The sequence below is a fragment of the Marmota flaviventris genome, chromosome X, assembly GCF_047511675.1.
Source record: "Marmota flaviventris isolate mMarFla1 chromosome X, mMarFla1.hap1, whole genome shotgun sequence".
In the NCBI taxonomy this organism is placed as follows: Eukaryota; Metazoa; Chordata; class Mammalia; order Rodentia; family Sciuridae; genus Marmota; species Marmota flaviventris.
In genome coordinates, this window is record NC_092518.1 from 32,807,298 (window position 1) to 32,949,131 (window position 141,834).

Below are 141,834 nucleotides of genomic sequence, written 5' to 3' on the forward strand. Positions count from 1 at the left end.
TCATGTCTCAAAAATTTTTTAAAAATTTTTTAAAGGACTGGGGATGTGATTCAGTGGTAGAGCACTTTCCTAGCATGTGTAAGGCCCTGGGTTCCATCCCTAGCACCACACACACACAAAAAAAAAAAAAGTGTATTTTTTTATTATTTTGTACCAGGGATTGAACTCAGGGGCACTGAACCCCTGAACCAGGGCCCCACCCCCCTTTATTTTCTATTTTGAGACAGGGTCTTTCTAAAGTTGCTTGGAGCCTCACTAAGTTGCTGAGGCTGGCCTCGAACCTGTGATCCTCCTACCTCAGCCTCTCAAGCCACTGGGATTACAGACATGAACCACCACACCTGGCTTTATCTTATATTTTAAAGAATGGTGATGGATTCATAACTTTGAATGTACTGAAAATCGCGGTCTGTGAATTATATCTCAATAAATCTGGATTTGTTGTTGTTTTTAAAAAGGAATAGGCGTTTCCCACGGAGAAACTGGAGCTGGGGCCAGATCACCTCTTTCCATTCCAGACGGGGCTGGGGGTGGGGGTGGGGGGTTGTCAGTAGCTGCCAGATGCGCTCCCCTGCCACGGTGCCTGCTAGTGGCAATCCAAAGCTTTGGGCAGCCCCAAGAAGACACCCCCGCATCCAACTGTCAGCCTGGCCCTCGGGGTTGGTTTGTTTTTCCAAGGCATAAACGTATTTTATGGAGAAATAAATGCACGATAATAAAGAGGGGGAGGGGAGAGTTTCCACAGGCCCACATTTTATCCAAAGGGGCCATGATTTGGCATCCCTGGCTGGAATATGAAATTATTACACAAGAATTGACTCTCGGTGTCTCCGATGCTCCCTGGGATGATTGCTTCTATAACTTATGGAGACAGCTGAGCGTTTGTATTCAAGTGATCACATAAATTAATATCCATATGTGGAAATGGTGTGCTGGGAGCCGGCCTGGTTGCAGAATGCATTCCTTGTAATGATCCTCACACCTGAAGAAAAATGCCCGGCCAGGGCTCTGCGTGCAGGTCTCTTGGAGGATCAGGAGGCTTGCGAGGCAAATCAGACCCGCCAAACATCACCCCCTTCAAGTGGTGGAGAAGTGCGTGCTACCTTCAGCCATGACGTCATCAGAGGGAGAAAATAATTAGGGTTTTTTCTTTCTTTCTTCTTCTTCTTCTTCTTCTTCTTCTTTTTTTTTTCTTTTGCAGTACTAGGGATGGAACCCAGAGCCTTCTGTGCGCCGGGCAAGTGCTCTACCATAGAGCTACACACCCCCAGCCCTCATTTTTTTTTTTTTTTTTTGCAGGGGGTACCAGGGATTGAACCCAGAGGCATTTGACCACTGAGCCACATCCCCATCCCTATTTTGTATTTTATTTAGAGACAGGGTCTCACTGAGTTGCTTAGGGCCTCACTTTGGCTGAGGCTGGCTTTGAGGTTTTCTACCTCAGATCAGGTAGGTGAGGCCACAGGGCACAGCCAGGCAAAGCTGCTGGGACCCAGAGAGTCCCAAGGACAGGAACCAAAAAATATTTGCTGAATGAAAACACAAAAGGATCTAGAGTCATATGAAGCAATTTCCACCTCCCTCCTTCCCCAACTCCCTCTGTCACTTAGTAGACACTTTTGTGCTCTCTGTGTGTGTCAACAATGTCCTAGAGAAACCTGGCCAGGCTTGGTGGTGCATGCCTGTAAGCCCCAGCAACTGTCTGGAGACTGAGACAGGAGGATCTCGAGTTTGAGGTAGAGTGCATGCTGGTAGAGTATTTGCTAGCACGTGTGTGGCCCTGCGGTTGATATACAGGACCAAAAACTTCTAGCTTCACATGAAGGGGAGTCAGCTAGCAGAGCCCTCTCACCAGTCGCATGCAATTCATTCTCGGGTTTTTCTTTCTTTCTTTCTTTCTTTCTTTCTTTCTTTCTTTCTTTCTTTCTTTCTTTTTTGGGGGGAGGGGTACCAGGGATTGAACACAGGGGCACTTAACCACTGACCCACATCCCCAGCTCTTTTTATATTTTATTTAGAGACAGGGTGTTGCTAAGTTGCTTAGGGCCCTGCTAAGTTGCTGAGGCTGGCTTTCAACTCTCAATCCTCCTGCCTCGGTGGTTTCCTGAACCAGTGGGATTATAGGCATGCACCACCTTGCCCAGCATTTAGGACACTAAACTCTGCGGAAGCTTACCAAAGTCTCTTCCAAAGTTTCAATGGTATGAACTACACTGTTTAACAAGCGACTCTGGGGGGGGGGGAATGGGGGGGGACAAGAACAAAAGCCTGTTTGTAGTGTTGGCCAATTTCTATGTGTAAACACTCTTGCTGACCAGGCTGGAATCCCAGCAGCTCGGGAGGCTGAGGCAGGAGGATCGTGAGTTCAAAGCCAGCCTCAGCAACAGTGGGGCCCTAAGCAACTCAGTGAGACCCTGTCTCTAAATAAAATACAAAATAGGGCTGAGGATGAGTGCCCCTGAGTTCAATCCCCAGTACAAAAAAAAAAAAAAAAACTTCTGCTAGGCTGGATTTCAAGCTACCAGCTTCATGACACCAGTACCAACTGCATATTTGGGAGGAGATGGGTGGAATCAGTTGTCCTTGGTTCACAGGCACCAGGAGCCCAGGCAGCCACTTTCAGAAATCAGCCTGTAACCAATACCTTGGGAAGTACAAAGGGCATCATGGGAACGCTACATGGGCTGTCACAGGTTGAGTGCCTCTTTGCCTGGGACCATGCTGGCTCTGAGAGGTAGTCACATGCCCGCTGCCTTGATCGTCCCTAGAATCTGTTCCAATGAGAAGGAGAGACGGAACCCTTCAAACTTCCAGCAAAGTCTCCCATTTCCCCCAATTTCGAGAACATTCCTGGCTTCTCTCTCCTTGCTTTCAAAGGACCCAAACAGTAGCCACCAGGGAGAATAGACTCCACACTCTAGAAACTTAATTGTGATTTCGTTGAAAAGCCCAGACCTTCACAGTCCAATATTTCTTAATAAGAAAGTGGGAATCAAAATTCTTCCCGCTAAGAATGAACAGTGGAATGAGAGACGGAGAAATCACTGAGGTGGAAAAATTGATTTGCAATATCCACAGCAATGTCCTTAACAGCACCTGGATGAGCCCTGTGCTTCTGCCAGAGACTGGATGTTTCTAGAACAGCATGCACTTTTACTCTGAGCAGTTTGCATGCAAGCCATGAAAGCTACGTGGCAGCTTGTGATACCCCCCAGCTCCTTCTCACTGAGGACCTGGTGACACCATTACTGGGCCCTTCTTCCCTCTGGATGGCATTCTGTGTCACAAGCAGATGGGTCTTGGTGGCTGAACCCTTAATTCATTTTTTCTTTTTTGGTACTGGGGATTGAACCATATCCTCAGATCTTTTAGTTTTTAAGTTTTACTTACTGATTTGATACCAGGGGATTGAACCCGGAGGTGCTTAACCATTGAGCCACACCCCCATCCTCTTTTATTTTTTATTTTGAGACAGGGTCTCACTAAATTGCTTAGGGCCTTACTAAATTGCTGAGGCTGGCCTTGAACTTGTGATCCTCTGACCTCAACCTCCTGATCTGGGATTACAGGTGTGCACCACCTCACCCAGCTTTATTTTTTATTTTAAGACACGGTCTTGTTAGGTTGTTGAGAGTCTCACTAAGTTGCTGAGGCTGGCCTTAAACTTGCGGTCCTCCTGCCTCAGCTCCCCTAGTGGCCAGGATTAAGCCACACCAAGGTTGCACCATTGATCTTTGCTTACACACTGCATGCCGTGTGGTAGACACATGGTTTTTCCCAGCAAATATTCACTCCACCTCCCCACTCCAGCCCCTCCACGGAAGGAGTACACTTCCCAGCACCATGGATGTAGGGTTTAGACTTCTAATGCTTTGATCAGTGGAACAGAAATCATGTGCTACATAATGATGTCACAGCCAGTGTGGACAGCATATATGACAGTGGTCTCATGAGAGTAGAATGGAGAGGAAAACTTCCAACTGCCTAGCAACATGGTGCTGTCATGGTGCAATACACTACTTGTGTTTGTGGTGATGCTGGTGAAAACGAACCTACTACACTGCCAATCATAAGACTGTAGCACAAGATGGGTGCAGTGGCACATGCCTGTAATCTGCCGCAGTCTGGCTGGGCACAAATCAGGAGCCACTCAAGCAGGAACAAACTTTATTTCCGAACTCCCCCGAACACCACCCACACGGCCCTTCCAGGGACACCACACACCAACCGGAACTCCCTCCACGGGAACTTCACCAACCAACGAGAACTCTCCAGGAATCCCCGTGGGAACTCTCCAGGAATCCCCGTGAGAACTCCAAAGTAGCGGGCGCCTGAGGCAGCAGGAGCCGCCCCACTGCCTGACAGCAGGGGCCTATATACAATTGAATACACAGCCTGCTTCAATCCAGCATCATCCAGTCACAGCAATTATACACAGTTTAACTTAATTATCATCATCTTAATGGCTCACCTCTCAACCATTACTTCTGGCAAAATACCAGGGGCCATTCTGACTCGGCTGCGGCTCTCAACAGTAATCCATGGGCTTGGGAGGCTGAGGCAGGAGGATCTCGAGTTTCAAGCCAGCCTCAGCAAAACCGAGACTCTAAGCAACTCAGCAAGACCCTGTCTCCAAATAAAATATTAAAAAGGACTGGGGATGCGGCTCAGTAGTTAAGCGCCCCTGGGTTCAATCCCTGGTACCAAAAAAGCCACATCAAGTGACTGACCTCTACCATCTAAGTTGGCTTAAGTACTCTCTGTAATGCTTACATAATGAAGGACTCGCTAAGAATGCAGGTCTCAGAATGTGTTCCCATATTAGGGTCACACATGACTGCAAGCCTAAAAGTCATCTGGGGAGAGGTTTTGGATGCATGAGCCTGCTTCATCTGTCCTGGCCTCCTACCCTGCCGCCATCCATCAGGAGGAGAACATGGCCCAGGTAGCTGTGGGACCCTGGAATGAGAGATGGGTGGAGCTAACCTGAATCCAGCCACAGCCTGAAGTAGGGGCGCTCCCAGCATCCCTGGTGAGGACTTGGGGGTGGTTTGTTCTGCTGCGCGGTAGCCATAGTTATTACACACACTCACCTTATGCTTCTACAGAATACTTGGCTTCTCACCAATATAGTATCAGAGACCTTCATGTAAATCAACTCCCAAGTAACTACACTAGTACTTGAAGCATGGATTCGTACCATTGGCCACCCATTGCACACACACATGCTTACCTGAATTAGCAATGACATTTGGTCTATTCTTTGTCTGTAAAAAGAAATCAGTGGCTAAGGACCTACTATATACTAGACCCCATGACTAAGAAGGCCACAGTTACACATGAGCACAGAAGTACATAAATAGATTAACATTTAAAAACTCAAGTGAGTCAGGCATGGTGACACACACTTGTAATCCCCTGCAACTCTGGAGGCTGAGGAGGGAGGATTGCAAGTTGGAGGCTAGCCTCAGCCATTTATTGAGGTCCTAGGCAATTTTGCAAGACCCTATCTTAAAAAATAATAATAAAGTAAAATAAAAAGGGCTGGGGATGTGGCTCAGTGATTGAACACCCCTGGGTTCAATCCCAGACAAAAGAAGAAGAAGAGAAAGAAAGAAAGAAAAAGAAAGGCCAAGTGAAAGATACAGATAAAGAGTGCTGGGAATTCAAGAGGGAAAGAAAAATATCAGTTTCGGATAGGAGGGAGGAGCAGAGGAAATCGAGAACATTTCATAGGAAAGGAAGAAATTGAGATGACCTTTAAAGAGAGAATGACTGTGAGATTCAACATTCTGGTCAATGAGTCCAGGTGTGATCACGGAAGGTTTAAGGGGCAAGGTGCAGAGAAGACCCATTAGGGGGACAGTAAACTGAGCCGGCTCACAGGGGCTTTCAACATCAAAAGACTCTTGATTCTATTCTGGGGACAGAAGCACCATGAACGATCCAGGGTAAGGTGCAAAATCTTAAAGGTGGAACAGACTTGGAAGTTAGACCACATGGCAGTCTGAAATGATAAACCTCAACACAAGGTTAGAGACGACAGAAAAATACAGGAAGCTACCACTTTAAAAATCAAAATAGTTATTTTTTTAAAAAATCTCCTAAACTGGGTGTGGTGATACACACCTGTAATTCTAGTGGCAGGGGAGGCTGAGGAAGGAGGATCACAAGTTCGAGGCCAGCCTCAGCAACTTAGTAATTAAAAGGGTTGGGGATGTAGCTGTCATAAAGCACTTGCCTAGCATGTGTGAGGCCCTGGGTTCAATACCCAGTATTGGGGTGGGGAGGAATGTGGTAAGTAACAGAAATCCTGATAAATAATGTCTTGGACAAGTCAGAGGTTCTTTTTGTCATGTAATGACAAGTCCAGAGGAACCTATAGAATCCAGTACTTGTACATCTGCTCAAGTTATCAAGCACCCCGTCTCCTATCTTCCCCCTGTATCATTCACAGCATGTGATTTTCCTTCTTATGGTCCCAAGATGGCTGCTGCATCTCCAGGCATAGCACCCTTATTCCAAGCAGGAAGAAGGATTCAGGGTTTTGCCTTATTTGGGAAGGGAAACTCTTCCCAAAGATTTCTGCTTACCTCTCATTGAGCAGCATTGAGTCACATGGCCACCACTATCTCTAAAGGAACTTGGGAACTTGAGAATTTCACTATCTATTCTCTAAGATAAAGACAGAGAAGTCAGACGGGAATTTGAATAGGTTTGAGTGAGACTAACTAGAGTATTTGCTTGATCCCAGTGTCTCTTATCTCCTGATCCAGGGCTCTCAGTAGTTTACGTGTGACAAGGCTGGCTGCAGGCAGGGAGAGAGGAGAAGGGACCACACATTTACCTAGGACAGAGCCAGAGAAAATGGCCACCTCTTTCTTAGATTTTTTTTTTCTGGTACCAAGAATTGAACCCAGGGGCACTTAACCACTGAGCCACATCCCCAGCCCTTTTTTGTATATTTTATTTAGAGACAGGGTCTCTGGCTAAGTTACTTAGCACCTCACTGTTGCTGAGACTGGCCTTGAACCCATGATCCTCCTGCCTCAGCCTCCCAAGTCCCTGGGATTATACACATACTCTACAGCGCCTGGCTCTTTCTTAGATATTGATAAAACATCAGGAAAGACTTGAGGCATAACAAACTCCTCAAAAGAAGGAAGACAAAGAGTTAAAAATACAGGGTAGACAAGAGGGAAGGAAGTAGTGTCATTCATGCCCCAACAGACTACAGTGACCAGCACTTGCTTGCTACTGTGTGCTAAGCACCGTCTTGAGCCCCGGCCCCAGGAAGTATCTATGAAGCAGAATAGAAAAGATCACATTAAGGCAAGGTTTCCATCCTGGTTCCGAACCTCCTGGATTTAACTTCTGCAAATTTCTCTGGGCATGATGACCTCTATATTTCCCTGAGGAGGCAAATAAAACATGACTCTGTCACCTGCAAGGGACAGAAAACCCAGGCCAAAGTGATATAAGCAAAGAAACGAAATGTATTGGCACATATCCAGGGACAGGGCTGGCTTCAGGTTCAACAGGATCCAGGAACTAAAGCAACTGTCACCTGGCTCTGCTCTGTCTTTGTTGGTTTCATTCTCAGGCTGCCAATCATCCCAGAAATAAAGCCTATCTTTTTAGCAATCCCAGTAGAAAGGGTGATTCTCTTTTCCACTAGAAAAAGCAAGTTCGGAAATTTTTCTGGGACTTCTGAACATCGCCAGTGTCACGTGAAGGAGCAGGTGCAGGATAGTCCATTCATCCCACTTTGGCATCCAGAAGAGGAAATCTGTCCCTGCTTCTCAATGCACAGGGACTGAAGGTCAGAGAGCAGTGGTTCCAAAGGGCCGGGTCTGCATGTAGAACAGGGATCAAATGTTGGACAGGCAAAGCCAGAAGTGTCTGTCACAGTGTTTCTAAGGAGCTGCCAAAAGAGCCAGAAATACCCAACCCCCCCCCCCATCCATCAAAAGCTGCCTTTTGCAAGCACCCAGCTACACCCAGTCTTGGAGATTCGAACCCTAGCTCCTGCCAGCCCTTGTCAAAGACAAGATCAGAATGTCTGAGCTGAAGGCCCTTGCAAATCGTCCCCTCTTCAACTCAGCAAGGCGCAGGGAGGGAGGAGGCCTGTCTGAGTATTCAGGGCTCACTCAGAGCAGACCCAGGACACCAGGCAGGAGCCCGCTGTCCCTTCCACCTGCAGCCTCCCTGGGAATGGTTTACAAAGGACTAAATAGAGCCCTGGACAATGTCACCAGGAATGCAAAGAGGGTCCGGCCAGCCTACTATGAGAGCTCAGTGATGAATTTCTTCAGGGGTGAGGGGTGGGGGAATAATTCCTCTTGGACTGAAGCTGAACTAAGGGCTGGAATGGCCAGGACACCTCCAGCCTGGATCAGGGACAGTGGGGTTTAGGGATGAAGCATTTTTCCATGAGAGACAGATTTGGATTGAGGATGGCAGGTCCAGGGCCGAAGGATCCCCTCAGGGACATCACGAAACATATACCAAAGAGAAAAATTGGACCAGGGGGCTCAGAGACACCACAGCTTCTTCTGGATACCAATAGCCCTGGCATCTTCTCAGCCTGCCACCGGGACCTCACCCCACAAAGAGCGCCGCTTCTAGCTGGCTCCCCAAGGAGGCCAAGGTGTGCCCTTCATGTTGTCACCACAAGGGAAAATACAGTCCCTCCCCTGGCTTCTCTTTGATCTTTCCCTTGCTGACTACCAGCCAGCAGTACCATTTCTCAGAAACTTGGGGACACACTTAGGAAGTTGATCTGAGCAACGTTTCCCAAGTCAGAGAGGCAACTTGGGGGGAGATGGGTTGTAGAGCTCTCCATTAGAGAGGCCTTTCTGTTTGTCTCTCTTTTGTGTTTTTCTTTTCCTTGTCTTGTTTTCCACAGGTCTCCAGCAGGAACACCAAAATGCCTCAGACCCTAAGGAATTTGAAAGGATTATCGTGATGGCTTAAGCAGGAGTTCCGAGTGGGAAGCTAGGAAAAGCCAAGGAAGCTTCTAAAGTTATAACCCTTCCAAGATTGGCCAGATAAGTGTGGGGCCCGAACAAACAGACGAACCAGGGCTTCGGCATTGCTCTCCTTAACTCTTTCAAAGCCTGGAAAACACACACCGAAGGCCTGCGAATGTCCCTTTGGACCCCGGGTCTATAATTTACCAAGACAAGCCTTCATGCCTTAAATAAAAGTTCATGAACCCGTTCTTTTCTTCATTTGCTTTTAGTTCTCCTCCTGGGTCCTCCAAGGAGATATAGCTTGCTCCTTGGCTAGCGATCTCCTTCAATCAGGCACAAAGCAGTCCCCAAGGGAGGAAAGTTGGGGTTCTCCCAGGATTAGGGGGGCTTTCAGAGCATCCAAGCCAGCAGCCAGTGCTGGGGATTAGAACCCTAGCTCCTCCCAGCCCTTGTCAAACACAAGGCCGGACTGTCTGAGCTGAAGGCCCTTGCCCAGGGTAGCCCAGCCTTGCCTGGTCCCTTCTCTGCTGCTTCAGGGCCAGTCAGAGGCTATCCAAAAAGCCTCATATCTGGTGGCCACAAGAAGCATCCAACCCCCTGGCAGCAGAACCAGATGGAAGGCTTAGGCTGGTGGCCATTCTGGTCTGATCACCCAGGAGGGCATCCCATGATGCCCCCAGGGTCTGAGGAAGCCTCGAGGCATTTACATCGCCAGGGGCTTCCGCTGGACAAAAAGCTGCAGGATTCAGGCCACGCCCTCTCTCCAGATATCACCGCCAGCCAGGACTGGGGGGTGGGGTGGCTGCTGGCTGGTGCCCAAGGGTGCTAAACAGGGCGGGGAGCCCCCCCCTCAGGCCATAAGGGCAGGGAATCTCTGCTTTCAATTTCCCCCTCGAGTTTGCAAAAGAAAAAGAGATTCTACAGAGTGCTGGCCTGGGTCTGGAGGACCCTGGCTGTATCAGGGGACAGGTTTTATTTATGTCACTGAAGGCAGACCCAACACTACAGCTTTGTGCAAATGAAGGGAAATGGGGAAGAAGTGACATTTGGTTGTTTTTTTTTTAAAGATAGGTGCCTTTGAATTCTACAATGCAGGAGGGCACCAGGACAGGAATCGGTAGTGAATTTTCCAGGAACTGACAACCCCTGTGGGCCTTGCCAATCCTGGACCCAATCCTGATGCCAGGAAAGGACAAGGGGGGAGGGGGGTATTCATCTGTCCCTCCCTGAGATTCAAAGCCAGCCCTCCTCGGCCGCAGACCGCACTCACCCCAGGCCTCCTTCCTACCGGCAAGGGCTGCGAGGGGCCTCTGCCTGGAACCCCCACAGCCCACCCCGCCCCCACGCCATTTCCAGTCCTCTGGGCGAGGGGGGGTCAATGTCGTTCAAGTAATTTCTCTGCGAACACAAGATGGCAGCCTTAAATAAATGCAACCCTGCGCAGCTTTTAATCTTACACATCATTAAATTCCTAATTTACACATTATGTTTTCGTGGGCCAACCCATAACTCATTAGTGTTGAACTCACGAGGTAGAAAGACCAACGCACGACGGGCGCCGGGCGCCGTCACCTGCCTGGGTTAGCAGTGCCCGCCGCGGGGGCAGGAAGGCCGGCGGAGAGGGGCGCCGGGGCGCCAGACTGGCAGAAGCCGGGGCGCAGGCGAGCCCCAGGTGCCAGGCCCGGTGTCGCACGAGGCGCCTGCAGCGCTTGTGCGGGGAAAGTGCCCAGGCCGGTTCGCGCCTCCGCTCCCGGGCCTCGCGGGCGCGCGCGCGCGCACACACACACACTCCCCGCACACGCACACCCGGGTGGCCGCGCGGGGCTCGGAGTCGCGCAGGCCTCCTTGGCAGACATCTTCCTGTGGGAGGATTTCAAACGAGCCGTGAAAGCCAGAAACTACACGGGTTACAAACTCCGGAATCCCTGGCCGGTCCCGGGCCTCCCCCCACCTCGGCCTGGTCCCCTCCACTCGGCCCGGGGCTAGGAGCCCACCAAGGGCAAAGCGCACACGCCCAGGCCGCTAGGCGATCTAGGGCGCAGACACTGCTCCCCAAGTCTGGTCTCCCTTATAGCCCCAGGACCTGCGCAACCGAGCCATAGGGGTCCAGGGTCAACCCAAGCGCGCAGGCTTGGGGGCCCTTCCAGGCCGGAGGTGGAGCGGAAGGTCAGGATGGCCATCAGACCCTTCAGGCTGGCCGTCGAGGCCCCCCAACGCCCCTCTTCAGGGAAGGGGGAGGAGGGATCACCTGGGCGCAGCTGACAGCCTCAGGCCCCAGCCTAGGTGCACCCTAAAGAAGAAGGAGGTGCACGCCTGTAATCCCAGTGGCTTAGGAGGCTGAGGCAGGAGGATCGCAAGTTCAATGCCAGCCTCAGCAACTTAGCGAGGCCCTAAGCAACTCAGTGAGACCCTGTCTCTAAATCAAATATAAAGGGGGGTGGCTGGGGATGGGGCTCAGTGGTTAACTGCCCCTGGGTTCAATCCCGGGTACCTAAAAAAGAAATAAAGAAAAAAAGATGTGGGAAGCTGCAGCCTTAATGGCCCTGGGGCTAAGGGAACTGGCCCGCGCGCAGGAGAAAGGAACCAGAGGGGAGCGCCAAGGACAGCTGTCCAGGCGGCGAGGGCCACGGCTGGCCTCGCCTTGCGCCGCGCCTGGTGGCTGAGCCCACGAGGTGCACGGCGCCTTCTCCGCCAAAAGCCAGCTCCGCGCCGCCGGCGGAGTGGGAGGGAGGAGGCTGGGCGAGCGCCCCGCCCTCGCCGCCCGCGGTCACAGGGGCAATTACACTCCTCGCTGCAGACGGTTACCAGCTCGCCCGCGCATCCCTCTCCAGCTCCCCTCCCCTCCTCCGCCGAACTGCTAGCTCCATCTTAGCGAGGGCGCGGGGAAGCGCAGCCGAGGCCAACTGCCTCTAGGGACCTCCCGAGGCACGAGGCTCCTCGCTTGGTGCGCAGCCCCCGGAATCGCCGGGGCCGGCCCACCGCCCCCTGAAGCACATCCCACGAGCACCACGGTCTTGGAAGTGACTTTCCAAGTCGCGAAAGGGCGGCAGAACCCTTCTCCGCGCGCTGCAAGACCCCAGCAGCCACGCTTCGCCCTGCAACCCTGCCCCCAGCCAACGCAGCCGCCCTCGCAGCCCCAGCCCCAGAAGAGCTGTTTTCTGGGTCTCTCCCGCGACCCCCTGGCGTGCTTTCCTGTTCCCAACTGGACGCCTAGACCTCTTTCCTGAAACCTTTACTCTGCCAGGCGACTTCTGCTGCTAGTAAACAGTCCCCCTCCCTCCCCCTATGGTTTATACTATTCCGGAAGGTGTCTTAGAAACTGTGAATGAAAACTCGGGCTTTGGATTAAGGGCTTCAATTTCGACTAGTTGCATGATTTGTAGCAAGTTTCTTAACCTCAGTTTCTTTATCTGCAAAATGGGAGAAATTATGCCCACCGAAGTGTGGCTGCTCGGTTTAAGGAGACGTATGTATGAATATGTGGCATGCTTGGCACAATGTCCTCATGGTTGGCAGCATTATTACCACGTGGCCAGAACTGTGGTGACATTAAAAAGAGAGATTTTCTTTTTCACCCTACCAGGAGTAAGCCCTGCAGAGTTCTGGGACCTATCTCACAAAACCAGGTGATCTCAAGCAACAGGACAGGCCTGAAGGGAGGACAGAAAAGTCGAGGGACAGCCAGCCCAGCCAATCATGCAGCCTCCTGCTTTTGCAAATGAATAGGGCTCTGTCTAGGCTTCCGGCCATTCCAAGGCCAGCTCTGGAACTCCTAAGGTTTAAACCGGGTGTGGTGTAAAGGTAAAAGTAGCCTGAAAGCAGCCCCTCTTAATGGGTGAGGACCTCTCCTTGGAGGAAGGAAAGGGAACAGGGTTAGGAAATGGAGTTGCAGGGCTCAGTGGTCGAATGCTTGCCTAGCATGCCCAAGGCCCTGGGTTCCATCATCAGTGCAGAAAGAAAGGATTTTCTCTAGGAAGAGGGATCCCGGATAGGAAACATTCAGGGCCTCTGGCAGACCACTGACAAAAAGTAATTGGACTCAAAAGAAGCCTCCCCAGAAATTGGGCCACCGTGGGAGCTGTGCGAGACAGACTTCCCATCTGGGAAGGGCTGCCTACGGGTAATTGGGTTTGCTCGAGTTGCCTCTATAATTAATAAGTGATTTGACTTGGAGATTGGAAATAGTCATTGAAAGAAAGCCGGCGGGCGTAGGGGTATGAAGCCTGGGAGCCCCCCTTCCAAATTCAATGACCAGGAGGAGGACAGTTTAAAGAACACGAGGAAAGTGATAATATTGGCATCTAACCTTCCAGTGTTTGAGTAATTCGTTGCTTAGCTACTTTGGATAGGCCATTATTTTGCAAACTGGAAACATTTGCAAGCGGTGATATTTTGCTCCTGCCTGACGCAGGGGCTGCAAACCTACCCCAGCTCTGCTGAACTCTTCGAAATATATATGCATAAATTGTTCCTAATGAGACCATCTGTTTTTTATGGCCCCTCTGGAAGCAGGAGGAACCCGAAGACTGCTCTGTCTTGCAGAAATCTGCGGCCAGGCAGGCCTGGGAAATAAATAGGGGAGATTAGAACAGTGTGCGGTGATTTAACAATACGCGGGCAGCGGTTTGGTGGTGGAGATGTGTGCTGCTTGGCTTCCCAGGGGTCCGGGTCATTTAGGGTGATTCCGGGCTACTTGGGGCATGGTGTCTGCCGTGGATGGGCCTCCTAAGAGGCCCTAGGGCTGTGCTGGGGTTTCAAAGCACACACGAACCTCGGTATTTCCATATTTGGAGCATCACCAGAACCACGCAAAACCCTAAGCTTGCCTCCTGCCCCAGGGGCCCTGGACATGTCCCCAGCTGTGGGTGGCCTCAGGCATCTCCCACTAGCCAGAGACCCCCCCAGCTATGGAGGTGAAAGGAGCCGGCCTGAGTCTCAGAGGCTAACACCGGGCCTCATTCCACTCCACGACCGGATCAGAGCCCAGCGTTCACCCGGGCCTGGTCCCAAAGGCTGAGCTTTCAATGCTTCGCGCGTCTGGCAGGCCCAGGAGCCGGGCCTGAGCCCGCACCGAGGGTGGCAGGACAAACACTTTTTACATTACCGGGGGGCTGTTAATTGGGGCAGTGCAAAAGATGCCGCGCCTGCCCCTCATCGGCGGGGGAGGGGGCGTCAGGAGTGGCCAGTGGGGTCTGCTTAATAATAGAGGGGCTGCCCTGGGGAGCCTCGGATATCGGTAACCCCCATGATTAATTCATAACTCTCCACTGCGCCTGGCACCGTCTCAGGTCTTTAATCGGTTCTGAATGTCAGCGAGGCTTCCCCGACAGCCTGAGCGCTGCCTTTTGAATGTGTTGAAAGTCGCTGCGCGCACACCAGGAGACAAAGTTGCCATCTGCTCCGGGGACCACGGCAACTGGGCGCTGGGAGGGGCCTTCCTCCTGCGGCTCCTGCTGCCCAGAGCGGCCTCCTCTTCCAGGCCTGCCCTAAAGCCAACACTGTCCCCCGCAACACCCCGCCACCTCCCGTCCCGGACTCGGGGGCATGCATGGTAGAAACTCCAGCTTGCTGCGAAGTAGAGCGTGGTGGCGGGGCGCGCAGGGACTCTGCGGTCACCCAGACCGAGGCCTATGCTAATGAGATTATAAGCTCGGGTTGTTTGTGTGCGCGGACGCGGGGGTGGGGGGAGCAGATAAAGTGCGGGGACGGGAATGACTTCGAGGGGGGAGGGGGAAGCCCCGGGAGAACAAAGCTCCTGGCCTTCGGCCTCCGAAGAGTCGCAGAAGTGACCGCCACTGCCAGTACACAGGAGGAAGCGGGGTGATGGACCGGGGGTGGGGGTGGGGGGGCTTTAGAGAAAGCCGAGGGGGCACGGGAGTGGGAAAGGCTCAACCTGCAGCTAAACATTTGGCCTTCGGGATGTTTTTTTTTCTTTTTTTTTTTAAGGAGCTGGATCCCAGGAAGGTGGGGCGGGAGACATTGCGCCCAGTAATGGCAGGCAGGTTCTACTCTGCTTCCCGGAGGAGCCCCGTCCTTTCTCCCCTCCCCCGTCCCGGCCTGCAGAACCGGCGTTAGGCGGCCTCTCCGATCGTGACCCGGAGGAGGACGGAGCGGCAGGGGGCGGCCGGGGGTCTCCCAGCCTCCGGCCTGCGCTTCCGCACTCCCGGGCTCGGAGCGTCGCCTCCCTCGGCAGCGCTTCGCCACCGGACTGTAATTCCACACTCCCGCGAGCGCTGGGGTTGCGGGAGGGAGTTGGAACTGCATCCGATGAGCACGCCGGGAGGTGAGATCGGGTAGGAAATAGCCCAAACTTTTGAGTTTTGTGCTGGCCCACCCCCACCCCCCCACCCCCCTCACACTCCCACACCCTCCACACCCCCCCCACACACGTAATTTACCCTCCCCCTTCCCAGCCGCCACCTCCCCCACCCTCTCGATTCCGCAGGGTTTGCAGCCAGTCCTGTCATATGGTTTTGTTTCTGAGCTGCTGCTTTTTTTCAGACACGAAAATTGGACACGTGGAGAATTAGCCCGGCTGGAGAAGCGCGGGATACCGACTGAACAATGGTTTCCAGCACCGAAGCTGGAGGGGGCACCTTCCCCACCCGAGCTCCGAAGGGCGGCTGCCTCGGTACACTGTGGGCATACCCCCCACTCGCCCCCTCCCTGAGCCCGGGAAGGGAGAAGCGCGGGTCGTGCTTTGGGGAGTCCTTTCCCCAGAAACAAACCCCGGGTGGGCCTGGGCTCTGAGGTCACTGTGCCTTGGGTCTCCGGGGACTTCCAAGTAAAGAGCTTGCAATTTTTCCTGGAGAAGGTTCTGTCTCAAAGACGCCACCCCAAATGTTAATGTTTGAAAACCCAGCCAAGCACCCCGTCCTTCAGCAATTGTACCCTTCTTAGGCTGTACTTTCTCAAGCTGCTTGGAGGCCCCCCCTCATCTGATGAGGGTCCCTAGGTGGCAGCTCCTCTTCCGAGTAGCTTCCTTTAGCCACAATCTTCTTGCACTGAAACCCCAACCTTCCCCCACCAGGACGCGCTCAGCCCCCTCCTCCCCCCCAGCAGGCACCGGCAGCAGCCCTGGTTCCCCCAGGCAGTTTCTCTTGCTCAGAAAGGCCTGTGCCTCTCGCTGGGGCGCACACACACACACACAGCCACAGAAGCTCCCTTGCCTCTCGGAGCCAGTTTCCTTTTACAGGCTCCCTTGGAGCCGCTGGGGCTGTGGCAAAGCCTGCAGCTCCCTGTGCAGCTGTGGGTCTCCCTGCAGTGCTGTGGGCTGTGAATCTGCCTTCCCTTCCCTTCCTGCAAAGGTCAGGCTGCCTCCTCTCCAGTGGCCACACTTCAGTTCCGGCCTGCAGAGCTTGCACACTGCAGCCTGAATGTGGGAATGGAGTGAGCGTGCATGCAAGGGGGAGTCACCCCCTAGCCCCAGGGGCAGGGACCAAGGAGTGTGGGATTTAGGGAGGAAACACTGCAAACCCCAAGACAGTTCAGTATTTGCAGCCAAAGACTCAAGAGGAGACAAAACCAGGAAATGCTGTTGGACCTTGAGTGCAAAAGCAGAGGCCTTTCTCCCTCAGGGGTCTACCCTAGGAGCAGGCCAAGAATTAGCCCGGCTGGACCTTTGTGGCATTGTGTCCCATGCAGTTTCTGGAGCCCTTGCAACTTGGGTAAGGCTGCAGTTCATTTCAAGCAGGGGTCAGAAGCAAGCTAACAACTCAGGCGTGGAATTCATCAGCCACTTGATATCAAGTCAGCTGCAGCCCCATCAAAGAGGGACCCCCAGAGAGATCTTTGTGCCACCCCAGCCCCAGAGACTACCGGGCAGAAAGTTGTGGAGAGAAATGGGAGGAAACGCCATTAAACTTGCTTCCTCTAAAGAGCCGCTACCCCCAGTCTTCTCTGAACTGTACCTAAAAAGTCAGGAGAGAGAACTCGTTAACTTTTGTTTGGTTTAACATTGCCAGCTTCAAGTCAACCGTAGGCCCCCCGAAGGTTTTGTAAAATATTTAATCTAGCTGAGACAATTTCCTGCAGTCCCTAACCGGACCACCCCACTTACTGAGCCGCTGCCAAAAAGCCAGCTTGACTGCAGGCTGGTAACCAGAGGCCTTCCAGCCGCCTGGCTGCCCTGTGACCTCCACCGGAGGAGCCACAAGACTTTGCACAGAACCCAGAGAGATCCAGACCTGGGGAAGCCTGGAGGTGCAAAGGAGTGGGGAAGCAGCCCAGGAAGTGGAATTAAGACCCTTTTCACACTAAACTGACTGTTGTCCCTGTGACCTTCTGGGGCCCTCACCCTCTTGGATGGTGTCTCACCTCCCTCCGGGTGTGGAAGAATGGGCCCTATGAGAGGGTTGGCCCTCTGTGTGTCCCCCAGCGCCCTCCTGTTCGGTCCCATTCAATGTTTTCCTGGACTTAATCTTACTAGAGAATACGGGCGGGGTGGAATCCTTCGACTCCGCTGAGCCTCAACCCTTTCCAAACGTGAGGCTCACGGGGAGAACGCTCTGCCCAGTTTCCATTCCCGCCTCCAGAAGAACGAGCCGAAAACATGTGTACTGTAAATAAAGCCTGTCTAAATACAGCACTCGGGTAAAGGCTGCCGAGAAAACACTCGGCATCGCTCTGCTCAGAGAGTGAGTCAGCTTCCCAGCCCCAGCCCCCGGGGAACAATGGGGACCTTCTGTCGACCCCGGACGAACCCCAGGCCCATTTAGGTGGCAGGGGCGCGGGCACCCTGGGACCTTCGGCCCCGAGGTTTGGGGGGGAGGGGCAGAAATAGGGGTCCAGCCCCAGGATCTGCAGGCCCGGGATCCCTCTGCCCGCAGCTGCAGCCCAGGGGTGGAGGGTTAAACAAACACCGGGCAGAGAAGCCAGCCTGCGGGGCTGCGGCCGGGGTTGCGCGGAGAAGGGAGGGGACCCGGTGCGTGCCTCGGAGCCTCCCGACGGGAAGACGCCCCCTCCCTACTCCAGGCTCCCACTCTCGCCCACCCGCTGGGACGCCTCTCCTCCGCGGCCTCTAAAGTCTCAGCGGAAAGGAGCGTAGCAGCTGCCAGAGTCGCCTTACTCCTTCGACTGTCCCCAAAGGCCCAGCCACGTGAACTAGCTCTCCACACCCACACACGCAAGTGTGCTGGAGACTTCAGGAAGCCTGGCCTCCAGCTGGCAGTGTGGGCACCCATACTGAGCGACCCGGCGCCTCTCTGGCAGAGGGCACAGAGGTGGGACTTGTGGTGGCCTCCAACACTACGTCTTCTGTCGTGACCTCTGGGTTTCCCTGGGGAAACTGCACTCCCCGGCGAGTGGGGCCATGTGGAGACCTGAGGTTCAGCGCCGACTGGTGTGATGGCCTCTGCTCTGGTGTGGGCCGGCGGTTTCCCCGTGCCATGACCTTGAGGGTCAGGGATCCACCCGACAGGCCCGCGGTTTCCGGAGCCGCGCAGCCAGCCCTTCCTCTCAGCCTCGCCCGCTCAGGCCTCCCCCAGCTGCCGAGCCTCGCCGCGCTAGCCCAGCTGGCTCCCCGCCCGGAAAGGGGGCGCAGGGGGCGCAAGCACCCAGGGCTTCACCCACGCCCTGAGCACATGCGCCCGGCCAAGAGCCGGGGCCGCCACAGGCAGCCTGAAATTGCCAAATCGTCGCAGGGCAGGGTTGGGGGTGAGGCCTTGGGAACCGGGTTTGAGCAGAAGAGGAGGAAAACAAGTGAAACGGGAGGGGCGGGCTGGGTGACGGCTCGTAAATCACCCGGCCCCACCCTCGGGCCTCAGCGCAGAGGCGCCCAGGCCCCGCGGGGGAGAGGAGGGTCACTCGGCCACTCCTGGCCGACCTCTGAGCTCCTCCGAAGCCGCCGCCCCACCCTGGGCTCACGCCGCGCTCGGACCAGCTCCGGGCCCAGATCGTAAACCGCCCGCCGGATTCGGCGGGAAGCCGCCCTTGGACGCAGAGCGCATCCGCCCAAGGGGAAGTTTATTTATAGCTTGTAAACGTAAAGGAAACCAGACCGCGCTAGCTCGCCGAGCCCGAGCCCCGAGCTCCCCACCTGCCCACCAGGAGGGTGCAGCAGGGCGGGGGGACTGGCTGTGCTCCCCCAGTCGCTGGGCACCCAGGGGAGACCAGGGTGCGGAGATGTTGGCAAGCCTTCATTTCCTCCCGATGTGCCCGTGCGGTGCCATGAACGGCAGAGAGGGTGGAGGCCAGGGCTCGGGCACCGCGTGGTTAAGGTGGGGGCGACCGAGTTGGCCCACTTGGCACGCACCCGCGGGCAGGCCAGGCGGCGTGGCGCGGGATTCCGCACATCCCGCTCCACGCCGGGGTAAGTCCTGGAGTGCCAGAGAGCTGGGGAGGGGGCGCTCCGGGAGCCTCTCTTTGGAAAGCGGGATGCTTTCCCCGTTTCTCCTGCGCACGTGTCCTCCTCAGAGCAGGCAAGGGCTGCGTGCCTGGGCTGCGATCCGCGGGTGACAACGGCTGAGATCGCGCCCTTTCCACTCCCCACCCCCGCCGTCGCCGCCTCTCCCAGGGAGCTCCAGGCTCCGGGGTGCGCTCGGGGCAGGCCCGAGGAGCCAGAGAAACGGAAAAGTGCCAGGGAGGAGATGAGGAAGAGAAGACCTTCAAAAAACGCAGCCCCGAATAGACAGCAGCCGAGCTGGAAAGAGACGCCGGCACCAAACCCCCCGCCCCCCCTCCCCCGCAACCCTCGGCACGGGCGGCCCCTCCCAGTCCCAGCGGAGCGCACCCACCCCGGCCTGGGTCGGGGCGAATTCCTGTGTGTGTGGTGTGTGTGTGCGCGCGCGCGCGCGCACCCGGCCGCCGGGAGGGCAGTTGCGAAACGGGCTGTTGGCTGCAGCGCGGCATAATGGAGGTGGCTGGAACAATGCGCGCTTTGTGCGCGCGGGGAGTTGTTTTCCACCCGCCTCGCCCCCCTCGCTTGGGCCGTATGGCACTTTAATCCCCGCCACGGCTCGGCACAAATGCACTTGTGTCCTGCGGGTCACCGGGGGCCGCGCGACCGGAGCCGCCCCTAGCCCTCCCCCGCGGACCCCACCGCCGGCCGCTCCATCTTCCTTCCTGCGCACCCCCCACCACCACCTCTATTCCCGGCGTGGGCCGGTGAGCCGGCTTGGAAGCTTCCGGACCCGCCGGCCACTTTTATTTTCCGTGAAGGCGGCCCCTCCCCCTCCGCGCGCGCGCGCGCGCGCACACACACACACACACACACACAGCGGACCGCAGGCCCCACACTCGCAGCCCGCCCTCGCCTCGCCTTGGTCCGCCCGCCCCCGCCCCGCGCTCCGGACTCCTGCGAACAATAGTAAATGTCAACAGATTCCGCGCGGCGAGTGTCTGACTCGGCCGAGATAAGGGTGCGCGGTTGGCCCTGCGCTCCGCGACGCCGCGGGGGGAGCCCACCCTGACCCCAGCTGGAAAGAACCGGCTGTGATGAAACCCAGGCCGGGGAGTGGAGGGCAGGAGGGGAGAGCCCCAGCCCGTGCCCGGGGGGAGCCTCGTGAGGACACCAGGCCTTGCCCCGCCCCCACCCCGCTTAACCCGGTGCTGATGGGGGGCCGGTGGGCACCGGGAAAGCGACCGGGTAGACGTGGCGCTTGGGCCTGCTTTCAGCTCACGTCTCCTCCGATCACCAGCGGAGGCCGGAAAAATGCTGATCCGGGGGAGGGCTCCAGCAGTTTTCGACCTACTGGGAGCCGGCACCCGAAAGACGCGAAGGACTCGAGGGCTCGTCTCTGGAAACTCATTAAAATATTTTTTGAAGCGCGCACACGCTCGCGGGTCCTTCCCCTCGGTTGTCCGCAACCCACCACCCAACCGAATTAAAATTCGCAAATTGATTCTCACGCGTTCGTATTAATGGGTTGTTCCTCTTAAATTGTTACCAACTTTGCTAATGGATTATTATTTAAATGATTTCTTTTTCATAAAGTACGTGTTGTTTTATAGATGCGTATTTACTTAAAGAAATCAACTGCATCTATTAACATATTAAAGAGAGAATAAAGCATCGAGGCCCGTGTAATGCACTGTTCAGCCTTACTTTGGGTGCTGCGAAGATAGGAAAATCTTATTTGTTTAATAATAAGTCACTCATGAATATGCAAATGACATCGGTGCAGTACCTCACTTCTGTCACTATTAATGAGTTGCAAATTAATGTGACAACAAAAGGAAAATCTATTTAGTGGAGGAACTCCGGTTCCTACCTGGGGAGATCACAAGCAGAGCTGGAACTTGGGTCTCCGGAAAGGAGAAGGCTGCGGCTGGACACCTCTCCATCCAGCCTTTTCCCGGAGCCACCACTATTGTCTGGACTCCAGGCCTTGCTTTGTCAGAAGCCCCTTAAAATTCCTGCTCCAGGCCAGAGGAAGAAAGGCTGCTCCCGGGTAATTAGGGCCAAGTGTGATTAATGGAAATCAGCCCACAGTTTGAAGTAAAGCAATTGGTGAAGCACATTTTTGGGGGGTCTCCTCCCTCCCCTGGTTTAAAGATTCCCCAAAGCCTTTTTGGCCTCTGTTGCTCTGGACAAGGTTTAGGACTGGAAATAGCGAGTTAGGCCTCACAGGCCTGATCACAGGAATTAAGACAGCACCCTATGCACTCGCGTTTTACGAGGTGACTTTGCTGATGGGAGATTTAAGAGCAGATCAGCTCATTTTCCTGCCAACCTGCTTCCCAGAGGTTACGGACTGAAGTCTGGTTGTCTTCCATGTGAGCATTCTCTCTTTTCTGGCCCACACAGCTGAGCCTCTTTTTATTTCTTTGGTGGATGCTGAAGAGAGTGTTTTTAATTCAGTTAAGTTTGGAAACATCACTGAGAAAAAATAAATAAGCTGCCCAGGGCCACGGGACTCATAATCCAGGAGCCTGGGTAGGATTTCAAGAAGCTGTTTGACCAGGGAATCTTCAGGGAAGATGCAAATCTTCTGTATCTCACCTGGTTAATGGTTACATGGTTTTATACATATGTGAAAGTTCATCAGGTGTACTCTACTATGGCTAAGGCATACCTTGTTTGGGTTAGCTGTAACTGCATAAAGCTACCCCAAAACTTAGTAGCGTAAAACAACAAGGAGAATTTATTTTGCTGAAGAACCTATACAGTCTGGGGCAGGGCTGGGGAGGGGCAACTCACCTGGGTTCCGTGCTGTGTCACAAACAGGGTTGGCAAGTCAGTACTGTTTTCCCTCCATGTGGGCCTCTCCACAGGGTGGCTTGGGCTTCCTCCTAGCATGTTGGCTGCAAGCCAAGTGGTAGCATCCCGAGAGAGGAAACGGAAACTACCAGTTACTTAAGGCCTAAGCCTGGAAGCAGATTTTTGTGGGTCTCCTCTTTCCAGCTTAAAGTTTCCCCCAAACCTTTCGGCCTCTCTCTCTCACTTTGGACAGCGTTTAGGTCTATAAATATCAAGTTAGGCCTCATGGGCCTGATCCCCTATATGAAGATAGTACCTTCTATACCTTACCACGTTGGCACTTCTGCCATAACCTATTGGTCAAGCAGTCCCAGAGGCTAGATTCAAGGAAGAGAGGACATAGATCTCTCCTTTGCACTTCTCAGATGGGAACTGTGTCACAGATCTGGGAGCTCTTGTTTGAAAACTTCTATACAGGTAATTTTAGAAGAAAATAGAATGTGTGACTTCATTTCTTGCCTCATGTCCTACCCGTACCCTTTTCTTTTTTCAGGGTGCTGGGAATTGAGCCCTGGAAGAGACACATGCCAAAGAAGCACTCTACCACTGAGCTATGCCCCAGTCTGCAAGTCAAATTTTAATTCCTTTTACCTTAAAATTGCAAGTCGAAACTGGACGTGGTGGAGTTCCCCTATAATCCCAGTGGCTGGGGAGGCTGAGGCAGAGGTTCATGAGTTCAAGGCCAGCCTCAGCAATTTAGTGAGGCCCTAAGCAACTCAATGAGACCCTGTCTATATATATATAAAATAGAAAGGGCTGGGGATGTAGCTCAGTGGTTAAGCACCCCTGGGTTCAATCCCTGGTACCAAAAAAAAAATTTTAACTCGCAAGTCTGAAGTCTATTACATGATCTTAAGTTGGAATCAGAAGAGTAATTTATCAGATTCTTTAATGCCCTCAAGTTTTCATATATGCTAGGAATTAAATCACAGATTGTTCCTGAACTTAACACCATAATACCACTCCAGTATATTTAATTCATTTCATCTTCACCATCTTCAATTCTCAACCTTCCCAAGGTTAAAAGGACATTCTCTGAAGAACACATTTTGCCACGTCAAGGGAGTTGAAGTTACTTGATGTTAGGAAAAATGTAAGGCTTTGGAATAAACAAAAAAATGGGAACACCTATATACTTACAAATCTGTGAATACTTCGTATCTCTAGACTAGCAAATAACTTCTATCTGAAAGAGGGACAACCCCACCACCCCAAAGCCAATTTTGCATCCATTTGCAAATTATTTCAACATTCTTGATGTCTGTTCTTGGGATTCTTCTCCTTTTTGGGGGAGTGGGGGAGGGAGCAAGGATTGAACCCAGGGATGCTTAACCATGAGCCATATCCTCAGACCTTTTTATATTTTACTTAGAGACAGGGTCTCACTGAGTTGCTTAGGGCCTCGCTAAGTTGCTGAGGCTGGCTTTGAACTCCTGATCCTTCTGCCTCAGCCTCTGGAGCTGCTGGGATTATAGGCGAGCGCCACTGTTGCCAGCTGGGATTCTCCTTTGAATCAGTTGTAATATCTTCCCCATCCCCTCATTTAATTATATTATACTGTATTGTATTATATATTATATTAATATATAATATTATGTTATAAATATATATAAATTAATATATATTATGTTATATCAATATATATTAATATATTATGTTAATATATTATTAATATATATTATGTTATAAATATATATTATTAATATATATATTATGTTATAAATATATATATTATGTTAGAATAACATAATAACATTAATATATATATTATGTTATAAACTATATTCATTGCATGCACTGAAACTTTTTTTTTCTTCTTGCGGTCCTGGGGATTGAACCCAGAGCCTCACACATACTAGCCACTCTACCACTGAGCTCCATCCCCAGCCCCTTTATTTTATATTTGTATGAGAGTACCAATTTCGCCTTCTCTTAAAAAAATGAGTCTTTACCATTGGTCAACAGCTCATCCTTCCATATGGATCATATTTGTGACCAGCTAGCAATTAAAAACCAGGAAGCAGGATACAGGAATCTAGAAGGAATTCACTTACGCCCCCAACCAACCAGCACAGTCTTTTAATCCTGTTTATTCTTTGTCTACTTTGTTTTTGTTTTTGTGTTTTTAGGGTCACCGGGATTGAATCACCCAGGGCCTCCTGCATTCAAAGCACGCACTCTACCACTGAGCCACCCCCACCATCCTGATCCTATTTATAATTGCTATGACAACGGAAGATCCAAGGCCATACCCTTCAGGTGGAATTTTTTTCTCAATCTTAAGTTCCCAGTTCAAGGTAAATCCTTACCTGATTCCTTTTGAACCTCCCCTGTTTCAGCTCTGTCATCCATGGGAGGAAAGGAAAATATGTAGCTACCATTCATGTCGCTGAAACACTTGATTGGATTCAATTAACCTATTTACCGCCTGTGGTGGTTTTAAAATATGTCCACAAATTCTTTGATTCCCCTCCCTTCAAAAGGTGGAGCTTAATTTTCCTCCCTTGAGTTGTGGACTGTAATTAGTGACTTGCTTCTAATGAATAGAATGTGACAGAAGTGACTGTACGCGACATCCAATATTAGGATGTAACAGGCACTGTGGCTTTCTCTTTGCTCTCTGGGGGAATCCAGCAGCCAGGTCATAAGGACGTTTACGCAGCCCCGTGGAATAACCCATGTGTGGAAGAACTGAGGCCTCCTGCCCACAGCCATGTGAGGGAGCCATCTTGGAAGCAGCTCTTGGAGCGCCAGTCGAGCCTTCAAATGATGGCAGCCCCAGCCCACATCTTTTTTTTCTTTTGTAGCAGGGATTGAACTCAGAGGCACTTGACCACTGAGCCACATCCCCAGCCCTATTTTGTATTTTATTTAGGGAGAGTTTCTCAGTGAGTTGTTTAGCACCTCACTTTTTGCTGAGGCTAGCTTTGAACTCACAATCCACCTGCCTCAGCCTCCCGAGCCCCTGGGATTACAGGTGTGTGGCACTGTGCCCTGCCCCAGCCCACATCTTGATGGCAACCTCATAAGAGATGCTGAACCAGAGGTGTTCAGCTTAACTGTCCCCAAATCCCTGACCCATAGGAACTCTGAGATAATAAATATTTGCTGTTTCAAGCCATTGAATTGTGGGGAGATTTGTTACGCAACAGTACACGACTAACACACAGGTCAGTCTTGCATTCGGACACAGCCCTACACCATTCTAACACTAAACATAGTTCTGCTTTGCTCCAGGTGGTAGATGTCCCTCTTTCAACCTCCAAGGCAAGACATTCACCTATTTATTCCCATCCTTGAAAACTATTTTTTAAGAGTCACAGGGAATAACCTAAATCACATTGCCGAGAGTGAGAGAAAAGAGGGAACATATATAGCAAAATAAAGTTTCCGGCATAAAAAGTGATAATAAACTAACAGAAGCAGTAAAACAGTTTTAAATAGTTCTTTTGATCACTTTGCAGTTGAAAGTCGGATCTTTGTAAGAATTCATTAGCATTTTAACTTACAGAGAGGAACCATTCTTGAGGGTAGAGTCAAAACGAAACAAAACAGACATTCATACCCTATAAGAAGCCACCAAAGTGTGAAAAGCAAACCCAGGGTGATTAAGTTGTGGAGGAGTGAATCTCCTATAGGTATGCCCCAGTGTACTGACACATCAAACGACTTCCTCCCTATCGGCACTGGTATTTTTTGAACAACTGAAATGATAAAACATTTGGAGAGTGACCTAAATGACTCAGGTTGCTTCCTGTTCCAAAGGCAGGGGCATTGTAGTATAGTTAGCACTCTCCTTCACAAAAGGAGTAGAGGTTCATCCCATATTCAAATGATTTAGTCCTACTCCTCTGTAGGTGCTTAGATGGGACAAAGGAAGATGTGTGTGATTTCAGTAAATTTAAAATTAAGATGCAGTAAACTGATGAAAAAGCATAAGTAATAAAAAGCCAAGCCCAGGTGCAGTGGCACACGCCTGTAATCCCAGTGGCTCAGGAGGCTGAGGCAGGAGGATCGCGAGTTCAAAGACAGCCTCAACAACTTAGCAAGGCCCTAAGCAACCTAGTGAGACCCTGTCTCAAAATAAAAATAAGAAGGGCTGGGGCTGAGGCTCAGTGGTAGAGCACTCGCCTAGCAAGTGTGAGGCACTGAGTTGGATCCTCAGCACCACATAAAAATAAATAAATAAAGGTATTGTGTTCATGTTCAACTAAAAAAAATAAAATAAACTAGAAAACAATGATCCAAAAACATGGTAGACGTAACCTTTGTTAAAGATACTCATAGTGTGGTAGAGGGGAAAGGAGGGCCTAAATAACAGTGACATACAATAGAGTGTCATAACAGCTTCAACAAAAGTCTTTTTAGGTTATTAGGTAACTAGGCAACCGAAATTGTATAGACATGTTCACCAAAAAAGCATGGTTGACAACAGTGCTGGTGATAATGATCTCTGCTGGGCATGGTGGTGAACACCTGTAATCCCAGTAGCTTGGGAGGCTGAGGAAGGAGGATTGCAAGTTTAGAGGCCAACCTCAGCAACTGAGGCTCTGAGCACCTTCTGAGGCCTTGTCTCAAAATAAAAAATGAAAAGGGCTGCGATGTGCCTCAGTGCTTCAACATCCTTTGGTTTGATCCCTAAAAAAAAAAAAAAGTCAAATGCTCATCAACAGGAGAATGGACAAAGGAACACTCTTTTTTTTTTTTTGTACCAGTGATCAAACCCAGGGTCCCTTAACCACTGAGGTCACATCCCAAGCCCCTTTTTATGTTTTACTTTGACACAAGATCTTGCTAAGTTGCTTAGGGCCTTGATAAATTGTGGAGGCTGTTCTCCAACTTGCAATCCTCCAGCCTTAGCTTCCTGAGCTGCTAGGATTACAGGTGTGTGCCACTGTGCCCAACTGACTATGGAATCTCCACACGATGGAATAGTATACACCAGTGAGAATACACAATCTATAATCACACATTACAATATGGAGGGGGCTCACCAACATATTATGGAAAGAAGAAGCCAGACAAGAAAGGTGTAGACTGGGGGATTCCAAGAAGATAAAGTTTAAAGCCCGGCCAACTGGGTGAGGTGGCACATGACTCCGACCGAGAAGTTGAGGAAAGAGGATCGTGAGTTCAAGGCCAGCCTTAGCGATTTAGAGAGGCCCTAAGCAATTTAGCAAGACCCTGTCTCAAAATAAAAAAATACAAAATAGGGCTGGGGAGTGGCTCAGTGGCTAAGCGCCCCTGGGTTCAATCCCAGAGACCAAATAAATCAATAAAACAAAACCAGGCCAAACTGACTCATGCAGTTAGAAGTTAAGAGAATAATTACCCTTCTAGGGGGAGGGGCGTAATGATGGGAGGTGGCCCCAAGGGCATCTCCAGGAGACTAGGAATGTTCTGGGCCTTAATCTGGGTGCAGCTTACGTACAAAGGCATCAAGTCTGTTCCGTTTATGAGAAGTCATTGAGCCAAGCAACTTACACTTTCTGTATGTGTGCAGTACATCAATAAAATGTGTTAAACACACACACACACACACACACAAAGTCCTCCCTCGGGTGTGGTGGGTGGCCAGTGAAGAGGGAGAGGTCAGGGCAGGGAATTCCAGGAGATTCCTGGAGAGGGGATGTGGGTCTGGTCCTCACAGGGAGCTCCATTGTAGCCTTGGGGACAATAAGGGAAGATGTTGGGGAAAGGGAAGCGGTCCAGCAGAGCAGAGCCCAGTGGCTGGAAACGGCCCAAGCCCTGGGGACCTGGAGGCGACAGTGGCAAGCAGTCAGCGGCCAGGACAGCTGGCACAGTTTGATCAGAGAAGCTGCCTTGCTCCTTGCTCACCAGTGTCACTTGGGAGTGGGAACTGGAGAGGGCAGGATGACATTTTTGTTCTCGGAAGCTCTCTCAGCGACAAGCAGGGCCGAAAGCCGAGGGAACTTTCCAAAATATGATCCAGGCCAGGGGCAGGGTGCGCTGTGGGGGTGGGGACAGAGGATTCTAAGGGACAGGAAGAGGAGCTACAGAAACATGAGAAAGAAGCTCAGAGCAAGGAGGAGAATGAAAGGAGAAGTATTTTTAAAGCTTCCGGTTACACATATAAAAATACAGTCTGTTCAGCTTTCTATAAAGACGGTTTCCCTGAATTCTTAAGAAGGACAGAATTGGTCATCAAAGGGATGCCCCGGTTTCTCTCTAAAATAGGGCTTCTTAACTTGGCATCCAGAGATAGAATTCAGGGGACTTGGGAACTTGGTTGGGGGGGCGTTTTTCTTTTTCTTTTCATTCACCTTGAATTGGCTGAGCGCAGTGGTGCACGCCTGTCATCCCAGCAGCTAGGGAGGCTGAGGCAGGAGGATCGTGAGTTCAAAGCCAGCCTTGGCAACTTAGTGAGGCACTAAGCAACTCAGCGAGACCCTCTGTCTAAATAAAAGGCAAAATAGGGCTGGGGATGTGGCTCAGTGGTCAAGTGCCCCTGAGATTAATCCCTGGTACCCCCCCCAAAAAAAAAGACAATTTAATGGTTAAAACAGCAATAATCAAACAGCAATAATCATAACAATCTTTTTTTTTTTGAACCAGTGATTGAACTCAGGGGCACTGAACCACTGAGCCCCATCCCCAGCCCTATTTTGTATTTTATTTAGAGACAGGGTCTCACTGAGTTGCTTAGCGCCTCGCTCTTGCTGAAGCTGGCTGTGAACTTGCAACCCTCCTGCATCAGCCTCCCAAGCAGCTGGGATTACAGGTGTGTGCCACTGCGCCCAGCATACAATCAATTTAGTGTGTGTGTGTGTGTCGGGGGGTACTGGGGATTTATTTAACCCAGGCACAATCTACCACTAAGCCACGTCCCCAGCCCTTTTTATTTTTTTGAGACAGGGTCTCGCTAAGTTGCTTAGCACCTCGCTCTTGCTGAGGCTAGCTTTGAACATGAAATCCTCCTGCCTCAGCCTCCCAAACTGCTGGGATTACAGGTGTGGATCACCACATGGGGCATTTGTTTTGGTCTTGAATCTGCAATTTGACCAGAGCTTGGCAGAACATTTTATCTCTTTCTGCTCCAGGGAAAGTCAGAGTTCTCTGATGGGATGACCCAAATCACTGGTAGCTTTTGGGGCATCCCTGCCTGTCTGTCCCTCTTCAAGTCTTCTGACCTCTCCATGTCCCCTACCCTACTCTCTCTCTCTCTCTCTCTCTCTCTCTCTCTCTCTCTCTCTCTCTGTGTGTGTTAGGGATTGAACGCAGGACCTCATACATGCTAGGCAGGTATTCTACCACTCGGCTACACCCCCAGTATCTTTTATTTTTTATTTTATTTTGAGATGGGTTCTCACTGGGTAGCTGAGGCTGGCCTCGAACTTGCCATTCTCCTGCCTCAGCCTCCTTATTCATGAGGATCATAAGCATGCACCCCATGTACCTGGCTATAGCTGAGCTTCTTACAGGATAGCTCACAATCCCCAAGAGTGTCACAGTGTGCAAGGTAGAAGCTGCCAGGCTTCCTCTGAATTAGCTTTAGAAATTCCAGAATGCTGCCCCTGCCATGTTCTATTGGTCAAACAAATCTCTTACTAAGATCAACCCTACACATAAGAGGAAGGACCATAAACCCCACCTCTCAGCTGGGGAAGTATCAAAAGAATTTGTGGTCACTGAGCATGGTGGTGCACGCCTGTAATCCCAGAGACTGGGAAGAGGCCAAGGCAGGAGGACCACAAGTTCGAGGCCAGCCTCAGCAACTTAGCAAGACCCTCTCTCAATTTGCTTGTTTACTTTTAAGGTACTAGGGATGGAACTCAGGGTGTCACACATGCTAAGAAAGTGCTCTATCACTGAGCTACACCTCCAGCCCACTGGATACTCTCTCAAAATAAAAAATTTTAAAAAGGACTGAGGCTGTAGCTTTGTGACAGAGTGCTTGCCTAGCACGTGTGAGACCCTGGGATCTATCCCTAGGATGGCAAAAAAAAAAAAAAAAAAAATTCCCACAATGACTATATCACAAATGTATGTTTTTTTTTTTTAATTATTTTTCAATTGTAGTTGGACACAATACCTGTATTTTATTTGTTTATTTTTAAATTGTTTTTAGTTGTAGATAGACACAATATCTCTGTTTTATTTATTTACTTATATTATGTGGTGCTAAGGATCGAACCCAGTGCCTGACGAATGCAAGGCAAGCGCTCAACCACTGAGCCCCAGCCCAGCCCCCTTATTTGTTTATTTTTATGTGATGAGGATTGAACCCAGTCAGTGTCTGACACATGCTAGGTGAGAGCTCCACCACTGAGCCACATCCCCAGCCCCGCCCCACCTCCTGTTTAAGAAATTTTGAGACAACCTGTCACCAAATTGCTTAGGGCCTTGCTAAATTGCTAAGGCTAGCCTTGAACTTGCGATCCTCCTGCCTGGACCTCCAGAGCTGCTGGGATTACAGGCCTGCTTCACTCTGCCCGGCACATTCTATGCATTTTTTTTTAAATATTTATTTTTTAGTTTTCGGCGGACACAACATCTTTGTTTGTATGTGGTGCTGAGGATCGAACCCGGGCCGCACGCATGCCAGGTGAGCGCACTACTGCTTGAGCCACATCCCCAGCCCCTTCTATGCATTTTTAAATATAATTATGAGAAGGTGCTGATAAGCTTTATCGGTCAGGCCAAAGAGTCAATGATGAAGAATCTCTGCTTCAGAATGTTGCTGTCATTATAAACATTCTCTTGTCCACTCCCCATGGCCCAGATTCCGTCATTCTTTTTTTTTTTTTTTTAATTTGGGGGGGGTTACCAGGGATTGAACCCAGGGCACTTCACCATTGAGCCACATCCCCAGCCCATTTAAAAAAAAAAGATTATTTTTTTATTTTTTTAATTGTAGATGGACAAGATACTTTTATTTATTTGTATGTGGTGCTGAGGATCGAAGCCAGTGCTTCACACATGTGAGGCGGGTGCCCTACCACTGAGCCACGACCTCAGCCCCGCCAGCCCTTTCTATATTTTATTTTGAGACAGTGTCTTGCTAAATTGCTGAGGCTGGCCTGGAATTTGTGATCCTCGAGTCTCAGCCTCCCAAATTGCTGGGATTACAGTTATCCATCAGTACACTGGGCTCTCATTTGTTCTTCCATTCACTCAGTGAATGAAACATCGTATATAGCCATAAGTAAAATGATCCATTGCTTGGGCTGGGTGTAGCTCACTGGTAGAACACTTGGTTAGCACAGACAGGGTTTGATTAAAAAAAAAAAAAAGAAAGAAACATGCATTTCTTTCTTTTTTTTTTTTTAAAGATAGAGTGAGAGAGGGAGGGAGGGAGGGAGGGAGAGAGAGAGAATTTTTAATATTTATTTTTTAGTTTTTGGCGGACACAACATCTTTGTTTGTATGTGGTGCTGAGGATCGAACCCGGGCCGCACGCATGCCAGGCGAGCGTGCTACCGCTTGAGCCACATCCCCAGCCCCAAAACATGCATTTCTAATGAGGAGGATCCCAAAGGCTTTTTGTGGCTACCTTCTATGTTTAGACCTAGGATATCAGACATGGGCCGGGATTGCAGGCTGAATCCCACAGTCATTGGCAGATGTCATTGTCATGGGTCTCAGACCCCTGTCACCCCCATTGCTCCATGGGCTTCTCCCTAGGCAGATCCCCAAATGACTGTTGTCTTCCCCTAGACCTGGTGATCCAAGAGAGCAATATACAGACCAAGCAGAGGTCCACAGTGGGTTAGGACCTAATCATGTCCCCTTTACTCACTTCATTGGAAGTGAGTAAACAGTGAGTAAGGAATTCTAGCCCTCACCCAAGGGAAAAAAACTTGGTTTTACTTTTTTTTTGGGGGTACTAGGGATTGAACCCAGGGGCAGTTGACCACTGAGCCCCCATCCCCAGCCCTATTTTATATTTTATTTAGAGACAGGGTCTCCCTGAGTTTTGCTGAGGCTGGCTTTGAACTTACGTTCTTCCTGCCTCAGCTTTCTGAGCCACTAGGATTCTGGGTGTGCGCCACCACCCCCAGCTTAGTTCCACTTTTTGAAGAAAGCAGTGGCTAAAGAATTTGTAGACCACTGGGCAAGGTGGCACATGCCTGTAATACCAGGGCCTCTGGAGGCTGAGGCAAGAGGATTGCAAGTTAGAGGCCAGCCTCAGCAACTTAGTGAGGCCCTGTCTTACAATAAAAATAAAAATAAAAACAGACTGGGCAGGGGATGTTAGCTCAATGGTAAGGCACCTTTTGGTTCATCATCATTACCATTATGGACCACCACAATCACCTCCCTGTACGTACTTAAAAGCACATATCATTTAAATAGCTACTTGCTTAGGTTATTTGCCTTTTCTACCATCAAAGCCCAAGAAGTTGTATTCAGACTTCCCAGAAAGCTTTGAACTGAGAGATTTTTTGTCAGCACTAGTGTACTGGGTCGCCTGACACAGCTTTCCAAAACAAGCGACCTGCCTTTGCTGACTAAGTAGCTGGGGACCCGAGGGTTCCATATGAAAATGCACCTAAAGCTAAAAGAACTCATTGCTCAATCGTTGGGCTATTTCCTTGGTTCCTTCTTTTTGTGTCCATTTGTGGCCTTCAAACAGAACCACCAAGTGCATTCAGTGGTCTTTGTTTTTCATTTGGTACTGGCAGTTGAGCCCAGGACTCTACCACTGAGCTACCCTTTAGGTTATTTATTTATTTACTTATTTGGTATTGGAGATTGAACCCAGGGGTGCTTAACCACTGAGCCACATCCCCAGCCCTTTTTATTTTTTATTTTGAGACAGAGTTTCTTTAAATTGCTGAAGCTGACCTTGAACTTGCAATCCTCCTGCTTCCACCTCCTAAATTAATGGGATTACAGGTGAGTGCCACTACACTGGCTTAAATGCCTTTATTTGGGGTACCGGGGATTGAAGTCAAGGGCACTTCACTGAGCCCCATCCCCAGCCCTATTTTGTATTTTATTTAGAGACAGGGTCTCACTGAGTTGCTTAGGGCCTCCCTAAATTGCTGAGGCTGGCTTTGAACTCACAATCCTCCTGCCTCAGCCTCCAGGCAAATGCCTTATTTTTGAAAGCAGACATTAAAAGACTTATTCATGACAATATCCAAGTAGTGGTGTCCGGCAAAGATGGTTAAATCTTGGTCAAGTTTCTTTTCTTTCTTTGCCTTTGGTTTTGGTATGCTGATTCTGTCAGGTGACCTCTTTAAGCATAGCAAACTAGCATTGTAGGAGATCACTTCAGGCTACAAGGACTTCCCCAAGCACCCCATTGTTATTCAAAAATAAAGTAACTGAGGGTGTCCTGTAATGCAGCAATTTTGCTTGGCCTTATATATAAGACCACCACCCAGGCACACCTGTAATCCCCAGCAACTCAGGAGGCATATATGTATAGGCAACTGTGGAATATTTACAGAATGGTATGCCACACAGCAACGGCAAGGTACAACGACTATCCATATGGATGAATCTGCAAATTAAATGCTCAGCAAAAGAAGCCACACAGAGCCAGGCCCCCTGTCACATGCTTATAATCCCAGCAGCTCCTCTGGGGAGGCTGAGGCAGAAGGGTCACAAGTTAGAGGCCAATCTGCACAACTTAGCTAGACCCTGTCTCAAAATAAAAAATGAGAAGACCTGGGACTATGGCTGTATGGTAGAGCAGCCCTGGGTTCACTCCCCAATACCAATTAAAGAAAGAAAGAAAGACAGAAAAGATAAAAGAGAGAAATTTCATACTAATCTATCTGTTTCTTTTCACTTGCTCTCAAACCCAGTGTCTTCTGGAATCTGCCCAACTGTGGACAGTAAGCCCAAGAAGTTGACAACTGTGTGTTTGCCATTTGACCTCAGTTCCTGATATGTGACCTGACCTATAGTAAGTGTTCAATAAATAGTTTTTTTTTTTTTTTTTGTACCAGGCATTGAACCCAGGGGTGCTTAACACTGAGGCACCTTTTTATGTTTTATTTTGAGACAGGATCTCACAAAGTTGCTGAGGCTGGCCTTGAACACTTGATCCTTCTGCCTCAGCCTTCCAAGTTGCCAGGGTGACAGGTGTGCACACTGTCCAGCAATGAAGTTCTTGAATAAGGTGAATGTCAGGTTCGTTTTGTGACTTGTATTATGCCATTGCTGTGATCTCTTGCCTCCTACCTCTGTGTACTGGGCCCCCGTCCCAGGCCATGCTTTTGAAATCCTAGTGTCCTTCAAGAGCAGGTGTTTTGTCATCTCTTCAGGAATTCATCTGTTTTGAGTTGAATTATGTACCCCTAAAACTCATAGGTTGAATTCCTGCCCCTAGCATGTCTGAATGTGATCATATTTGCAAATAAGGTGCCTGAAGATGCAGTTGGTTCAGGTGAGGTCATAATGGAGTAGAGCAGCCCCTAATCCAATACAGCTGATGTCCTGGTTAGAAGAGGGGAAACCTGGTTGGGCATTTCTGGAGGCTGAGGCAGGAGGATTGTGAGTTCAAAGCCAGCCTCAGCAACTCAGTGAGACCCTGTCTCTAAATAAAATATAAAAGGGGCTAGGGATGTGGCTCAGGGGTAAAAGGCACCTGGGTTAAATCTCTAGTTCCAAGAAAAAAAAAGGAGGGGGAAGACAGACATTCCTGAGGGACAGCTAGAGGTCAGAATGATGCTTCTACAAGTCAAGTAAGGAGTGGGAACAGATTCTCTGTTCACTGTATGCAAAGGAGCCAAGCCCAGTAACACCTTGATGTCAGACTTCCAGGCTCCAGGAGAGACAATAGCAAAGTACTGTCATTGTGGCCCTTTGTTCTAGCAGTTCCCCAGGGGCCCTCCTTGCACTGTCTCAAGCAGGTGACAAAATTCAGAATTGGCTTTGCTGGGGGCGGGGGGCTGTCGCCTTAGTCCTGCATGTGAAGCCCTGAGGCAAAGGCCCCATGAGTCCTGCAGTACATAGTGATCTTTGCCTGATACACCATAATTCACAAACATTTGTGAGTTTGACAGGGTCACGGAATTTTCCAGAGCCCTGGAAGTTAGGCTATGTTTGAGGTAGTACTGTGACTTGGCCATATTTTCCTTTCTTCTAATAATGATTACTAAGGGGCAGGGGATATAGCTCAGTTGGTAGAGTGCTTGCCTCGCATGCACAAGGCTCTGGGTTCCATCCCCAGCACCGCAAACAAGCAAGCAAACAAATAATAATAATAATAACTAAAAAAATAGAATCTACACCCTCCAATGACAGAGAATTAGTGCATTTGTAGGATTTTTTATTCTTTTTTTCTTTCCCCTTTGGGACTGGGAATTGAACCACCCAAGGGTGCTTAACCACTGAGCCCCATCCCCAGCCCCTTTTATTTTTTTTTATTTAGAGACAGGGTCTCGCTGAGTTTATTTAGGGCCTCGGTAAGTTGCAGAGGCTGGCTTTGAACTCTCAGTCTTCCTGCCTCAACCTCCCATGTTGCTGGGGTCAGAGACACAGGTCCATCAGGCTCTGGATTGTTTTCAAACCAAGCAATACAATCTAAGAAAATCTTTTTTTCTTCTTGTTCTTCTTGGTAATGGTATTGCTGCTTTCAAGAAATGATCTGTCTGCTTTACAGATTGCCCAATTAAAATGATAGGAAACAGGAACAGGAAAAACCAGGGGGACATGGGGCTGGGCAGGAAAGGCTGTCAGCGTGAGAGAGAGTGGCCCAAAACACAGCTGTAGAAGGGAAATGGAACTTTCTAGGTGTTGATGAGCTGGTGACTGCAACGTACGCTTCTTAGGGGTTTTTTTTGTTTGTTTTCTTGGATTTTTTTTTTTTTAAAGAGAGAGTGAGAGAGAGAGAGAATTTTAAAATATTTATTTCTTAGTTTTTGGCAGACACAACATCTTTGTTTGTATGTGGTGCTGAGGATCGAACCCGGGCCGCACGCATGCCAGGTGAGCGCGCTACCACTTGAGCCACATCCCCAGCCCTTCTTGGATTTTTTTATTTTATTTATTTATTTTTTTTTGAGGCGCGGTTTCTGAGTTGGTGTGCCTCCCAACTCCTGGCTCAAGTGATCCTGCTATCTCCGGCTCGGAATAGCTGGCACAGCCCAAGGATTCTAAGGTCAAAATCCCTGCTGCCTGAATTCTGAAATTCTGCAGGGCTGCATGTTTCCCGAAAGATGCTGGAGAGTTTAATTAACTAGCAAACAAATAAACAAACAAAAGAAAACAACGTCATTTCTGCTTGGGGCTTCCAGGAGGGGACAGTGGCTTCCTGTCACTTCTCTTTGCTAACAGGGAAAGAGGTGCGATTCTGCACATTGAGACAGGGCCTTGTACAAGTGCTCAGAGAACACAAAGAAAACTCTCTTCAGCCTCCAAGATCTTGCAATTTAGTGACAGACAATACAAATTCCTCCAGGTAGGTTGCCCGGGATACAAATTGGCCAGTGTAGAGTGACCCAGCCTCAGAGATGGGATTGCTTCACTCCTTGAAACTGGTAATTAGGGAACCCAGGCCAAGTCTGCCTGCGTCCTTGATGGGGAGGCCATTGTGTGTGGAAGGCTGAGGAGACCTTGGTCCTTATCTTCACAGAATTTAGGACACCCAGGGCAGAATGTAGTGCGCCTGTCAGAGTTTCTGGGCGTGGAAAAGAAATGAGCTGAGACCCAAGAGCTTCTCTCTCTCTCTCTCTCTCTCTCTCTCTCTCTCTCTCTCTCTCTCCCTCTCCCTCTCCCTGTCTCCCTCTCCCTCTCTCCCTCCCTCTCTCCCTCTCTCCCTCCCTCTCTCTCTCCCTCTCCCCCACCTGGGATTGAACTCAAGGGCGCTTAACCACTGAGCAGTCACATCCCAGCCCTATTTTGTATTTTATTTAGAGACAGGGTCTCACTGAGTTGCTTAGGGCCTCACTTTTGCTGAGGCTGGCTTTCAACTCAAGATCCTCCTGCCTCAGCCTCCCCAAGTCACTGTCAACTTTACTTTTTTTTTTTTTTCAGTGCTAGAGATTAAACCTGGGCCTTGAATCTGTGCTACCACGGATCTCCAGCCCCAGCCCTTTATGTTAATTAATTAATTAATTACTCAATCATTCTGAAGATTGAACTCAGGGGCACTCAACCACTGAGCTACATCCCAGCCCTATTTTATTTTGAGATAGGGTCTTTCTGAGCTGCTGCAGCTGGCTTTGAACTCACAATTCTCCTGCCTCAGCCTCCGGAGCAGCTGAGATTACAGGTGTGCACCACTTCCTCGCTGTTTTTATTTATTTTTAGAACTGTGAAGGCAGGAGGGATTTCAAAAGGGCTAAAAGAGGCAGGTTTGGGGGTGGAGCCACCACTCTGGGTGGAGGGAAGATTTAGAAATATTCCCACAGAATTGGTGGTGGTGGTGGTGGTGGTGAGCTGGGATTGTGGCTCAGTGTCAGAGTGCTTGCCTAGCATGTGTGTGGCACTGGGTTTGATCCTCAGCACTATGTAAAAATACAGAAACCAAATAAGGGCATGCTGGCCATGTACAACTACAAAAAAAAAGAAAAAGAAAGAAAAAAGAAAAGAAAAAAAGAACCGTTGGTGGGGAGGAAAGGAAGGTAGTTCTGAGGACGATTGGGCCAAAAATACGACTTGTGAGCAGTGGAAGGACGCCCCACTGGGGACTTGAGGTAATAGGGTACCTTGTCATACAGCTGCTGTCAGGGAGAGGCTCAGAGTTGAAAGTAGCAGAAGGGGAGGAGACAAGGCCTAGTATGTAGAAAATGGCAATCTTCCAGAAAGTTCTGCTCAGAACAGAACATCTCTCCCCACCCACACCCACTCCCTCCTCAGGTAAGGCCGCGCCCACACGCTGCACCCTCTGGCCAGCCCCTTCCCCTGCCCTTGGACACAGCTTTTCTTGTCAAGGTGCCTCACAGTGTGACTTTATGTTGGGGACACACAGTGAGCCTGAATGACGCCCATCAGTAAAAACAGGCACTGTGAAGGTTAGTAGCAAAGTCAAGAGGTCAGACCACTTGGTGGAGGTTCTGCTGGAGACAGAGGGTTTGTACAGGGCAGGGACAAAGAAGGGAAGTGACTAGAAGGAAGGAATCCAAGGGAAAGCAGAAGTTCTACAAGTCCTACGTGACAGGAGCAGCCCCACCTATGCCTGAGGAGCCTAATGTGAGGCCACTTTTTAGTCAAGACAGTGAGAGTTTTGGAGGAGGCGTGAGACTTGGGGCCTAACCACTTGGGCCTGGTGCTCAGTGCTCCTGCCAAGTGCAGCAATGACCTTCCTGATGAGCCGCCTTGAAAGGTGTCAGGGTGGTGGTGGGGTCACTAGGGGGACAGGACCCAGGATTCAGAAGACTGACATTCTTTTTTTTTTTTTTTTTTTGGTACTAAGGATTGAACCAATGGCTTTTAATTGCTGAGCGTCATCCCCAGCCCTTTTATATTTTATTTAGAGACAGGGTCTCACTAGGTTGCTTAGGGCCTTGCTGAATTGCTGAGGCTGGCCTTGAACTTGCTAGCCTTCTACCTCAGCCTCTCAACTTGCTGGGATTACAGGGCGTGCGCCACTGCGCCCAGCATTGGATTCTAAAAATGCTTAACCCTGAGTTCTACACTGGATTCTCTTATGTATTTACCAGAAAATTAACCAAGACCTGAAGCTCGGCCTCTTGAAATGCTCTTCTTGCTCCTTCACAGGGTATGAATGATATGAATGATTATGGGAATTTTTAAAAAAAAAATTTTTTACTTGTAAAGGGACATAATACCTTTGTTTATATGTGGTGCTGAGGATTGAACCCAGTGCCTCATGAGTGCTAGGTAAGTGCTCTACCACTGAGCTACAGCCCCAGGCTGAAATTATTTTTTAAAAACTCTTATTATATATTTTTATGTTATTTATTGATTTTGGTGCCAGGGATTAAACTCAGGGATGCTTAACCAAATCCCCAGTCCTTTTTTTGTCTGATACCAAGGATTGAACTCAGGGGCACTCGACCACTGAGCCCCATCCCCAGCCCTATTTTGTGTTTTATTTAGAGACAGGGTCTCACTGAGTTGCTTAGGGCCTCACTAAGTTGCTGAGGCTGGCCTCGAACTTGCGATCCTCCTGTCTCAGCCAACTGAGCTGCTGGGATTACAGGGGTGTGCCACCACACCCTGGTAGAAATTCTTATTACATATTTTTGTGAGGGGAAAACTCTCCACCAGTTTCTGCCAGAGTTTTCAATCTGGTGGCCCTTGCTTTGAATCCAGTTTGGAGATGGTTCCACGTGGCCTACTCCATGTTCTACCAATGTCATGAAAGAATGAGAGTTCACATAAAAATCCAGATTACACAAAGAAATTTTTAAATAAGGCAGGTGTGGTGATACAAGCCTGTAATCCCAGCTACTCAGAAGGCTGAGGCAGGAAGATCGAAAGTTCAAGGCCAGCCTGGGCAACTTAAGGAGAACCTGTGTCAGAATAAACTTTTTAAAAAGAGCTGAGAATGTAATTTCATGATAAAGTGCTTGCTTAGTGTGAGGCTCTGGGTTCAATCTCCAGGGCTGGGAGAAAAAAAAATTTAATTAAAAAACTTAATAGAAAGAAAATTTAAAAATTTTATTTTTAGTTTTAGGTGGACACTATATCTGTATTTTATTTTATTTTTTAGTTGTGCTAAGGATCAAACCCAGTGCTTCACGCATGGTAGGTAGCCATAACCCCAGCCTGTGGCATTGCAAAATTTCCCTCTGTAAAGATTCTGAGTGCATGGGGTGGGGGTGGGGGTGGGGTAAGGTGTTAGAGTCTGTAAACAAGTCAAAATAACACCTGGCATTTAGCCAGGGGAATGTTAGAGTTCGTAAACAAGTCTGGATGGTGCCTGGCAAAATGCCAGAGGGAGTGGTTTGAAAAGTAACAAAAGCGAGCCATTAAGTGTGGAGATTTCTTATTGGTTCAGTGCTGTATCGAGTTTATGCTAATTAGATAAGCTGTGTGGAATGTATAAATACTGCTCCTGTCCTGCAATAAACGGCTCCCACTCCTGCTGTATCAACATACACAAGTTATTCGTCACCCCCCCCCCTGGTTATTTTGCTGCAGCCGGACTGCGGCAGTAAGGGAGAGGGCGAGGCTTTTGAAAAGCACCTGATGATTCTCCAACATGTCCCACAATAAGTAGGGTCTAATCATGGCTTCTTGAATATAGGCTGGTCTTAGTTACTGGCTTCTAACAGAAGAAAATGACATGTTGTCACACATGCATCTGCTAGGTCAGAAAATGAAACAGAGCTTCTGAGTGGCCCCCATACCCTCTGGGGATGCTCACCCTTGTAACCTAAGTGCCAAGGAAGAGACCTGGGCCTCCTGCAGAGTGAAGGTTCCAGCCAACAAACTGCTCCTACTGGGGTCCCAGCCCACAACAACCACCTTCTATCACTAGCCAGAGGAGTGAAGGAGCTTCCAGAAGATTCCAGCCCCAGTCCTTAGGGTCCACCAGCTGACTCCCAGTGGAACATAGGTGAGCTCTCCCAAGGAAGACCTGCTCAAAAGGCAGATTCATAAGCAAACCAAATGTTCTTGCTTTGAGACATGAAGTTCCTTTTAAAAATCTTTATGGAGATATAATTTTCATGCCATAAAATTCACTCATTTAAAATGTACAATTAAATGGTGTTAGTATATTCACAGAGTTGTGCAACCACCACCACAATCAATTTGAGAATATTTTCATCACCCCCCCCCCAAAAAAAAAGGTCCCAGGATTCCTGTTCCTGGTCCCCTCTCCTCTTCCTAGTCTCTGGAAATCATTATTCAACTTACTGTCTGTCTGGACTTGCTTATTTGGGGTATTTCTTTTTCTTTTCTTTTTTGGTACCAGGGATTGACCCAGGAGTGCTTCACCACTGAGCCACATCCCCAGCCCTCTTTTGTATTTTATTTAGAGACAGGCTCTCACTGAGTTGCTTAGGGCTTTGCTAAATTGCTGAGGCTGGCCTCAAACTTGCCATCCTCCTGCCTCAGCCTCCCAAATGGCTGGGATTATAGGCGTGCGCCAGTGTGTTTGGCTGCCTAAATTCTTATACTCTAGAAATGCCCAAGCCAAGTGCAGTGGCTCATTCCTATTATCTGAGGTGAGTGGAGGCAGGAGGACCACAAGTTTGAGGCTAGCCTCAGCAACCTAGTGAGGCTTTGTCTCTGAATCAAACAAAAAGGGCTGGGGATGTAGCTCAGTGGAAGAGCACCTCTGGGTTCAATCCTAAGCACCAAAAAAAAAAAAAAAAAAAGAAGAAGAAGAAGAAGAAACCTACATTGCACCTGCATAAGTCCCCATCTTTTGGCCACAGGGGATGGACCAGGACGGTTGCTCCTTTATGGACGAGTGAAATCAATTGGCAGAAGAAAACCAGGAGGCGAACTTGAAAGGTTTCAGGCTGGCCCTTCTGTGGCTCTCCTTTTCCAAGAAACCCAGCGCAGTTAGGCGTGGGGGGTGGTGGGGGCAGATGTTCCCACGGGGCTAATCAGACAGCGTCTCTGTTGTCTCCTAAATGTGGAAGCCATTCTCCCACCCCCTGGCAAGGGGAAGGAAGCAGTCACAGAAGGAATAATTGCCAACTGTTATCATTTTCCTTCTAGGATTGTGCACACAGGATGTGTTCGGAGACCAGAGCCACCGCTCTCTCCTGTTATTTTAAGCAGCACACAAGCAAGCGTCAGCCAAAGGGACTTCTGCTTCCAAAGTTCAGACCCTTGGCATTTTCTGCCTTGTCTTCCTTTGTCTTTCTTTTCCCTCTCTCTTTCCCCCCTCCTGCCCTCCCTCCCAGTCCTTCCCTCCTTCTTTCCCTCCCTCCCTCCCTCCCTCCTTTCTTCCTCCACCCCCCCCTCAGGTCATTTCCTTTGGCTGCTTCAGTTAACTCTTTCCTTGCTCCTGGCTGGCCCACCCACAGGTAGCTACTATTCTGGATTTGGTAGCATCACTCCTTGTGATATTTGTCAACTAGTTAGACACTCATCACTTATAACATGGTATTTTGCCTATTTTTAAACTTGATGTAAGTGTGTCCTATTATACATATTCTTCTGCCGTATGCCTTGTATTTTGGGTGGATCCTATGTTTGTGGCATTTATCTGTGTTTCATGGACAGGTAGGGAATACATGCCATTGTTGCTCTACAAGTCAGTTTATTGACATCTTCTGTGTTCTGTTGAAAAATCACCTCCCCAGCATAACCTTTCCTGATCTGACCACCTAGCTCAAACATCTTTTTCTTTTTCTCTCATCTTCTTCCTCTTTCTTTCTTCTTTCCTTTTCCTTGAAACAGGGTCTTGCTGTGTTGTCCAGGCTGCTTTTGAACTCCTGGGCTCAAGTCCTTCTCCTGCCTCACATTCCAGAACAAATGCCTGGCACCCTGTGCCGCAGTCTGGCTGGGCACAAATCACGAGCCACTGAAGCAGGAACAAACTTTATTTCTGAACTCCACCAGCACACTCCACACACGCTCCCCGGGAACTCTCCCGAACGCCACCCACGCGGCTCCTCCAGGAACACACCACACACCAACCGGAACTCCCACCACCGGAACTTCACCAACCAACGGGAACTCTCCAGGAATCCCCACGAGAGCTCAACCGGAACTCCGCGAGAACTCGCTAGCGTCACCCCTCAACCACTACTTCTGGCAAAAATACCATGCATCATCCCGACTCGGCTGTGGCCCTCAACAACCCTGCGTGGCTCCTCCTCTTGTTTCCTTTTTTATTTCACTTTATTTTTTCAGTACTGGGGGTTGAAGGCAGGGGTGCTCTATCCTGGAGGAGCCACGTCCCCAGCCCTATTTTGTATTTTATTTAGAGACAGGGTCTCCCTGAGTTGCTTAGCGCCTTGCTTTTTGCTGAGGCTGGTTTTGAACTCAGGATCCTCCTGCCTCAGCCTCCTGAGCCACTGGGATTACAGGTGTGTGCCACCACACCTGGCTCGATTTATTATTTTGAAAAATCCCAAATGTATAGAAAATTTGCAAGAACAGTTTAAGATATACTTTGCCTAGACCCCTCAATTATTGATATTTTGCCATGGCTTGTTATCTGTGTGTATACTTCTTTTGCTAAAGCATTTGGAAGTCAATTACAGATACCATGGTAATTCAGCCCTGAACACCCTAGCATACACGCCCCAAGGGTAAGAACATTCTCTCACATAGCCACAATGCCATTATCTGTCCTAAGAAAATTAACATTTATTCAATAACATCCTCTAACTTACAGTCTTTATTTGAGCGTCCTCATTGTTCACGAAAAGTGTTAGGAGGGACCCCTGGGCTGTGAGGGAAGTTTCTCTTTTTGCAGTTCTGGAAATGGAACCCTGGCTTTGCACAGGATAGGCAAGTGCCCTACCACTAAGTCACATCACAGCCCTTTATATTTTGAGACAGGGTCCCAGTTAGTTACTCAGGCTGGCCTCAAACTTTCCTCCTGTCCTAGCCTCCCTAGTAGCTGAGATTGCAAGCATGCACCACAGCATGTGGCTTGTGAGGGAAGTTTTCTTTTTTGTGTGAGGGAACTTTTCTTTTTTTTTTTTTTTTTAATATTTATTTATTTAGTTCTCGGGGGACACAACATCTTTGTTTGTATGTGGTGCTGAGGATCGAACCCGGGCCGCATGCATGACAGGCGACTGCGCTACCGCTTGAGCCACATCCCCAGCCCCGTGAGGGAACTTTTCTAATGGAAATATTAGATTCTTTATTCGGAGTGGTGTTTCCATGAGTGTAGAATTACCAAAACTGAGAATTAGACACAGGGTGTCTTTCATTTTATATGTATAAAATATTTCAATAATATTGATTTTATTAAAGACTCTTTTTTAATATTTATTTTTTAGTTGTAGTTGGACACAATATCTTTATTCTATTTATTTTTATGTAGTTCTGGGGATTGAACCCAGGGCCTTGTGCATGCAAGGTAAACACTCTACCAACTGAGCTATATTCCCAGCCCTCTATTTTAAAAATTTTGACACAAGGTCTTATTAAATTGCCTGGGATCTTCCTAAATTACTAAAGCTGGCCTCAAACTTGAGATCCTCCTGCCTCAGCCTCCCAACTCACTGAGATTACAGGCATGCACCACCATATCCGGAATGACATTAAGTTTTTTTAAAAAAATATTTTTAGTTGTAGTTGGACACCATACCTTTATTTTATTTACTTATTTTTATGTGGTGCTGAGGATTCAACCCGGTGCCTCACACACGGTAGGCAAGTGCTCTGCCACTGAGCCACAGCCTCAGCCCCCATGACACTGATTTTTGAAAAAGGGGAAAAAGTCAAGCTAGCTCTTCCCGAATGTCCCATATTCTGCGTTTATCTGCTCTCTCATGACTGGATTTGGGCCACATGTGTTTTACAAGAATGCTGCAGAGGTACTGGGGGTCCTTCTTTGTCACCTTAGGAGTCAAATGGAGCCCGTCTGTCCCACTACTGGCCAGGTGTGCCTTCTATGATCCTTGCTACAGACTCTGGGCTGGCGGTTCAAGTCGTCCATCATTCTTGTCGGTGGGGAACGGCATTTAGAAACCCAAAATTTGGTGCTACATGTGCTCATTGCTACTGGGCTGACAATGGTTCTTAAGGTCTTTTACTGAAATAACTTGGAAATCCACATTTTATTTGCTTAAACCTTGATTTGACAATTCCTATCCAACATCATGTTACCTTCTCCCCTCCCTACATTCCATATTGATATGTCCCTTCACACAATTTGTTCCCATTAGATTTAGCATTTGTTCTACCTTACAAGGTATATAAAAGACTTTCAGAATCATAATACAAGAAACCAGGCATGGAAAAGCATGCCTATAATCCCAATGACATGGGAGGCTGAGGCAGGAGGATTGCAAATTCAATGCCAGCCTCAGCAACTTAGGGAGACCATATCTCTTAAAAAAAAAGTTTAAAAAAAGAATAGGAAATTATAATACAAATACTACTACAAGAAATCTGTTGAGTGAAGTTCAAGATACTTGTGCACTTGTTTTGTCTTGAGAATTGATTCCATGGAGGATTTATACTGGAGTACTATGCTCAAAGTTAGACTAATTCTTTATGTGGAAATGTTATCAATGTGTATTTATTTTTGGGAGAGGGAACCAGGGATCGAACTCAGGGGCACTCAACCATGGAGCCACATCCCCAGCCCTTTTTTGAGTTTTTAAATTTAGAGACAGGGTCTCACTGAGTTGCTTATTGGTTGCTGAGGCTGGCTTTGAACTGGAGATCCTCCTGCCTCAGCCTCCCGAGCTGCTGGGATTACAGGCGGGTGTCACTGCATCCAGCTCTTCATCTATTTTTAATGTTTTAAAAAATGTTTATTTACATGGTTCAAAAGTAAAAACTATTTGAATAAGCATACATAGAGAAATCTGCAGGCTGGGATGAGGCTCAGTGGCAGAGTGTTTGCCTCAAATGGCCAATACCCTGGGTCCCAGGCTGGGGATGTGGCTCAAGCGGTAGCGTGCTCGCCTGGCATGCGTGCGGCCTGGGTTCGATCCTCAGCACCACATACCAACAAAGATGTTGTGTTCGCCGAGAACTAAAAAATAAATATTATAAAATTCTCTTTCTCTCTCTCTCTCTCTCTCTTTAAAAAAAAATATCCTGGGTCCCATCTCCAGCACAGTAATAAACCAAAACAAACAAAAAACACCCCCAAACCACAACTCTGGTTTTTAGACATTTGCAAATTGCCTGAGAAAGGGCCTCATTGTATTGCCCAGGTTGGTCCCAAACTTCTGGGCTTAAGTAATCCTCCTGCCTCAGCCTCCCCAATAGCTAGTACGACAGGTGTAGCACTGGGTGAGGCTCTGGTTTGTTCATTTGTTGGACCTCGAAATGGATCCCTGGGTGTCCCATATGCTAGACAAGTGCCCTACCACTGAACTACACCCCGTTTTCACTTTTTTTTTTCTGATACCAGGGATTGAAGCCAGGGGTGCTTATTTTATTTAGAGACAGGGTCTCCCTGAGTTGCCTAGGGTTTCTTGAGTTGCTGAGGCTAGCCTCAAACTCGCGATTCTCCTGCCTCAGCCTCCCGAGCCACTGGGATTACAGATGTGTGCCACCATGCCCAGCACCATTTCACTTTCTAAAATGAGGCTACTAGAAAATTTTTAACTCCATGTGCGGCTGACATTGTATTTCCATAGCTTGGTCAATTTCAAGGTCAAGTTTTTGGTCATTCCATCATTTCTTCTGGACTGGAATACATTTATTTTCCTATAAGGAAGGAAGGACAAATGCAATCTTGCCTGCATGCCAGGTTTCACATGGTGACATGCTCCTCCCCCATATTCTCTGAAGGGGCTCAAGGAGTTTGCTATCTTGCATACCATTGTGACCTCATGGAATTAAGCATACATAATGTTTATATTTGTCTCTATTATCCACATCAATGTGCCCACGGGACTATATTGATCCAGTGGGGTTTTTTCAAAATTGGCTACTGAGATTTTTAGATATGACCGACCCCTGGCTTATTGTATATAGTGACACTTTCCTCCAGTTCTCCTGTGCCAAAGTGGAATCAACCATTTCTCAGAGACCTGCAGTTTTTAGTGGGAAAGGGTATTTAGAAACCACAGTCTGGGGACGAGTGGTGCTCATTTCTATCAGTCACTGTTTTTAGGATTTTTCAGTGCAAACAAACTTTTCTAAGAAAAAGGATATCACAGCCAGGTGCACCCCTGTAATCCCAGCAGCTCGGGAGGCTGAGGCAGGAGGATCTCGAGTTCAAAGCCAGCCTCAGCAACAGCAAGGTGCTAAGTAACTCAGGGAGACCCTGTCACTAAATAAAATACAAAATAGGGCTGGGGATGGGGCTCAGGGATTAAATGCCCCTGGGTTCAATTCCTGGTCCCCCCGCCAAAAAAAAAAAACCCAGTATATCACAAATTCAGTGATATTCTCTTTGGAGCTTTTGTGGTTCTAGGGACGGAAGCCCAGACCTCACACATGCTAGGAAGTGCTCAACCACTGAGCCCCACCCTCCGTTCTCATAATGCTATTTCTAATTTCAACTATGACATAATTTTTGATCTCATCCCATCAATCGTGTATTTCCATCTCCTTTCTTCCACGTTGAAAATCCCAGTGGTCAATACCAACATTTCTTTTTTCTTTATCTCACAACAGGACAGACTCAGAATAACAATATTGACACCATCACCAAGGATAGGATTACTGAAAACACTTTAAAATGTTTTACACTTCTTTCTGTCCTTAGGGTAAATCCACAAGAGATTATACAATCGATTTATTTTTGTCTTAAAGTCACTCAAAATAGTTCTCTGTGTGATTGTGCTACCAACTGGATGCATGGGTTTATTCTTGTTTTGCTTTATTTTTTAATTATTTTTTTTGTACCAAGGACACTTAACCACTGAGCCATATCTCCAGCCTCCTTTTATGTTTTGAGACATAAGTTTAGAGACACTGAGTTTCTTAGGGCCTTGCTAAGTTGCTAAGGCTGACTTGGAACTTGCGATCCTCCTGCCTCAGCCTCCCCGGCCCTTCTTCTTATTTGTGTGTGGGACTGAGGATGGAACCCACAGTCTCACTCGTGCTAGGCAGGTGCTCTACCACTGGGCTACACTCCTAGCCCCTCATTTTGCTTCTTGACTTACAGGAATTGCTTCTGATTTATAATTCTATAAATACTAAAGTCAAATCTATACTCTGGGAACACTTGAAGAAGCAGAGCTTTGGTCCCAGTTCTTTCCCGGAGGTGACCTTTTTTTTTAAATTATTTTTTAATATTTACTTTTTAGTTTTTGGCAGACACAACATCTTTGTTTGTATGTGGTGCTGAGGATTGAACCCGGGTCGCATGCATGCCAGGCGAACGCACTACCGCTTGAGCCACATCCCCAGCCCCGGGGTGACCATTTAAGTCTTTGTGAACACTTTAATTTTTAAAAATAAAGCCAAGTTGGGCGTGGTGGGGCATGCCTGTAATCCCAGCAGCTCAGGAGGCTGAGGCAGGAGGATCACGAGTTCAAAGCCAGCCTCAGCAAAAGCAAGGTCCTAAGCAACTCAGTGAGACCCTGTCTCGCTCCTGAGTTCAATCCCTAGTATCCTCCCCCCAAATAATTTAAAAAAATAAAGCAGATAGGTGTATATGCTTTAAACTGAGTATTTTCCTTCATTTTTTAATGATAATATGCTGGATTTCACCAGTGCCCGACTACTGGAGATGTGGGTGTTCTCCCTCTTGCTATTACAACTATTAGACCAATTTTGACAAAACAGGAAAACACGGCTGAGAGGGTAAGCAGTTTGTCCAAGTTCACCCAGATGGGAAGCATATTAATGAGATTTGATTTGGCTAAAGGAGGAGAAAACATCAAAAGAACAGTAGTTTTAATATAATAGTTTATTTCTCTTAACAGCATAGGCCAGGTGGGTGGCACAGTGGCTCTGGCTCAGGGACCTGGGATTCTTCACATTTCTTGTTCTGGAGCACTTGATGTCATAACCTCCTGCCCCAAGGTGGCTGCTTTAGCTGTAGCTGTCACAACAGCACCCTACCCAGAAGGAAAAAGAACAAGACAAAGGGCATAACCTTGACCTTTGGTGACTCCTACAGAAATTGAAAGGGTTACTTTTGTTGTCTATCCCTAGGGAGGACAGACCCAAAGTAGGGTCCTCTCCAGAGGGCATGCTCTGTACCTGTTCTGTTTGGGGTTCTACCGTGTTAGTCATCACACCTTACCCAAGGCGCGTCCCCTCCAACCCGGGTGAAGTGCATGCCCTTGGGTCACCTTCTTGGACTGGGGTCACTGTTTCAGTATAGGGAGCACCACGACCACTCCACCCTAGTGATGAGTGCCACCCCAAGAAGACCCACCCGGTCCGTGTCTGTGACCCTTCCACTGCTATGAATTGCGCTTCCTTCTACCCCAGATCTTGCTCCGCCCCGATGACTTCATCTGTGGGGTCCAAGGAGTCTTCGGCACTTGTGCTTCTGATGGCCAGTGTTGGTTCTAACTGTCCGCTCTTCCATCTGGTAAAGCACAAGTTTGGAGGTCTCCTACGCCAAGAGGTTATTATGTCCCCCATGGCCCTGAAGCCCGGGGTGCTCAACCCTTCTCTTGGCTTCATGAACCCAATGGCGTCCACCCAAGATGGAAACCCCAGTTGGCCTGGGGATTCTCCCTTTGCCTTAAGCCCAAAGGCAAAAAGATAAATGCCACCGAGTGGTCACTATTTTAAACACTTGAAGCCCCCAGGGAGCCCCTGGTGGCCTACAGGTGGCTGCGGATCACCGAGTCCACTTTTGTTGAAATCTTCTCTGCAGGTCCATGTCGCTGGGCTGAGTGTCTGCCTTTGGAGGTGGTTTCCTAGGAAATAAAAATCCAGCCAACTATCAGCAAGAGAGGGCAAGGGGGCTGGCAGAGGGGGGAGGAGAACCTCATTTCTAGAACGCTCGGATCTTTATAATCAGAAAAACGAGGAGAGCCAAACAGTCTTATTTGCTACCCTTTTGTGTTGTGTTTGGGGTCCATTCCAAATTTTGTTTGGTACCATGACTTCCAAAAGAAGTGTGTGTGTGTATGTGTGTGTGTGTGTGTGTGTGTGTGTGTGTGTGTGGGTGAGTGAGAGAGCGAGTGACAGAGAGCGAGAGAGCGCTGTCTGCCATTCCCCATGGAGCTCTTTGACCACACCATATTGGCTGTCCCCTCACCAGCCTTCCCTATCTCCCATGCACTTCAGGATTCCACTCACAGTGTGCCCATGGTCTCTCCAGTGACCCATCTGTCCTTTTGTGCCTCAGAGGTCTCTGGGATCTGAGCAGGATGGGAAGGCATTTAGGACATTCGGGACATCAATATGATGCAACAAGTCAGATGTTTATCAGGTTTTTGGAAGGGCTAAAGGAACCAGTCAAGGAAAACTCTGGAATTCTAGCACTGGATGGGGCCTGCATCTCACTGAATGCATGGCCCAGCAGCCGCTGAACCAAGAAGGGCCTCCACCCCATGCAGCCCGCCCAAGGGAAGACGCTGGAGAACCTAGCTGCAAGGGAAGCAAGTAGTTCCAGACTTCTAGACTCTGCGATGAAGGACAGGTGTTGAAGAGATGTGGGATGAAATCAAGGGCCAAATGACAGTTCCCAGAGCAGATTCTTCAGGACTTCACTTGAGGCCAGGCAAGCTAAGGGCCACACAACCAAAGGAAGCCGGAAGGGAGAGTGACCAGCAAATATGGGAGTTTAGGAGAAACCCAGCTCCCCTGAAGATCAAGGGCTGGCCATTGTTTTGGTCAGAAAAGACCTGATGAGAATAATTTCAAAAAGAGAGTTTATTTGGGGGCTCACAGTTTCAGAGGTCTCAGTCCATAGACAGCAGGCTCCATTCCTCAGGGCTGGAGGTGACGCAGGACATCATGGAGGAAGAGTGTGGCAGAGGGAAGCGGCTCACATGGTGATCAGGAAGCAGGGAGACTCCACTCTCCAGGTACAAAATATAGACCCCACAGCCACGCCCCCAGTGCCACCTCCTTCAGCCATACCCCACCTGCCGCCAGTGAACACTCAGTTAATCCCATCAGGGGATTTATTCTCCTGTAAACCTTCTTGCATTGTCTCAAACACAAACTTTTGGGGGATACAACAGCCATGATGTGGGACTGCTGCAGGTCAAGGTCAAATGCAACGCAAGAGCCTGCCAAGGCATCAAAGGAGATGAACGGGGAAGAGAAGAACCAAGGACAAAGATTGATATCTAAGAACTGCGCTCCTGGAATAGGACTCCGAATCCTACTCTGAAGGCGATTCCTCTGAAATCTTGTAGTCAAATTTTCTTTTTCTTTGGTGCTAGAGATTGATCCCAGTGGTGTTCAACCACTGAGCCACATCCCCAGCCCTTTTTGTTTTGAGAACAGGGTCTCGCTAAATTGCTTATGGCCTCAGTAAATTGTTGAGGCTGGTCTCAAACTTGAGATCTTCCTGCCTCAGCCTCCTGAGTCACTGGGATTACAGGCATATAGCTTCCACTTTGGTGTATGGAGACTATAAGTGGTTCAAAAATTATCCATAGAGAAAAGATCAACCTCATTTAAAAAAAATTACCGACAACAACCACCACCCTTTAGGAATACATAGGATGCAAGATACTGCCGTTTTCTCCTTTCCTCAACAGTTTTATTGCCTTTTAAGAAAATTTTTGTAAAATATAAATACAAAGGCAGAGAATTTACTTACAAAGTTAAAACACAGATTTCAAACATAAACACACAATCCAGAAAATTTTAGTTTTATGTACATCTTCAAGCAACCTCAACATATTATGTTAGTTTTCAATATTTTACAGAGTACAGAAAAAAATAGCTCAAAGTCTTCTTTAAATAAGAGCATAAAATGTTTAAACATATAAACAATCCGGTTTGATGCGTGAAAACTAATTTCACAGCTTTTAAATTAGGATATAAAAGTTTCATACAATTAGTTGTCGTGTGTGGATATGGTTTGGGTTTATATTACACACTACTGGATCACATCCAGTAGCATTTACCTGGCCCGAGCAGGTGCTCTGTAAACAAAACATAAAAGGTACAACTCCACCAAGTGCCTTCACCCAATGCGCCCCTGCAAACCAACCACACGGTCCTGACCACACGTGACACGGTTACCCACCGCGTCACCAGAGCTTTGTATGAAATGAAATCAAAGTGTGCAGCTCCTTGACAGCTTTTTTTTTCTCCTTAAAAAAGAACAGAAAACAAACAAATGTTCCAAGTAAAAACATACATATCTCAAAGCACTGGAAAGTAAAGAAACGTTATAACAACTTTGTAAAAACCGACTTAAAAGATTAAAAAGAAAAGAACAGGTTTCTAAGTCCTTCTGACTGGAGTAATTTCTCTTATATAAAGAAGAGATATTTTCATATGTAATAGTGTCCTTTCTTTACAGAAATAGTCGTATTATGACACATATGCACAAGGGTTGACACTATGACACACTGTACACGGGGCGCCTGCGCGCTCACCAGTAGTCCTGGGGTGCTGTGTCGCTGGGGTGCAGCCACTCCACGGACGAGCCCAGCAGCGTCTGCAGCTCGCTGGTGAACTCCACCAGATCCAGCAGCTCCTTGCTTTCGGGGTTGAAGGCTTCCAGGTCTTTGGAGCAAGAGAACAAGAGGCTCGCAGAAACCTGCCGGAAGAACTCTGCCTCAGCGATCGTGACGATTTCCACGTTGGGAAAATTGCAGCGGAATATGCGGGAGGACATTTTCAACTTCTTGAGAACATCAGAAAGCAGCAGCCAGTTCCGTGGCCTGCAAAAGAGCAAGACGAGTGGGTGAGTTTCTTGGGAGGCTGAGGCAGGAGGATGGCAAGTTGGAGGCCAGACTCTGTGATTTAGTGAGGCCCTAAGCAACTCAGCGAGACCCTGTCTCTAAAGAAATATCCACTTAAGAAAGCTCAGGGCTTCCACTGCTGATGGAAATTAACTGGCTGAGTCCCACTCATCCAGCTGATCGCCACTCTGTCCATGTTACTGGGGGAAGCAAGTCCGCATCCCAACCTCTTTGACCTCTTCACAGACTCTCACCAACAGAGCATGATAAACGCAGAAGGCCTGCATCTCACCCTCTATCCCTCAATCTTTTTGGAGTGACATTTTAAGAAGGTGTTACATTCCTTATATACACCCTGCCACACTTTCCAATTTCCGTCACTATTTGTGATGGCATACATGTTCACAGCTTCAGTGCCTGAGAACCACCTTACTCATGAAGCACCTTTGGTAGCACGAAGGCACAGCAGCCTGACTTGGACACCCCAAGACACTAACTACCCAGATCATAGGGGCCAGACTGGACCTAATCAAATCTGAGGATCAAGATTCCCCAGTGTCACATATCCTTAGGTGAGAAGGTAGTATGTCACTGAAGGCCATCAGACCTCAAATGACTGGGAGGGCCCTATGGTGACCTATTGGAGTCTGAAGAAGGTGGTGCCTACCAGGAACCCCTTTTCCAAAGTGTTCAGTGACTTAAGTATCCAAAATGCCGACTCTTCTGTGAAATTCTAGCTACTGACTTCAATGCCCCTTGGTCTCGTGAGGGTGACTCGAACCTTCAACTGAGAGCTATCTGTATTCTGCTGCACCGCCCTGGTCAGCTTAGTCAATCTGACGTGTGCCCTTTGTGGAAGAGGCTGATGGCAGTATCTGAGGTCCATGGACATTTGAGAACTCACCCACCCACCCGTCTGCTTACAAGGGGCCTCTCCCTCCTGCCACCCATGTGTGGCCCCACCCGAGAGCCATGCTCACCCCTGAGCAACGGACACTTGGATGTTGTAGCACGGCAAGAGGGGGCTTTCTGAAAACTCAAATTCAAACACGTCGCTGTAGGAGTCGTCGTCGTCATCCTGGTCTTCAGGACCTGGGGGGTTTGCTAAAACATCATATCCGCTTTCATCATCGGGTTCTAATATGGGGCAAGAGAGAGAGGGGGAGTTGGTTAAACTAGAACGAGGGGGGTCCTAAATAGCAAGATTCTCTCCCACTGGGCCCTGCTTCTGCTGCCCACCGCCCCCCGCCCTCGCCCACAGACTAGACCCGGCCAACCCATCCCCTCCCCCAGAGACCCCAGGAAAACAAAGCTGCTCACCACACACGGAGCTGCCGTAGAACTCCCAAGTGCCACTAGAGTCATCATCACTGCGACCCTGGAGGTCATTTAAATAATCTGCAGAGAACAGGAAGAAAAACAAGACAAAAACCTCCAGGTGAGAACAAAATGATGTGCACATGGGGGGGGGGCACCCCTGCGCAGGTATTTTGTCCTCTCAATTCACAACAGGCTGGCGTGTCCCTTCCTGTCTTCCCATTTTGATCACCAACGTGGTATCCGCAGCCCTGTTCTCTGTGGTGTCTGACAAGATCTGTTCACCTCTTTTCCCAAGGCACAGATCACCCTGGCCCCCAAAACCAGAGCTAGACCGGGGAGTGATGGGGTCTTCCAGCCTCACACGCCAAAACAAAGTAGCATCTTCTGCATGGACCCTTTCTTTGATGCGCTGAGCAACACAAGGTAAACAAGGCTGGGCAGAAGAGTCTGGTAAGGAACTGAGCTGCAGTGTCTGGGGGCTGAGAAGACGGGTCAGCCCAAGACCATGCACCGCAAAGTGACCCAAAGAATCTCGCTCAGGGGACGTTTGAGTCATTTCACCCAGACTCATGATGTAAACCCTAAGAGCCATACTCTAGTGAAAAATGCATTAAGAAAATGCAAATAGCTTTAGGAAACATTTTAGAATCTTCAAGCAAAGAGATCAATTGGCCTTGCTAGCGTAGGGTTACCTCATACCAAAGGCCCAACGCCCGGCTGCTGTCGCTCAGAGCTTTAAAAAAACCCAGCCTTTTTGGTTTCTGCCCCGTCACATCCCAATCTAAAAGTAGCTCCTACCATCTGACTTGTGGCGTTCCTTGGCAGGAAGAGTCTGGTAAGGAACTGACTTAGTGCTAGGGATGGAACCCAGGGCCTCGTCCGTGTCAGGCAAGAGCTGTACCGCTCAGCCACACCGGCCGGTGGCCCCCAATCTAACTTTTGGATGAGAACATTGCTTGGGCTCTGTCATACCTGTGAGAAACTTCTCCATCAGTTCGCTGTGGGTCATTTTCATGATGGTTCTACCTGAGTATGTAGCCAAAGTGGGGTCAGCACCATAAGAAAGAAGCAAGCGGACAATTTCCAAGTGGTCGTTCTCCACGGCATCATGCAGAGGCCTGGGGACAGAGGTGCGACAACATTCAGACTGGGCCCGTGCCACTTCCTCCCAAGTAGTCTCATTTAGTAACAGGCACACAGGGCACACAGGGCACACAGGGCACACGGGTGCCACAGGCTGCTGGGCCTCCTGGGTGTAGTATCTCACCCGGGAGGGGAGTAAGGTGAGCAAGGTCATTGCTTTTGCAGAAGGGGAGGCTGAGGCACAGGGACGGGCCCAAGGCCCTGCAAGTAATTACTGTCATTTTGACACTTGACCTCAATCCCAGGCCTAAGGAGGTTGTCAAGCCTAAAATAAGTCTTTTCAATGAACTGCAATAGCGATTCACCAGGTAAAGGAAACTGAATGGGATTAAGAGAAAACAACCCAATCATCACAGAGGCCAAGGCACAAGCCATTACTATAGCATCCAATGGGGGCGGGGCAGGAATCCACCACGCCCAGTGTCCAGTGCACAGACACTGTTCTGAAAGCCTGGCTCGGGCCACACACTGACCAATGATGCACAGGGCTAGGTGAGGTGTGTCCTCGGGAGGGTACAGAGCCCTCCCACTGCCCCCAGCTGCGCCCCATTCTGAGGGAATGCCAACTACCAAGTGCAGAAGACCCGAAGCTTCTGTGTGGCTCCTTCAACGAGTATCCGGGAACCCCAGGCGGGGCCCTAAGGTGCTGGAGCCAGGAAGACGCTTGAGCTGACTCAGACCTGGGCTCTGACCAATAAACTGAGGTCAAGGACAGGGCGAGGGCCAGGGCCTGGGATGTGGGTGGTGAGGCAGGTCCTGTGGAACCGGTGGAGGGAGGGCAGTTGGTCTCTGTGACTTGGGACTTCCAGCTCACAGATATTTTTTAAGTAGTGATTTCAGAGAGGGTGATAAGCAGCCCAGGGTCTTAAAGGCCACACCCCTGACCATTCACACAGACCTTGATGTTTTCGGGGCTCTGGCCCATGGGAGCGCTGCAGCCCTGGCCAGGAGTGGGACATTTACATTCAAATAGGCCAGAAAGGTCTGTTTGATTCAATTCAAGAATTCAATTCCCTCTGTGGTTCTTCCCAAGGTTTCCTCGTACCCTGAGACCCACTGTCTGGGCCCTGCTGGGCCAGGCCAAGGGAAGACACACTACTGACCTGGTTCCATCCTGGGCACTGCAGTTGACATCAGCGCCATATTCAAGGAGGTGTCGCACGATGTTGAGCCATCCTCGAGCACAAGCTTCATGCAGGGCACAGTAACCTGCGTTGTCACGGTGATTCACATCACAAATCTTGTTCTCCAGGCAGTACAAGACCACTTCCTGTGGGGCGGAGATGGGAGACACCACTGGATCACCACAGTGACCTCATCAGGGGAGACTGCTTTGCAGTATTCAAAGACTCACACCCCAGGGCCCCAGAACCCACGGTGGCTTGGCCAGTTCAGGGATGGTGTCATCCAGGGCTCTGTAGCCACTGACTTTGAGACCTGGCTCGGAGCCAACGATGCTTCAACTTTTTCAGTCTCCATTTCCTCCTCTGAAGGAGCCCACACCCAGGGCAGTGAGAGGGTGTAAGCCGACTCACAAAAATTCTTAGCCTAAGCAAGGCCTGGGTTTCTACTGCACTACACAGTTCTTTCTTTTCTTTTCTTTTTTTTTGGTACCGGGAATTGAATCCGGGGACGCTTGACCACTGAGCCACATCTCCAAGCCTTTTTTTTTTTTTTTTTAATTGAGAGACAGGGTCTTACTGAGTTGCTTATGGCCTTGCTAAGTTGCTGAGGCTGGCTTTGAACTCATAATTCTCCTGCCTCAGCCTCTTGAGCCCCTGGAATTACACACACACAAAATCCTTAACCCAGTTTCCAGCATGAGGTCAGAGGGATTCAGCTGCTACCATTTCAAACAAAGCATTAGCAGGAACAAGGGCATTCTCATTTCTCAGGCCACTTAACAGGCAGGAGTGGGGGGCACAAGTCTAAATGAAAAGTGGGGTGAGACGGGCACAATGGGGCACGTCTGAACTCCCAGCGGTTTCGGAGGCTGAGGCAGGAGGATCACGAGTTCAAAGCCAGCCTCAGCAACCAACAAGTTACTCAGTGAGACGCTGTCTCTAAATTTAAAAACTCAAAATAGGGCTGGGATGTGGCTTAGTGGTTGAGTGCCCCTGAGTTCAATCCCTGGCACACACACACACACAACAACAACAAAAACTCCCCAAACCAGGATGACCAAGGCAGAATATCCCCCCAACACAGGAGGTTAACCAGGACAGAGAGGTGCGTTTATAGGTTCAACAGATGGCAGAGGGTGTGTCTAGCTTGCTCAAGGCCTGGGTTCCATCCCCAGAACCTTGCGGGGAGGGGGGATGACATAAAGTCTTCACACAGCCCCACCCCCCACCTTCCTCCACTGTCCCCCGCCCCTCGGGGCTGGATCAATACAATATTTTCTTATTTACTTAAGCTAATGACAGGAATCTGGTAGACCATGGACGGCAACCTACACATTTCCAAAATGAAACAAAACGAGCCTCCCCTCCCCCCCTTGCAGAACGCACTCTGTGTCAACAGTTTGCATGAGAATCACTGGTATTAATCTTCCTTCTTTGGCGTGTTAAAATATTAATATGAACCGCTCCCAGTAAGCGGAGCAGTAATTTATGCAATGCTTTATTACCTTGATTAAGAAAGTTTTAAAACACACTGAACACTATCTGCTACCAGAAATCAGGTTTCACTATTTCCTGATGCGCCATGCCCAGCGGAGAGCTGTCAGGGTCTGAGAATGGGGAGGCGTCAGAGCGTGTGGGGGGCCTGACACCCGGCCACTGGGGAAGGGGGAGCCCCGCGGTCTCTCTTAAACTCTTAGGTCACTCATCTGTAAGGCCACCCAAGGATGTGAGGTGGGTTCTGGAAAACCTTTTATGCCCTTTTCTAAGACAAGAAAGGCGAGGGCTTGCTTGGGTGCTAACTAGAATGTTCCAGACCCCCCTCCCATATGAAGCGAAGGCTGCACACACACTGGCCAACCTGGCCACCCGTGCCCTGTTGCTTCAGGTCACTGTGACAGCTCCCTTCCCAAGCAAGAGGAGGAGGAGCCGAGGCGTGCCCACGGAAGCATCTTCCTTGGCGTCCTAACCTGCCAGATAGCCCACAGTCCTCTGAGCTCCCCGGCCACCTGCCCCGAGCGCTGGTATCCAGGATACCGCATGAAGCCGCTGCTCTTTTAGCAGGCCCTCCCGAGCCGGCCTCGAGTGGATGGCTGCAAGCTAATGAGTTGTGCGCCTCAGCCAGGGAGAGGCCCCGGCAGGTGACCCGGGAGCAGTTCTGAGCGCGCCGACCGCTGTGCACAGATCAATTTCCGTGGGTCCCGGCGGCCTGCCTGGTGTCCTCCCAACCCTGAGGGTTATTTGTTCTGACAATTATGGCCTTCACCTGGAAACCTTCACGGCCACTAGGGCTGATGGGAGGGAACCTCCAAGCGAAGGGCCCCGGAGCCGAAGGGAAGGCACCTGTTCCTGGAGGAAGCAGGAGCCATCCCCAGGCGGTTCCGCTGGGAAGCACTACTGGGCACAGTACTGCCCCTCTGCCCCGGGTGGCCCACAGCAACCTCAGCGATCAGGAAGAGGAAGGGGAAGGGCTCCTGCTACACTCGGAGACTGAGTTAACCCCAAGTTCAATGAGCATGAAGCCCTGGGCCTGGCACTCAGGCTTTCCGCTACCTGGTCTGCTGGGGAGATTCCAAAGGCCCAGCCAAGGGCCCGGGATAGAGGGCTGGGGTCCAGCTGTGACCACCATCCCTCCGACCCTGTCTATTGGGGTCAAGAGGGCTAAAGGTGCATTCCTAGCTGGCTTCAAAGATGGCGCGACCGCTGTTACCAACACAGAGAGTGGCGAAGACGCGTTTCTGGCTCCTTTTCTATGCTGGAAATGGGAACAAGGAAGGCAGCCCTCCTGTTCCCAAACAAAATCAAACTGTTTTTGTTGGACAATTTTGTTAAGCAGCTATAAGCCGAATGCCATTAACCGCAAAATGTAACCATAAAGGCCATAAACCCGACATTGTTAATTAATTAAATGCCTCATTAACTTTTTTAAAAACATGATTTATTCAATTCATAGAAAATTTAACCACCACCACTAAATGCACAAGCAAGTGGTTAAACACTGGCATTTGAGCCCCAGAACCAGGCCTCCCCAGCAGGAGGGAGAGGTTCCAGGGGGTCTGGTCTTTCCGGAGGTCTAGTTAAGACAGAAAGGGAGAGGGTGTTTCTAGGGAGCCAGAGGAACAGGGAGGAAAGCTCCATTACCTTTTGGATTCCTGGGGGTAGCTTTTATGCAAAGTGGGAAACAATAAGACCCCTGGGAAACCACTCCCAAAGCTAGGGTTCCAAAGGCACCTTACCCAGGAAAGGGGTATGTAAATGGCTGCGTGGGCATAGCCCACCAGCCAACATTGCCAATGCTGCCTCACAAATCAGGAGAGAAGCTTTATCTAGTAGTTAAAACAATTGGCAAGAAGAAGGGTGACCTGTGACATTTACATACTGCAATTTACATTTGAAGCAGGTGGGGAGTTGTCCTTATGCAAACATTCCCAAGGCCATTAAAGGCTCAGTAGCCTAAAAAGTGTAGTTCAAGTTCTCCTTGGTCTAGGCCCTCAAACCCACCCACTGGAAGTAGGAAACTGTACCTCAGAGGACACAGAAGGGGTGAGACTGGAGCAAAAGAAGCCAAGATCAAAGGTCAGGCCAGAAACACCCCCACCCCACCCCACCCCAGGGACACAGGCTCTGGCTGCCCTCCCTCCCTCCCTCGCCCTCAGTGCTTGTGGGAAGCATAAGTCACAGTCAGTGGTGGGTGGCCTTGCTCCTCGGAAGGCAAGGCCTGGCACCTGCCCTGTTCTCCTAGCTCAGCTTGTGGGGGATGGATTGGTTGCCACTCAAATTTAATCCACAAGTAACTGAACTAATTACCAAGTCCTTCCAGAGAGTTCTTGCCAAGATCATCCAGACAGTCCCAAAGAGACAGGAGGTACAAACAATGGCACATACAACCCAAAACACCCTGCTGGCACTTCAAAGGACTGTCCTGGAGGTGAGAAGCAACTTCCAAGTTGCTACCCTTTCGGCCATGCCTCTGGGGTGGGCTCTAGGTCAAGGGGTGACCTGTGGCTTTGGTGAGCCCCAAGAAAGTTCCAGGAGCCAGGTGAGGTGGCGCATGCCTGTAATCCCAGTGGCTCCGGAGGCTGAGGCAGGAGGATCGGAGGATCGTGAGTTCAAAGCCAGCCTCAGCAACTTAGATAGACGCATCTCAAAATAAAATATAAAAGGTCTAGGGATGTGGCTAGGTTCAATCCCTAGTACCCCCTCCCCCCAAGAAAAAGAAAAAGAAAAAAAAAGGGTCAAGGCACAGTAGACAGCAGCAGAGTCAAGATATGGGAGCCAGGCTCCTGCGAACGCCTGGGCCTCAGCGCAGCCCGCCAGCAGCCTCCACCTGGGCACCCCTGCACCCCCCTGCTTGGCTCCCCGAGCTGCAGTTTATATTCCCCATCCAACTCCCAGAGGACTGATGCCAGCATCAAAACCACCTTGGCCCTGTGGGCCTTTACACTACAACTTCAACTGACAAGTGTGTGGTGGGGAGGCGCGCAGGGGCCGCTCCAACCAGAGCTAGTCTGGGGGGCTGGGGTTCAGAGCCCTGCTGATTATTATCTCTCCAAGTTGCTGAAGCCTTTGGGGGCTCAGTTTCCTCATCTGATACGAGGGATAGGGGGATAATACCAGTAGCTATGACACAAAGGTGAGTGCCTTGTGATCATGTGGGCTTAGGAAAAGCTTGCAGTCCCTATGAGCTATGGTGGCCAAGGTCAGCCCAGCCAAGCCAAGCCAAACCTGCGGGACAGGTGGTGGGAAGGAACAGTGAACCTGGGGCAAAGCCCAGAGGCTACTCATTAAGACACCACTCAGGTGGGCCTTGCCTTCCCCCACCTCAGAGGGCCAGTGCCCCAACCCTGCACAACCACTTTGTGCTTGTCACGGAAGGCCATCCCCTCCACCAGCAACAGCACAAGCAACTCCAAAACCAGTCTCTTCCCCTCTGTCTGGTCTCTCCCCTCGCACATCTGAATCCAAAGGGCGCATTCAAACTTCCCCCAGCTGCGAGGCCTGGGTTATGTCAGACTTTCTATCAGAGGCGAGGGAGTGAGTGGGGAGGCCAGCAGCCTACCTGCCGGCACACACCTGAACATCAGAGGGGCCTTTCTTTTCCTACTGCCACTGAACAAGCCAAAGACACAGCAAACCAGCTGACACCAACATCCTGCTGCCATGTGGCCCAGCCCCCTGATGCGGGGGTGGGGTTTGGGCTGGTCTCCAAATCCCCCAGCCCCAGCCAGCGCCCCCAACCTGAAGCTGCCACCGCCTCTGCTGGGCGCAGTGGAACCCAGAATGCCCGCATGGACACTCACCTCATAGCCAAGACGGGCTGCCCGCTGCAGAAGGGTCTCCCCGGCGTTCTTGTTGACAATAAGCCTCCGTGCCTCTGGTGGCATCGGGCGAGACTGGGTGGTCTCCTGTGGGGAACTGGCGCGAGGCAGCTGCGTGGACTGGGGGGCTGGTAGCAACTGCTGCAAGCGGTCCAAGGGCTTTGGCTCCTGCTTGGCCGGTGACAGATCGTAGTCCGAAGTGGGCTCAGGTCGCTTTCGGACTCTCCGGACAGTCACCTGTTAGGAAATCAGGTGGAGCACACTTGAGTCGGTGTCCCTTCAACACCCCCAGGCCACTTGCCCTCCTGCCCCCAGAGTGTAAGACCTGTTTTTTTCTCCTGGTCTTTTTTTGGGGGGGAGACAGCTGGGGTGGGGGGAGCCTATCAGAGGAGGGCTGGGGCAGGGGTTTCATTCTTACTAGTTTAAAACTGTGCTGCCACCCCAAGACATGCCTCCCCCCCAGGACAGGAGGGACCTGGGGGCGGGGTGGAGGCAGGAGTCTGAGGACAAGGCGGCCCTGGCCCAGAGGTGCTACCTTGCCGTCCGAGTTGTCCACGTAGTAGTCCCCGGTCAGCGCCGAGCTCCGCCTGGGCTCCTGTGGGATCAAGTGCTTAGTTTTGCACAGTCTCTTGCCGGACGGCTTCTCGCTGTTCTCGGGGTCCTTGTGCAGCAAGGCGGCCGCCTGGCCGTCGGCCTCGTCGGCGCTCGGCACATCTGTCTTCTGGCTGTCTTTAATTTTCTGCTGTTTGGCAGGAGGCCTCGAGGCCGGCGTGCAGCTTGGCTGAGTCTGCTTTCTGCCGCTCGCGTTGCTGGATGAAAGGCTCTTCATGGGCGGGGAGCCGGAGAACACAGGCAGGCCTGCAGACGGGGGCGGGCGCAGGGACAGGACAGGGACAGAGAGGCAGGCGTTACACAGCTGTAGCCGGTGCAGGGAGAAAAGCCCATTGTGAGCACTGATCACTGGAGCGGCTTCAGTTTTTGGAGATATACCAATTATGTTTTCAAAGCATTAATATTTTAATTATCCCACATTCAAATGGCAAATAGGTTAACCCACAAGATGCCAAGTGGCAAGTTTCTTCAAAGGGCCAGGACAAGAGGACCGAAGCCAGCTCTCCAGGCTCGGCCACCCCATCCACAGGGAACCTGGGGACTGGTAACTGGAGACAGCCCGAGGTTGGCAAGGCCCCGGGGCCACCCACACTTCCCTTCCTGCCGGGCCGTGGGGTAGTCAGGAAGGAAGTGGGGAGGGCACAGGGAACGGGCTGGGGCATGGTGACAACTGTGCCCGCCACCTCCTAGTCACATTCAACTTCTGGGGCCTTGGTCCCACTAAGAAGCCCCTCCCACAGCAAGTGACCTGCCCTCTAGAGCAGGGCCAGTGGTCGAGGTGGCCCCCGCCTACCTTGCTCGTTGTCGCTGGACTTGAGGGACTCTTCCGTCCAGCCTCTGTTGCCCTTGGCCTCTGCCCTTTTCCTGGCGGGTTTCTCTTCGGTGGTGTTATTCCCCTGGGCTGTGACCTCAGGCTGAGTGGCCTGGGTCACTTCCTTCCTGCTTTGGCGGCCAGGTTTGCTCTCTGCTGCGGACACCTGCTGCTCCCAGCGTTCCCTAAGGTGCAGCAGGTGGCGTTGCTTTTTAGGATGGAGCCCTGTTAATTCAATGCACACCTTCAGGTTGGTCAGCTCACTATAATGTGGGTCTTCTAAGTGGTTAGAGGAACTGTTTGTCATTTCCCTCTCAGGCCAGTCATCTAATGGAGAAATAACTACAAATTAATCAAAAAGCCCCCTGGGGGGAGAACAAACCGTCTTACACATCACTAATGGGGTGGGGGAGGGGAGGGATGCGGTCAATGTCAGCTGGAGCAGGTCACCTATTTTGTCTTTGGCCATCTCTGGGCTGGGGCTGGCATGTGCCATGGGGGGTGGGGAGGGAAGGGGGCAGCGGCTTCCCAGGGCTCCAGGGTGGGGGCTTGTGGAGGTGGTGTGGGAATGGCCATGCTCACTGCTGTGCCCCGTGGCCCCCCTCTCAGATGCTGTCTATGGGGCCAGCGCGCCACACACGTCCGCATCTCCTGGCCATCCGCCGAGGCCACATGCACAGGCCTCCCAAGCAGGCAGCCGAAGCCGGCCGAGCTCACCTTTGGGGACCCGCCTTCGCTTGGCTTTCAGCAGAGGGTCCTCCGTCAGCTCTTCCGCAGTGGTCTCAGTGTGGCTGCTGTCACCTGAGACTTTGCGCTTCCTGTCCAGCCGGAGGGTGGGACTACCGGGCACCTCGGCAGCCCCCTGCTCAGAGGAGGGTGGCTCGCTCACAGGCGGCCTGTCCACCAGGTACTTCTCCACGGGGAGGTCTTTGTCCTCTGGGGCTTCAAAGGGATCATGTTTGTTCCCAGCAGTAAACTCGCCTATAGGGATGGGGGACGAGAAGATGGGAATGCAGGGTTGAGACCGAGGTCTGCACAAGATGGCGGGGCTGGAAGAGCAGGCAAGACCACCACGCCCAGGGTAACCTGCTACCCTTCTTGGGGGATCAGGGTCCTCCTGCATTAGCACAGAGTAGAAGGACACTTGGCAAGCAGATCAGCAACTACAGCAGCAAGCAAGGCCTGGGCGCCGACCCACACTCTACCTTTTTGCAAAGGGGGCATGAGGGGCGTGAGGAGGCAGGTGAGGTGCAGCCACTTTGAAAGCGCTTGAGGCCTCTCAGCAAGACCCAACCAAGCTGGCCAGGCTGCAAACATGTCTATGGAAACCTTTGTTGAGGTCACTGTTTTGAAACACACTAAATACCCCCCCCCAATGTCACCTATGGGACACATACCACCCATGTTCTCTTGGGTCAACAGGAGAGACGGTGAAGAAAGAGGACCGGGAGGTGGGATGTTGAGGACCGGGAGGCGGCCCAGGGCTGCAGAGACGGGCCAGCCCAGCCAGGCGAGGACTCTCAGCACACACCCAAGTTCAGAGACAGCTCCAAAGGGCGCAATCTGACAGCTAACACAGAATGCCTAGCGCTAATGCTAGGGGCTGTTCCAGTTTCCGGTCTGATATAGGGGAGCCCCCAAGGGGACTCTGGTCATGTCTACAGACAAGACACCCCATCCCCTTCAGGGCTGGCCGTGTCTGGATGGCCTGGTCAGGCCAGTTGCTTGCAAAACTGCTCACTCAGCCTCCTGTGGGGCCACTTCTGCTTCTTAAACTTGGCCTATCGGTGCCGGGGTGTGGGAGGTGGGTGCTTCTTTCGATCAGCCCAACATCAACATCCCCTCCTGCTTTCTAGTCCAAGAAATAACCATTGACTGCTCTGGTGTCCCCTTTCAACCCCAATTTACAATGAAACACAAATAACCATACAGCCACCACAGTATGGTTAGGGTGTTCACCCTTGGCCCATGAAAAGGATCTCCACATTCCCAATGGTGGGAGTCCACTGTCTTGGGAGCACTGAGCTGATCCACAAAGTCAATTTCAGGTGAACCGCTAAGGGTGAGCCTCCCAAGGTGATCTCGGCTCTCCTTTCCTCAGCCCGTTTCAAATACCACTCCTCCTCGAGATCAGCCCTGCTTCTGGCCACCTCGGTTTCTCCGGGGCATTGCCAGTGTCTAGTGGTGGTTGGCTGCACAGAAAATTTCCAACTTCACCTTGGCCTTGACTTGCCCGCACTGCTGCTGCTCCCTTTTGTTCTTTTTGGTACTGGGAATTGAACTTTCGCTCTACTATGAAGCCACATCCCCAGCCCTCTTCTATGTGTTTTCTTTTATTTTGAGACAAGGTCTTGCTAAATTGCTGAGGCTGGCCTTGAACTTGTGATCCCCCTGCCTCCGCAGGTGCTGGGATTACAGGCGCCTGGCTAGCCTGTGTTTTCAATGGCAGAAAGGCCCCCGCAGGCCCGTGCCTGCTCTCACTGACGAATGGCTGCACCTCCCCAAATGCTCTCCATGATGATGATGCATCATGTGCACCAGGAGAGTGGAGCCTGGGACTCAGCAGCCAGGCTCCCTGCAGGGAATAGCTTGGTGGGCCTCTGGAGGTGCATACCAGCCCAGGATATGGCCAAGGCTGGCCTGTCATCATGGTGGAGTTGAGACAGAGATAGGCAGCAGCCAGAAAAGACACTTGGGGGCCTAACCCTCCAGTCTAAGCTCACATGGGTGCCACACTGAGCTTGGCAGGGCACATGGCGAGGGCTGGCTGGGGTCTCACTTGTAGTGCTCTGTGACTCTCTTAAGCACTCTGGCAGTAACAGGGCCACTTTACAACTCGGCCCCCTTTGGCTGCAAAGTGGCTGCTTAGGCAGGATGGTAAGATCCTGCAGGGCGCTTCAGCGCACGCTTGTGATCGCAGCAGCTCCAGAGGCTGAGGCAGGAGGATTGCGAGTTCAAAGCCAGCCTCAGCAACTCAGGAAGGCCCTAAGCAACCCAGTGAGGCCTGTTTCTAAATAAAATACAAAGAAGGGCTGGGGTTGTGGCTCAGAGGCCAAGGGCCCCTGAGTTCAACCCCTGGTACCCAAAACAAACAGCCTGACATTAGCCCCAATATTTTAAACTTCTAAGTGTACTCCCTCCCCTCTAGTCTTTCATAGAGAAGATGATCCAAACCGGGTAGCTGGCAAGGAGACTGGGTAGTATCACAATGCCTCCAAGGTCAGTGTCAAACAGCAGCTTAGCCAGTGTGGGGTCCTCCCGCAGAACACACCCTCCCCCAATCAGTAAGGATCTTACAGTCCCGAGTGTGTCCCTTCCTGCGTTCTCGTGTCACACTATTCCCATCGCAGGCCTGGGGTAGCTCCCTGTGTTTCTAACAGTCTGGCCCTGGTCGAAAGGGTCTCTCTCTGAGGGGTTTTCAACTTAAATTTTCAGCCTCACTGTCAACTTCCTTAACAGTGGGATGAATAGATCACACCCACTCGACCTTTTAGGAAAACTGCCAGTATCTTCCACCCACAGGAAACCACCTGGAAGACTTGAGATCACCTACTTCACGGCGCAGGTGGTGACCTAAAGGACCTGTCTCCCTGCTTGCTGAACAGGAGCACCCCATGAGATGAGAGGCCTTGTTGCCTGTCTCTGCTGGGGTCCTCCATCTGGGAAAAACTGCCCACTGTGGGGGCAGGTGAGGAGGGGTGCACTGTGCACTCGCCTCCCCACTGTTTCCCATTCATCTCAGGCTGCTGCTCCTGTGCCCTGCAGGCCAGGGCTCACCATGTGGCCAGTCCCCTCCTGCCTTGTCCTGAGGGGCCAATACCTGAGGTTCCCCATCCCAAACTATTGCCAGTCGCCGAGACTGCGTCCTGCCATAGCGCGGCCGCTTTCTCCTCATCTCTTCCCAAACTGGGTCTATCCTCCCCCTCCCCCTATGTCTCTGGGGACAAAGATTCCAACTCCCTTGAGTGAGGCTGCAGATGAAGCTCCTTGGGAGAGCTCTTGCCTAGCATATGGGAGGCCCTGGGTTCCCTTCAGTGAAGCCCCCCAAGACCTTATGTTAGGGTCACCTTCCATGAGCCAATAATAATCCCAAAGAATATCCACCCTGACGGCCCAAGGTGCACCTGGCCACCAGCTATGGGGAAAGCTCCATGTCACATTCCTGCACACCTTGAGTTGGACCTCCTCAAAGGGCGCTTCTCCAGTCACTCGGTACAGGGTCACCTCGGGGGCAAAGGGGTGGGTGCACAGGGGGAAGGCAGACGGGGCGTGGGGTCTGGACCCGTGGGCTCCCTCACTACGATGCCATGCTCTTGGCCCTTCTCAATGTGGGCAGCCATGTCCCCTTGGTCACATGATGTAGGCAGATGTAGCCATGACTGTCGTTCATGGTTTAGCACTTGCTCCCTGCAGCACTGTCATATGACTTGCAGCACATACATCCCATAATCTATCATGGTTGTGCCATAGCAGTACCTCTCAGAAGCATCGCCATGGCAACATTTACAAGTCACCGTGGCAACAAAGCGACTTCACCACTGTGGCAGCCATGCCCAGCGAGCCCTACACAACACGCGAGAGCTGGAGGCTTTGGGGGGGTCGCCCAAGAGGTCACTTCAGTCTGCGGACAGCCCCACCACTGGCAGCGGAGGCTGACCTTGCTGCAACTGGCGCCCACCACAGCCAGGGCATTGGTGTCTCTGCTCCAAACTCAACGTGGGTCACAGACTCGCTGGTAGTCTCCTGACAGGGAGAAGTGTCACAAGCCAGGAAGTCCCGCGCAGCCCTCCTTGACTCAGGGACACAGAGAGTCACCCCTGTTCAGCAAAAAAGGGGTCAAACGGCCCCTTGTCCCTTCTCCTGTCTTCAAAATGCCATTGGCGCTTCCTACCAACGAATGTGAGTGTGGGGAGGCCTCCTTGCTCATTTGTTCAACCTCTAAAATAAAAACTGGGCCCAGCACCCCTGCTACCATAACGAAGAAATGAAAGGGACAGTCTGGGGGAGGTGTCCTATACCCTACTGGTGCACCCCGCCTTCCGTAGGCATACAGTTTGGCTCCTGCCTGCGGTGACACGCGGGAGAAGACCGTGGAAGAGACCCAGGCAGGCAGGAGGGCCACCCGAGGCGTGCTGTTCATTTGCACCTGGATGGCTCCAGCAAGTGCGGTCCCTGAATGAGGCGGTGGCAGCAGCACTAAGGGAAACGACTCCTGGTCAACCACAAATCCCACGTCCCTAGAGGGTCTGGAGATGACGACCCACCTCCTTCTTCAAATGAGCCCTGCACCTTCCCAGCCCTCCTCCTGCCCTCTCTGCCACTGAGAAGCACCGGGTGGACTCCTGGCTCCCCAGCCCACGGGGCCTTGTGCTGCGGGCCCAGGAACAGAGCAGCTGTGTGCAGCTGGGACGGGCTTAGGGGACAGGGAGGAATCATTCAACACTCGCTCCCTGCCAGCACCCCGTTTCAGGCCTCCAGGTTCAGCAGGAGAAGGGAGGGACGAGAACCTCTGGGAAGCAGGCAGGGGCGGAGGGCTGTACTCAGGTTTGCCTTTGAGGGCAGCAGTCACCCTGGTTTGGCAAGTCCCCACCCCTTCCTCTGGAGTCATTTGCCATCCACTCACAACACAGAGGGGCTTCTCCTCTGGGGACAGACGGCCCTTCCACAAACACCTTGCCTTCGAGTCCATCTCAAGCCCATGTCGCCCACGGCTCGGGTCTGAGAAACCTTCTCAAGAGCCAGTGTTTCCCAGCAACTTAGAACGAAGGACAGCAGGAAGGCAGTCTCTGTCACTATGCCTAAGAGTGACCTGGACCCTCCAGTGCCCCATATATCCACCCTGTGAGGTGGTGTGTAAGGCAAGTTCAGGTCCATCAAGAGATCCTGCCGCCTGCGGAAGGCCACCACTCGCTAGCAACAAAACTAACTTCTTCAGGACTAACTCCCAACAGAGGGGTCCCGGTGTAGCCCAACTTGGAGCCTGGCCAGTGGCCTCCATTGCACCGAAGGCAAGAAGGGCGTGCTCTGGCACCCCCATCCCCGAACACAGATCTCCCCGCAACTCCATCAGGCACGGCCAAGTGTGCCAGGAGCACCAAACCCACGGTGACTAATGGAACGAAGCTCTCAGAGGCACCCAGTATGTGTGACCAACCTGTCTATGGAGGGTTTTGTACCCACCCTCTTCCATATTCACCCAGACACCAGACTTCACCTTGGTGAGAAAAACATCTGAGGTCTGTCGTTCACATGCGTGTTCAAGAATGAAGACAAAACCTTCTCCAATAGACGCCAAAACCTTCTCCAATAGACGCCAAAACCTCTCTTGTCCTGGGAAGTCTCAGGAGTGACTGCCTAAGTCAACCCTCAGTGCCTGTTGCGACTGCAGAGTGTCCTGAGGACACTTTCAGCCCCCGTTTCACCTCTAGGACATAAACCACCTGTCTGGTGGACAGAGCCACCTCATGCATATGCCACGTTCTCTTGGATTCTGTTGCCTACTCCCCCAAATGGCAAATGCAGCTAACGGCTGAGCTCACTATGGTGTGTTTCATCGCCCTCATCCGGGTTCCGACAAAATCTACACCTCTGGAAGGAGAAAACGGGTGCTCTCCATTCCGGAGCAGACTGGTCCCCGTGGGTGCCAGCAGTGCCATTCCACCGCTACTGACCCCTACCACGAGTGGCCTGTGGCCTGCAGTGTCCTGGAGTGTCGCTAACTACAGGACCAGGTATTTCTCTGAAAAGATGGGTCCCAGGAAGAGTCTTTTGCAGTCACCCCATTCCTATCTACCTGCTATGACATTTGAAAAGACTATTAGCCCTTCCTTGCTTCCAAAGGTGGCAAAACAGCCCACGTCTCCAAGTCACCACCAACTGGACCTCGGGCCACCATCCACAAGGGGCTTCCTCTCGCCTCCCCAGGTGCCAGGAGCAGGGTGGTCCCGTTCTTTCTCACCCACAGGGTACCACAAGCCAGCCGCTCGGTTTAACTTACATCGCTCGCTGTCGTTCTGGTCGGCAATGGCCTCCTCCAGGGTGACCGACTTTGGCTTTTTGTCCTGATTTCCTTTCAACCTTTCCCAGTCGGCTGGGCTGAACTTGCACACCTCGGAATCTTTGGTTGCTGGGTGGCCACCTTCTCTCTCTTTCATCTCCAACTCTGAGAAGCGCATCATTGCACGCTAGAAAGAGAACGGAGACGGGAGAAAAAAAAAGAGAACACACACCTTACCATGAGAGCGAGTTCACGCGCCTTACACTAAAGGAAAGTAATTTCAAAGAAAAGTTTGCCCAAAACCAACCACAATTTACGAGATACAACTCAGATATTTTAAAGTTTAACAGATAAAATTTAAGAGTATCTATATGAAAGTAGCCACACATTCTTTATCCATAAAGTCGTGTGTGTGTGTGTGTATAGATACAGATGTGGTGTGTATGCATATCCACACATACACTGTTGCAGAGACAGACATTCTCTTTGGAAGGTAAATAAAACAAAACAAAAACACAACGCAAAGAAAACAAAAGAAAAAAAAAACACAACAGAAAGGAAACAAAAATGCACAATGAATAAAGACGACCATGGCCCACAAACTTCCCTTTGTATATTTGGAAATGAAATTTAACTCAAAAAGGTTTATGGAAGATTCTAGTAATAAAAATTTGAAGAACTGACCTCACAGTAAGCAGCAGGTAGACATAAAATACTGTCCTCTTGTAATCCTTCCATCTATGTAATTAAAATGGGCACTCAATGGATCATTTAGATAACTTCATCCATTTTTATAAGCATAAACCAATTTTTTTCTTAACATTGCAAAACAATTTGGCTTTATTCATCTTTTAATTAAAAGTAAAATATCTTAAGGAAATTCCTACACAACATCTATCATAATTCACTAGCAAATTAAATACATACTCTATCCCTTTAAGCGAGCTTTCTTTTTCTCTTTCTTTTTGGTGAAAAAAAACTGCAAGATTCCCATAGACATGCGGCTGCTACACATCTCCAGCAAGTATCAAGTAAGGCATTCTAAGGCAGCGCTTCTATCTATTTGTTATCTTACAGGCAGAGAAATCAAAGCAATTGATAGGTAAACGTCATGCAGTCTTTAGACAGCCTTCATAATAATTAAAACTTATCAGCATTCCAGTGGAGTTCTCTCATAATCTACAGAATAATCTTAAAAGTATCCAGACACACGAAGCTCGGCTCTGAAGAGCTGAGCTACCACTCGCTCTGAGCACCCTTGCACACATTCAAATCACCATAAGCTCCATTAACCCAATCTGCCTGCAGCCCTGCCCTACCCGACTGCCCCGCCCCCAATCCTCTGTGCACATTACAAAACTGACAACCAATAAAGGTACTGAGATGCGGGTGGGGGGCTCACCTGCAGTGCCCGCTGCTCCCGGCTGAGCTGGCTGGAATCTGCATACAGTTCGGTCGTGACACACTTGAATCGGTCCCCCACGTAACCGGCCGAGTTGGCGATTCTCTTGGCCAGCTTAGATGGCTTTGGTTTCAGAACTTTGCCATCGTTGGATTCGGCCTCGTCAGCTCCATCTTTGGTATAGGTGGGGGTGACGTCCACACTCGGAGGGGCGCCACCCATGCAAAATGGTTTGGGATCCTCTTGGCTTTTACCAAAAGTCACGGTGGGGCCGTCGCTCCCCAGAGTTGGCTCCAGGAACGGAGCTGCGACCGGCATCCCCAGGCTCTCCTTGTTGGCTCCTGCGGGAGCGCTGTCCTTGCCCACGCTGAACACGGGCTGGCCTGAGGCCTGTTTGAAGGCGTAGGCCTCGTGGAAGTCGCCGATGCGCCCCAGCTCCTCTCTCAGGGCCATGAAATCCCGGTGCTGCTGCAGGCCCGGCTCGGCCGGGGGCTTGGCGGGCTCTGCGCTCTGGCCAACGCTCTCGGCCGCAAAGCTGGGTTTGGACACATTGGCCTCCGTCTTGGCATCCGATTCTTCTCGGAGGAGGTCGACGTAGACAAGCTTGTCGCTTTTGACGACCGTCTTCCCTTGACTCCAGCTAGGGTTCGGCTTTGGGGTCTTGTCGGCGGGAACCTCAGGGTGCAGCTTGCTGCTGTTGGCTTCCAAGATCTCTGAGAAGCGGCTGCGGAGGGTGGGGTCCTCGTAGCGGGCTCTCTCATGGGACCGGGACCGCCTCTCTGGTTTCTCCTCTTTAGTGATCTCGATGGGGGTGTGCGGGATCAACATGGGATGTACCATGCCCAACCCCAGGGCGTCTTGGTAGGTCACAAACTCTGGCCGGCCCGTGGGCAGCCCGTAGGGCAGGCCAGGCTTTGGGGCAAGGTGCCCGGGAAACAGACTGCCGTTGGGTAACAAAACAGGGTGAGGGTACACGGGTCCTTTGCCGTGTAAGGACAGCGGACTGATTGCGATGCCCTCAGGGGCCGGGTAAGGGAGGTAACTTCTGGGGTAGGGGATCGGTGGGGACCTGAATGCCTCGTTTGGAGACAGAAAGATGGAGCTTGGCGGGAGCCCGTTCTCGCTTGCTTTGAAAGTCGGTTCTGGGTTGCTGGCTTTGGCACCCTTGCTGCTGGTGCTGCCACCATGCTTGGCGGGCGTGGTCGGGGGCTGGCCCACGTGCTGAATGACGGACGGCGTGGTGTCCACGGAGCTCCTGCTGGTCTTGGTGCCATCTGCATTGGCATTGGGCGCTGGCGATGCCGAGGCTGGGCGGCCCGCGCTCGACACTGCCCCTGACACATTAGTGATCACGGCGTCTGTGCCACCCATGCGGGGACACGAGGAGCTCCGCTGCTGTGGTATGGCCCAGTCCAACGCCTTGTTTTTCAGCGACATGCTTTTGCCATTGGTCTCCTCGTTGGGACTTGGCCCCGGCACCACCCAGGATGAGGGCGCAGTGCTAATGATCTCAGATCTATAGATAGCACAGCCATTTCCTGGAGGAGATAATGTTTCTTTTGGAATCTCACTTCCGGACAGCACGAGGCCGCTTGCAGCCCTGCTGTGAACCAGCACGGTGGGGGCCATCTTCTTCATGTGGTCAGCTTTGGAAGCATCCACATCTACGACTTTAGAAGACAAGTCCAGCGGCTTATCTGTGACGTCTTTGGTAACGGTCTGCTTCTCCAACAGAGGCGGCGAGCCCCCGTCCTTTCTGTCTTGAACCGTTGTCTTCCGGGTGTGCCCGGGCACCGGCTGGGCACCCTCTCCGCCCTCTGACGCTTTGGAATACTTGCCGTTGGAGAGCCGGCTCATGGGGAACTCGCTGCTGACCGTCATGTATGGCTTCGACAGGGTGACCGAGGGGGAGGTGGACAGCCTGGCGTAGTGCTTATGGAACTCGGAGTAGGTGTCTGCGGCAGGCTGGCTGGGAAGGTGGACACGGGGCGAGGGCCGCGGCGACGGAGGCAGCAGGAGAGCGGAGTCCCCTGGCAAGCCGCTGGTGACCGCCTTCGCAGAGGGCACCCTGGGCTGTTTGCTGTTCTGGATGTGGGGATAGGCGTGGGAATCGACGGGGTTCCCGGGACTGACGCCCATCTTCCACGGGAGGCTTTTGTCTGGGCAGTGGACGAGAGGCGGGATGGCCGGGGAGGCCGAGGGTGTAGAGAGCCTCATGGGAGAGGCCAAGGATGAAGGGATGTGGGGACTGACGTAGTGGGGCGGCGGCAGGTAGAGAAAGCGCTCCCCGTTGGTGCACACGGGGGAGTACAGCGGCTGGGCCAGGCTGTAGGACTGCTGAGGTAGCAAGGCCTTGTACATGTTCAGGGAATACTTATTTGGCGAGTCGAGGAAAGGGTAGATGGCTGGCGTGGCGCCCTCCATGTAAGGGTTGACCCAGGGCAGCCGCAGGTAACTAGCACCATTGATGTTGAGAGGGCTCTGTTTGTCGCTGGTGGGCCTGTCCAAGCCCAGGGTTTCTGCTGTGGCCACAGCACTTTTTTGTATTCCAGGCGGAGTTTTGTACATAGCACTGAAGCCATTGGGGGCCTTTCCGGAGACGGAGGGCGGCTCCACGGTCTCGGGCGTATTGGGCTTGAACTGCATCTCTGGATTCCTTTCCGAAGAAAACCCGAGGCCTCCGAGAGTGCTTGCAGCGGCCTCCCGGCCCTTCTCGGAGCCCAGTCCACACAAGCTGGAGTACACAATGTTTCCGGGGACCCGGAGGCCTTCCCGGATGAGGCTGCTGCGGTCCATGCTCAGCGCAGCCAGGCCATCGATCCGATGGGCCGTGCTCGCATCCACCTTTGCAGAGAAATGGACACGCCGATTACTTGGGACAGTCATTACAAAAAGCAGTAGCACTACCCTGAAGAGACACCCCCAGCCGGGTCCCAGGACATCAGCCTTAACATCCCCACCGGAAAAGGTTGAGGGCAGGAATCCTGAGGCTCACGGCCCCTCCCCGCTCCCCCAGCCCTTTGCAGCCCGCCCCTCAACCTGGCTCACTCCAGTACCGTGAAAACACAAAGCCTCCTCCCTCTGGACTAGAGGCCCACCCGTTCATTCAGCCATCTATGAACTCTGGACAATTCACCCTTTCAGCAAAAATTCTTGACTGTAACCCAGAGAAGACACCAATCACAGTCTTCTCTGCACCCTCTCATGGGGCCCAGGGCTCTCTGGTCCCTCCAGGGCCCGGGAAGGTTTAAGGGGAGGGAGGAACGGTCACTTTGTTTTTCCCAGTCATAGGAAGGCATCACTGAACACGACAAGAAAACAATCTGCAGTGGGACACAGCAATGGACGGCTTTAGCTGTCTGATTTCTAAATCAATAAAGAGGCCAGGGGTCAAACTGTGGCTGCGTCTTTTGACTTCCTCTCCCTGGTGCCCAGAGACACAGTCGTGTTTTACATCTTACTGGAAAGGTAAACCCTAAGGGGATACTGGGAGGCTGGAAACTTACCCAGCTGGGTGCACCCGGGTGGCACACACCTCACCAGGACCTGAACCATGGGGGGGCCTCAGGGGGTGAAGCATGTCAAAAAGGGTACACTGGGTGGAGATGGGGCTCAGTGGTGGAGCGCCTGCCTAGCATGCATGAAGCCCTGGGTTCATCCCCAGTACTGGGGGAGAAAAGCAAAACCCCCAAAATGGGTGCATCGCCCAGAGGGCAAGGCAGCAGGGCTTTCTATATGGCTTAGCCTGGAAGCCCTCCCTCGCCAAGCCCCTTAATGTCATGCAAATTAATGCACGATTGATTACAGATCACTGATATTCAGATATCACATCAACAGATGCCATTAATCTCTTACCACGTTGTGGTTCAAGGGGTTCTCTTCTCTCAGTTCCAGTCTGGCTTTTGAAGCGTCACCATCATTTACAGGAATTTTCCTATTTAAAAGGACACAAACTTCATGAAAACATTCCTTACTGAATCCTTCTTTCCCAGATCTCCCCAGACCAGACCAGTTCCCACTAATCCCAGACTTTTGACTGTCCTTAACCCCCAGATGACCCACTTTGAAAGTTGCCTCCAAAACAGCGAGGAAAAACAGGAAAGGCCCGATAGTGGGGGACACCAATGGAACATGTCCCCGAGGAGGGCAAGTCAGAAATTGAAGCACATCTGTTTCTCCCAGGAGATGTTTTTCTCTCTAGAGAGGCCGCGTTGGCTTGGCCAATCCTCACTAGCCGTCCTGGAGGGCAAGTGTAACAGCTGGAGACCAAGCCGGGTGGAAGCCGGGAGCCTGCCGCCGGCCCCGCCACCAGCCACTTCTGTGTTAAGCACAAGGGCAGGCTTTCAAAACTTTTCCCAAAACAAAGTTAGGGACCATGTCCTAGGAAAATGGGTTTCCATGGCGACGATGAAGTCATATTCGACTGCCTTTATCAAAAGGATTGGGGGGGGAGATACACACCACTATCACACAAATGTCAGCTGCTCCAGGCTGAAGAGGAAGCTACACATCTGTGCCAGGCTGCTGCGGCTGCCCTGGGACTTGTTATCAGAGCGCATCGATAAAGAAAGTGCTCCATGCCAACTTCCAAATCCCCAGGACAGAATCGCTGACAAGCAGCAGAGGAAAAGTTTCATCATTACCCCAAAGAGCCGCTCGGGCCGTCTACTGTTCAGCAGGTCGCCTCTCCCCCATTCCCAAATTATTGATCAGGAAGCATAACAGAGCCGTCGGGCATCCGAAAGCAGGGGCCAATGGCCTCACCAAACGGGCAGCACAGGGCAAACCCACAGCCCGGGCTCCACCGCAGGAAAGGGTGGCCATCTCCCCGTTTATTACTGAGCAAACTATTTGTTTTAAAAGCGCATGGAATGCCGATGCACCTGGGCCCACACTCCTGACATTTAGAGTTAAAGCAGCATCTAGACTGGGATTAATTCTCCTTCATAAATATGAAATAATAAATTAAGGACGAAAGTGCACGGAAAGGCCGCTTTAGGGGCTAATCTTTTAAAGGGCGGCAATGCTTCGCTGAGCCAGGTTGCCTGTTCCAACTGTAAATCAAGGGCCGCCAGCCAGGCAGGAGATGGCTCTCCCCCAGCCCTGCCGGGGCCCCTGCGGCTGTGAGGTGCTCTGCTCAGGAGTGCAGGGGAGCAGGGGAGCTCTCCCTCCCCAGGACCGGCCGGGCATGCGCCTTCACCTGTCTTCGCTAGTCCCACACATGCGGACCCGCTCGCTGTTCATCCAGCTGTGAACGTTCCCATACAGGGGGGTTGCTGAGAGCATGTCGTCCTCTTGGATGGCAGCTTGCCTTCAAGCGTCTAGTCTGTTTCAAAAAGAGAAAAAGGAAAAAAAAATTCGCAGGAGGTTGAGGAAAGCGAAGTAGAGAAGGCCTCTCTCAAGGCAACCCGTACAGGCTGTGCTGCATGGTATACAGATGGCTGCAGGAGGACCCACCTGACCCCCATATTCAGCCAGGGGGACGAGGCTTCCCTGGCAGGGGGCAGTGGGGGAGGGCTGCAGATTAAAGAGAAACAGCCCACGTCACTGCGCCAGCTCTCCCCTTTCCCAGCCTTTCAAAGTGTACGGTGGTCAAGAAAGAAGCATTCATTCTTGCCACTTGCTACAGAAAGAAGTGTTTATCCAAGGGGGGGGGGGGCGCTGTGGCAAGAGCCACAGGGACCAGTGCTGTGGGTGCCAGATCACTGGCAAGCATGCACTGACCCTCCCTGGGGCTGTCGTCAAAGGCACAAGAGCGAGGTACTGGCGGCAGGTCCAGGGCTCAAACTCTGCTGGGTTCCCAGGGCTGCATTTCCAAGGTTGCTGCGTGTGCAACTTCCAGGTGGAGGGTGAAACCGGGGCGGGGGGCTGCCGGGCTGCCCCACCAGAGCCCTAGATTAGATTAAGCACCTAACCCGGGTGGTTTTGCCTGGGTGGTTCTGCCTTGGAGCTGCAGAGGGAGGAGGCTGAGTAATTCAATGACGCCTGCTCGCTGGGGACAAGAAATCATTAGCGAGCGCAGAAGTCTTTGCAGCCCAGGCTGATGGGCTGGGAGCCGCTGGCACATGGGAGAGCTGGCCAAAGCCACCCATTGCCCACCTCCAGGGAGGGGAGGGCTGCCGAGGCGGAGGAGCCCAGGCCACGGCCCCGCCCCCTTACCTTCTCTGCCCACCGCCCCCACCCACATCACATTCTAGTTTGCTGCATGAGTGAAGGGTCAGGACAAGCTGCATTTTATTAACAGGATTATCACGGCGCGTGATTTATCCTCGTGCAGGATTTTAATTGCTCTTTGGAGGTTGAGCCGTTTCTTTTGACTGCGCTTCAGCCCATATCCTGCTGTTAAATGCTGGGTTAATAAGTAGGGGAGCCTTTAATGCCTGGGACCGATGGCCCTTGGCAATTCCCTGCTCACAAACACATCTCAGTTTCCCTTGTCCGGGGCCAGCCACGGCCTTTTTCCACGGGACTAAAACCTGAGTGTGAAATAATTGGTGTGCAGATCATCAGGGGAACTTTTCTCTCTCCTCCCTCACACACCCACCCACACAGTTTCCGAAAGCCCAAATGTTCCCTAAGTCGACACATTTCCTTTGTTAGCAGGAGAAAATATGCAAATGCTTGCTTTTACACTTTAGCACACGGAGGAGCAGACTGCCAGGTCGGTTGGTTGGAGGAACCAGGTCCAGGGACTCTTCTGCCACAGTGACGGGGAGCTGGGGGTTGGGGGAGCACCCAGGAGGGCAGAATCCCAAAGCCAGGCTATCCTTCTTCATTTCTTTGTCCTAACTAGGTCTTTTGTCCACCAGCATCCCCCACCAGCCCCCATCCACAGAACAACGTCTGTTAATCACAATCCACTCGCACCGACACACCACACAGAGTTACAGCTCAACAATGAATCGGGAAGGGAAGGAAGGAAGGAAGGGCCGAGGGACAGGCAGCAATCTGCAGAGGTGCCAGGCAGGGTGGGCTTCTGAGAAGCTATTTCCCTAGAAAGGGTCTTTTCTTCAGACAGACTGGAGCATTTCTGAGGGGTTAGCCACAGCACCCCAAAACGACTGACTCAGGTGTCAGGGAAGGTGGAGGGGGACCTCATGGGCTCTTCTCCCATCTTCTAAATAAACAAAGCAAACGGGAAGGCCTGCAGCACAGTGCGTGGCAGACCACAGGGCACATCCCACCGAGGGTCCCCTTCCTAATCTCCGCTGCCCCTTTTAACAAAAGGACAGACCTTCTGGGTGGTCTAATAAGAAAGCAGACTATCATTCCTTGGTGTGTCCTGGTGGTTGGGCAGTGGCAGTGCCCATATTATGCCATCCCCTTCCTATGCATGGATGAAATGCAGGAATTCCATCAGGAGCAAAAGGATTACTCCATCAAGTCCCCAAGAAAAGGAGACAGAAGAAGCAGATGCCTAAGAAAAAAATTCATCTTGTGGTATCCCGGTTTTTAAAAACTGGCCTTCCCTTTAAATGAGCTGCCTCGCTCTACACCTCCCAAAGTAGACACCTTGGTAAAAGGGTGATCTCAAGGCACCTTAGAGAGGATCAGAGTAGTCCCACTAAGTGTTTGACACCCCCCCCCGCCCCCGTTCCCACAAAAGGCTAGTAGCCTGTTTATCCAAAGAGGGCTTCATTCAGAGAAGGCCACCAAGAACCCCTGGGTGCTCATGAAACTTCCCTGGTCCTTTGGGGTTTTCAAGAACAATGCTGCACAGACAAATGACACCCACTATCAGAATGAAGTGTTTACACCAGGCGGGGAGGCGCATGCTTGGAATCCAGGTTACTTAGGAGGGCGAGACAGGAGAATTCCAAGTTCAAGGCCAGCCTCAGCAACTTAGCAAGACCCTCCTCTCTCTGAAGAGAAAGTTAAAACAGAAAGGGCTGGGGATGTAGCTCAGTGGGGCAGCACTAACTTTGCATGAGCAAAACACTCGCACGCCTGCCACTGAAACTGCACTCCTGGCCTCAACCTTCCACCTGATCCTGTGCGGGTCAAAACATGTTTCTCTTCTTCTTCTTTTCTTTTTTTTTGGTGGTGGTACTGGGGGAGGAACCCAGGGCCTTGGTCATGCAAAGTTGGGGGGGGGCTGGGGGTGAACATAAAGAAGCAGAAGTGGGATGGCATTGTTGGATCCTGCTGTGGACTACACACACACACACACACACAATCTTTAGCTGCCCCATGAACTTTTTGTGAACTGTTTAAAAGTGGAGGTCTGTTGAACAAACAGCGGCGCCACTGCCAGCCATAATTTCATTGCAACAAGCTAAAGACTTTTAACTCTTTGGGTGCCTGGCCAAAGATGGGGCAGAGTAGAAAGGGCCAAGGGACCGTGGCCCCACCTGACAGGAGGCCCTTTTCCAGGGTGACAAAGAAAGAGCAGCCCAAGCCTCCAGCAGGAGTAACAGGTGTGGCAAAGGCCATCCTGCTTTGGCAGAGTCAATGTCAAAGAGAATTCCCATGGCCCACAGCCCACAGCCCACAGCCCACAGGCACACAGTAGGCTTCCCTGGGATGCAGAACACTGGGGTAAAAACAAAAAGATAGAGAGGGAGAGGCACGGTGACAGTCACCTCAACCCAATTCTAGAAGCTGCTGTTGAAACAGATGCTCCCTCCCACACCTCTAAGGCAAAAGGCTTCAAAAGCGACCATGCTGACCCTTGGCTGTGGGATATGGCGGGAGAGGGCAAAAGATCTGATCTCGATGACAAACAGAGCCCCTCAAGGCACTTTCCTGCTGTATTTAAGGGCTGGTTTGCCCTTACTTCTCAAGGCCTCCCCCCATGCAGACTATGCTTCTAGAAGTGCCGAGACGTGTTAAGTCACTCAGGAAAAGCACTTTACAAGCACCAACCTGTTCGCAGTGGGAGCTGCTAAGCTGTACCTTGGCTCTGGGTTTTAACCCTTTTTTCCAGCAGTAGAGAGAAAGGGACAAGGAGGGGGGAGGGGAACGAGGAGGGAAGATGGCTGAGACAAGAGACCAGACAGGAAAGGGTGCCTGGTTCCTAAAGAGCAGACTGTGACTGCAGGAGCCAGCGGCTGGAACACCCAGTTCCAGGGAGACCCGCTTGCAGATCAGGCACGCACAGCACGGCTCCCAGCTCTTGGGGCAGGGGCAGCTGCAAGCCTGGGTCACCGGGACACACTAGGAGCAGTCATTTGCTCCATGGCCAGGGCTGTGTTAGGGCACCTGCACACATGGCCTGGACAACCAAGAGGAGGGCCTGGCTGGCAGAAGGGGGGATCAGAGGGGCTGGATTTTAGAAGACACCCCAACCTTGGCATCCCTGAGAAGGGGCACTGTGCCCTCCATGAACAGAAGTGAGGGGAACCACAGGCTCCGCAGAGCACCCACTGCTCATATTTTGCTGAGTCCTGCCAAAAAGACACCATTGTGGACCGAGGCAAGGGACAGCACGCTCCTCTGTAGAGAGCTGGAGGGCAAGAAGACAGCGCCAGGCCCCTCCTGCCCCACCCCCGCACCTGGGCCAAGCCAGGCCACTTTCCACTATTCCGCCCTTGAGGTGGCCGTCAGTTCCCTGGGTTCAACCTGCAGTTGTGCTTGTCAAAGGGCACAGACAACACAAAAGGCATGGCCGCAGCACTGTACCAGGGCCCAGAAATCAAGTCGCACCTCCCTGCCCGCCACACAGACATTGGCGGCACCCCTTCTCTAAGTTTCCTCACTAGGCTCCTCCGGTCCCCCAGGGCCATTCGTCAGCCAGTGACCAAAAAGACTTAGACAGGCCTGAGGGGTCTCTGGCTCAGGTGGCTGAACAGTGTTCCCAGCCAGCACCCGGGATCCTGTTCAGGTAAGGGGCCTCACCCAGTGCACAGCTGGTCCTGTGTGTGGAACGTTCAGGAAGAACATGGTCCGGGCAGCCTCCCAGCTCCCACCCTCACCTACAGCATGTCTCTGGGCAGGTGGCTGAACCTCTCCAACCTTGGTCCCCTCTGTAAATATTTGGCACTGTGTTTTCCAGAGGATTAACCTGCACTATGGACTTGAGTTTTGCCTGGCAATAGCTGGTACCGGCCACGTTTAACCCCAGGGAACAGCACCTGACTGTGACCTGCACAAGGTCTAGCGAGCCCTGGGTGGCTGCAGAGCCCTGGTGGCTGCTCGCGCCCTTTGTGGCAGTACCATCCTACTCACTCGCAGGGGGAGGCGGAGGCAGGGAGGGGTGGCCTTCAGCTGAGTTGTGTGGATTTCACCGAAGCCCAAAGCTAGCGCCAGCGCTTCCTGGGGCTGCTCCAAACCCAGACTGAGTCACAGCAGCAGCAGGCTCCTGGTGTCAAGGGAAGGAGGGGTGAAGAAGTTCCTATTTTCGGATGTTGGGGGGAGGGCCTGTGTGGGGGTGGGAGATGAGAAGAAAAGGCTTGTCGGGCTGCATGTGGGGAGGGTCCTCCCCGCTGCTCTCCCTGGCATTCTGTAGCTCTGGAGTAGGGGGCGCGCCAGCCGTTCCCAGGTCCCAGGGCTTCCAGGGTTGTGATGGAGGGAGGGCACTGGCCAGGCATCCTCTCAGCCTGGTGGGGCTAGGGGGCTGATAAAGCCCACAGGGTGCTGTTTCTTGGCACTTTCCAAGGACTGGCCATGGCCTAACCTCCCCCAGTGCCCCACCCACACCCCCAAGTTTTGTGTCAGTGACAGATTCAGCCAGGGAGCAGGAGGGGAGGAATGGGGGAGGGAGGGGGTTTGCCAGGCCCTGACCTTTTCGCACTCAGAACCTTCCCAGCCTCCTCCCAGAGCGCAGGGGTTAGAGCAGAGAGCCACCTGGGTGGAGAGTGAACTTGGCCCTGGTGGCGACAGCGAGGGAGAGAGGGGGAGGGGCGCCCCCTCTCCGCGCCTCCGCGAGCGCGATCGGTCTGCAACAAAGGGATTTCTCTCCCACCACACACACCCGTGCTGCTCAGGGCTCCCGCCCCTCCTCCACCAAGGTCCCGGGGCGATGGCGCACACTCAGGCCCTCGGGACGCGACCCCGCTGGGCCCGGCCTTCCAAGAACTCCCAACAGTGTCTCCCAGAGGCGGCCGACCTCCCCGGTCCCCAACCCCAGTTAACCCCTCGGACCCTGCCGCCCGGCGCCTCCAGCCCAGCTTCCCGAGCGAGCCTCCGCCGCACCTCCTGGCCCCGCTGTTGAATCTGACAGAAAGAAACTTTGGGTGGGCTGGGGGGGGGGGAGAAGCCCAGACCTCACGGGAAATGCCGCCAAGCCCATCAGGGAATCGGCACTGAGACCCCTCCCACCATCGTTCCGGGCTCCCTTCCGATCAGACGGAGGGATGGCTCCTCTGGACGCCTCCTCTAAAGAGGCAAGCCAAGGGTAGCCAACTGCAAAGGGGGAGGGGAGGCACCAGCAGGGATCGACCCTGAAGAGTCGCTGCCAAATCCGGGTGGCTGGCCACGCAGCCTCCGCCCCCAGGCAGAGCCAAGGCCGAGATCAGGTACTTGGGCTCTCCCAGCTCAGGGACCAGGAACAGAGACACTTCCCCCTTCCCGGGGATGGCCTGTCCTGGCCCAACACTGGCTTTTTGTTCCTTTCACTTTCCTTCACGGTCACGGCAGACCAGAAGCCAGGGAACTCTGTGTGTATTCAAGAGGGCAGGAGGGAGTGAACTTGGAAACAGGTGTCCCTCAACAGGAGGCCACACAGCACCAGAAACCTAAGACAAAAGCCAGGAATCCTCCTAGCGACACCTCTCTCGCCCCAACACACACACACACACACACAGCACCTTTGGTCTGCGTCCTCTCTGGAGAGTGTACACAGCCAGGGCAAATCCCCAACAAATGCTCCTCGCCAAGCCACCCAAGGCCACGTCTATGCACTTTGTCTCCTTCAGGGCTTTGTAGGGATAAAATGCATTTGGTGCCACCCGCCCCCAGCAGAAAGGAACAAGCTATACTATACTGCAAGGCTAATAACAGCTATCACCCGTATACACAGGAAGCACAAAGGAACTTTTAACATACTTAAAACCCGGGGATCCTGCCATGTGCATGGAGGTTCCTTGCCGACTGCACAGCCTGGGCATCCTGGGAAGGCCGAGCGGGAGGGTCAGGAGGAGAGGGACACCCACTTTCTTTACAAGGAACAATAGGAACCCCATGTCTGCTATTCGCTCTCAGAACTCCAAGCACCCCAAAACAAAGCCGTGGAACTACACTATAGGTGGGGGTCCAAGAATTTTTGTAGCTGTTCAGAGTTTAATTACTCCTCCTTGATCCGTAGGACTAGACGACACGACACTGCCAAGGTTAAAATGCCCCGAACAGCGCCGAGCAGATGTGAGCGAGCTGGCAGACGCGCAAATGAGGCCTGCCTCGGAGCACGATAACAAGTGACTAATACATTGCATATCGTTGAAAGAAAATTATTTTTCTCTAATTTGCATTTGCTTGGGGGGAAAAAAAAAGCCAAGCCAGAGTCCCTCCTCACAAGCAGGAGTCTAATCCTGGAAATACAGCCCGGCTGCTTTAAGAGAGCTGGAAGGAGGGAAAGACTGCCAGTGTTTTGGCGTTGCAGGCTTGTTTATCTTTCCGCCTTTCCTCCAAGGCGAAACTCGTTTTGCAAGCAACATTCCTACAGAAAATGGCACACGTCATAAAAAGAGACCAATTTATAGAACTGGCACCGAAGTTCATGTATCACTCCAGAAGCATCTCCCAGCTCCCCATAAGGGAACCCAAGTAGACGTAGAAGTCAGTCCACATTAAAACTCAAATGGTAGACCTGGGGGAGGGCAGGGGACGACAGACTAGATCTGCAGATATTCAGCAGGCTGCCCATCCAGGGACAAGCCACACAGAGGGGCAGGATATAGAATGAAATCAGCCCTAACTGATCCTCCAAACCTCGGGGACAGCCAGGGGCCCAGGCCTGGAAAGCTTCAGCGTAGGAATTCCTGGGGGGTTGGAGTGACGCTTTATAGTCCGAGTGTCCCAGGCCAGCCCAGAGGCAGGCCCACGTTCCTGGCCATTCATGCTATCTCCAAGACTGGCCTTAGGTGATGACTGCCACCAATTGCTCTCCCTCCCACCTGGCTGCTCCCTGCAGGGCCTGGCAGGGGACCAGGAACTCAGAAGCCTGTGGCTGTGGCTATCAAGTTGGTGCCCACAGAGTGGGTGGCGCTGTGGCCAGGCCTCAGGACTGCCCCTTTGCCTCCTGCAGCCGGAGGCAAATGCATCCCGGAAAATGGCAAGGTGAAGGGATGCGAGTCATCAAGAGCTAACCTGCACCCTTCCCTGAATTACAATCCATCTGTGGTCGTGAACCTACACACACGCATTTCCCCCTGGGAAACAGCGTCCAGAGCCCAGAATGCAGGGCCCGCCTGTCTTCAACTTGTCTGAACACAGGGCCACTGCAGAGGGGACCCCAGCCTCCAGAGCCTCTGTGACCTCCAGGAAGCCTTCAGTTAATACATTCTTCCCAACAAGCTTATTTAGGACTGCGAGGTAATTTCCCCCAAATCTTACAAACTCTGTCCCAAGCAGCTGAGGACCCCGTGCCTGGATCCTGGCCAAAACCCCCCAGACAGAGACACTCCTGACCCAGCAGGCCTTCCCCTGCCACCTCGGCCTGAAGAGCTCCCTAAACCACAACATCAGAACCACCTGGCCTCCCGCCCCTCCCCTGGGAAGTCATAAAGGTGTGTGCCGGCTGTGGGGGCAGGGGCGTGTCTCTGAGCTCCCTCTTGTCGGGAGGACACGCTGGCCAGAAAGTGGCGGCCACCTCTGCGGCTCCTCCGCGGGCCTGCATAGTGCGCGCTTTGTGCAAGTGCTGAGGAGGCGCAGCGCTGCTCGCGAGCCAACAGCTGTCACATTATTTGCACTCGCTGTAAACAGCCTTCACATTCCCCCCTTACCACATAGTTAAAGCCAGACTAACAATCCACAGTTAGAGATCAAACCAACAACAGCAGCATTGTGTCTGCCTTCGCCTTCGCACCAAGCCCAGCAGCTGGCAGGTTTCTCCGGAACAAGGGACCCCCGCCCCCCCACCCCTGGGGCTCCAGCCAAGGCCAGCCAAGGAAGCATGCGTTTGTCAGTGCTGTTTGTTAAAGCCAAAGAGCACCGCCATTTCGCAGAGATTTCTCGGTGGTTTATCAACCCTCTCCCAGAGTTGGTGCCTTCTGGGGGCCTGGAGAAGCAGGGTGGGAAGCGAGGTTGCTGGGACTCCCGGGACACTTGGCCCAGTGGGGGCTGGCCCGAGCGGGCCAGGCTGGGGTCGGGGCAGGGAGGCCCTGGGGCAGAGGCCAGGCCCGTCTGGGTTGGTGCAGCCCCGCCGAGGACCGCCTCTGGTCCTTCAGAAATTGCCCAACTCACGGAAGACTTACTGGCCGCCCTACTGATCAAAATGTCTCCTTTATGATTTTTGGTTAAGTTGAACATTTCCATAATCGTCATTATTAGTGCAAATTACACGCCTAATCGGTCCTTAAATAGATTTTAATTAAATAATCATACAAGGCTCATTTTATGACTTAAGAAAGGCATTACTTTTCGTTATAAACTTTCCACCAGGATACGGAATGACGACAGCAGACAAATACTTATTCTTTGAAAATGACCAATAACCAATGGGCAGAGTAGCCGGAAACGGACCCGGTTTCATTCGCTCTCCAGGAGGGAAGGGAGACCGGACGCACAGCACAGCACAGCACAGCACAGCGACACAACTTTCCTCCTGGGGTGGGAGAGGGCATCTCTTCCTCCCAGGCAAGACTTCTGTCTTCTCTTTGGCCGGGAGAAACAAACCCCCTTAACCCGACGGGAGAGATTCCTCCAGCTAGTGGCTTCTAGAGACCACTGCTCCCCACCCCCACCCATTTTTCCACCCCAGTCTGCTCAAAGTCTTGCGTGAAGCAAGCAGGCCGGGCTTGTTAAATGCTGTGTAAAATGCTGTTAATAAAATAATAAATACAAAGGATGGAGGCTGCGGGGTCCACGGGTGTTTTGACTGGAAATGCCTTGGCACTTGCCACGTGTTTATGGAGAGCAGACAACTCCAGGATTTACATACTTTGGACATTTCTGTACTTCATTTATTCTTTCCTAAATGACGTAGGCCTCGAGCTATTTCAAGTTTGCATTTGTACAGAACTGTGAAATGCCTAGGAGTTTCTCCAATTAAACCAAGTTGGAAATCAGACCCAAAGCTCCAACAGACTCCCTAGCTAGCAGCGACTCCACCCTCAGCCTCTCTGGCTGGAGAAAACAAACAGACCCTCCAGAACAATCCTCAGCCCTCGAGCTCCCCACCTTCCCCCCCTTCCTGGAGGGCCCCCAGGGCAAAGGTTAAGGCGTCTTCAGATTCCAGGCCCAGCCTGCCTACACGCTGTGGCAATCCCAGCAGCTCCCCAGCAGCTCGGCGCATCCTGGCTGTCCGCTACCTCTAAAATAGGGAGCTCAAATGGGGGCAAAACTGCTGGCCTGGTAAAAGCCACTGCTCACACAACAATGTCAGCAAAGGCTGGAAGGCATTCTTTAGAGGGACCAGGGATTCGTGCCTACTGAAGCTCTTTCAGCACAAAGGCTTTTAGGGGAAGAAGGGAAAAAGAGGGAGGGGGAGAGGAGAGAGAAAGGGAGGGAGGGCTCCTGTTTCAGAGCAGGCATCCCCTGAGAGTCAAGAACCAAGTGTAGCTTCAATCAAACGCTGACTTCCCCTCTGGGAGTCGAGTAGGAAACCTGATCACAGTAGCTTACTACCGGCCTGGATCCATACAGGTCTGGTTTTCTTCTCATGCTAGTAATTTTTTTAAATACATATCGATATAAAAGAAGCAATCCCTGGCAGACTTTATTGAAAACCACACTGAGCCCTCATAACATCCGGACTTAATCCCTATCAAACAAACCACAGCACCTCAGGCCTCAGCAGCGGGCCACCCCCCTCTCACCTCTTCCAACCAGGTCTCTCCCCTCCAGACGCCCCCGTCCCCTCCCCCAAAATAAAGACAGGAAGACTTGCCCAAAGCACCTAGATAGTGGTTCTGGAATCAATTCCTAACCATATAATGATCCCACTGGGGGGGGGGGGGGCAAGTCTTTTCATATGGAATCCTTTAAAAGGCAGCATGCAAAGACCTGGAACAAAGGCAAAGAGGAGCCCACAGAGGCAGACCCAGAAGAGTACCCAGGAAGGGGCCCTTAACCCGCATCCTTGGTCCCTCTCTGGACACTGGCCTAACAGGTCTCCCAGAGCACGGGGTAGCAGGGAATGGAGGAGCAAGCTATAGGAACATGACCAGTTATTCAAAGCAATTATTAATCCTCGGGGCCTACTATGTGCCAAGTATACCTCTTTGATCCTAAAGGTGGATAATTATTCCCAGTCTTACAAATGAAGAAACTTAGTGAGGCTCAGAGGCCATAAATAACTTGCCCCCAAGGTCACACAGCTAGTAAAAATGGGCCACGGTCAAACTCAGTCCTGGAGTTTCGGAGAGGAGCCAATTATGGGTCTAATTGTACCATTCAGAATCCCTATTTTCCCATACTGTCTCCTCAAAGAAGTTGGGAAGGCTTCTTGGGCCTTGTGCGCCCATGTGCAGAGCAAAAATAAATAAATAAATTAGATAGATTGTACTTAACGCCTAAGTAACTGGGTCCACTACGAGCCCCAAGCCCAATTTCTCTTACACCCGATCATCTCTGGGTCCACTCAAAGTCTTTCACAATCTCCCCCTACATCCTACAAGTTTCCCTACACGGAAATATCCTGGTGTGAGGCCAAGGAACCCAACAAGGCGCCACTTTCCCTTCCTAGCAGCCCACAAGAGGCAGGGTAGGTGAGTTTGCCACTCCTAGGCCTCCAGAAAAGTGCTGACTACCATCACTGGGAACTTGGGGCTTGCCACCCTAAGTTTTGCCACATAAAGCAATAAATCAAATTATCTAGATGGAGCAAAAGCCCTTTGGAAGGAGCTCCTACCTCTTCTAGGGTTGAAACGAAAACCCCCAGGGACCAAAGTGGGTGGGAGAGGGAATTACCAGACAAGTGGCTTGCAAGACGCAGGCCCTGGTGGACCCGAGCGTTCCCACAGAAGGCGAAAGCCCTAGGCGAGCTGGGGAGCGGGATGCCCTTCCTTTCTCCCAATCTTTCCTCCGAAAACTCTTGGGCGCCAAAGCTCAGGGCCCGACTTTCCCCACCTACCCTATCCCCAATTTCGAGGTCTGCCCCAGGCTTTCAGATGTTCCAGGGAAACTACCTACATCCGAAGCCGCAGGCTCCACTGCAGAGGGCCAGCTCCAGCTCGGGTCAGCGGGGACCAACCGGGGCACCGGACTGACGCCCCTGCGAGCTTCCTGGCCCGGACCGCTCCCTCCCAACAACGTCCAAGCTCCGGATGTGCGAAATGGCCCCGCGGCGCGGCTCGGCGGGCAAGGGCCTCGGTGGCGAGCGGGGTCGAGGGGCACCGGGCACTCACCCGCTCGTGGGCGGAGCACGCCTCGCGGCCCGGCGGCCCCTGGCTCCAGGCCAGCCCTCCGCAAGTGGCTTTCTTTCTCTTTTTTAAACTTTCCAGCCTCGGCGAGCGGGCCGAGTTTCCAGCCCGCCCTTCTACCCAGCACAAGCAGGGCCTCCCGACCCCTACCGGGAGGCGACCTCCCGCCCCGGGCACCGCTAGCCGGCGGCCCGGACAGACGCCTTCCCCCGCCCACCGCACCCCACCTCACCCCCGCCTACTTGGGCCACCTGGAACCGGAGGCTTCCCGGAGCGATCGCCGTCCAGTCAAGCCCGCGGCCACGGCGTCTAAAGAGAAACTCTCCTGCATCTCCAAGGCGCGGGCCTGCCCGCGGCGCGCGTGAAGTGCGCCCCACACATTGGCGCTCTCTCGGAATGGCCTAACGCTTAGGAAGGGGGAGGGGGGAAAGCGAGGCGGGAAGGGGGAAGGGCTGCCTTTTTTTTTTTTTTAACTCTTCCGAGGCAAGAGTTTTTGGTGTCCCTAGCACGATTGCAAATGTCCCGGCAGAACAATAGAAATGGGGGGTGGGGAGTGCCGGAAATGGTGCTGCTGGAAGACCACTATAACCTTATAAACCTCCTCTTCCCTTGCAGTCACTTGGCATGGAGAGACCCCAGTGCCTGCCCCGCAATAGTGCCTTTTTAATAACTTTTTCCTAAACACGTCCCCCTCCCCACTTTATGAAATCACAAGGGCTAAGATCGCTCCCAAAGTTGTGACCTCCTGAAGCTCCAGCCTCTCACCTGCTCCGCCCCGGGCACCCCGACCTGGCTCACCCCCTCCCCCAACAGTTCCCGGGGTTTGCACCTAGACAATAAATTTAGTTTAATTTAGCTTCCGGTCTTTAATTTTAGCAGGTCTTCTTTTTGCATGCAAATCAATATGGCAATTACCATCTAAAAGCTCGCCCAGCCCCGGGTCAATGTAAATTGATCATTGTCCGCCTTCCACAAAATAACACCGGGAGTCTGTGGTGCATAATGAGATTATACTGGAAACTGTCTTTTAGATCACAAATTATATTTTATGCTGTCAGGATCTTCTCCGAGTGGACTTTCCCGCTTGTCTAATCACGGGGAGCCCACTGGCTGGGGAGACACGACTCTGCAAGAAAACCAAGTGAGGATCCGCGTTTGTGAGACCCTCGACAGACAGCACACGGAAAGTGAGCCTGCGCCCCGAAAGGGGCCTTCAGAAAAAAGAAGCAGAGCACCGTTAATGAACTCCCACCCAGCAAAAAGTCAGATGGCCCTTCCTGGGGAACACCAGAGAAAGCCGTCGGGGTAGCGTAGGAGATCAGCGCACGCCCCGGGCCAAGTGTCGGAAAGCGACAGAGTCGCCACCCGGGAGGACCAAGGAGGCCCCAACCGTCCTGCAGGGCGGATTCTCCGGGCTTCACCACCTAGGCCTCAGCGGCACGGCTGACTGTGCAAACGGAATCCCGTCGGCCATAAACACTGGCAAAGACACGGGGCGGGCCGTGGTCTCCCTCCTCTAGTCTGGGCGAGTCCCCCACCAGGCCCGATCTGGCGACACTGGCCGCGGGGGATCCCAGGCAAGGAAAAGGACCTCCCTCACCCAGAGCACTGCTCTCCCGCCCTTCAGCGGCCCCCGGGGCACGGGTGTGACCCCGAGGCCTAACAAAGGGCCTTCAGAGCTCCTTTCGGCCTCAGGCCGGCGGGGGAGGGGTGGGGCGCGGCGGACGAGGCGGACCCACGCGGTCCCCTGCCCGCCGAGTCGACTGGGCCTCTGGGCCTGGCGCCCTCGAGGAAATCAGCAGGGTGGCATTGTCAGGGGCTGGCGGTCGTGCCTGAGGACCATCCCGGGTTTGGGGCGGCACTTTGGCCACAAGAAACTGCAAGCCTCCCGCCAGCCCGAGGCCCAGCCCTGCCCCGCCCGGCCGGGGCTCCACCCAAGTGCGGTCTTCCCAATAAAAGCTGGAATTCCCGGCTGGGCTCAGACAAAGAGGGACCGCGGCAAATCGACGCCGCAGGCAAACTAAACCCTAGCTGGAGTTTACATGCGCGTCTGGGGTCACCCAGGCGCCTGCTAATCCACCCTACACTGGCCGGCCAGCACGGTCTCCCCCAGCAAAAACAAACAAACAAACAAACAAACACTACAGACCCAAATAAAAGCATGCCTGCCTTCCCTTTAATTCCTCCCAGGAGCCACACGTTTTTCCATTGGTCTTTCCAGTCTGCCAGGCTCTGCCTCACCTTAGCCAACAGGCCCCAGCAGTGCCACATCCATTCCTGGAGGCCACAGAGTGGCAAGCTATCCCCTTTTCCTCCACCATCCCGCCATTCAAGGTGAACTTCAAATCTCTTCGGAATCCCTCCTACCTGCTCGGCACACACCCTCACCCCCTCTTGTATTATACAAGAGACTCCATCCTTTGGGAGCTGCTCTGCCCCTGGTTCCTTCCAGCCAGAAACACTATTCCCTTGTGAATGTGCGTGTGAATGTGGTTGTGTGGCCTGCACTTTTGTGTCCACATTGGTCTCACTGGGCAGGAAAGTCTCAGGCATTGAGGGGGTTTGGTCATTCAGCCTGTGCATCTAAGCATGGGTGTATGCATATGAATGCTTTTTGTGTTTCCAAGTGACCCTCCTCACACCTTGAAATGGACTTTTGTTTCTGGAACCCACTTACTGAAATTCTGCCCCAGTTTCCAGCTCAACAAAGTTGGACTTTTCTTAGAACATCGCCATACATCTTTGCATTTGCACACCCATGTTTACATTTCTTTATCTCTTATGGATCTCTTGTTCCATTTGGACATTGGAGTCCCAAGTGTCTTGATTTGTCTCAGCACCTGTCATTCAGGCACACATCTTAATCTGAGCATTCCTGTCCAACATACGTCTCCTTATACTACTTATGTTTTTCTTGCTTTGCCTATATGTGGCTCATGCCCAGGACGGGCCAGTATGGGTTTACCATTTAAAAGTAAATAGAGGATCCCTAGACCACAAACCCTTAAAAGAAAGGTAGGGGAGAAGAGCACACGTAGAATTAGTAGCAAGTTATTGATGTATAGGGTCACACAACTACCAATTAATTTCAGACTCTGGAAAGAACTAATGTGTGCAAAGTTGGATTAAATTTTCAGACCAATTCACTATTAGCACCATATGTGTATACAAATGATGGATCTCCTAACAACACATCAGTGTCCAGACCAACTTGTATTCGCAGTCTGACTCTCTTGCATACAAGTTCACGGTTAAAAGTGTTTATTTATAGGGACAACTCAAAGACACCCCCCCCTCAGGGCATACCTGTACATTCTGGCCTGGCATTTCAGGCTCAGGTTCTTAGTCTGCAGCACTCAGTCAGAGGCCCCACCAGACTAGAGCTCTGTGCAGACCATCCCTCACTTGAATGCCAGCAAAAATTCTCTCTTGGGAACATTGAGGTGTACACATCTGCATCTCCCAAACTCAGTTCCTTAAGCGAGGGTGCCCATTGTGTGTGTTCACAGCTCCCCCACTGACAAGTATCCGGTCAAGCTAGATCATTTAGCAGCTGCATTTGGTTTGTATTAAGAATAGAGAGGATGCACCAGGATGTGTCCATGCACACACAGAAGAGAAAGGAAAACCCTAGGCCTAGATTCCTGACTCCTTTCCCCTGGGGGGCTACTTGGCCTCCAAGAATTTCTCCTGGACTCTTTGCTTTGCACCCTTTCCCCGACTCTTTGCTTTGCACCCCTTCCCCATTACACTATCTCTACCCACCTTAAAGGGTTAAGACAAGCGCCCCCCCCCCAGCCTTCCTTCCACCCAGCTCTCTGGGCCCGCAGGCTAGCTCGCTCACTCGCTGCTAGCGGGAGTCTGCTGCCGTCTCCGCGTCCCCCCCCCCCCCGCGTCCTTCAGCCGGGAGGGAGCCTGCATGCCTGTCTAGACCGATCTATCACCGGCACACCAACAACACCCGCGAGAGCGCGGAGACCCTGCCCAGATCCCCCGGCCCGCACGGTTCACGGCGGACAGACTCCGGGGAGCGTGACGGAGCCTGCGGGGTGGGGGTGGGGGACTACAGGCACTGGCCGCCCAGAGCGCCCGGCGGGTGCTCCCCAGCTCCTGCCCCCCGCGCTCCCACCAGCCCGGCTGCCGGGGCACAGTCACAGCTCTGCGCGCTGGGCAGTCCTATTTTTATCTTGTCTAATCCCAAACTGGGCGGGGAGCACAGGCGTCGTGCTTAGAGAACAAGAGATAGGCGAGGGAGGCGGGGAGGAGCAGCCAGGCAGCGACGCGAGCGGGAGCGAGTTAAAGACACAGAGGAGGCGACCGTGAGCAGGAAGAAAGAGCGGGCTGCGCGGGCCTCGCGGCGCCGCACGCAACGCGCCGCCCGGCGAAGTTACACTCGCCTCCCTGCGGTCCCTAGCTGCCCGCCCCTCCCCACTTCCCAGCGGCGCTCTCCGCAGCCAGGACCGCGGGGCCCCGGCCTGTGTGGGAGGCGGAGGCCAGGCCGGCCCTGCAAAGGGCTGGAGAGAATCGCTAATGAGCTGTGCGGCCCATTGATCCAGAGAACACTTCCTAATTAACTCTCAGTCACCTACTGGTGACAGCGCCTCAAAGGACAGCGTTGGGGCCGGCCAAGCCCCAGCCCCGACCTGGCGGCGGAGCGCCCAGCGCCCGAAACCCGCACGCTCCCCTAACCACCCTGGGCAATTTGCGTGCGTGGCGGTGTATACTCGCACGCCGAAGGCCAGCCTCGGATTAGACCTGGACGGCATATTAATCATAGCTTACCCCCCACTTCCTCTACGCGGTGAAATCGTGCCCAAAATAAACACTAGAACCTACACTGCAAAGCCCAGACCAGACCAGATAACAGGTCGGGGGCGGAGTGGGAAGGGTCGAAAAAGGGAGCATATCCTCCAAGTGTCCATGCACAGGAGCCTGAGGATGACAATTAAAATGCCTTCCACACAAGCAATTCTGTTGGCAAAACCGAATCCAACACCTCTTAAGGGTAGATTTCGGTCCGCGGTGTCCGTTTCCAGTGCCACAGGAAGTGTCAGATGGCTAGAAATACCCAAGTCTGTCTGCGCTCACCACCCACCACCTTCTGGGGTGGGCCATTTCCTCCTCATTTTTACTCCCAGGCCTTTTAAAGGGTTTTTCTCCAAGGGGTTACCCCTAGAACCAAACACCAGTACCCCTTTCTTCTCCCCTAGTCCCCTCTCCAGAAGGGGAGGAAAAACAGCCACAATGCTAAACCAGGAGCTGTCTAGTCTAGACGCAGTGAGGCTGTGCGAATACCTATTTGAAGCGCGTTGGTTTCTTTTTAAGGTTTGTTTTTAAATACACATAACCCTCCTTCCTCAGTCGCTGTTCCATTCCCCCAACCCCCACACTCTAGACGCCGGCGGCGCGCGTCCCCGTGCGCGGGCACTCACAGTCTCTAGCTGGAGATCGCGGACTTTCTGGAAAAGATTCATTAACAGCAAATTAAGCCTCACCCGGCCTCGGCCTACACGCGGCCAGGCACGGCAGTCTTCGGGACCCGGGTACGTGCCCCTCGAGCGTTCGGGCGGCGGGAAGCCCGCCGGGACCACGCGTGCCTCCAGCCGACCTAGTCCGCACACGGCGCCCCAAGGCTCCTTTCGTAAACAGCAGGCGCTCGCCGCCGCCGCCCCGAGCCCCCGAGTTGGCCGAGGCTCTGCGGCGCAGCCTCCCGCCCGCTCCAAGCGCGGGCCCCGCGGCGCCTCGCCCTCCCCGCCTCAACCGAGGATCGCACCCGGTGCGCAAGTTCCTCTTCGCGCTGAGCCTCCGCGCCGCACGCCCTCCGAGTGGGACCAACTTCCTCCGGCAGCAGACTTTCACACGCCCATCAGCGCTTCCCACCAGACTCCCCACTGCCCAGCGGAGGGCCAGGTCTCCCCGCCCCCCCCTCCCTTCCCGCCGCCGCCCGCACACAAGCACATTCTACACCACCCACCCCTGGGGGCTCATAACTTCAACCTAGCCCACGACGCCTCGGGGAGGGTGGAGACGGCAGGGGGTCGCGGATTACAATTTTAAAAGAACATTTACAAAACAAAGCGTCTGACCTGGCGGGCCGACCGGCCGAGTGGGAACCCCTGGCTCTGCACAATTTCCTAGTAGTTTTTTTTTTTTTTTAAATCCACGTGATCCGAGCTTTGGGGCAAGCCAAGAAAAAAAAAAAAAAAAAACAACCCGGGACTCCCCTCCCGAGTTGCGCGGCGGCGACAGGTCGAGCTCGACTCGGCCGGAGGCGCCCGCCACACACCCTTGCGCACGCACACGCCGTCGTTCCACTTGGAAGAACGATCGGCCCCCGGAGAGGCGAGACCAGGCGGCGGAGGCTGGGGGTTTTTACAGTTCTTTCCCGAGTCGAAAAAGAAAGCAGACGGGAACCCGCCGCCCTCCCCTTCCTGCTCTCGAGCTAACGCCGAGCCGAGCTTCCCAGCTTCCAGCCCAGCTCCCCCCCTTCACCCGACAAGCGGCGCTCAGCGGCGACCGCGCTCCCGCGCAGACACACACAGGCTGCAAACTTCCACTCTGCGAACTCCCTGCTCTCCTCCCAGCCCCCCGGGAGGCGGCAGGCCCCCAGCTGCGCCCTCCCTCCCCGTTGCCTACGCGGGGCCGCTTAGGTTGGCTGCATTTCTAATAACTTACAGCTATGAAATAAAAACGAAAGCGAGCAATGAAGCTAAGGGAAAGCGCGAGGCAAAAGGTTCGCGGGGTACGCGAGAGTCGGAGGAGAAACCCGCGACCGGCGGGGGCCCCAGGGGAGGGGGCCGACTGCAGCCAGCGGCGCGCCAGCCCGCCCGCGGCCTCCCAGGGGAAAGGTGTTCCGGGCACTGACCTGAAATCCCCAGTCGGGGAGTAGGCAGGGAGCCTGCGATCCGCCGGCGCTTTGAAGTTTTCCCCGGAGCAGAGTCGAGGCGGCAAGGAGGAGCGGGGGTCGGCTGGGTGGCTGGGAAGTGGTATGCGGGGCTGGGGGTTGGCGACGCTAGGGAGCGGAGAAGGAGCCGGGCCGGGGAAGCGCAGCGAGCAGCAAAGTTTGCCGTCCCCGGCTGCCCGCAGCCCGCTCAGGCGCCGCGCTCCCTCGCCGTCTGCTGCCAGCCGGCTGCCCTCGGGGTCGGCCCCGCCGAGGGGTGGGCTCTCAGCCGCGTGGGGGTGGGGCGGGGCGGGGCGGGCTCCGAGCCTCAGGGCAGGTGGCGACAGCCCCGCGCGAACCTCCGGGCTCCCGCAGCTGGACTGGACTCCGCCTGGCTCAGCAGCTCCCGCGCCGCCGCTGCCGCCCGCGCTCGGGCAAGAGCCCCAGCGCCATGTTGACGGTTCGCCGCGAGCGCCCGCTCGGGCTGTGTGTGTGTGTGTGTGTGTGTGTGAGAGAGTGAGAGAGAGAGAAAAGGAGAGAGAGAGAGAGAGAGAGAGAGAGAGAGAGAGAGAGAGTGTGTGAGAGAGTGTGTTGGCCAAGTCGTCCCTGCGCGGCGACAGCGCGGCTTGGGCTCTCCGCCCGGCGGCTCTCGGGCTCCCCCTCCGCCGCCGCCCGCCTAGCTCCCGCTCTCGGTCGCGGTCTGGGCTCCGGCGCGTCTCCCCCGCAGCCGCCGAGCTCCGCCCGCGTTCAGCGAGGAGCGCAGCTCTGCCTCACCTTGCCGCTGGGAGCCCGGGCTCCGTCTGCAGCCGCACGCCGCGATCCCAACGCGTCCCCCCTCCCTGGTTCCCTCCTCTTCCTCCTCCCCCTCCCTCCGCCCGCCCTCCCTCCCTCCCTCCCAGCAGCCGCCTCCCCTCCCCCCGCAGGCGCAGCGCTCGGGCGACAGCCGCCGCCTCCAGCTCTCGCAAGTTTGAGCTCCCCCAGTCTCTGCTCTCCCTCCGTTGCGGCGCCTCCGCGGTGGGGTTTCGGGAGGGGTGATTCCCCAGGAAAGGTTTGCCCGAGTTTCCCCGGCCGTCATCGATTCCCAGGCCTGTGCGTCGGGGCCTCTCCACGTCCGTACCCCGGACCACCTGGGTGGCACCCCCGTAGTCCCCTGCCGTCCCCTCCCCAGCTCGGGCCGACTTGGCTGCACACACCCGGCCAGGACGCACGTCCTGGGCGAGCCGGAGACCGACTTGGGCGGCGGCGGAGGCGGCGGCGAGGGCGGCCCGCAGAGCCCGAGCCGAGGGGATGGGGGCTGCGGGGGCAGCTCTCCCAGGCGCGCGCCGAGACTCCCCTTGCTACCCAGAAGGCCAGTGGAGGACCGCAATTACCATAAAGCGCCTCGCACTCCGCTCAGCCAAAGCTGTCAAACCCCAGCGGCAGCCGCCACTGCCGCCTCTCGCCACCAGTGCAGCGCTCTCTCGGCCTCGCGTCCCCTCCGAAACCCAGCAGAGCCTAGCAGTGCGCGTCTGCGCCCACCCCCACCCCAGATCGCTCCTTCTTCCCGAAGGAGCTCCTTCCCATTTTGGTGTCCTGAGCTACCTGAAAACACCACCCGGGGCAACAGTGGCTGTTCCGCCCTAACTCCGCGGCCGAGTTCCCCGGACGTTTCAATTGTGTGGGAATTGTTTAGAGGGGGGGGGGGGCAGGGGAGGCGCAGGGAGCAGCTCTTGGGGACACCAGGAGGCGGAGGAGGAATAGGGGAGCGGAGATCCGACAGAATTTTTCCCGTTTTTTCGGCATTTCACGGTCTGCACCTCAGATGGTTGGAGGGTCTGCCCTGGTCCCTCACCCTGGCTCCGAGAGATTATCTCCCGCGTTTTATTTTCCTTGGCAGGGAGCAACTTTTGGCTTACAGCGTTCGCCCCATAAATTTCCACTCGGTAACGTCGTGCTGATCGGTGCTCGGTGGCGGCGTACAGCCTGCACCCGCAGCAGTTCAATTCAATTGACACGTATTGAGCTTCTCCAGCGCACCCAGCGCGGCGCTGAGCGCGGGTGGGGTGGGGAGGTGGGGGCAGGCGGGCGTGGGGGGAAAAGAGGAGAAGCAAGGTTCCCGCCTACCCGGAGCGCAGAACCTCAAGGGCGAGCGGGAGCCCCAGTTCACAAAGCTGGCGGGAAGGGGTGAGAGTGGGGGAGGGGTGTTCCGGCCTAACTGTTCCCAGACTGGGGGCGCGGACGTCGAGGCCAAAGGTGACCCCCGTTGGGCTGCTCACAAGGGTCTTTTATGCTGGGAAGGGGGTGGGGTGTCTGTTCTGCCTAAGGACAAGATGGTGCAGGCTTGATGAGAACATAAATCCGAAATGGAGGTGGTTTGTAAATCCACACGGAAAGTTTTTAAATATCCTGGAGTGTCCCCATGCCAAAAATAATCAAAAGCATCTCAAGTTGATTACTAAGTCAAGGTCAAGGCCAAAATCAGCTCTAGCTAGCAGATATTTTCCCTTTTAAAAATGAGACTATTGACTGGGACTGATATTGGGTGCGATTTTATTCATTCTGTTTTAGTTCTCATCACATAGTTATAAAAAACAGCCATTCTCAAAGCAGAAGTGAAACATCTCTACCGTTTGAAACCCGAAACTTGGGCAGAATTAAATCTTCATGCTCCAGAGCTGCTTGTAACAACTGATGCAAAAGGCAGGCGGGGAAGGGCCCCTGCGAGCAGTGCCCAGTTGAGCTGGGCCGCGAGCGAGCGCTTCCAGGACCCGCGCCTGCAGAATGGAATGCATGTCTTTTTCTTCCTGGTCTTTCTGGGGTGGACATCTCTGAAAGCTAACCCACACATTTTTTTAATCTCCAGTAACAAGCAGAAAGACACCTGGACTATTATGCTGTAAAGCTATTTTTTATAAAGACATTTTAGGGCCAGACATTAAAAGTTATTAGACTGAACGCATGCGAGTTAGAGACACAGCTGGAGAAAAGGCCGCTAGTTGTGTGTTGTAGCAACATTTCTTTTTGAAGCGACTCCTTTTATTCAAAACAAGTCTAAAATAACTGGGAAGGCTGGCATTGGGGATTTGTGGGGGAACTCTGTGTATGCGGTTCCAGGCGAAAAGGCCGCTGGGCTGCTGTGGGCTGGGCGGGAGAGCTAGCCTAGGCGAGTGCGGAGCGGTGCCAGGCCCTTCCGGCTGGGTTAGGCCGCACCACAGAGGCCCTGGCCCAGTGCCTGGCCACCTTCTCTCCCCTCCCCTCATCTCCCCAACTCTCCCCCCAGGCACAGGCTTTTCCCGGAGTTTCTAGTGGCATATAACAGTCCAGAACTTTTGGAAAATCCAGGAGCTGACCACGGAGCTTGCTGCTTCTCGGACTCCTGTGGCCTCCCGGGGCTGCTGACAAAGGGGCCTGTTTGTCTAACTTTAAGTCCTAGAGTTAAAATGAATGGAGGGGGGTGCTGTAAATGCAAAGGGGCCCGTGGTGAGGGCTGACTGCAGAAGAAATTTGATGCTGTAGACAAACAGGCCAGTAAATTTGCCTTTGACTTAATTTGCAGCATTCACCCCTCACGCCCTCCTTTTGCAAGGACTCTCCCCTCCATGGTATATTGCAGGATGGGCTGGTGGGATTGAAGGGCTTCTTCTCCATCTCTTAGGGATACATTTTCCAACTCCATGGGATTTTAAAAATATCGTATTAAAGGAGTCCTAAGAGGCATGAGAGGGGGGATTGACTCACTGGGAATTAAAACGTGGGATTTTTCTGAGGCGCCCTAAGGTGAAGGAAAAGGGGGGGGCAGGATTACACCTATTGGCCTGGTTAGTTGGAATTATTCTGGGAAATAGAGGCAGCAAGAAAGATCTTATGGCCCCTCTCAGGAAGAGGTTGCAGGAGCTGGAGACTCGGCCTGCAGTGTGTGCGGGCGTCTGGCCCTTTCCCTGCTCCCTCCTCCTCTGCCCTCCCACGAGCCCCTCGGGAGCTGACCTGGGGGTCAGGCCGCTATACCAGGCACTCAGAGAGGGGAGGATTTCAATAAAAGCAGAGGAGGAGGCAGAGAGGGAGTGCAAGGGAGGGGAGGCCGTGTAGCCAGTGGAGAAATAAAGAAATAAGCACAGAAATGAGAGGTGCTGAGGGGGGGGGGGCTGCCCCTCCTCAACCAGCCCCATCCCCATGAAAGGGTCCTGTGGTTATAACATATGGCTGGACCTCAGGCCCCGGCCGCTCTGCTACTCCAGGTTCTGCAACTGGGCAAGCAACTTGGAGCTTCTGGCCACAGGCCTTGCTGCCCTTTGCAGGTCGGGTGACTGTGCAAGATGTGCCAGGGCCTCTTTCACACCTTCAGCCATGCCCAGGCTTGGGGGAAAGGCCAGGAATCCTGTGTTGAGGTCCCAGCCAGTGTTTGGGGGGGGGGCACCCTGGGCTCCCAACATTGTTGAGGGGCATATTTGTAACAAAGTAGAATAGACATCCTAAAAGCTCTCTAGGCCTCTGACTGCCCTCCTCTGAGGCTGTTCTCTGGCCTACGACACTCCATATTGGAGTAATGGGAACTTTTGGCATTTGAATGGGTATAATTTGTTTTTTACTTTACAAACTGTGAGGTAGCCTGTTACTGTTTAAAAACACCCAAAACACTCACACCTACAGTCATCTGGTCATTTTGTAAAAGAACTCTGGGCTTATCCAATGGTACTTTAAAGATACACTGGCTCACCCTTCCAAGCACAGAGCATATATCCTGCTTCCCATCCTTGTCCCAGGGATTTAACTAATCACGAATCATCTGAAGGTGGCTGCTTCCAGGGCAGAGCACTGCTGAACTTGGGGTTCACCATGTTAAAGATGGCTGCTCTTTCTTCTGCCTGGCCCTTGGAGGGTCCTTGAGTGTTTGGGGGAAGAAGGGCCAAAGAGTTCCTGGTTCACAGGAACTGTCTGGATTGGATTTGTGTCATGACCTGAGCTCCTGGGACTCAGGCATGTCTACACAGTGGGGCCTGCAGGGTGGTTGGGTGCCACCTGAATGGGCAGAAAAACAGGAGGCTTCTGGGAGGCCCTGTCTCCTGCATGGCCTGTCCTAAGTTTAAGAGCCTTCGAAGCCGCCTTGCAGGCCGGATGCTCCTGCAGATAAACCCGGAGCCACGACCCGTCCTGCGCGGGTGCTTATTTAGCAAGGCGCCTCCTGCGCATATTTTACGCGGCTGGGGGCAGTGAGTGGGAACCGCAGGGAGAGGGGGTGGGGAACCCGTCAACTACTCGCCCTGGGACTCAGCTAGCCGGCCTCCAGCCCCAGCCATTTTGTATCCAGCTTCCCTCCTCCACTTCCTCGGGGTCCCTGCGGAGGCTCACCACCCCGGGCCCTTCTTGGGCACTACCCGGGGACTGGGGTGTATGTGGGGGGGAGAGGTTTGGAAGGCTCAGTCTGCCCCTCGCCCACTGCAGGGGGGGAAGGGAGGGCCAGCAGATGGAAACCCGGTGCTGATCTGTCTCTAAACACCTCGGAGCTCACCCGCCTCCCTCCAAAGCCGGGCACAGAGGTGAGTGGCACAGGGTGGTTGCCTTGGGAAGGTCGCAGCCAGGAGCAGACCTCTGGGCTCGTGCAGAGCTGGGGATTCCAAAGAACTTAATCTGCAGCACACTCTACCCCCTCCCATTCCACCTCCCGGGCCACTCAGTTCTGCCTCCGCCCCCCAGCCTCCCCATCCCTGCTTCTCCAGCGCCTTAGCAGCGGTGGGGCTGCAGGGTGGTTTCTGTTGCGAGGCCTGACAGAACCTTCTGTGTGCGGCGGAGGGAGGAGGCTAATGCATAATGCACAGCGCCTGGAAGCCCGGCCATTAGCGGCCTGTCGGTGACACAGACAAACGACTGAGAGGGAGGAGATCCAGCTCGCTCTGGAGTTTAAATATACCAGCGTGGAGGGGAAACGCCATGATTTAAAAGTGTGTGTTTGCAGACACTCGCATATATTTTAATGATTTCCAGCAGGCTATGCGCCCCAGCCTTGCATCCCCCCTCCCCAAAAGGGGAAAGTGTATAGAGGAGGAGGGGTGGAGGCAGGAAGACCTCAACCCGAGACCCTCCGCCGGCTTTTGAGAGGTTGGTAAAGGCAGTGCTGAGAAAGCGAGGCCTGGAGAAGCCGCTGGAACCAAGGCCATCCTGTGTTGTTTTTTTCCCTAAAAAAAAAAAAAAAAAAACTCTGGCCATGGGGCCTTCCAGCCTCGACTGGACCCTCTGTGCTGTTCTAGAAAGCCCCGGGGGAAAGAATAAACCTTGCCATCCTCCCTTCCCCCCAGGAGCCCCCATTTTTGAATCTTCCTTTTCTACTGACAATCCAGAGACCTCCTTCCTGCCCGTTTAACACACCAGTGTTTTTTAGCAATTAAGGCGAGAAGGGGGTGGGGATAAAGATAAGCCAATTTTTTTTCCGCCATGCAAGTGTGAAAGATAAGATAAGGCTAAGCTGGGGCAAAGCGGCTGCTTACAACCTCCCCTCAGCGATTTTGATCGGTCACTTCTTATCTCGCCAAAATGCTCCTTTTCGAAAACTGCATCAAAAAAAGAAAAAGGCTGAAGGAAAGCATTTTCATTTGGAAGTGACATTTAAAACCCACCTCCCCTCCATCAGCTACCCCCGCCCCACTGGCGAGGCTCCCCAGGAAAAGTCGCACCTCTACTGCAGGGTTTCAGGCTTTCTCGTGGGGGGCAGGATTACTAGTGTAATTAGGCTGAATAAAACCAGGGATGCGTGATGAGGATTTATCCTGCATCCAACCCAAGCTCGAAGCCGCGCTTTCCTTCTCTTAGTTACTGGTCCATGTTTGTTTCGCCATCGCGCTTCTGTGTTGAAACTGAGTAGGTAGTTATATTTGGGAGGGTCATATAACTATGTCAACATGAGGTGGTTGTTAATGTGAAATAATAAGAAACTCTGCTGATTTTTACAGGCCCCTGTAAAGGGAGGAAAAGGCATCACACGCCCCAGAATCCGACAACTCTAGCCGAACTGGACTCTCCGCGGGAGTTTTAAGAAATCCTCACCCCCCCCTCCCCGCACAGGAATCTCACGAAGGGGTTTCCGGAAGACTCTGTATTCGTTGAGGAAGGTTTCAGTACCGAACTCCAGGCCCGCAGGGCGGCCTGCGAATTCCCCCCAGCTCAGCTGCTGGCCCCAGATTGCAGACATCAAGAAGGGCCTGCCCCCAAACCAAGCTGACCCAGCCTCTCTGCCCACCTTCGGCTCAGAGTCTTGAGGCTCCAACCCGCCCCCTCGGTCCCCATCTCGGGTGCCATCCTTGGAGCCGGGCGTGCAGCGAGTCTGCTCCCTCCGGCCAGGCTGCAAGACCCAGAGTCCGGGGCCAGCCACAGACGGACCGTCCCCGGGGAGCCGAAACCGCCGAGCGGGGAAACCCCTCCTCTAGCCCTTCCCCGAAAAGCCTGGCCGCGGCGTAAGCGCCGAGCGAGCGGGCATCCGCTGACAGCCGGGCCTCACGTAAGGCCCACACGCGTCCCATTAGTCAGCCCGAGTTCCCCTCGGGCAAGCCGTCTGGCGCGGCCCCAAGGCCAGGCGCGGGCGGGGTGGGGGTGCGTGGCCGCGTCAAGCAGGGGGCAGGGGCGCGGGGCCGGGCCAGGCTCGGTTCCGCGTTCCTGGACCCGCGGGTAAGCTGAGCCGGCGGGGCAGGCCGCTCCCTGGCTGGCGCCGGAGCGCCGAGCTGCGCTTCACGTGCCCGCCATATCAGCGGCGGCGGCGGTGGCGAGGAGGGGGGTTGGGAGGCGCGCGGCCGCTCCCGCGGGGTCCCTGGCCCCCGCCTCCCCGCTGGGGGCTGGGCCGGGACCACCCCGCGGCCACCATCCCCGCGCAAGCCGACAGCCGCGTAGCCAGACACCCAGAGGCTCCCAGGACGCCGCTCCGAGAGCTGTGCGGCGGCAGCAGCCAGTGGAGGGTGCTCCTCGCGGCCGCCCCGGGAACTTCCCGGCCGCCCCGCCGCCGCCGTCACGGGGGCCGGAAGCCCTCGCGCCGCCCTGAGAGGCCTCCGCGGGCCCCCAGGGCTGTTGCAGACGAGGGCTGGCCGCACGTCACCCCTGCTCCCTCCTCGCCACAGGCAGACAGTCCGCGCCCTGGGGTATCCCCCATTTAAGCCAGAGGACCCTCCTCGCGGTCCGGCGAGACGTCCCTCAGCCACCGCCAGAAGCACGCCCCCGCCCTCCCTCTCCAGCCCCGCAGCTGGGACCGGAGGGGCGCGGAGCCGCCACTCCGGCGGGGCAAGAACACCTGCTCCCGGGCCCTGCAGCTGGGCGCGTGGTGCCGGGAGAGGCTGCCTTACTGTTGTGTGCAAAGATCGCGGAGAAGAAAATGGGGCTCCGAAGCTCGGGGCCAGGAGCAGCGGGGTCCTCGGCCACCCCCATCTCCCACCCTCTCTGGGCGATCAAGCCCAAAGCCAGAAGGCCTGCCGACGACCCGGGTCTCCTTTCGAGGGTCGAAGGGCCACCACCCTGGGATCCGGCTTCTGGCCTTAAGAGGTCGTCTGCAAGACAGATGGGGGAAAACCTGTTTGGGGAGCCTTCCCAGTGTCAGTCCCCGCTCCCCCAACCAGACACTCATCTGCCCTTCGGCCCCCCTCGAGCCACGGGCGGGGAACGGGAGTAGGTCAAGGCGGCACCAGCACCCCCCCCCCCCGTCCCCATAGGGACATAGAGTCTGGTACTGGGCTTCGACTTTGCCACTGAGCGTGGGGGAGGACAGATGGACCCCCCATCCCCTCCGTGCCCTGACGAGCCCGGGCGGTCCAGCTAACCTGCGCGGCTGGCCCTGGCCCCCCCCCCCGCGTCCCGCCCTCCCCGACTCTCCTGGCCCAGGGCCCGGCCGGGGAAGGCGTTGTTTTGCCAGCGGGAGTCGAGCGAGTGCGCAGAGAAAAGCCTCCCTGCTCTAATGAGAGTGCACACAGCGCTGCAGCGAGGAGGATGATTACCCGGCGGGCGGGGGGCGCGGGCCCGGGCCGCGGGCGGCGTGTGCGGTGGCCCCGCGGGCCCGGAGTCCCCGCCTGTCTGGCTGCTAATCGCACGCTTTCTGCTGTTACGGAGGCAGGCGGGAGCCGGCGGCCGAGCCCAGCGCCGGCGACTCGGCGGGTGACACGGAAACATGGCGCAGCGCCCCTCCCCCGCCCGCCCTCCCCGCTCTCCCGCCTCCCGCCTCGCACTTCCTCCCGCCTGCGCGGCTTTTGCAGTTCTAATGCTCTGCTTTCGGCCTGGCACCATTACGCTAGCAGCCGCTTCTCTGCGGCCCCGCGCGTCTCTTTCCCCTTTGTTTTCGGGGTCTATAGAAAACGTTTGCTTTTGTCCTGAGCTCTCGTTAAACCAAACTTGTGGTGGCAACGGAAGGCGGTGAGGGCGGGGAGGGGCCCGGGGATTTTGGCAGCAGTGGACCAGAGCGTGGTGGAAACTTCTCTTGCTGGGTTCCCCACCACCCCGCCTTCCTCCCCTCCCCCACACACAGATCGGCCGCCCGGCGACGCTTCTCCCCGAGAGGCTCCAGCACTCCAGGAAGGAGGTCTGGGACACAAGGACTGTGACCGTGGGTGACGGGGCCCAGGATGCGTGTCTGTAAGCCCCGAGTTTGGGGCACTCGGTGACCTCGCTCCTTGCAGCCTGGACTTGCCTGCTTCTCCTTCCCTTTGGTCCTTTGTATCTCAGTCAGTGGAGAAGAGGAGGGAAGAGAAAGTGTTTCTTGTGTGTGGTTTTTATTTTAAGGTTTTATTGGAATCTCTCACCCCCAACTGCACAGCCTCCTCCTTTATAGGATCTAGGACGAGAAGGGGGAACGTGGACTGTACCCGGGAAAGGATCGAAAACCTAGCCCTGGAGGCTGGATCGTACTCTGCTGGCCAGCTCGGCCACACTCAATCGGGTGGGGCGACCCTGCAGAGTGGGGGAGGCGAGGGTCAGGTCCCTAGATTCAGAGACGCCAAACCTCCCTCCCTCGGGGCAAGAGAGCAGGATCCCCACCACCACCCCCTCCACACGCGCGGCGCGCTCCCTAGACCGTCGCGCACGCCGTGGCTCTCCGCACCAGAGCTGCTCAGGCGGCAATTTTTTAAGCCTGCAATTAAGCGAGGCGTCGCCGTGTCCTCTGCTAGTGTCGATCCTGTCAGTCGCACATGGCCTTGGTGCTCCGGTCCGAGGCCCCGCGATTAGTCACAGGCTCGCTTCGCTCCTTCCCTAATCCGCCTCTGCAGGCAGCCTGGGGACGCGGCCGACTTGGCGGCGCTGGCAGGGAGCCACCGCACGCGGGGCGGGCCGCCTGGCCAGTGCCAGCCCCACTGTGCCCTAGCCGGCGCGGGCCCCAAGGTGCGGGCTTGGCGCCCCCTCCTCCCTTACCGCCCCCTGGATGGGGCGGCAGCGCCCCTCCTCCTCCCGCCCCTCTCCCGGGCCTGCGAGATCTATTTGTGTGGTGTCATTTGCATAAAAATAGGACAAGTGTTTCAGTGCGTTCGAACGCGGGAGGCGAAATCCTTATTGATGTGTCTGTGTGGAGCCTTCGGTTGTCGGAGCGGTTTGATTTAGGGTGTTTGTGTTGCCTTCTACGAGAAATGAGAGGAAATCCTGCGCAACGCCTACGGCGACCAGGGCCCCCTGGAGCACCCCCCCTCTGCGCGGCTGGGAACGGTGCACCGCTTGGGCCCTGGCGCGCCGGGTCCACAAGGAGCAGGTTGAGGGCCAGGCGGGCGGCCCATTATGACTCATAAAACCGGGCGGCCTAATCACCAGCTGCCAACCCATTTACATGCGGTGCTTCCCAATGCTTCCTTCGCCCAGGCCCGGCCTCCCGCGGGTTCGCCCCGGACACGACTAGAGCCGCCCAGTGGGAGCTAATCAAGTGGCCGCTCCTACCCGTCGGCAGCCCGGCCTCCCATCCTGGGAGACCCCCGCTCTCTCTTGGCCTCTGCGCTATTCGCTAGCAACTCCTCAGCTGGGACAAATAGCTGGGAGGGCGCCGGCCTCGCGGAGCCAGTAAATCAATCATTAACTCCTTGGCGAGGCCAGGCCAAGGGAGGGAGCGGTGGCCAGAGCCGAGTCTGCAGGGCGAGCGCAAGGGGCTGGAAGGCATCCACGTGCTTGCCAGCCAACAGGGTGCGTGAAGGCAGGTCCCGCCAGAACCTCCCGGTCCCTTCCAGAAGCCTCCGCCCTCAGGGCCTTTCAGGCCCGCACCTGGCCTTGCCGGGCAGGTCGGGTTACTGCGCGGCCCTTGGGCGGGCTTGAACATTAACGAGCCGCCTCGGGGCCTCGCGGCCTGTTCTCCCCAGGAGAGTGTGCTGCGCTTGGGCAAGCTCCTCGGATCCGACCGGGCTCCTCCAGGCTCCAGCTTGCCAAAGCAAACTGATCGCGCCCGGTGTCGACCAGTGTCCCTGCGGCACCCTCTCCGCCACGGTGGGGCCGGCATTGAAGGGGTTAAAAGCCCCAGTTCGCCCTGGCTCCTCGGCGGCGTGGAGGAAACGCTGACCAAAGTGCCTACGGGGAAGGAAACACATGCACAGTGGCACCCGGGTCGGAGCAGGCCGACTGGAGACCGCTCTGGAGCCGCTCGCCTCGACCCGCTTCCCACACTCCCGGGAACACGGTCGCAGCAGCGGCTCTGGCCCGCGCGATTCACCCGGCGGAGCTCTGCGCGCCGGGGCCGAGGAGGAGGAGGGACCAGGGGGCGGGAGGCGAGCCCGGGCTGCGCGCCAAGAGGCCCGGAGCCGCAGATTAGTCACCGCTCGGCTCGGCGCTCACGGGTGCGCCCGGGAACCGGGAGGGCAGGCGTCGGCCCCGCTCAGCCGGGCTCCTGGGGCCTCGGCGCCGGTGCCCCCGCCCCCACCCCCGCGCGCGCCTGGCGCGGCTGGCTTGACTCTCAGGAACTCGCGCAGCCGAGATCCACTTGTCAGTTCAAGGGCAGGACAGAAACTCTGCAAGCTGAGTCTTGCGAACAGGAAATTTCTCATTGGCAAGGTGCTGCCCATCCCCCACGCAGGCTTCAAAACAAAACAAAACCCCGGCGCGAGCGGCCAGCGCGCCCAGCCTCTGCCCGCCGCCTCGGCGACCCCCGCTCCTCAGCCCCCGGCGGGGGATCGGAGAGCTCGCCGAGCCCCGGGCCCCGAGAGCAGGCAGCGCCGGCGGCGGCGAACACACAGGCCCAGCGGACGGGCTCGGCTCGGGCCCCGCGGAGGGTGATCGGCTGCCACCCTCGGGGCCGAGGCAGGGTCGGGCGGGGGCGCGGAGCCCCGGAGGCCCCGCGCCTGCTCGGGCGGTGAACCCCGCTGAGCGGTTTGGCGGAGCTGCCGGGGGCCGCCGGGTCAGCGGCTCCCCGGAGGGGGTGGGGGCGGGGAGGCTGCGCGGCGCCGCCGACTCGGCGAATCCCGCTGCGGGAACCCGGGAGGGCTGCGAGCTCGGCCTGGCAAAGTTCCTGTGGAAACTCCATGTTTTGAAACTCCAGCGGCGTCGCGGAAGGAGGGGGAGAGGGGAGCGCGCGGGGGCGGCCTGCACCCGCGGGTCGCGCCCCGCTAGGGGGCTCCGCCCCCCCTTCCAGTCTCCCGGGAAGTCGGGAGGGCGGGGACGACCGGCTCCCCGAGCCCGATCTTTTGTGTTCCCTTTTTTCCTCCTCACTCTCAGGGAAATGTATAAACCCGTTTTATTTATTAAATTCAGCCAGGAGAGGAAGGCTGCCTTTTTAGGGACCCCGATGTTCAGGGTAATTTCGTATTTGACACATGTAAATACTTAGTACTCTCAGGTAAGGTCAAATTATTTATCATCTTAATTTATATTTCAATAGGCCTACAATTTAGAGGCGCGAAATGCCTCCTTATGAATCATTATGGTCTATTAGGGGAAGTAATGTATAAACAGCACTGTTTGGGAGGGAATCACTTATGTTGACATTTAAATGGCTCCTCAATAGTTAAAAAAAAAAAAAGACATTCGAGTGCCTTTGATTAAATGTACAGTTTACAAGACCATCAGCAAAGCCATCAGGAATATAAATTCTTCTTGGGATTTTTATTTATTTCCAATTTTTAAAAAGCCTTCCAGGACGTGTAATTTTAATCCCTATGAAAAAAATGTACAAATTTCAGGCGAAAATATCATTCTCCTCTCCCCCAGCTAATGTCTTCTCAGGGAACCTCTAGGACTCAGCAAACTCCACCAGCAGGTCTCCCCACCCCGGGGGGGGGGGGATTGTAGGTGGCTGTACATCAGCGACAGAATCAACCACTTTTTAACAATATTCCAGAAACGGCATAGTTTGCCTGCTGGTTTCCAACCTTTCTGAAGGCCTGTGTTCAGCCAGCTATCCTGGTATCCTCACAGCACCCAGGCCAGGACTTCCCACAGTTTGTGGTTTTTTTTTTTTTTTTTTTTTTTTTGGACTGGGGATTGAGCTCAGGGATACTCAGCCACTGAGCCACATCCCCAGCCCTATTTTGTATTTAGAGACAAGAGTCTCACTGGGTTGCTTAGCACCTTGCCTTTTCTGAGGCTGCCTTTGAACTGGAGATCCTCCTGCCTCAGCCTCCTGAGCCACTGGGATTACAGGCGTGCACCTCCAAGCCAGGCTCCCACAGTCTGAAGTCATCCTACATCTGCCACATAATCCTCAGAGACTCTTCCTGACTGTTTCCACCCACAGCCCCTGTCCTTTCTTGTGGAGAGAGGGCTATGTTAACCCAGGGCTTCTACAGGCATGCACCACCCTTGCCTGGTCTATGAACTACTCATTGAGTGGACCCCCCTCACCCCCATTGCATTCATTTGCTTGAAGCTTCTCCCATCTTCAAAATATCCTTCTTTAACCCCACATCTCCTGCCCTGGCTCCCTATTTATCTGTTTCCCTGTACAGCTGTACTTTGAATTTTTTACCTTATCTGTCAGTCAATCCATGGATCATACCAGGGATTGAACCCAGGGGCGCTGTATTACTGAGCTGCAGCCCCAGCCCCTTTATATTTTATTTTGAGACAGGGTCTAATAATGTGACCCAGGCTGGCCTTGAACTTGCAACCCTCCTGTCTCAGACTCCCCAGTGGCTGGGATTGCAGGCTTGTGCCAGCCACCAAGTCTGGCGGCAGCTGCACTTTTCAAAAAAATGTGTCTCGATCCATGTGGCATTTCTACTTCCATACTGGTATTCACTCTAAAAAAATCAGCTAATTTCGAAGTTATTCTAAGATATTGGCTAAATACAGCTTTGTTTACAAGAGCACAAGTTTAGGAACCACCTAAATGTCCAGTGATGATATTGATACAAAGCACACAATGGAATCTTCTATAGCTATTCAAAAAGTGAAGATCTTCTCTGTGTACTGGTATAGAAAGACCCTCCAGGGTGGATGACTAAGGAAAACACATAGTTATGTTACCATTTGTATAAAAACAAACACGGGGAACACTAGATCCTGTTTGTGTGTACATTAAAGATGTCCAACACTGCAGGCCAACACCCCCCGACTGTTCTTTGCATACAACACACTGCACAAGCTGTTCTGAACTTCACCTGTGAAACTTATTGCTACATCTTGCTGTTGGAGTTGCCTGTGTTTGTTTTGAGACAGGGTCTTGATCTGTTGCCCAGGCTGGCCGGGAATTCCTGGGCTCCAGCAATCCTGCTGCCTGGGCCTCCTACTCGGCCTCCCAGGGATTACAGGTGTGGGCAGCCTGCGATCTTTTTCTATCCCGCAGGAGATGGACCTTGTCTGCAAAGCTTGTGGAAATTCATTGCATAGATACATTATTTACCAAGCTCTCTAACCCATACCCCCTGATCATTCTGCAGAAAGTGCTCAGGGTCACTAGTCACTTCCTCGTTGCTACGAGTAGGAAGGCCTCCTTCTTTCCTGCCTTGGCCTCTCAGAGGTACTAAGTGCCCGGCTACTCCCGACTTGAACTGGTCCCTCTTCGTGGCTCCCGGATGCCCAACATATATGCTTTTCATCCAAGCTGCGAGCCTCTCAGTTTCCTCTGGCTTGTTCTCTGTGCTCTACCAGTTGCTTGGGGTCTGAATGCTCCCCTCCTCCCCAGCAAACTCACCCAGGCTTACAGCTTAAAATACCACTCACTTGTTGATGACTCTTAAATCTGCCCCACCCCCGCCCCCCGCCCCAGGTCCAGGCCACCCATATCAAACTGCAGGCCCCATATCTCGACTTGGCATCCACATCCAGCTTGGTAAAAATAGCTAACATTTACATAGCGCTTGTTAGGTGAGCACTTTATATAAACTGACTATGAATTCTTACAACTCTCATACAAGATAGGTGGAGTCACTATCCACATTTTACAGATGAGGAAATGGAGACACAGAGGTTTTAGAACATTCCTGGAAAATGGTGGCTCTAGGATTCAAATCCAGGCAGGACTCTCTCCAGAGTCAATGTTCTCACCCCAATCACTCGTAATGGGGGTTGAGCCCTGGGGGGGCTCTACCACTGAGCTACATCCCAGACCTTTTTAATGTAATTTTGACACAGGCTCTTGCCGAGTTACCCAAGATGGCCTTGAACATGTGATCCTCCCGCTTCAGTCTCCAGAGTACCTGGGATGACAGGCATTTGCCACTGTGCCCAGCTCAAAGTCCATGTTCTTAACCATTCCACAGAATCCTCATCAAGAACGACCTCTCCTTGCCAGGTGTGGTGACAGATACCTGTAATCCCAGCAGCTCCAGAGGCTGAGGCAGGAGGATCACAAGTGGGAGGCCGGCCTCAGCAATTCAGTGAGGGTCCGAGCAACTCAGTGAGACCCTGTCTCTAAATAAAATATAAAAAGGGCTGAGGATGTGGCTCAGGGGTTAAGCACCCCTGAGTTCAATCCCTGGTATCAACAAAAAAAAAAAGAATGAGCTCTCCTTCATCTCCCACCTACCCTCTTTCCACTCCGCTGGCAGAGTTAACTGTACTTCCAAGTGTTCACCAGTAGACACACTTCTTCCCCTTAGATCCACCTTAGGCCAGGCCCACCTTCTCTTTGATGTGTTATTATCCAGGGTTATTATTCCAGCTGGTCTGTATGTCGCCATCATTGCTCTCCTGCAATCTACCTTCTGAATGGCAGCTAGAAAGTTCTTTCAAAAATATCACAAGTCTGCCAGGTGTGGTGGTACACTCCTGTAATCCCAGCGGCTCAGGAGGCTGAGGCAGGAGGATCGTGACTTCAAGGCCAGCCCCAATAACTTAGTGAGGCCCTCAGCAACTCAGTGAGACCCTGTCTCTAAATAAAACACAAAATAGGGCTGGGGATGGGGCTCAGTGGTCGAGGGCCCCTGAGTTCAATCCCAGGTACCCAAAAGAAAAAATATGCCACATGTCACTACCTCACTAGTTCTCATTGCACTTGGAACGAAACCCAAACTCCTTCACAAGGCCACTCGTTTCCCTGCCGCTTTGTTCTTGCCAATGTGTACCTTACTCTCTGAGAGGCTGATACGCAGGACTGCTGTCAATTCCCAAATAGATTATTTTTTTCTTTCTTTCTTTTTTTTTTTTTTGTACCAGGGATTGAATTCAAGGGTGCTTACCCACTAAGCCACACCCCCAGCCCTTTTTATTTAGAGACAGGGTCTCACTGAGTAGCTTAGGGCCTTCCTAAATTGCTGAGGCAGGCTTCCAACTTGCAATCCTCCTGCCTCAGCCTCTGGAACCAATGGGATTACAGCTGTGCACCACTGTGCCTGGCTCCAAAGAGGTTCTTGAGTTCTTCCCTGGTCAGTCATGTCCCCAACAAGACTCTATGTTCCATATGGGCAGGGCATGTCATCACCACGTCCTAAGCTTGCATCCATTACCAGCAATAAGTACATATACATATAATGTTCCCAGAATACTGTTTCTGGATATATCTGGATCCCGGCAATAGAGATGCAAAAAGAAGACTTGATAAACAATCAACTCTCAAGTGCTCAATACATTCATATTCTGTATAATGGGACAGAGAAGAAACCAACTTCAAAAGACCAAGATGGTTGTAAAAGGCAGGGGAGGACCCAGATGTTCAGCAGGTGGACCTGTGATTCTGCCAAGTGACAGAAATTGGGAAAGTAAAATATGAAGCTAGGGTAGCCATGACCTGCCGGGCCTGTGGGGGAGACACATACCCATGTCCTTCTCTGTCAGAGGAGCCAAGTGACTTGATCGGGTAGGCCCAGGGGGTGGATGGGTGGTAGTCAGATCCTAGGTGATGCAGAGTATCATTCCCAGGAGATCAAAGAGGGCCACCCTTATCAAAGAGAAGACGAATCGAATCCCCCGTATTGCCAAAGTCCTTGCCTATTGATATGGTCCTTTCTTGATGGCAAAAGATTGAGACTGCTTTTCTCCTTGAGACCTTCAGGAACCCAAGGTGTGGGCTCTGGTCACAGTTGACCTTGGGCAATCGAGTTATCCCAATTCCTTGTTGTTTGATCTCATAACAGTAACTGTGTCACCGGGGCTGGGGACATAGCTCAGTTGAGTGCTTGCCTCACATTCACAAGGCTCTGGGTTCAATTCCCAGCACCACACACACACACACACACACACACACACACACACGGGGAAAAAAAAAAGCCCAGTAACTGTGTCACTACACCTTATTTCATAGTGAAGCAAACCTTTTTCAACAATGAATATTTCTTACAGGGTAAAAATACCCACCCCCATCCGCTACCAGGTATTGAACCCAGGGGTGCTTAACCACTGAGTCACATCTGCAGCCTTTCTTATTTTGAGACAGGTTCTCACTAAGTTGCTTAGGGCCCTTGCTAAAGTGCTAAGGCTGGCCTCAAACTTGCGATCCTCCTACGTCAGCCTCCTGAGTTGTTGGGATTACAGTCATGCACCATCACGCCCGGCAAAATAGCTACTGCTTATTGAGGACCTTTTCTTCCATGACTTTATTCAGTACATTTCCAAGTCATCTCACTTTTACCCCCAAATAACCCTATGGAGTAGGTATTACTATTCACATTTTATGGTGGAGGACACTGAAACTCTGAGAATTAACCTCCCCACACCAAAATATAGGGCCAATCTAGCAGAAAGTGGCGACAAGGATTCCATCCGACTCCAAACCTCGGCTCTTTCCTGTCAAGTACATGGTTTGCCTCCCATGCACGTGAAGTGTTCCCCTAAATGTTGAAAGTACTTCTGGGACGAGATCCTACACAGCGAGATTCTCCAACAGTGTTCTTTTGGGGTCATCCTGGCCACTTGCCAACTGCGGTAAATATCATATAAAGGAATTTCTTTCTTCCTGGGATCAGCAGGTCTCAGCTGATCAGTCTTGTTCGCCATGGGAACCTAAGAATTTATCATCTGAATAACCACTCACCCTCCTCCCTCCCTCCGGGGAAGCCTTGCCAAAGTGTGGGGTGGGCAGATTCAGCCAGGACTTCCTTCCCAGTATAAGCAGAATCTGTAGCTATGTTTGGAAAGTGTCCGCACCTCCGCCAATACCAAAGTGTGGCTCAGTGATGGGAAAAGGAGACTTAAGCTCTTGTCACCGGGAGGACACGCGCAAGAACAGGTGCCACAAGAAAGGACACCCACCTCCAGCTCTCCTGAAGCTGGAGAACTCTTGAGATTGAGGGGGAGCGGGCCACTAGTTTTCTTCAGCTCTTACAAGAACAATAGCCAGAACTGATCAAGGCTTCTGATGTGCCAAGCACAGTTCTAAACACTTCACGAACCTGATCATGTCATTTCACATCGAAAACAACTATCACACAGGTAGGATTAATATCCCCACTTCACAGATGAGGAAACTGAGGCTGAGACGTGCCCGCTTGCCTGGAAACTCATTGCCTTATTCCCAAAGCCCCAGTTGTTATCCAAGTTGTCAGTGTCCCTGCCATCAGGGTGCGACACTGGCAACTAAATTCCAGAGGCACCTTCATTATTCGGCCAATTCTAAGGGATCCTCGCCACTGGGTGCTTTAATAGGATCTGAGGACAATGGCCAGGCTGCATTCTGGCATGTAAATGAAGTCCCCTGAAGACATCATTGTCCTGCAGTGAATTGATCCTGCGGGTCCCCCTGAGAGGCCTTTGGACCAGGGGAGAGGTTCTGGGCTGACCCACAGGCGGGATGGCAATCCGGGCCCTGCGCGCTGTGGCCAAGCCCGCTGAGCAGCCGCCGGTGGATGCCCTTGTGAGTTCAATGCCAGAGGCTGCGCCAGGACCTTCCTGGCCCCGCTCGCTGGCACAGGGAGCTCGGAGGAGAGAAGATCAATCTTGAAGATAATTTCGGTTCTGTCTTTCCTCAGACAAGCTATTGTCCTCTGCTCTAAGGTCTGCGGCTATGATTAATGCGCCGCCGCCTCTGCAGCTCCTTCCTTGCTTTTGGGGTTGGTTTTCCAGCTGTTGCCAGAGTCACTCCTCAGAAGAGAGGAAACACTCCCAGGCTGCAGCTCTGACACTGTCCTGGGTGGCCACTGTACCCGGCCGCTCCTGCAGTAGGTGATGTTACTGTTTATAGAGTTCAAAGCGCACCCGCCACCTCCACCCATGGAGGCCTAATCCTTTAATTATTCTCAAAAGACCAAAAATAAAGATTGCAATTAATAGGATCATGCAGTCTATTCCTCATTTATAATTATATATTATTATTTTTCTCCCTACTTTGTTCCAATAATGATTTAAGGCTGCTTCCAAAGATACACAAAACCCCAGCAAAGATAAATAGAAGAAGTAGGACATGAATTATAATGTCACGCCTGCTCACGACATCTTTGCCCCATTCCACATAATAGAACTGAATTCATAACGCCTTGCAAAAATGAGGTAATTCAGCTCTTTGGGTGGCAACACTAGGCTCTTTGTAAAGTGAGAGGGTGGTACATAGTAATGGAAAGAACCGTGAAGGGGACAAAAGACCCAGTTTCTAAGGCTGACTCCCTCAGTGCATGACCTTGGGAAAGTCACTCAGTCTTGGTTCATTTTGTGTTGCTATACCAAAGTAGCTGAGGTTGAGTGTTGGATAAAGTAAAGAGGTTCATCTGGCTCACAATTCTGGTAGCTAGAAGGTCCAAACAGCCTGGTACTGGTGTTCTGAGGGCTGCCTGACTGTGTCACACCATGGCAGACAAGCAGGAAGGGAAACAGCCTCATGCAGAGGAGGCCAAGAGAGGAAGGTGGTGGCTTTGCTTTTTTGGCAGGGAGGGTACCAGGAATTGAACTCAGGGGCACTCAACCACTGAGCCCCATCCCGAGCCCTATTTTGTATTTTATTTAGAGACAGGGTCTCACTGAGTTGCTTAGGGCCTCGCTAAGTTGCTGAGGCTGGCTTTGAACTTGCAATCCTCCTGCCTCAGCCTCCTGGCCACTAGGACTACAGGCATCTGCCACTGCACCCAGCTAAGGTGGTGGCTTTCCTTTAAGGAGCTCATTCTCATCCACTGCTGTGAGACCTACATTAATCCCTTCCCAAGTGCTGTCAGGACCCCATCACCTGGCCACCTGTCCCTGGGCCCCACCACCTCAACACCATCATACTGGGGACCAAGCTTCCAGCCTCTGAATCACTAAGGGACACACAACTTCCAAACCACAGCACTCACCCTCTCTGGACTCAGCGTTCTACAATTGTCAAAGGTCTCTGCCAATCCATAGGCCCCCTACCCTCTACCCTCTGTGATGTGCAAGGGCAGTATCGTGGAGGCGGAGGCCAGTGTGGTTCACCCTGCAAGAGGCCCCCAGAAATCACTATCAGAGATATGGGTTGCTAACTCCCTCCTCCTCCCTCCTTCTCTCTCTCTCCCTCTCATGCACACGCACACACGCACACCACCTTCCTGCATGACTTGCAACAATAGAACTTGTATTCTCTTCCTCCAAGGCAATCTCCCCCCTTCTAATCCTTAAAGAGAGCTTTCCAGAAGATAGGCTTGGGTAGCAGAGAGCATCCTTTGGCGAGGCAGGGAGTGACCTTGCCAACCTTCCCACCACGTTCTCCCTCTTTCAGCTATGAGCTACTCTCTTCCCTCTCCTTACGGTTTAAGACACTTATAAGCCAGGTATGGCGCACAACTGCAATCCCAGGGGCTCAGGAGGCTGAGGCAGGAGGATTCCGAGTTCAAAGCCAGCCTCAGCAAAAGTGAAGCACCAAGCAGCTCAGGGAGACCCTGTCTCTAATAAAATATATAAAAGGAGGGGCTGGGGTTGTGACTCAGCAGTAGAGTGCTCATCTAGCATGTGTGAGGCACTGGGTTTGATCCTCAGCACCGCATATAAATAAAATAAGTAAAGGTATCATGTGTGTCTACAACTAAAAAAATATTTTAAAAAGGAGGGGGCGGGGATGTAGCTCAGTGGTTGAGTGTCCCTGAGTTCAATTCCCAATGACCCCTCCCCAAAAGACACAACCTGACTGACTCTTATCTCCCTTAACCACATCTTCCACTTCTGTATCTCCCGCTGCACCTCACACAATGTTATCACTGACTTAAAACACCCATATGACCCTCTGGGCCACATAGAGTGACTAGTAGCCCCGGCTGGCTCTATGAGGACTCCTCTTTCCTTGAAGTATTCCACAGACCACAGGGAATTGCTTGGGCTCAGCCTGGATCATTTGCCTTATTTGGGAGGCTGCTTGTTTTGAGAACTGAAAGCACACACCCCAACATAGATTCCCCCCGGGAGGGAAGAGTCACACCAAGGAAGTCAGCTTCAACAACTGCACAGGACAGCTGCTTGGGAGGCTGAGGCAGGAGGATTGTGAGTTTTTTTTTTTTTTAATATTTTTTAGTTATAGGTGGACACAATACCTTTATTTTATTTATTTATTTTTATGTGGTCTGAGGATCGAACCCAGGGCCTCATACATGTGAGGCAAGTGCTCTGCCACTGAGCCCCAGCCCCAGCCCTAGGATTGTAAATTTGAGGCCAGCTTCATCAAGTTTGAGGCCCTAAGCAACTTGGTGGATCCCATCCCAAAATAAAGTAAAAAGGGCTGGGGGTGCAGCTCAGTGGTAGAGGGCCTCTGAGTTCAACACCCAGTACCCCCTCCCCACCCCCCAAAATGGCAGGAGGATTCCATTTGCATCATGTTTAAAAATGGGTAAAGACATATTAATCTAAGGTGTTAGAAGTCGGACCAAGAGTTACCCTTGGAGTGGGGAGCACAATGGGGGGTTGCAGGGGGCTGGGAGTATTCTGCGTGTTGTTCCTAGATGCTGGCCTTGGGAACGTGCTCAAGTTGTTGAAATTCATCAGACAGGATTTATACACTTTTCTGTGTGCTATACTTCAATAAAATGGTAACAAATTAAAAATACAATAAATTATTCAAAGTAAACAAATGGCAGAGAATAAAGCTTAAAATTGCATGCCTGCTCTGGGTACAAGATGTCACAGCAGGAGCATGTAGCCCGGGCGCGGTGGCATACGCCTGTAATCCCAGCAGCTTGGGAGGCTGAGGCAGGAGGATCACAAGTTCAAAGCCAGCCTCAGCAACTGCAAAGCACTAAGCAACTCAGTGAGACCCTGTCTCTAAATAAAATACAAAATAGGGCCAGGGATGGGGCTCAGTGGTCGAGTGCCCCTGAGTTCAATCCCCAGTACACCTTCCCCCAAAAAACATGTCATAGCATGAGTGTGTGTATCCTCTGAATGGGAGTGCGGGTGTGAGGAGGGGAGAGTGCACTTGTCCTAGAGGCAGTGAGGAAGCAAATTTTAACATCACATGAGCCATGCCAGGCATGGTGGCACATTGCCTGTTATTCCAGTGACTCAGGAGGCTGAGGCAGAAGGACCGTAAATTTGAGGCCAGCCTCAGCAAATTTCGAGGCCCTAAGCAATTTAGTAAGACCCTGTCTCAAAATAAAAAAAATAAAAAGGTGTGGCTCAGTGGTTACCCACCCCTGGGTACCAAACAAACCAACCCACACATGAACAAAAAAGCCAAGTATGTTTCTTTTGGTCGTGGTGCTGGGGTGAAACGCAGGGCCTCACGCTCGGGGAGTGCTCTAACACTGAGCCACATCCCTAGCCCCACAGCAAACTTTCTATCCCACTATACAGCTGAGTCATTGCGAGGGGCACTGGGTAGAGGCAGATGTGCCACGTGGGCCTCCCTGCAGCCTCGCCCGCAGCCCAGCACTGCAGGCCGGTCCTGCCCTTCCTCTCCCCGCCTGCCTTCCCTGCAGAAACAGCCTCCAGCGCACACGAGGCCACACTTTTTCCTTTTTGTTTCTGGGTCTTGCTAAGTTGCTGAGGCTGGCCTTCAACTTGCCATCCTCCTGCCTCAGCCTCTTGAGTAGCTGGGATTTCCGATGTGGGCCTGCATTTGGCTTTTAGTAGCTTTTTAAGATGAGGAACAGAGACCTGAGCGAGTGGGCCTGTTTCGTCTCAGCATGTGGTGCCTCCGCCATGTCAAATGCAGCACAAAGGCCCTCACCAGATAACCAGTAGCCTGCTCTGGCACTTCCCAGCCTCCAGAATCCTGAGCCAAGTAAACTTGTAATCGTTTCCTTCTTTCCCTCCCAACCCCACTTTTTTTTTTTTTTTTCAACCCAAGGCCTAAGCTACACCACAGCCCCTAAATTTCTATTCTTTATAAACTACCTGATCTTGGAGCACAGCTATCATCCCAGCAACTTGGGAGGCTGAGGCAGGAGGGTGGCAAGTTGGAGGCCAGCCTCAGCAACTTAGGGAGACCCTGTCTCAAAATGAAAGAAAAGGGATAGGAGAGTAGATCAGCAGTAGAACAGCCCCAGGTTCAATCCCCAGGACCAAAAAGGAAATTTAAAAAAAAAAAAAACTATCTCATCTCAGGAATGTCATGTAACGGAAACTGGCCTAAGCCACTGGAGTCTCACTGTCCTGGTACACACACATCCTTTCTGCTCTGTGCCCACGTATGCTTCCCACCAGAAGCACCCCTAAAACTGTTGCTTCTCCCTGGTCCCCGCCAATCAGCTGGTTATACAATCCAGTAACCCTTGACCTTGATAGGCCTCCCCCTCAGCCCCTACCTGACCCCTCACCAAATCCTGGTTTCCTTCCTCTCTGCGGCTGTAGGAGTCCCCCATTGCCTTGGCATCCAGGGCTCTGCCTGCCTAGCACAGCCTCTTGTCTAGGACATGGCAGTGACCTCCGAACTGGTCCCCTCTATCTGCTCCAGCCCCTCTGCAGTTCCAACAGCAGCCTACAACCATACTTGTAAATATGCTGTGCTTCTAGGGGCTAGAGGCGGATCCAACACCGTAACACACCCTAGGACTGAACCAGGTGTAGGCCCCTGAGGCACATATATTCCAGCAACACAGACATGGAAAGGATCAAGGTAACCGGTCAAGAAAAGTGCCCGCCTGTAATCCCAGCAGCCGGGGAGGCTGAGGCACAAGGATCTCGAGTTCAAATCCAGCCTCAGCAATGGTGAGGCCCTAAGCAACTCAGCGAGACCCTGTCTCTAAATAAAATACAAAATAGATCTGAAGATGGGGCTCAGTGGTTAAGCGCCCTTGGGTTCAATCCCCGGCACCAAGAAAGAGAAATGATTTGGAGCCAAGAAGGTACCAGCTGGATGAGTCTGAGGGAAAGAGAGTCCCAGAAAGGCAGCTAGGACAGGAGTCCAGCACGCACCTCTGTGTGCCCTTCTGAGTTTGCTGAATGCAGGTGTACAGACGCCTCTCTGTCTCTTTCTTTCTGTTTCCCCCCTGGGGACGGAACGCAGGGCCTCACACGTGCTCAACACGCTGCACCACGGACCCACCTCCCCAGCCCCCGAAAGGGGGAGATTTCCGCCCTGCCCACCCTTCAGTCTTCCTTCCTCCATGAACTCTTCCTGTCCCCTGCAGCCCCCAGGAACGCTCCTTCCCTGCAAGCCAAACTGCAGTCCTTTCACTTGAGCTCCCTTTTGTTGGCACTGGAGATTAAATCCAGGGGTGCTTTACCACAGGGTCTCACAAAGTTGCTGAGGCTGGCCTCAGATTTGAGACCTTCCTGCTTCAGCCTCTGAGTCACTGGGATTACAGGCATATGCCACCATGCCCAGCTCACTTGAGGTCCTTGGAGGGTCTACTTGCCGCCAGCAACCCCTTGAAATGGTGTCAACGTGAAGGTCCTAGAGGGCACAGGCTTGAGAGGCCACAGATGTTGGTGAAGTGGTTGAGTGCCCCTGAGTTCAATCCCCATTTTGCAGATGAAGAAACTGAGGCCTGTAGGTGAGAACCTGTTCTTGGTGTAGCTAGCTTCCCTGTCAGGCTCTCAGCTGCTAGGCCACAAGATCCACCCCATCTGGGTATAAGAAGCCAGGGCAGGATCTCTTGCTTGGTATTAGTTGTCCCCAGCCTCTGGTCCCTTTACAGTACCCTGTGGTGGGTCAAGGTCTTCTCAGATTATATATTCCTTGAAGGCAGGGTCGGGTGGCTGTTTTTGTTTTTGTCCTGGGGATTGAACCCAGGGGCGCTTAACTACTGAGCTACATTCCCAGCCCTTTTAATTTTTTATTCTGAGGCAGGCTGAGGCTGGCCTTGAACTTTCAATCCTCCTACCTCAGCCTCCCAGCCGTTGAGATTACAGGAGTGCACCACAATGGCTGGAGTAGCTATTTTTCAATGTTCCTTTTTTCTTTCCGTCCATGTCTATCTGCTTCCAGCTGAGGGACTGCTCGGCTCTGGCTGCCCAGCGAGTCCCTTCCTCCCATGCCGGAAGGCCCACGGAAGCCGTCATGTGGGGTGTTAACTGGCTTGTGGTCAGGCCTGTGGCTGGATATTCTTAGCAGCCTTCAGTCACTCGTCCCGAGAATTCAAACTCCCCTGTCACCAGGGCTTAGATCTCTCACCACCGGGGCAGAGAGGTTTTCTATTTCCAGGCAGGCAAGTCACAGCACAGAGGGACAGGAGCGCTTGCTTAAAAGGCCCCAGTTTGGGGGCACAGCCCAGAGAGACACTCAGCCTGTTGCTACCCACCACTGCCCAGGGCCTGGCTGAGCGGCCAGGCTGTTTGGAAAACATGTTCTGGTTTAGCAGCGCTGCTTGGTATGGCACGAGCTTTGGCCAGAGCACAGCAGTCACCACGTCTGACCTCATTCCTAGGGCCTGAGGCAACCCGAGTGTCCCGACACTTGCTAGCTTTTTTTTTTTTTTTTGGTACCAGGGATTGAACCCAGGAGCGCTTAACCACTGAGCCACATCCTCAGCCCTATTTGGTATTTTATTTAGAGACAAGGTCTTACTGAGTTGCTTAGGGCCTCACTTTGACTGAGGCTGGCTTTGAACTCGAGATCCTCCTGCCTCAGCCTCCTGAGCTGCTGGGATTACAGGCATGCGCACTCAATCTTCCCTTAAAGATACCCCTGGAGTCCAGCAGCAAATTTCAACCAGGGCCGTGGGGATTAGTAATTCACATCTCAATCCTTTCCTCCCATTCCTGGGTGAATTCCTCTTTGGGATAAAATTGCATCCCCCATTTTCAAGGGGATATCAACCTGTGGGAGGGGTCTTAGGGAGTGGGGACAGTGGTTGAGAAAGTGTCCAGGGGACCTTCCAAAGAACCTTGGGGGAGGCTGGGTCTACACTCAGCTAAGCACGTGCTGTGAGGAAGGGTTCTGCACGGTTGCCCTCAGCGCCTGGCAGTGACCACAGGGACAGAGTCAGGCTTCCCTGCGGGACCCTAGCTAACGTGGCAGGTGCTGGCTTTTCTGTTACACTGCCACCTCTTTTTCTGTTACACTGCCACCAGCTCTGCTTGCTGTGCCCTGAGCACATCAGAGCTGTGAACAATGTGACCTCTGGTGACTCGATGCCATTTCGTTTTCTCGTTTTCTTCCACACTTTCTCATTTCTCTCGGGGGATGGTGATTTCTGCAGCTCTGTCTTTCTGCTATTTACCTGGCTCTGGAAGTGCTGGGGACACAGCCCCAGGGGACATGCAGGACGGTGAGCCAAAACCTTTCCAGGTATGTGTTGGGGGGTGGTGAGGGCGGAGGGTTAGGGGAAGCAGAATTGCTAACACTCTCCCAGTACCATCCTTCCACCAATCCACAGCCTGCAGGTCAAGTTCAATGTCAAAAACCCTGCTTCTAACAGGGTGTCATGTGGCGAGAGGAAGGGCAGCTGTGAAATGGATTCAGAGGAAGGGATGGGGGCCTTGGAGGGGAGGAAAAGCCCCAGAGAAGCTGTGATAGCAAAATCTTCAGAATCTCTGTGAGCCTCTTTGTAACTTCAGAATTTTTTGTGGGGGGGGTTGGTGAGCTGGGAGCTGAAGGGTGCCCTAAAGATTGTTTAAACAGTCCCTATATAGTCAGCTGTGGTGGTGCACACCTGGAATCCCAGCAACACAGGAGGCTGAGGCAGGAGGATGGCAAGTTGAAGGCCAGCCTCAACAACTTAGCAAGACCCTGTCTCAAAATAAAAATTAAAAAGGGCTGAGAGTGTAGCTCAGCAGCAGAGTACCTGAGTTTGATCCCCAGCACCTCAAAAACAAGAAAACTTTAAAAAGCCCTAGTATAAATCAAGTGCTCTGGGAACTAGTAAGACATCGTGTCGAGGGAAGCTGCTCTGGGAGATTCACGCCAGGCATCTTCGGGAAAACGTCAGATGGAAGACACAGGGTTATGCATGGGGTGGCATAGGCGGGTGTGGCCAGCCTGGCTTGTCCTGTTCTGGGACACCGCCCACACAGTCCACTCCAGCGCAACTGAAGGAATGGGAAGGGAGGTGGTAAAGGTAGGTGAGGAGGTCCCCAGAGCCTGTGCGGGCCTGGGAAAGGGGCCTGACTGTGGGGGAAACCAAGTCAGCACGACACAAGGACCTGTCGCTACAGCTTCTTCTCATTAACCTTGAAATGGGCGGATAATAGAAGAGCAGAGACAGTAAAATTAGCAGCTGACATGTCTGAGCACGGGCCACGACAGGGCACTGGGGAATCTCACAAGTCCAGGAAACGTGGCCACAAGGGCTGGGCTGGGGCTCAGTGGCAGAGTGCTCACCTAGCATGCGTGAGGCCCTGGGTTCAATCCTCAGCACCACATAAAAAGAAATAAATAAAATAAAGGTCCATCAATATCTAAAAAAAAGTATCTAAAAAACATGGCCACAAATTCTTTTTTTTTTTTTTTTTGGTACCAGGGATTAAACCCAGGGGCCCTCTACCACTGAGCCCCATCCCAGCCCTTTCTATTTTTTATTTTGAGACAGGGTCTCACCAAGTTGCTTAGGGCCTTGCTGAATTGCTGAGGGAGGCGTTAAACTTTTCGATCCTCCTGCCTCAGCCTCCCAGAGTGTCTGGATGACAGGTGTGGCCAGCTGCTCACAAACTCTTGACAGCACTTCCCACCAAGGGGTGTGTGTTATGGCGGAAGTCTTGACCCCCAGGATCTCAGAATGTGACCTTATCTGGAAATATGGCCCTTAAAGGGTAATTAAGTACAAATGAGGTCATGAGGGGACTCTAATGCACTATGACAGGCGTCCTCATAAGAGGAGGTGAGGATACGCATGGAGGGAAGGGGAGAAGGCGACCATTTACAAGCCAACGAGAGTGGCCTCAGGAGGAAGCAGCCCTGCTGACACCCTGGTCTCACACCTCCAACCCCCAGAACCGTGAGAAAATGCGTCTCCATTAGTTAGACCACCCAGGCCAAGGGACTTTGCTGTGACAGCCCCCGTAGACCAAATACAGGGTGAAACCCTTGTCCCCTTCCCTGGAAGGTGGGCTGGCCTAGTGACTTGCTCTGACCAAGAGAAAGAACCAAGTGTGCTACTTCGGGGCTTCTGACATGAAGCCTTGACAGGCCTGGCAGCTTCTGGCTTGCTCCTCTGAGGCAGTTGGTCCCCTGTGACTGCCACGTCAGGAAGCCAGTCTCACATACTGGAGCACTGGAGCCCACAGGAAGGGGAGCTGCAGTTCATCCCAGCTGACAGCTGGCACCAACTTCCAAACTGTTGGTGAAGCCATCTTGGCCCTCCCCACAGCTGTCCCCTTCCTGATTCCAGCTGCAAGCATTAGTTCAGTTGAGTCCAGTTCAGGGACCGCCCAGCCAGCTACCCAACTGCAAGGGAAGGAAATTGTTGTTGCTTTTAGCCACTGTGGTTTAGGATGTGTCTTAGTCTGTTTTCTGTTGCTATACCAAGACTCCTGACAACAGGTAATTTATAAAGAATAGAAGTATATTTGGCTCACGGTTCTGGAGGCCAGGAAGTCCAAGAGCCTGGCGCCCACAATGGCTTGGCATCTGGTGGGGCCTTCTTGCTGCATTACATGGCTGAGGCATCACATGGAGACACAGAGTGAGCACACTAGAGCTAGCTGGTATTCCTTCCTTCCTTCTTTCTTTATTTGTTTTGTACCAGGGATTAAATTCAGAGGTACTTTACTGCTGAACTACATCCTTAGTTCTTTTTATTTTTATTTTGAGACAGGATCCTCCTTAAGTGGCTGAGGCTGGCCTCGAACTTGCAATCCTCCTGTCTCAGCCTCCAGAGTCACTGGGATCACAAGCATGCACCACAGCACCCACCTTCTTGCTCTCATAGTCACCACTCCCATTATGGGAATCCCACCTTGAAGACCTTATTTATCCTAATGACCTCCACAGGCCCCACTCTGGTCAACATATGAATTTTGGAATTAAGTTTCCAACACATGGGCTGAGGACTGGGGTAGAGCTCAGTTGGTGGTGTGCTTGCCTGACATGCAGAAGGCCCTGGGTTCGATTCACAGCACCACACACACACACAAAATAAGGGCTGTGATTGTGGCTTAGAGGTAGAGTGGTCGCCTGGCATACATGAGGTGCTGGGTTCGATCCTCAGCACCACATAAATATAAAATCAAGATATTGTATCCACCTATCATCACTAAAAAATAAATATTTAAAAAAAATTTCCAAAACATGAAACATGGATGCCATATTCAGACCATAACAGGGTGGTTTGTTCCACAGCAATAGCCAATGGATGCATCTCATGGAAACATACTGTTGAGAAGTTTCCATGCCGGAGTTTTGGATGCAAGCATGTTTGTGTAAATATTGAGGAAACTGTCAATGAACTGAGAAGAACTTTTATCTAAACCATTTCTTTCCTATGGGAGTCCCTGCCACCCCCCCACACCCACTGCATCTGTTCCCACTGTTTTCAATTCTAGGGCGCAGCAGAGAAGTTATTCTCAGGAGATAAAGGGAAGTGGGGAATGCCTCCCTGAATCATCAGGGGAAAGAGGGGGGCCCTCCATTTCCCTATCTACCTCTAATGATAAGCATCCCGCGGTGCAGGTCAAATCCCTGGTGTCTCTTCATCAAAAGGCCTCTCTGGGGCTGGAGGTGTAACCAGTGCAGCGCTCGCCTAGCATGCATGAGGCCCTGGGTTCCATCCCCAGCACCACGAACGACAACAACAATAAAGACACCTGGTTACAGAGCTAGAGAATCACTATGGAAATCGCCACCACTTATTAAGCACCTACAAAGTAGTAGGTGCACACTTAATGCATTCCCTTATTTAATCCTTACAGAAGTAATGTCAAAATACAGCATTAGTCACAAGTGTGAGCCTATTTTATAGATGATAAAATTGAGACTCAGGGATGTTAAGTAACTCTCCTAAGGTCACAGAGCTAACCAGTCTTTCCTCTCTCCCAAGGTGTGATGCTTTAGGAGGTGACTTAAGGAGGAGAGGGATTTGTGTTTTAGTGAGCAGAAGTGAAGAGGAGAAACAGGTCATATAATGGGGACCAGGCTTCAGTGGTGGGGCTAGGTCCAAGCCAGAGATAGAAGAAGGAAAAATGTGGATGAGCTGCCAGGGAAATGTGTTAGGGAGAGGGGGGGAAGCCTAAAGGAAAGGAGAGAGCCGAGCACCATGGCGCATACCTGTAATCCCCACGCTCAGGAGGCTGAGGCAGGAGGATCTCGAGTTCAAAGCCAGCCTCAGCAATTTATTTTTTATTTTTTTTTTTAATATTTATTTTTTTAGTTTTCGGCGGTCACAACATCTTTGTTTGTATGTGGTGCTGAGGATTGAACCCGGGCCGCACGCATGCCAGGCGAGCGCGCTACCGCTTGAGCCACATCCCCAGCCCAGCCTCAGCAATTTAGTGAGGCCCTAAGCAACTCAGTGAGACCCTGTCTCTAAATAAAATACAAAATAGGGCTGGGGATGGGGCTCAGTGGTCGAGTGCCCCTGAGTTCAGTCCCTAGCAGGCAGGTAAGAGTAGAGAAAACACAAGGAAGGGAGGGAGAAAGGAACTGGGAGACCTTGGATACATCTCAAAAACTAAATAAATAGATAAATAATAAAAAAGAGGCCAGTGACTCAGGAGGCTGAGGCATGAGGATCACAAGTTTGAGGCCAGCTTCAGCAATTTAATGAGGCCCTAAGCAACTTAGTGAGACTCATCCCAATGCCTAACAGGTGACCAAAGAGACTGAAGACACACCCTTCACTTCCTCCACATGGTCACACTATGAAACGGGAACCTTGCTACCATTTTACAGATGAAAAAACTGAGATATGAAGGACCAGAGGATGGACAGACTGCAGTGTGGCCCAGTCTAGTCACTCTATTGTCTGGCCTATCCTGCCCTTGGAGACCTGCCTTGCCATGGATCCCTGGGGAACTTTTTGCTGCTTTTTTTGGAAGGAGAGACTGAGTGAGCCAGCTACAGTGTCCCACGCCTGTCATTCCAGTGACTCGGGAGGCTGAGGCAGGAGGATCACAAATTGGAGGCCAGCCTCAGCAACTTCTCAAGGCCCTAACCAACTTAGTGAGACCTTGTGTCAACATAAAAAGTAAAAAGGACTGGGGTATGACCAATGTGATTCTGCAACCTGTATACTCAGAAAAATGATAAATTATACCCCATTTGATTCAAATATATGATATGTCAAGATCATTGTACTGTCATGGGCAACTAATAAAAAATAAAATAAAATAAATAAATTTTTAAAAAAAGGAGGGGGGATGTGGCTCAGTGGTCAAGGGCCCCTGCATTTGATCCCCAGCATAAAAAATATCAATAAAAATTTAAAAAAAAATAGTGTGAGCTAAAGAAGCCAAGACCCCTTCACAAATGCAGCCAATCGCAACAGGCCCAACAAGGCTTCCCCCTCTGCTGCTCTGCCCGTCCCGTACCCTGTTGGGCAAAGCCTACCCATTCTGGCACAAAATGGGACCCAGCCTCATTGTTCCCAAAGCCTCTTCATCCTGAGGCATCTGGAACGCAGCCAGGAGCCCCAGAAGGTGAGAAAAGAAGCCATCCTCGTCCTCCCCAGGGAGGGAGCCGGGGAGCCAGCCCTAGGGGTCTCGGTTTGAGCTCCCCAACTGTTTCCAGACCTGCAGCGAAGAAAACGAGGTGAGAGAGGGCACCCACCCATAACCGCAAAGCACAAGAACCGTGTCCCCAAACGCCACTCTCTGGTGCCCACTCTGTCCATCACCACGACACAGTTGGACCTCCCAGGAGCCCCAACCAGGTTGTGTGTCCTAGAAACAGCCTGGGGCTCCCACTCAGAGTCCAAGGAGCTGCCAGTTGAGAGCAGGTCCATGGGCAGAGTTGACATGGGGTTCCAGGAAACCAGGGAGACCTGTGGGTCTGACGCTTCTCTATCCCAGAACTCTGTTTGGGGAGCTGAGCTGCTCAGAATCAGAAGGCAGCCCAGAGGTGCCCTGAGGAAATCCAAATGGGACTCCAAATGACTAGTCCCACCCAATGGGTGTAGAAGTGACTAGAAACTGAGAAAGATTGTCTCTCTTCTCCCATCCCTGTGGCCCAGTACACAGGAACAACTACAACTGGAAATGTGACACCTGGCCCTGGCTGTGCCCTGCGAGCATCCGGTGCCTCAAATTAGAAGAAGGGGAAGTCACATTTCTCCAGTACTCAAAGATGTCATCTCATGAATGCTCAGAACAACGTCACAAGATGTGGTGGCAGGGTTTTTTTTGGGGGGGTGGGTACCAGAGATTGAACCCAGGGGTGCTTAACCACTGAGCCACATCCCCAGCCCTATTTTGTGTTTTATTTAGAGACAGGGTCTCACTGAGTTGCTTAGGGCCTCACCATTGTTGAGGTTGGCTTTGAACTCACGATCCTGCTGCCTCAGCCTCCTGGGCTGCTGGGCTGCTGGGATTACAGGCAGTACAGGCTGTCAGAAAAGGTCATGTGCTTCCTTCCCAGGCTCTCTTGGGGCACTTCACTCAGCGTGAAGTCAACCGCCACCGCACACAGTCACATCTTGATGCCCCCTTGGACAACTCAGCCAAGCTCCCAGCCAACCCCAGCATGAACTTGAAGCCATCTTACTACAGATGGCTCTAATATCTGACTACACACAAGACACCCTTTTGAGGAGTACCCAGCCAGGCCCTTCCCAGAATTCCCCACCCACAGAAATGGGAACAAAATAGAAAAGCTGTTTTAAGGGGCAAACTTCTGCAGCCATTTCCTTGCATGACTCTGGTCATAGAAAGAGATCTTTGGTGTTGTGCCCACTTCACAGAGGAGGAAACCGAGGCTCCGAGAGCTAAGGAATTTGCCTATGATCATAAACCTGGCAATTGGGAGAGACGCGACTGAAGCCTGCTCTAAAGACAAATCACATCCCCTTCTCACACAGCCCCCTGCCATTTGGTCACTTCCAAGGAGAGAACATTCTTTTCAGACTCAACTGGTTCCCAAACCTGGCTGTGCGTCAGAGCGGCTGTGTTGAGTGTTAAAGATAGACACTTCCAGGCCCCACCCCAGGCCTCCTGAGTCACAATGTCAGGCATGGGGCCAGGACTCTGCATTCTAAACTGCCACCCCAGGCGTCCTTAAGGCAATCGGTGTCTGAACCACCAGTAAGTAGGCCACCTGCTCAGTACGGTTATCGTAAAACAACTAGAAGGGACCGGTAAGATTTTCTGTCACATGTATGAGTGTCACAAAGGCACTCATGATATGTGCTCATGGGATTAAATTTAGACCTTTGTAAAAAAACATTTTTGGTACTGGGGATCAAACCCAGGGGTGCTTAAGCACTGAGCCACATCCCCAGTCCTTTTTATTGCTTATTTATAGACAGAGTGTCATTATGTTGCTTAGGGCCCCGCTAATTGCTGAAGATGGCCTCCAACTTATGATCCTCCTGCCTCAGCCTCCTGAGTCACTGGCCTCTTTTCTATTATTGATGTATTCATTTCTTTTTTGACATGGTGTCTCATTATGTTGTCCAGGCTGGCCTCTAACTCCTGGGCGCAAGCGATCCTCTGCCTCCGCCTTCTCAGCAGCTAAGACTACACATATGTGCCAAGTCACCGGGCAAAAAAATAAATAAATAAAAATTTTTTTGACAGTGCTGGGGAGAGGACCCAGGGCTTCCCACCATGCTAGGCAAGTGCTTAACCAGTGAGCTAAACCCCGGCCCAGTGTTTAGACAGTCTTGACCTTAACAGCTCCATGGCCCCCACCTGGAGGAACTTACAGCTGAACTGAGGAGATAAGATAGGAAGTGGGTTGAGAACAATTGAATGAGAAGCCTGTGGCTTGACAGTAAGCACAGACACACAATGCAGGGGAATCTGACCTAATCCTGGCCACCAGCTTGGGAGGGGCTCCAGGGAGGAGGGGGCAGGCTGGAGTTAGGAGTGGGGTAAGGCCTGAGGTGACTGCAGGTGGCCCAGGGCTGCAGGAGAGGCCATCATGGGGTAGGGGAGGCTGTGCTGTCCTGCGGATATGAGCGAGGGAACAGGAGGGCCACCAAGAGCAGATCAGGGAGGGGCTTGGGGACCTCAAACTGGCTCCGAATTTTGATTTTCTCAGTTTTCAAAAGCTACTGTCATTAACAATCAAGTAGTACATTACTGAAAATTCAAAGAAAAGATTTCTACTTTCCAGGACATCAACTAACATTTTTCTTATGACAGTTTTATAGAAGACATTGGGGAGAAATTTAAGGAAGAGAAAGAAAAAAAACAAAACACTTGTTTCTGTCCTTGAGGGGCTTAAAATCTAATAGGGTACACCAGAATGCCTAAAACGAGAAAGAAAATTCCAAGTGCTGACAAGGACTCGCAGACTCAGCTGATAGGGCAGAAACCCTCACAACTGCGTTAAGAAACTTCTACAGTTTCTATGAAAGCTGAAAATAGGGTTGGGGATGCAGGTGAGTGGTAGAGCACTTGGCTGGTAAGCAGAGACTCTGGGTCCATCCCCAGCATCGTATTTAAAAAGGGGGGGGGGGGCTGGGGTTGTGGCTCAGTGGTAAATCGCTTGCCTTGCGTGCATGGGGCACTGGGTTTGATCCTTAGCACCACACAAATAAATAAAAGTACTGTATCCATCTACAACCAAAAATTTAAAAAGAAAGAAAAAATAAAGAAAGAAAAGACGCAGGTGCAGTGGCGCACACCTGTAATCCCATAGGCTTGGAAGGCCGAGGCAGGAGGATCATGAGTTCAAAGCCAGCCTCAGCAAACTTGAGGCCCTAAGCAACTCAGTGAGACCCTGTCTCTAAATACAATATAAAAAGGGCAGGGGATGGGGCTCAGTGGCTAAGCACCCTTGGGTTCAATCCCTGGCATCCCCTCCCCAATGGATCCAGTAAAAATGTTTTTCTTTTTTTTTTAATTTTTGGGTTTTTTTGATATCAGGGATTGCACTCAAGGGCACTTGAACTACTGAGCCCCATCCCCAGCCCTTTTTTAAATATTTTATTTAGAGACAGGGTCTCACTGAGTTGCTTAGTGCCTCACTAAGTTGCTGAGGCTGGCTTATGAACTCGCGATCCTCCTGCCTCAGCCTCCCGAGCCGCTGGGATTACAGGCAGATGCCACCATGCCTGGACCCAGTAAAATTAAGTGAAGTTGCCAGTGAGATCAGACACCAGGTGGCAGTTTCAGGAATGCCCAATGCTCCCTCCATGATGGTATAAGTGGATGAGTGGTCTAAAGGTGGTCCCCCTTCCAGTTCTCGGGGAGGATTAGTCCCAGAAAATGGATCTGTTTCCAGCTTTAGAGAGAGCCAAAATTCTCCCAAGTAAACGAAGGCCTGAATCTCCATGGGGCCCCACCAGAAAACATATCTGTCCTAATGCCCTGATCTCTCTGCTTACAAGATGTCAACATTGATACTGTCACCTTGAATTTTCTCACAGTGGATTCCTTTGATTGGAATCACTCTGGGCAATAGTGATTAGATTCCATTAGCTGTCGGAATCAATTGAATAGCAAGCTTTCCTTCCTAAAGGGAACGAAGGGCCAGGTTCCAGGACTTGGCTGACTGCTGAGCCCTGGAGGAATTCATTGAAGGGAGGCTGAAATTAGAAATCACTTTCTGAAGAGAACTTTTTTTTTTTTTTTTGGTACCAGGGATTGAACTCAGGGGCACTCGACCACTGAGCCCCATCCCCAGCCCTTTTTCTACTTTATTTAGAGACAGGGTCTCACTGAGTTGCTTAGGGCCTCACTAAGTTGTTGAGGCTGGCTTTGAACTCGCGATCCTCCTGCCTCGGCCTCCTGAGCTGCTGGGATTCCAGGCATGCGCCAAGGTGCCTCCTGAAGAGACATTTAGGAATCCCTACCACATTATTCAAAGATGACAAGAGAAATGGAAGACAGGATTGGATAACCAGTGAGACTAGCTAAAGGGCTACTTGGCAGAAGACTGAATTCTTCTGAGTCCCACACCATATTTGTGCCACCCCTTGACATGCTCAAAGGTCAGCAAAAACTTGCTGAGTCTGGAATCTTCCCTGCAGGAGAAGCCCAAGCGAGAAGCAAGGTCTCCATCGCGATCATCTCCTGTCTCAGCACTGGAACGTGCCCCATCTTCCCAGGTTTCCTGAGGTTGGCGGCAATGACCCAGAAGCCTCTGATGCCATCATAAACCACCTCCGGGATGCTAATGTATAATTATTGCATGGATTTATTTAAATGTAATCTAAAACAGAATATTCCAACGAAGGCGGTTTTATCATTTGATATATGTATTTGTATATATAAATGTCATAGCTAGAGATACATAGTTTTGGTTGGAACCATCTGTTTCAGATTGGGTTCCTCTTCCCAATCTCCCCCCTCCACACACACGCCATCTACGCATTTTGGTCTGGTGACTTTGCAATTCATCCTACTAGACGTGGAATGCACCTCCCCGTGGCATTGGTGAAGGCCACACCACTTCCTCCAACCAGTGGGATTTAGGCAGAAGTAGCAATGCCAAATTCTAAGTGTGAGACTTTAGAATTATTGTTTGCACTTGATCTTCTAGCATTTTTGTCATTAACATGAGAAGACTATGTATGACCCAGGTAACCTGCTAGATCATGGAGGATGAGGGACATATGAAACAGATTTGTACCCAACTCACACTTGGAATCAAACCTTTTCTGAGCACAGTGTAGATCAGCTAACCACAAGTGACCCACAGGCATGTATGTGAAAAATAAATATTCATTGATATTTTTGAGTGTTTTGTTACACAGCATTATGGCAGCAAGAGCTGACTAATACACCACCACTTGAGCACAATTCTCTGTCAAACCAATACTTCCAAGAACAGTACTACCTACCATCTGAAACAAAAATCTCAACTGTCTGTATTCTCTCTCTCTCTCTCTCTTTCCATTTTTTTTTTTGGGGGGGGGAGTATTAGGGATTGAACCCAGGGGGTGCTTTACCACTGAGCTATATTGCAGCCCTTTTGTATTTTTAATTGGGACAGGTTCTCCTTAAGTTGCTTAACGACTTTCTAAGTTGCTGAGGCTGACCTTAAACTTGAGATTCTCCTGCCTCAGCCTCCCAAGTCACTGGGGATTAAAGGTATGTGCCAGGGTACCTGGGTATTCTCTTATACTTCTTAATTCTTCATAATAGTTATCACAATCTAAAATATTATATTTCTCTCCCTTTTTAAATAAATTTACTAATTCTCTTTCTCTCTGCATTAAAATATAGTTTTATGATGTCCAAAATACCAGTCACTGTCCAAAGCACTCGGAGATATATGTTAAATAATTATGTGCAGAATGCACACACAGTCCTTTTTCTCTTTAGTTAATAGGCCTCTTATCTAATTTACATTCCTGTGTGCAGTTCAATGACTTTGTGAAAGACAAAGTTGAGGACGCAGAAAACAATTTTTTTTTTTTTTTTAAAAAAGAGGGAATCTTACCAGGCACTGTAATCTCAGAGACTTGAGAGTCTGAGGCAGGAGGATCGCAAGTTGGAGGTCAGCCTCAGCAACTTAGCAAGGTCCTAGCCAACTTAAAAAGACCCTGTCTCCAAATTTATAAAAGAAAAAGGGCTGGGGATGTAGCTCAGTGGTTCAATCCTCAGTACCAAAAGAAACCAAAAAGAGAGAAAGAGAGATGGGGTCTCATCCCAGTGACATGGGAGGTCAAGCAGGAGGATCACAAGTTCAACACCAGCCTGGGCAACTTAGCAAAATCCTGTATCAAAATAAAATAATAAAAAGGGCTGAAGATATAGCTTAGTAGTAGAGAGCCCCTGGGTTCCATCCTCAGTAATGCCCACCCAAAAAAGACACAGGGCCTCACCGCGCTACCCACGTTGGCTCCCAATTCCTGGGTTTAAGCCATCTTCCTCAGCAGCCTCCCACGTACGTGGGCCACCTCAACAGGCTGGAAGAAACCATTTTATGGGGAAAATCTGCAATCAGGAGGCCACTGAGTGTTGTACCTGGAGGATGAGTTATTCTTCCCTGAGGAGACACTCATGGTGGTTGGGGCCCTCGGAAACCACAGTGAGCCTCCAGAACTGTGACAAGCCGGCAGGTGGCTTAGTCAGTGCCACCCAGAACAACCACCTCACTGAATCAGGGGCTGGCCTCAACCTTAGGAGGTCTCTCTGTGTGTGTCAGTTCACGGCGGGGAGAGGTGTCTTCAAAGGGACTTAGGTGGCTTCCAAGAACTGTCAGGATGTTTGACTCTGTGGCATTGTGCTGGCATCACACGTTAATTAAATTATACGGCAGAAACACCACAATGTCAAGGTCAGATATTACAGCCGTCAAAGCCTAACATTAGGCGCAGTGTTTTATAGCATGGAGCAAAGTATACCTTTAAACAAATTCCTTTCTCCTTCCCGGGCCTTCTTGGCTTATCTCTTAAGATATTTGACAGGGGGCTGGGGCTGGGGTTCAGTGGTAGAGTGCTCGCCTCGCACGTATGAGGCCCTGGGTTCAATTCTCAGCACCACATAAAATAAAGAAATAAATAAAATAAAAGTGTTGAGTTCATCTACAACTAAAAAAAAATATTTTAAAAAAGATTTTTGACAAGTCCTTGCATCATGGACAACTTTGAGGCAGGGCACAAAACCCTCTTTGCTTGCCTGACAGTACAAGGGTGGTATTATTATTATTATTATTATTATCATTATTATTATTTTGGTACTGGGGATTGAACTGAGGGGTGCTTAACCACTGAGCCATATCCCCAGCCCTTTTTAGCTTTTTATTTAGAGACAGGGTCTCACTGAGTTCCTTAGGGCCTCTCCAAATTGCTGAGGCTGGCCTTGAACTTGCAGTCCTCCTGCCTCAGCCTCCCGAGCTGCTGGGATTACAGCAGAGTTGCTAGGATTACTGGCATGTGCCACTCCTCCTGGAGAGTGGGAGGTTCTTGGGGTCACACCTGCTTGCTCTATCTGACCCTTGACTCTTGTGACCTTGGGCCTTTATGGGCCTGGGCTTCACCCTGAGGGACAACATTCTTCCTGGGGCTGTGACTAAAGCATCTGTCTTCTATGAGGGTGCTATCAGCAGGACAGCAACTAGCCAGGCTGGGAAATGGGCAGGAGATGTTTTTTTGCAGTGCTCGGCATGGAACCCAGGGCCTCGTGCATGTTAAGCACACTCTCTGTCACTGAGCTACATCTCCAGCCCCGTCCACATGTTTAAAATAATCACAGAGCACAGCTAGGGCTGGGGACAGCGCAGTGACAGGCTGCTTGCCTAGCCTGTGCAGGGTCTGGCTTCTATCCCGAGCACTGGGGGTCAGGGGCGGGGCATGAAAGCACAGCTAGAAACTCTAGGAGAATGTGGAAACAGCTCCCAGAATTCCCTGGCACTCACCTGCTGAACAGGTCACCCCGCGCTGCCTGGCTCTGCTCTCTTGCAGCCACCAAGGTAAACTCCAAAGTGTGAACTCAACTCCCAGTGACCCTGCGCAATCACCAAAGTGAGGGTGATACCAACAGGTTTAAGTCTCAAGTCTCCCCAACTCCTAATAAGCACTTTCTGTATACCAGGTACTATTTTAACTACATCATATCTACCAAAAAGACAACCTTCCCAGCTTATGAAAGGGGTTGCATCTTAATTTTCTTGGCTGCACGAACCAGGGATTGAACCCAGGGGCGCTTAACCACTGAGCCATATCCCTAGCCCTTTTTATTTTTACTTTAAAAAATATATTTAGGGGGCTGGGGATGTGGCTCAGAGGTAGCACACTTGCTTAGCATGCATGAGGCACTGGGTTCAATCCTCAGCACCACATAAAAAAATAAATAAAGATATCTTATCCAGGGCTGGGGCTGAGGCTCAGCAGTAGAATAATCGCCTAGCACGTGTGAGGCCCTGGGTTCAACTGTCAGCACCACATAAAAATAAATAAATAAAGATATCGTGCACAACTATAACTAAAAAAATAACTAGTTAAAAAGATATCTTATCCATCTACGACTAAAAATATTTTTTAAATTTTTATTTTAATAAATAAAGATATCCATCTACAACTAAAAATACTTTTAAAAATATTTTTAGTTGTAGATGGACACAATACCTTTATTTTATCTATCTATTTATTTATTTGGTGCTGAGGATTGAACCCAGTGCCTCACATGTGCTAGGCAAGCGCTCAACTGCTGAGCCCTAGCCCCAGCCTCTTTTTTATTTTTGACACAGGGTCTTGCTAAATTGCTGAGGCTGGCCTTGAACTTTCAATCCTCCTGTCTCAGCCTCCCCAGCCCCCAGCTGCTGGGATTACAGGCATGTGCCACCACACCAGGCTGGTACTGCCACTCAGGGATGGCAAAGTGGGAGGCTGAGAGTAATTGCATAGGGTCACGCAGCTAGTCAGGCGGCAGAGGAACGCTTTGAACCTAGGTAGTCTGACTCCCCACACTAAGTAACATGTCGTCTGCTATGAAATCCTATAAACTTAGTACTGAGTGCCTGCTACGCACGCACGAGACACACAGATAAGGTGCCAGGGGCTGGAGGGAGGGTGGCAAACACCAAGCCATGTCTGTGAGGGCAAAGTATTCCTAAGTAGCATTTAAAGATAAAGTTAAACTAATTCAGATCTTCAAGGGGGTTTTGAATCTCTTCCAGGGGTAGGCGTGTCGAATCCATATAGCACTTTTGAAAATCTGCCTTTGAATATGGGTGTTCATTGTACTGTTCTTTCAACTTTTCTGTGGGTTTGGGGTTTTTTTAAGATAAAATTTGAAAAACAATTTTAAAGAATCAACCATAGCCGGACGTGGTGGCATGTGCCTATAATCCCAGTGGCTTGGGAGGCTGAGGCAGGAGGATCATGAGTTCAAAGCCAACCTCAGCAACTTAGTGAGGCTTTAAGCCACTCAGCAAGGACCTACCTAAATATAAAATATAAAAAGGGCTGGGGATGTGGCTCAGTAGTTAAGTGCCCTAGGTTCAATCCCTGGTACCAAAAAAAAAAAAAGTCAACCTTAGTAGACTATCTTGGGAAGGATAAGCAAGACACTCAGAGCAGTGGTTACTTGCAGGGTGACACACAGAGTGACTGAGAAATGGGCTCAGGAGGGGCTTACTCTTCTTCCCCAGCACCTTTGAGATCCTCAGCATTTTCTGGCACTTCCAGGTGTTACCTGTAACATCTGCCACCAACAGGACTTAGTCACTGGGTAGAGCCTTAGGAAAGAACACACAGCCCCCAATCCCCATTCAGCAGGTCAGGCACCCAACCACTTGCTGAGAGTTTTGAGGGAGTTTTTGGTGATCCAGCTCTAAGTGGCACATGGGCAGAAATACACCATTAGATCTTTTGGCTTTAAAAATACATTCCTAGGGCTGGGGATGCGGCTCATGGGCAGAGCACTTGCCTAGCATGCACAAAGCCCTGGGTTCCATCCCCAGCATCACACAAAAAAAAAAAGAAAGAAAGAAAGAAAAAAGAATTCGTAGCTGGACACAGTGGCTTGCTCCTGAAGTCCCAGCTCCTTGGGAGGCCGAGGCAGGACTGTTAGACCCCAGGAGGGCAGCCTGGGCAACACAGGAAACCTTATCTCAACACACATACAGACACACACACACACAAACACACACATTCCTGAGGATAAACCAAGGCCTGCACTTTTCTCCTGGCCTTAGTATGAGCACGCTGAGGTTTTTAGCTCTGTGAGATCTCTCTCTCTCTCTCTCTCTCTCTCTCTCTCTCTCTCTCTCTCTCTCTCCAGGGACACTGTATTCTCTAGGGAGGAGCCCAGATCCTGGAATCCAGGGTTTCTCTCAGGCACCCCCAGAAGCCTCCAGCACAGTGCAGGACACACAAAAGACACTTGAAGAAAACTTTTTAAATGATTGACTGAGCCACGCTCTTCATCCCTGAAGACCCGGGGGGCCTGAGGTGCCCCCTTTTTTGTACGTGTCGGTGGCTTTGGAGGCACGTATGTCTTATGATAAGTGAACAGTGCTTCCCAACCTCTAGCCCCAGCACACACAGAATGTGGTCATACTTTTCATGGTATACAAAGAGGGTGAGCAAATGCCAGACATGTGGTGCACGCCTGTAATCCCAGTGACTCGGGAGGCTGAGGCAGGAGGACCGAGAGTTCGAGGCCAGCTTCAACAACAACTTAGCGAGGCCCTAAGCAACTTAGCAAGACCCTGTCTCGAAATGAAAAAGAAATAAAAAATAAAAAGGGCTGGGGCTATGGCTCAGTGATAGCCACCCCTGGTTTCAACCCCTAGTATCAGAAAATGATAAATAAAAAAATAAATAAGGGGCTGGGGAGGCATCTCCGTGGCGTAGTGCTTGCCTAGAACGGGAAAGGCCAGGGTTCCTTCCCCACTACCGCCAAAAAAAAAAAAAAAAAATGTGACTAAGTGTTCACAGTCACCCAACATGGCTGTTCAAGTCCCACACCCACCAGGCCACAGAGGAGCTGAGGGGAACCCCCCTGTTGGCCTGGTGGCAACCCCCTCACTCTAGGGAAGGTCTGGGTTAAGGGATTTCCAAGACCACTCACAGGCTCTCTGAACTAAGTATTCACCTGAACTTGACCAGGGAGGGGGTGGGCTGTGAGGACTCAGAGGGGCAGCAGGGCTTCCTGGGGCTTGGGCTAGCTGGGGAGGGGAGTGTGCCCAGGTTTGGGGGCGATGGGGCCTGAGCGGTGGGCTGGAGAGGGCACGCTGCCAGCGCCGGCTGGCCCAGAGCCAGGAAGTCTGACTGAACTTGGGCCAGCCCTGTTGGCCCACAGACGGCACAAGCTGAACCGCTGCAGCTCTCCTTTGGCCTCTTTGTTTTGCCTTAGTGTTTAGGAATGTGCTTTGAAGGTTCCAGCGTGTTTCGCCTCTGCTTAGGGAAACTAAGAGTACGGGCTGGGCTCGGGCCAGATGGCTGGAGGGAGGGCACCTGTGATCACACTGAGCGCGCCCCATGGGGCAGGTGGAATCTGGGAGGCATGGGGGGTGCGCTTTGGGCAGCCCGCCTTCTCTGCTGGGAGACTGCACTGGCTCTAGGCAGAGCTCAACGGTGGAGAGTGTCGGGTTTGTTTTGCTAAGGGAAGCAGTATTCCCTTACCAGCTCCCCCAGACAGCCTGCATCTGCCCAGGAGCTCTGGGGATAAGCTACACTCTTCTGTTTGTCCAGGGCAAGACAGAGAGCTGCAGTGTGTATTCTGGCTACAAAAGTTGCCTCCTTAATTTGCATGAGAATCATCTTCCTGGTCTGCCTTGGAAAACAAAGTCAGGCCTTCCAATCCAGGACCCTGGCCACCCTCTCCCACCACCCTGGGAGAACAGGTCCAGGCACTTGGCTCTAGCCACGCTTAGCTTGGATGGGGGTGGAAGGGACCCTGGCTACAAGCTGTCCTGTGGTCTCAGCCCTCCTATAGGCTACGGGTACAAGTGGAACCCTGGCTGGGAGTGGTTGGCTTCCTTAGCCCTGTCCCCCCCCCCAACCTCTTGACAATTGTCCTTTATGGCCTTTGTTACCAGGCACATAAAAGGCTAGTCTCCCTGCTCAGGTCTCGGAGGGTTCAGAGCACTGGCGGCCCCCCAGGCCCAGCAACAGCATCACACCTTGCAAGTGCTTAATAAATTCGAAATGACCACACACCAGTCCCCTTAAGCCACCAAGAGCTCCCTAAGTCTTTCTCTAACCAGAAGTCACTTTGCTCCTGACTGCTGGGCTCTGGTAGTTCGGCCACATGGCCACAGCGCCCCTCCTCTGAACCAATTTCCTCCACTGCGCTAAAGGGGGCGGCTCTTCTATGAGCTCTGGACACACTCTTATTTGCTGTCACTTTGGCTCCAGGTAGGGTCGTTTCAATCCTGGCCTGGACCCACGTCCTAGTGGGGACCCTGGTCTTCCTCTGGTTCTCTTCTGCCCCTCCACGGTCTGTTTACCTTCACAACACACACCTAGTCGTTGGGATCTTGACACATCTGTTTCTTTCTGTCCCCACGGCCATTTATACAGCTCGAGCTCCTGCGTGCGACGGGGCCATGGCACATGAGCAATAACTCCAATGCCACAAGGGCACCCGGGTCATTTTTCTGCAGCCACCATTGTCTGGAGCAATGGTGGCCCTCCCTCCTGTCTGGTAGTGTCACAGGCCCTGTTTAGATGTGTGTGGGCTATGGGTTGGTGTCCCCCCCATTACCATTTCTCCTTGATTTCAGCACCAGCTTCTCTAGGGTGCATCTCGAACCTCTGCTGAGGGGACAGGAAGTGTGATCATAGGGATCTCACAGGGATCCCTCCCTCCTCAGCTGCAGAAGTCACTTTCTCTGCCTAGGTAAGGGCTGCCTTTTCCTCCCAGCTTCCTCTCAGCCTACATAGGCACGTCGCCCTGGCTGGAGTTTAATTAGGCACCAATGCACCCAGGGGCAAAAACCAAGGACCCCTCTCGAGTTGAGTAAATGGGACCCAGGCCCAACGAAGGAGCCTGCAGCCAGCCTCCCCCTGCCTGGTAAGTGACGGGCTGCCAGCAGGTACAGGAGCTTGTCCGCTCTCAGCTAATGATCGCCTTAGGCGCCAAGTGATGGAAAATCCAGGCGGGCTGGCGAGCTGCAGGGCGCAGCCAGGGACAATTGTAAGGACCAGTTTAACACGGAGGGAGGGAGGGAGGGACGCAGAAGGAATGAGCATTGTGTGTGTGTGTGTGTGTGTGTGTGTGTGTGTGTGTGTCCTGGCCTCCTTGCTCTCCAGAGCCTCTCAGCCACCGTGGCCTGGCTTCCTTGGGTTTCTCCTCTGCTTCTAGCCCAGGCGGGTTGAAAGTAGAAAGGTCTCTGGATTCGTTTATTTGTTTTAATAAAGACAGCATTTTAAAGGGACGTATTTGCCACAATGGAATGTCAAGCTAAACACCAAGCCAACAAAATGTGTTAGGGGAAATGAAAAGTCAGTTTATAAAAATAAAAAAAAACGGGTAATGACCGTGCTCTTTGACTTTCCTCAAGCCTTTGTCTGACGCAGGACAAGATAGAGGAACCACAGACAACTTCGATATAATGAAAGAGGGTATCAGGCCAAGGAGGAAGAAAAAAGTTTGAAACCAGAAACAAAGGCCGAGAAGGGTGGATTATTGGGTTATAATAAATATGTTTAAAAAAGAAATCTTTTGTTTCCTGAATGTTTACTCAACAGCCATTTTCTCCATCCCAACAGAAGGCTCCAGTCTGCTCTGTACCTGTTAGCAGCGACAGAAGCTGAGACCTGGAGGGGGAGGGGAGGAGAGGGGGAGGGGGAGGGGGAGGCGGTTCAAGGCACCCGCAGGAGATGCTGGGGAGTTTCAGGAGGCTGATAAATCCAGGCTAATGGAAATGACTATTGCACAACACGGGAGTCTTCACGTGGCCTGACTTCCAATAAACTGTTCCCCTCCTCACCCCTTGGAGAAAGTGAAATAAGACATTAGACTTTCAATAATCTCATATGGTGATGATCAATCAAAACCCAGAGGAGAAGGCCAATTTATAGAAATTGTATCTGCTTCACTGGGCGCCTGGAACCAGGAGGTGAAAAGAACACTGTGCTCGCCTTTGATGTGTGAAGTTGCCCCAAAATGACAAACGCAGGAACACACTGCCTCACACATGAGGTCTTTTCAAAGAGAAGACGGTGCTCTGCAGGCCTGCGCTGGGCAGATCACTGTAGGGACCTGCCGGAAAGGCGGGAGCACATGTTT

The 141,834-nt window shown here is 52.2% G+C and overlaps 1 protein-coding gene, 1 long non-coding RNA gene and 1 other non-coding gene across 6 annotated transcripts; 1 reads left to right on the forward strand and 2 right to left on the reverse strand.

Annotated features, from left to right (window-relative positions):
* The first annotated feature begins 14,716 nt into the window (after positions 1–14,716).
* On the forward strand, positions 14,717–15,759 carry LOC114086183 (uncharacterized). Its single transcript, XR_003581600.2, has 3 exons — positions 14,717–14,795; positions 14,922–15,258; positions 15,477–15,759. It is a non-coding gene; the product is annotated as an uncharacterized lncRNA (long non-coding RNA).
* Positions 15,760–48,510: 32,751 nt separating this feature from the next.
* Positions 48,511–96,303, reverse strand: Bcor (BCL6 corepressor). 4 transcript variants are annotated; one of them, XM_027927336.3, is made up of 15 exons: positions 95,503–96,303; positions 76,379–76,504; positions 75,034–75,112; positions 71,179–74,022; positions 70,461–70,514; positions 69,777–69,963; positions 63,497–63,760; positions 62,762–63,004; positions 61,892–62,214; positions 61,339–61,593; positions 56,021–56,187; positions 54,747–54,892; positions 53,775–53,852; positions 53,435–53,591; positions 48,511–52,433 (listed from the first exon to the last, which is right to left on the reverse strand). In XM_027927336.3, exons 2-15 carry the CDS (start codon positions 76,462–76,464, stop codon positions 52,142–52,144), a joined length of 5,175 nt encoding a protein of 1,724 aa, XP_027783137.1. In that variant the 5' UTR covers positions 76,465–76,504; positions 95,503–96,303; the 3' UTR covers positions 48,511–52,141. The 4 variants fall into 4 exon arrangements, with proteins under 4 accessions (XP_027783137.1, XP_027783135.1, XP_027783139.1 ...); XM_027927334.3 differs by having other exon boundaries at positions 62,762–63,106; XM_027927338.2 differs by lacking the exon at positions 70,461–70,514.
* Positions 96,304–101,439: 5,136 nt separating this feature from the next.
* LOC114086040 (uncharacterized) lies at positions 101,440–103,803 on the reverse strand. Its single transcript, XR_011705679.1, has 3 exons — positions 102,162–103,803; positions 101,976–102,038; positions 101,440–101,666 (listed from the first exon to the last, which is right to left on the reverse strand). It is a non-coding gene; the product is annotated as an uncharacterized protein (transcript).
* Positions 103,804–141,834: the final 38,031 nt, after the last annotated feature.

Coding starts and splice junctions, on each gene's coding strand:
- Bcor (XM_027927334.3), bottom strand. CDS start 76,464: ATGCTCTCAGCAACCCCCCTGTATGGGAACGTTCACAGCTGGATGAAC. Junction 53,853..54,746: donor GATGGAGAAGTTTCTCACAG/GTATGACAGAGC, acceptor TGTTCTCTGCAG/ATTATTTAAATGACCTCCAG. Junction 52,434..53,434: donor CAAGTGTCCGTTGCTCAGGG/GTGAGCATGGCT, acceptor GCTCTTTTGCAG/GCCACGGAACTGGCTGCTGC.